Source organism: Somniosus microcephalus, unplaced genomic scaffold (genome assembly GCF_052327205.1).
Source record: "Somniosus microcephalus isolate GS21.2 unplaced genomic scaffold, FLI_Smic_1.0 unresolved_chr1, whole genome shotgun sequence".
Classification (NCBI taxonomy): Eukaryota; Metazoa; Chordata; class Chondrichthyes; order Squaliformes; family Somniosidae; genus Somniosus; species Somniosus microcephalus.
In genome coordinates, this window is record NW_028225179.1 from 84,856,543 (window position 1) to 85,000,721 (window position 144,179).

Consider the following 144,179-nt stretch of genomic DNA (forward strand, 5'->3'; position numbering starts at 1 on the left):
GTAACCCCCTCTCTGAGTAACCACCTCTCCGAGTAACCCCCTCTCTGAGTAACCACCTCTCTGAGTAACCCCCTCTCCGAGTAACCCCCTGTCTGAGTACCCACCTCTCCGAGTAACCCCCTCTGAGTAGCCACCTCTCCGAGTAACCCCCTCTCTGAGTAACCCCCTCTCTGGGTAACCACCTCTCCGAGTAACCCCCTCTCCGAGTAACCCAGTCTGAGTACCCACCTCTCCGAGTACCCACCTCTCCGAGTAACCCCCTCTCCGAGTGCCCACCTCTCTGAGTAACCCCCTCTCCGAGTACCCACCTCTCCGAGTAACCCACTCTCCGAGTAACCCCCTCTCCGAGTAACCCACTCTCCGAGTAACCCCCTCTCTGAGTAATCCCCTCTCTGAGTACCCACCTCTCCGAGTAACCCCCTCTCCGAGTAACCCCCTCTCTGAGTACCCACCTCTCCGAATAACCCACTCTCCAAGTAACCCCCTCTCCGAGGAACCCTCTCTCCGAGTAACCCCCTCTCCGAGTGCCCACCTCTCTGAGTACCCACCTCTCCGAGCAACCCCATCTCCAAGTAACCCCTCTCCGAGTAACCCTCTCTCCGAGTAACCCCCTCTCCGAGTGCCCACCTCTCTGAGTACCCACCTCTCTGAGTAACCCCATCTCCAAGTAACCTCCTCTCCGAGTAACCCTCTCTCCGAGTAACCCCCTCTCCGAGTGCCCACCTCTCTGAGTACCCACCTCTCCGAGTAACCCCTCTCCGAGCAACCCCTCTCCGAGCAACCCCCTCTCCGAGCAACCCCCTCTCCGAGTAACCACCTCTTTGAGTAACCCCCTCTCCGAGCAACCCCCTCTCCGAGTAACCACCTCTCCGAGTAACCCCCTCTCCGAGTATCCCCCTCCCCGTGTAACCCCCTCTCCGTGTAACCCCCTCTCCGAGTAACCCCCTCTCCGAGTAACCCCCTCTCCGAGTAACCCCCTCTCCGAGCAACCCCCTCTCCGAGTACCCACATCCCCGAGTAACCCGCTCTCTGAGTAACCCCCTCTCCGAGTAACCCCCTCTCTGAGTAACCCCCTCTCCGAGTAACCCCCTCTCCGAGTAACCCCCTGTCAGAGTAACCACCTCTCCGAGTAACCCCCTCTCTGAGTAACCCCCTGTCCGAGTACCCACATCCCCGAGTAACCCCCTCTCTGAGTAACCCCCTCTCTGAGTAACCCCCTCTCTGAGTAACCCCCTCTCCGAGTAACCCCCTCTCCGAGTAACCCCCTGTCAGAGTAACCACCTCTCTGAGTAACCCCCTCTCTGAGTAACCACCTCTCCGAGTAACCCCCTCTCCGAGTAACCCCCTCTCTGAGTAACCACCTCTCCGAGTAACCCCCTCTCTGAGTAACCCCCTCTCTGAGTAACCACCTCTCGGAGTAACACCCTCTCTGAGTAACCACCTCTCCGAGTAACCCCCTCTCCGAGTAAACCCCTGTCTGAGTACCCACCTCTCGGAGTAACCCCCTCTCCGAGTAACCCCCTCTCCGAGTAACCCCCTCTCTGAGTAACCACCTCTCCGAGTAACCCCCTCTCCGAGTAACCCCCTCTCTGAGTAACCCCCTCTCCGAGTAACCCCCTCTCCGAGTAACCCCCTCTCTGAGTAACCCCCTCTCCGAGTAACCCCCTCTCTGAGTAACCACCTCTCCGAGTAACCCCCTCTCTGAGTAACCCCCTGTCTGAGTACCCACCTCTCCGAGTAACCCCCTCTCTGAGTAACCACCTCTCCGAGTAACCCCCTCTCTGAGTAACCACCTCTCCGAGTAACCCCCTCTCCGAGTAACCCCCTGTCTGAGTACCCCACTCTCCGAGTAACCCCCTCTCTGAGTAACCACCTCTCCGAGTAACCCCCTCTCCGAGTAACCCTGTCTGAGTACCCACCTCTCCGAGTAACCCCTCTCTGAGTAACCCCCTGTCCGAGTACCCACCTCTCCGAGTAACCCCCTCTCTGAGTAACCACCTCTCCGAGTAACCCCCTCTCTGAGTAACCACCTCTCCGAGTAACCCCCTCTCCGAGTAACCCCCTGTCTGAGTACCCACCTCTCCGAGTAACCCCCTCTGAGTAGTCACCTCTCCGAGTAACCCCCTCTCTGAGTAACCACCTCTCCGAGTAACCCCCTCTCTGAGTAACCACCTCTCCGAGTAACCCCCTCTCTGAGTAACCCCCTCTCTGGGTAACCACCTCTCCGAGTAACCCCCTCTCCGAGTAACCCCGTCTGAGTACCCACCTCTCCGAGTACCCACCTCTCCGAGTAACCCCCTCTCCGAGTACCCACCTCTCCGAGTAACCCCCTCTCCGAGTACCCACCTCTCCGAGTAACCCACTCTCCGAGTAACCCCCTCTCCGAGTAACCCACTCTCCGAGTAACCCCCTCTCTGAGTAATCCCCTCTCTGAGTACCCACCTCTCCGAGTAACCCCCTCTCCGAGTAACCCCCTCTCTGAGTACCCACCTCTCCGAATAACCCACTCTCCAAGTAGCCCCCTCTCCGAGTACCCACCTCTCCGAGTAATCCCCTCTCCGAGTAACCACCTCTCCGAGTAACCCCCTCTCCGAGTACCAACTCTCCGAATACCCACCTCTCCGAGTAATCCCCTCTCTGAGTAACCACCTCTCCGAGTAACCCCCTCTCTGCGTAACCCCCTCTCCAAGCAAGCCCCTCTCCGAGCAACCCACTCTCCGAGTACCCACCTCTCTGAGTAACCACCTCTCCGAGTAACCCTCTCCGAGTAACCCCCTCTCTGAGTAACCCCCTCTCCGAGCAACCCCCTCTCCGAGTACTCACCTCTCCGAGTAACCCCCTCTCCGAGCAACCCCATCTCCGAGTAACCCCCGCTCCGAGTAACCCTCTCTCCGAGTAACCCCCTCTCTGAGTACCCACCTCTCCGAGCACCCACCTCTCCAAGTAACCCCTCTCTGAGTAATCCCCTCTCCGAGCAACCCCCTCTCCGAGCAACACCCTCTCCGAGCAACCCCCTCTCTGAGTAACCCCCTCTCTGAGTAACCCCCTCTCCAAGTAACCCCCTCTCCGAGTAACCACCTCTTTGAGTAACCCCCTGTCCGAGTAACCCCCTCTCCGAGTAACCCCCTGTCCGAGTACCCAACTCTCCGAGTAACCCCCTCTCCAAGTAACCCCTCTCCGAGTACCCACCTCTCCGAGTAACCCCCTCTCTGAGTAACCCCTCTCCGAGTAACCCCCTCTCTGAGTAATCCCCTCTCTGAGTACCCACCTCTCCGAGTAACCCCCTCTGAGTACCCACCTCTCCGAGTAACCCACTCTCCAAGTAACCCCCTCTCCGAGTACCCACCTCTCCGAGTAATCCCCTCTCTGAGTAAACACCTCTCCGAGTAACCCCCTCTCCGAGCAACGCCCTGTCCGAGTACTCACCTCTCCGAGTAACCCCCTCTCTGAGTAACCCCCTCTCCGAGTAACCCTCTCTCCGAGTAACCCCCTCTCCGAGTGCCCACCTCTCTGAGTACCCACCTCTCCGAGCATCCCCATCTCCAAGTAACCCCTCTCCGAGTAACCCTCTCTCCGAGTAACCCCCTCTCCGAGTGCCCACCTCTCTGAGTACCCACCTCTCCGAGTAACCCCATCTCCAAGTAACCCCCTCTCCGAGTAACCCTCTCTCCGAGTAACCCCCTCTCCGAGTGCCCACCTCTCTGAGTACCCACCTCTCCGAGTAACCCCTCTCCGAGCAACCCCTCTCCGAGCAACCCCCTCTCCGAGCAACCCCCTCTCCGAGTAACCACCTCTTTGAGTAACCCCCTCTCCGAGCAACCCCCTCTCCGAGTAACCACCTCTTCGAGTAACCCCCTCGCCGAGTAACCCCCTCTCCGAGTAACCCCCTCTCCGAGTATCCCCCTCCCCGTGTAACCCCCTCTCCGTGTAACCCCCTCTCCGAGTAACCCCCTCTCCGAGTAACCCCCTCTCCGAGTAACCCCCTCTCCGAGCAACCCCCTCTCCGAGTACCCACCTCTCCGAGCAACCCCCTCTCCGAGCAACCCCCTCTCTGAGTAACCCCCTCTCCGAGCAACCCCCTCTCCGAGTAACCCTTCTCCGAGTAACCCCCTCGCCGAGTAACCCCCTCTCTGAGTAACCCCCTCTCTGAGTAACCCCCTCCCCGTGTAACCCCCTCTCCGTGTAACCCCCTCTCTGAGTAACCCCCTCTCTGAGTAACCCCCTCTCCGAGTAACCCCCTCTCCGAGCAACCCCCTCTCCGAGTACCCACCTCTCCGAGCAACCCCCTCTCCGAGCAACCCCCTCTCCGAGCAACCCCCTCTCCGAGTAACCCTTCTCCGAGTATCCCCCTCTCCGAGTAACCCCCTCTCTGAGTAACCCCCTCTCCGAGTAACCCCCTCTCCGAGTAACCCCCTCTCTGAGTAACCCCCTCTCCGAGTAACCCCCTCTCTGAGTAACCACCTCTCCGAGTAACCCCCTCTCTGAGAAACCCCCTGTCTGAGTACCCACCTCTCCGAGTAAACCCCTCTCTGAGTAACCACCTCTCCGAGTAACCCCCTCTCTGAGTAACCACCTCTCTGAGTAACCCCCTCTCCGAGTAACCCCCTGTCTGAGTACCCCACTCTCCGAGTAACCCCCTCTCTGAGTAACCACCTCTCCGAGTAACCCCCTCTCCGAGTAACCCCATCTGAGTACCCACCTCTCCGAGTAACCCCCTCTCTGAGTAACCCCCTGTCCGAGTACCCACCTCTCCGAGTAAGCCCCTCTCTGAGTAACCACCTCTCCGAGTAACCCCCTCTGAGTAACCACCTCTCCGAGTAACCCCCTCTCTGAGTAACCCCCTCTCTGAGTAACCACCTCTCCGAGTAACCCCCTCTCCGAGTAACCCCGTCTGAGTACCCACCTCTCCGAGTACCCACCTCTCCGACTAACCCCCTCTCCGAGTACCCACCTCTCCGAGTGACCCCCTCTCTGAGTAACCCCCTCTCCGAGTAACCCACTCTCCGAGTAACCCCCTCTCTGAGTAATCCCCTCTCTGAGTACCCACCTCTCCGAGTAACCCCCTCTCCGAGTAACCCCCTCTCTGAGTACCCACCTCTCCGAATAACCCACTCTCCAAGTAACCCCCTCTCCGAGTACCCAACTCTCCGAGTAATCCCCTCTCCGAGTAACCACCTCTCCGAGTAACCCCCTCTCCGAGTACCAACTCTCCGAATACCCACCTCTCCGAGTAATCCCCTCTCTGAGTAACCACCTCTCCGAGTAACCCCCTCTCTGCGTAACCCCCTCTCCAAGTTAGCCCCTCTCCGAGCAACCCACTCTCCGAGTACCCACCTCTCTGAGTAACCACCTCTCCGAGTAACCCTCTCCGAGTAACCCCCTCTCTGAGTAACCCCCTCTCCGAGCAACCCCCTCTCCGAGTACTCACCTCTCCGAGTAACCCCCTCTCCGAGCAACCCCATCTCCGAGTAACCCCCTCTCCGAGTAACCCTCTCTCCGAGTAACCCCCTCTCCGAGTGCCCACCTCTCTGAGTACCCACCTCTCCGAACAACCCCATCTCCAAGTAACCCCCTCTCCGAGTAACCCTCTCTCCGAGTAACCCCCTCTCCGAGTGCCCACCTCTCTGAGTACCCACCTCTCCGAGTAACCCCATCTCCAAGTAACCCCCTCTCCGAGTAACCCTCTCTCCGAGTAACCCCCTCTCCGAGTGCCCACCTCTCTGAGTACCCACCTCTCCGAGTAACCCCTCTCCGAGCAACCCCTCTCCGAGCAACCCCCTCTCCGAGCAACCCCCTCTCCGAGTAACCACCTCTTTGAGTAACCCCCTCTCCGAGCAACCCCCTCTCCGAGTAACCACCTCTTCGAGTAACCCCCTCGCCGAGTAACCCCCTCTCCGAGTAACCCCCTCTCCGAGTATCCCCCTCCCCGTGTAACCCCCTCTCCGTGTAATCCCCTCTCCGAGTAACCCCCTCTCCGAGTAACCCCCTCTCCGAGTAACCCCTCTCCGAGCAACCCCTCTCCGAGTACCCACCTCTCCGAGCAACCCCCTCTCCGAGCAACCCCCTCTCTGAGTAACCCCCTCTCCGAGCAACCCCCTCTCCGAGTAACCCTTCTCCGAGTAACCCCCTCGCCGAGTAACCCCCTCTCTGAGTAACCCCCTCCCCGTGTAACCCCCTCTCCGTGTAACCCCCTCTCCGAGTAACCCCCTCTCCGAGTAACCCCCTCTCCGAGCAACCCCCTCTCCGAGTACCCACCTCTCCAAGCAACCCCCTCTCCGAGCAACCCCCTCTCCGAGCAACCCCCTCTCCGAGTAACCCTTCTCCGAGTAACCCCCTCTCCGAGTAACCCCCTCTCCGATTACCCCCTCCCCGTGTAACCCCCTCTCCGAGTAACCCCCTCTCCGAGTAACCCCCTCTCCGAGCAACCCCTTCCCCGAGTACCCACCTCTCCGAGCAACCCCCTCTCTGAGTAACCCCCTCTCCGAGCAACCCCCCTCCGAGCAACCCCCTCTCCGAGTAACCCCCTCTCCGAGTAACCCTTCTCCGAGTAACCCCCTCTCCGAGTACCCACCTCTCCGAGCTGCTCTCTCCCTCTTCGATCCCCTCTCCTCCCTCCCCCTTCGATCCCCCCTCCTCCCTGCCTTTTGATCCCCTTTCCTCCCTCCCCCCTTTCGTTCCCCTCTCCTTCCTCCCCCTTCGATCCCCCTCCTCCCTCCCCCTCCCTTTTGATCCCCTCTCCTCCCTCCCCCCCCTTTCGATCCCCTCTCCTCCCTCCCCCCATTTGATCCGCTCTGTTCCCCCCGTCGATCCATTCTTCTCCCCCCACCACCCCCCACCTTCTCCTCACGGAGCCGAGGAAAGCGTGGCGGTGCAGGTTGCAGCTGCCGTACTGTTTGGTACTGCGCATGCGCAGTACTAAATGGGCGCTCATGCACAGAGGGAGTCAGAAGCACCTTGCAAATAATCACTCCAATTGGTAAATGACTTGGATGAAGAAATAGAGAGCCGTATATCTAAGTTTGCTGACGATACTAAGTTAGATGGCACAGTAAATAGTGTGGATGGGAGCAGAACGTTGCAAAGGGACATTGATAGATTAAGTGAGTGGACAAAAATGTGACAGGTGGAGTTCAATATGGGAAAATGTGAAGTCATCCACTTTGGACCTAAGAAAGATAGATCAGAATATTCTAAATGGTGCGAAGCTGGGAACTATGGATGAACAGAGAGATTTAGGGATCCAAGCACAGAAATCACGAAAACCTAGTGGACGGGTACAAGAAATGATTTAAAAGACCCCTGGAATGTTGTCCTTTATCTCGAGGTCTGGAAATAAAGGGATGGAAGTTATGTTACAGATGTACAGAGCTCTGGTTAGACCCCATCTAGAGCACTGCATTCAGTTCTGGGCACGACACCACAGGAAGATATATTGGTATTGGAGGGGGTGCAGCACAGATTCACCAGAATGATATTGGGGCTAGAAGGGTTCAGTTATGAGGACGGGTTGCAGAGACCAGGCTTGGATTCTCTTGAATGTAGAAGATTAAGGGGTGATATAATTGAGGTGTTGAAGATGTTTAAAGGATTTGATAGGGTAGATAGGGGGTAACTGTTTCCTCTGGCGGGAGAGTGCAGAAGAAGGGACATAACCCTAACATTAAAGCTAGGCCATTCAGGGGTGATGTCATGAAGCTCTTCTTCACACAAAGGTTAGTGGAAATCTGGATCTCGCTTCTGCAAAAATCTATTGAGGCTAAGGGGTCAATTTAAAATTTTGAAACTGAGATTGATAGATTTTTGTTTGTCAAGGATATCAAGGGTTACGGAACTGATGTGCCAAATGACTGCCTGAATCCGTGAAGTTAGCTTAAAACTAAAGGCTTTTATTCAGTAAGAACATGGCATCAAGTTAACACAGTTCATCACCGACCCAGCCCTTGGTAGAACCTTCCAGAAGAGGGGCGGGGCTAGGGAGGAGCATTAGTGGTTACACCGGTTCAACATTCCAGACATTAGCATGTACAACAACAATACAAATGCCAGAACACAGAGTTATTTCATCACAGGAACCAAGGCGGCTAGGTGGAGTGAAGGTACAGATCAGCCATGATCTAATTGAATGGTGGAACAGACTCGAGGGTCAGAATGATCTACTCTTGTTTCTATGTTCCTTCCTATGTTCCTGATGGTTAGTGAGAGAGGAGGATGGGCATTTGGAGTATACCCTTAAGGAGGCAGCAACGAGTGACATGATGGTCCCTTTGCAAAATGCTGAGAGGGGCACAAAGGTGAACCATCGACTTGTTCAAGGTGCATTCAAGCCTGGGATGGTGGCAGGCGAGTAGGAAGGCTGAGAACCATTGGGGAGTTGGAGTAGGGATTGTGTGATAAAGCTGAAGAGGAGAGAAATGAAAGATGACATGGCTGGGTGACAGGAAGGGGAGAGGAGAAAAGTACCTGAGAAGACGTGAAAAATAAAAAGGGAGATAGAAGTAATGGGCTTGGTCTGGAGCAGCAGCCAAAATGTGCACATGACTGGGCACAAAGTGAATATTATATATTGGCATGGCAGAGATTAAGAAGACAGAACAAAGACTATATGAAACAGTCCTAAGTTAAGATCTGAGGGTCTGGAAGAAATTTGACTTTTAGACAGCGTGGAGTCAACTTGGAACATTTGTGATCAATATGTTTGGAGTCAGTAGTGGAGAGGGGGATGGATTCAGGAACTGTTCGCAGGACAGAGTATCAGTGGAGGCACTGGTGGAGGTTGTCAAGTGGAATCAGAGGGCTGAGGAGGAGTAGAGAGTTGACTGTGAGCCAGTAGAGGTTGATCCTGTAGTCCAGCGGAGGTGCATATTGGCCTCTGGTGTTAGTAGTGCGCACCAGTGGGTCTGGTGGACCAGCAGAGGAGCGTAGAGCAGTGGGAGTGAAACCCTGGGACCAAAAGCAGTGAAGACTGAAGAACCAGGGGAGTGGGAACAATAAATCCAAGTGATCAGGGCGAATGGAGAGTTGGCTGAAAAGATATAAAAGATGCTGGATACGTTAACCTTCTTCTCACGTGCACCTTTTGCTTTCCTGCCCTCCCCTCACCACAACTCCACCCTTGTGCCTTCCTCATTTCATACACCTATTAAATGCAGCCTGCACACCCAGTGGTTGACCAAGAAGAGGTAGAGGAGAGTGAAGAAGAAGAAACATTGTCACTCGATTTTACACTCCAAGCCACCAGCTACACAAGGTCGACCTGTAAGGCCATCTGCAGTCTTCCCCACTGACAGTCAGCAGCCTTCCACCAACCATGCTGCAGCCACCGTGGTAGCGCTGCACAACATCAGTAGGGCAGACAAAGGCACACACAAGGCAGACACCAAGGGAATGCATAAGGGTGATGAGTTGATTTCTTGATGTCATATTGGATGGATAGGTGTATAAAGTTGGATTGGAAAGTTTGATTTGTGGTGGCTTTTATTTCAGCATTGTGGCCAAAAGGACGCTGTGATGATAGTAACAGGGAAGATAAGGGGTGGGATAAATGCTGAAAGAGGAATTGGGGTTGTGGTCATGGTATTGCAGGTGAATGATTCCATCCCAGAAAGGGGCTGTGTGAGTTGCATCCTTCTGCTTCCTCCTCTTCTGCTTCCTCCTCTCCTGCGTCTTGCTCTTCTCTCTGTGAGCGGATGCGGTAAATCTGAAATAAAAGCAGAACATTTTGGAAATACTCACTGATATACCTATCAATTCATCCAATGAAAAGCGACGAGTTAAGAAAGTAACTATAGGTTTTTATTGACTAAATAACAGAGCCCACCCTCGTGGGTGATCGGATCCAAGAAGGAGGAATACCAGCCAGTCGACCACCTTTATACCCGGGCAGGTAGGTGGAGCCATGGGTGGAGTCGGCAGTGGTCAGCCCAGGTATAGCAGCGTGACAAGAGGCGACCTCGTACAGTGATACAACAATGTGAACAGTGATAACTATAGGGAAACGATCTAACAGTGATAACTATAGTGTAACGATAGTGAACGGTAAAAGTGGTTTACCACATTCACCCCTTGTTTAGATTTGAGTCCGGCGGGGTGAAGTGTACTACCAGTTCTGGTATGTCAGTCTGTCCGGAGGCCTCGTAAGCCTGTCTGATCGTCGCAGCGGCGGTGTTGCGTTCTCCGGTGTTAATGCTGGCGTCTGCGAGGTAGGCGAAGGCTCTTGGGGTTCCGGCGTACCGTCTACCTGGGCTGGAATTGGGGGGGTGGTGGGGGGGGGGTAGCGGTGGTGTCTCCGGAGTGCCCGAGGGTGCGAGGTCTCGTAAGGAAACTGTGTCCTCCCGCCCGTCTGGATATGCCACATAGGTGTACTGGGGGTTGGCGTGCAGGAGGTTCACCCTCTCGACCAGGGGGTCCATTTTATGGGCCCTCACGTGCTTTCGCAGCAAGACAGGCCCCGGAGAGGTCAGCCAGGTTGGTAGCGTGGTTCCCGTAGTTGACTTCCTGGGGAAAACAAACATTCGTTCATGGGGGGTGGCGTTAATGGCAGTGCAAAGTAGTGACTGGGTGGAATGCAGCGCCGCCGGGAGGACCTCCTGCCAGCGAGAGGTTGGGAAGCCCTTAGACTTTAAGGCTAAGAGGACGGCCTTCCATACCGTCGCGTTCTCTCTTTCCACCTGGCCGTTCCCTCGGGGGTTGTAGCTGGTGGTCCTGCTAGTGGCGATGCCTCTCGCTAGTAGGAACTGACGGAGTTCCTCGCTCATGAAGGAGGCGCCCCGGTCACTATGTATATAGTTTGGGAACCCGAACAAGGCAAAGAGGTCGTTCAGGCATTTAACGACCGTGGTGCTGGTCATGTCTGGGCAGGGGAAGGCAAAGGGGAAACGGGAGTACTCATCAACAATGTTGAGGAAGTACACATTACGGTCAGAGGACGGGAGGGGCCCCTTAAAATCGATGCTCAAGCGCTCGAAGGGGCGGGTGGCCTTGATCAGGCTTGCCCTGTCCGGCCTAAAGAAGTGCGGTTTGCACTCGGCACAGGTCTGGCAGTTCCTGGTCATGGTCCTGACCTCCTCGATGGAGTAGGTCAGGTTGCGGGCCTTAATGAAGTGGTAAAGCCTGGTGACCCCGGGGTGGCAGAGGTCGTTGTGGAGGGTCTGAAGTCTATCAATTTGCGCGCTGGTGCATGTAATTCGCGATAGAGCGTCAGGGGGTTCGTTCAGCTTACCAGGCCGGTACAAGATATCATAATCGTAGGTGGATAGCTCGATTCTCCACCTCAAGATCTTGTCGTTCTTGATTTTACCCCTCAGCTTGTTATTAAACATAAAAGCGACCGAACGCTGGTCGGTGAGGAGGGTAAATCGCTTGCCTGCAAGGTAATGCCTCCAGCGGCATACCGCCTCCACAATCGCCTGGGCCTCCTTCTCGACCGAAGAGTGTCGGATCTCAGGGCCCTGTAGGGTCCTTGAGAAGAAGGCCACCGGTCTCCCCTCCTGGTTGAGGGTAGCGGCTAGGGCGAAGTCGGATGCATCGCTCTCCACTTGGAAGGGGATGGACTCATCCACTGCGTGCATAGTGGCCTTAGCAATGTCTCCCCTGATGAGGGAGAAGGCCGCGTGCGCTTCTTCCGTAAGGGGGAAGAAGGTGGACTTCATGAGGGGTCTGGCTTTGTCCGCATAATTCGGCACCCATTGGGCATAGTAGGCGAAGAGCCCCAGGGTTCTCTTCAGCGCCTTTGGACAGTGGGGAAGGGGTAGCTCCATGAGGGGACGCATTCTTTCGGGATCGGGGCCGATGATTCCGTTCTCTACTACGCAGCCGAGGATGGCAAGGCGCGAGGTGTTAAACACACATTTCTCCTTATTGTAGGTGAGGTTCAGCCGTTGGGCCGTACGGAGGAATCTTTCCAGATTAGCGTCATGGTCTTGCCGGTCGCGGCCGCAGATGGTGACGTTATCTAGATAGGGGAACGTGGCTTGCAGCCCGTTCTGGTCAACCATCCGGTCCATCTCCCTTTGGAAGACCGAAACCCCGTTGGTGACGCCGAAGGGGACCCTAAGGAAGTGGTAGAGGCAGCCATTCGCCTCGAAGGCGGTATACTGGCGGTCCTCGGGGCGGATAGGGAGTTGGTGGTAGGCCGACTTAAGGTTGATGGTAGAGAATACCCGGTATTGAGCAATCTGATTGACCATATCAGATATGCGGGGAAGGGGGTATGCGTCCAGCTGGGTGTACCGATTTATGGTCTGGCTGTAGTCGATGACCAGGTGGTTTTTATTGCCGGTCTTAACGACTACAACCTGGGCACGCCAGGGGCTGCTGCTCCCCTCGATGATGCCCTCCTTCAGGAGACGCTGCACCTCAGAGCTAATGAAAGCTCTGTCCCCGGAGCTGTACCGCCTGCTCTTGGTAGCGACGGGTTTGCAGTCGGGGGTGAGGTTAGCGAACAGGGAAGGTGGCAGGACCTTGAGGGTGGAGAGGCCGCAGGTGTTACGCGGTGGGCGATTTAAAGGCTACTGGTTGTCGACTGTGAGCGGGGGGAGGGGTCCACCGTATGCTAGAGTGACGCTTTGGAGGTGGGATTGAAAATCCAGCCCTAGTAGGACGGCAGCGCATAGCTGGGGCAGGACGAGGAGTTTAAAGTTTTTATACTCCGTGCCCTTAACCGACAGGGTCACAACACAGTAGCCGCTGATGTCTGTGGCGTGGGACCTCGATGCCATCGAGATCCGGTTGCGCGTTAGCTGGACAGTGAGGGAGTAGTGGCTCACCGTGTCTGGATGTATGAAGCTCTCCATGCTTCCGCTGTCGAACAGGCAGGTCGTGGCGTGGCCGTCTACTTTGATGTCCATCATTGACTTGGACAGCTGATGCGGGCGAGCTTGGTCTAGTGTGACGGAGGCTAGTGTGTGGCTGAGCGGGTCGCTGTAGTCTGTAGGTGAAGCGGTCGTCAGGTCTGGAGGTAAGGTGGCGGTCGAGCGTGGTGGGTAAAATGGAGGCGCCCACGAGGTGGGGCAAAATGGTGGAGAAGATGGCTGCCCCCACAACCCACATGAGGCACTGCTGGCGTCGGTTGCCTGGATCAAAGATGGCCGCCCCCATTGCTCATCTGTGGCCTTGATAGAAGATGGCCGCCCCCACAGTTCGCATGAGGCACTGCTGGCCTCTGCTGCTCTCCCTCTGCAGGCCTTCGCGAAGTGGCCTTTCTTCAGGCAGCTGGAGCACGTCACGTTTTTGGCTGGGCAGCGCGACCTCGGGTGTTTCGCCTGCCCACAGAAGAAGCAGCCGGCGGCCCGGTCGCGGGGGTCCGAAGTCGCAGCCGGTACCGGGGGTGGCGGTCCCGATCGGGTCCGGGACGCCGACGCTGAGGTAGGTCCCGGGGGCGGCGCTACGAGGGGTATTGCGGTCGGGGTCGGGCCCGAGTCCCAGAGTCGCGAACTGTACCTGGAATACACCTCGAGGTCCCGCTGGGTCACTTCTAGGGAGTAGGCCAAGGCTGCAGCTGTGTTCAGGTCGAGGTCCTTTGATTCCAGCAGTCTCTGCCGTGAGTAGTCGGACCGAAGGCCTTTCACGAAGGCATCACGGATGTTATCTTCAGTGTTTTCTGCAGCCGATACTGCTTTAAAGTCACAGTCCCTGCCGAGTGTTCGTAGCGCCCGTAAAAATTCAGCTACAGACTCTCCTGGCTGTTGCGGGCGGGATCTTAGGAGGTGTCTGGCATACATGGATTTTACCGGGCTCCGGTACTGCTGTTTCAGTAGGTTGATAGCGGCCTCGTAAGTAGTAATGTCCTGGATGAGTGCGTATACTTTAGGGCTCGCTTGGGCGGTCAGAACTCTCAGTTTGGATCTCTGAGGGACGCCGGATTCTTCCAGGTAGGATTCGAAGCAGCACAGCCAGTGTTTGAAGTCGAGGGCTGCGTTTGTTGCTTGTGGGTTTAGATCCAGGTACGGTGGTTTGAGGGCTCGCAGCCAAGCCGGCTGCTGTGGCTGTTGTAGCTGGGCGTCTGGCTGGTCGTTTGGCTGCTCCGTTGACTGGTTGTTTGGCTGCTCAAGTGACGACATTTTAAAATTTAGTCAATAAAATTGATATACCTATCAATTCGTCCAATGAAAAGCGACGAGTTAAGAAAGTAACTATAGGTTTTTATTGACTAAATAACAGAGCCCACCCTCGTGGGTGATCGGATCCAAGAAGGAGGAATACCAGCCAGTCGACCACCTTTATACCCGGGCAGGTAGGCGGAGCCATGGGCGGAGTCGGCAGTGGTCAGCCCAGGTATAGCAGCGTGACAAGAGGCGACCTCGTACAGTGATACAACAATGTGAACAGTGATAACTATAGGGAAACGATCTAACAGTGATAACTATAGTGTAACGATAGTGAACGGTAAAAGTGGTTTACCACACTCACCACCTCAGCATATCAACCTGAGACGTGAACTCTGTTTCTCTCTCCACCAATGCTGCTTGACCTGCAGAATATTCCAACATTTTCTGTCTCTCTCTGAGGCCTTCCTTGACCATCTCAGGCCTTGCAAGCATCCAGCAGCACTCCCTGCATACTTAAAAAAAACTTTTAACATGTATTGCACCAAGCCACTACTTCAATAAAAATTTTAAAAATCCAGACCAAAATCTTAATTGCAGACTTACCTGAAAGATGTGTGTGTCCCTTAAGAAGTGTTGACAGTTTCTCTGTCAGTCTGCTGAATGCTTGCTTTTCAGAGCGAGCTTAAGATCCTGTGCTGAACTCTGCACTGAGGTCGAAGTTCGCAGACGTGGCGTCAAGTCGGCGTTGCTTGCCAACTGACGTCGTGCTTTCTTCAATTACATCGCCGTGGCCAGCGCTGCTATCGGCAATGCTAAGGCCCTCACCAAAATGGCAGCTGTTGAGTCCCACGCCAGAGAAGGGCGCTAGAGTGGCAGCCGTCATTTTTCGCCAGGACAGCAGCGTAAACGGGTGGCAGTAAGCACCCCAACTTTTAGGCCTATGTCTTTTTCTTTAGTTTCAATTTTGCCCTTATTTATTCACCCAGGGTGTGTCATTACTGACTAGTTTGTTCTTGCTTTTTAATGGGGTATATTTCTCCTGGACTTTATTGATCACCATTTTAAATGCTTCCCACTTCTGTTTTATTTCTTTGTTTGTCAGTAAATGTTTCCAGTTTATTTTCCTTAGTTCCATTCTCAACCTCTAAAATCAGTTTTGATTCCAATTTATTGCTTTGGTCTTTGTCTTGCTAATGTCCTTCTCAATCTTTATCTTAAACCTTATTATGTTGTGATTGCTAATTCCCTAGATGTTCCCTTACATTTCTCTTATATGTTCTGGTTCATTTCTCATTACTAGATCTAGCAGTGCTCCCTCTCCTGTTGGGCTTTTTACATACTGGGTAAGAAAGGAGTCTTGCACACATTGTAAAAACTCCATTCCCTGTACCCCTTTTGTTGCCTCTTCATGCCTGTTTATTTGGGGTAGTTAAAATCTCCCATGATTATTATTCTATGTCATTTCACAGATTTGCTTACAAATTTCTTCCTCCACCTGCTTTCCACTGGTGGTCTGTAGTATAGCCCTATTAGCATGATCGATCCACTCTTATCTTTTATTTCAATCCATATGGATTCTGTTTCTAACCTTCTGTTAGTTATGTCCCTTTTTTCTACTGCCATGGTGTTATTGCTAATTATTGAGCTACCCCACCCCCACTTCATCCTTCCCTATCATTTCTGATTATGTCATAACCATCAATATTTAGTTACCAGTCCTATTCTTTATGTAGCCATGTTTCAGTTATTCCTACTACATCTGGTTCCTCGCTACAGATTATTGTCTCCAGTTCCTCCATTTTATTTTGGATGCTGTGTACATTGCTGTACAGGCAGTTTAATTTCCCTTTACTAGTTCTTATTACTTTATTTTTAATAGTCCTTTTATACATCTGTTTTATAACTGTGTTTGTTCCATGACCATTTATGTTACCATTATTCCTTATCTTGTTCTGACCTTTACTCTCATCTACAAATTCTTTTGTCTTCAGACTTATGTAATTTTCACCAGATCCCTCACTCATTCTTACTAGTTTAAACTCCTATCAACTGCCTATTTATCCTTACTGCTAGGACACTGGTCCCACTCTGGTTCAGGTGTAGCCCATCCCAGGGTACATCTCCTTCCTGTCCCAGTATTGTTGCCAGTGTCCCATGAAATGGAAGCCCTCCTTCCCACACCAGTCTTTCAGCCATGCATTCACCTTCCTGATCTGCCTATCCCGATGTCAATTAGCACACAGCTCAAGTAGTAATCCCAAGATTACCACCCGTGAGGTCTTGTTCTTTAATTTAGTTCCTAATGTCTGATATTCCCTTAGCAGGACCTCTTCCCTTTTCTTCCCTATGTTATTGGTCCCAACATGGACCATGACAACTGGATCTTACCCCAAGTTGCTCTCCAGTTGTTCCGAGATATCCTTTACTTTTGTACCAGGTAGGCAACACACCCTTTTGGACTCTCAGTCGTGACTGCAGAGGTCACTCTCTATCCCCCTAATTATCAAATTCCCTATGACTACAACCTTTCTATTCTGCTCTTCCCCTGCCCTCCTCCCCCGCAGACTGCCTTCTGCTGTACGGTGCCATGGTTAGCATTCTGGCTGTCCACCCCACAGCCTGGATCCTTATCCTCACAGGCAGCAAATACATTGTACTATTGTACTTGTTGGACATGACCAATGTCTGCGGGACCTCCTTCTCAATCTCCCCTTGGTTCTCCTTACCCTGCTGACTAACAGTCACACTCACCCCTTCCTGCACCTGTGTTTTCATCTGAGGTGTGACTGCACTCTGTAGAAAAAAAAGCCAAAAATTCCTCCCCCTCCCTTATGTGATGCAGCAATGGGGGAGTGTAATGTTATTCTGAATGAATGAATTAAGATGGGTTGAAAGGCCTTCCACATCCGTACGTATCGTGTGAACATCAGGGACCTGAACAAATTCCTTCACAAGGAAAAGTCCAAGATGGCCATGCTACCATAGGTCATTCAGGTATATGCAGGAGATTGCCTTGCTGCATTATAGCTGAAGGATCCTACTTTCACACCAGCTGGCCATGTCATTGCAGGCTTCATTGATTCCAGCTTCAGAGTTGTAGTACTAGGTACTCACTTTCAATCCCTCTTCAACCTCAGGATATTTACAAAATATATGTCCATTGTTATGATGTCGCAGTGAAATATCTATCCTATTTGTTGGATGTTTTCTCTTAAAACGATTGAGTTACTGGTAGTGGCTACCAAGATGGTTTGCACCTTTTTCGATATCTTTGCTATTTACCTGATAGTCTGCTGCTTTTCAAGAAAGGAACCTACTGAGAGTTTATCAAAGCTGGTCCTTGTCTGGTATCTGCCTCTTTCCACAGAGACATTTGGTTAGGTGCTTTCTATATGGCGATTACTTGTATTTGAGGAAGGGGGAGGAATATCAAACAGGTATATTAGCACATTAGGGGATCACTTAGATCCCACCATTATACCATCATCCACATTTATATATCTGAAGGAAAGTGCCTGTCTTTGACTCCCCACCAACACATGCATGATCTTGCACCCAGACTTAGAAACCACTTCAGCAACAGGGATGGCTTTGTTAGTGGCTCTCAAGGCAACTGCAGCCTTCAACTTTGATGCCACGCAGTCTTTCCAAGTTACTGCAAGAATAGTCTGCCAAGTCTCCTAACTTGCAAAGTCGCTTAATGCAGATCACTGATAAATTGTTTACCCTCGCCACTCAGATTAACATAGAAAAATAGGAGCAGGAGTAGGCCATTCGGTCCTTCGAGCCTGTTCTGCCATTCAATATGATCATGGCTGATCCTCTATCTCAATACCATATTCTCGCTCTCTCCCCATACCCCTTGATGTCTTTTGTGCCTAGAAATCTATCTATCTCCTTCTTAAATATATTCAGTGACTTGGCCTCCACAGACTTCTGTGGTAGAGAATTCCACAGGTTCACCACCCTCTGAGTGAAGAAGTTTCTCCTCATCTCAGTCCTAAATGTCCTATCCCATATCCTGAGACTGTGACCCCTCGTTCTAGGCCCCCCCAGCCAGGGGAAACATCCTCCCTGCATCCAGTCTGTCTAGCCCTGTCAGAATTTTATACGTTTCAATGAGATCCCCTCTCATTCTTCTAAACTCTAGTGAATACAGGCCTAGTCGACCCAACCTCTCCCCATACGACAGTCCTGCCATCCCAGGAATCAGTCTGGTGAATCTTCGCTGCACTCTCTCTATGGCAAGTATATCCTTTCTTAGGTAAGGAGACCAAAACTGTACACAGTACTCTAGGTGTGGTCTCACCAGGGCCCTGTATAACTGTAGTAAGACACCCTTGCTCCTGTACTCAAATCCTCTTGCAATTAAGGCCAACATACCATTTGCCTTCCTAACTGCTTGCTGCACCTGCATGTTTGCTTTCAGTGACTGGTGTACAAGGACACCCAGGTCCCTTTGTACATCAACATTTCCCAATCTGTCACCATTTAAATAATACTCTACCTTTCTGTTTTTCCTACCGAAGTGGATAACTATTTCTGCATGGAAAATAGGCAGCAGTGGAACTTTGCCCTGCAAAGTGACATAGCAATAGGGCAAGCTGAAGAAAGGCAGCAGGAATCAGTGGCAGGAGAGGTACAAGATCATGAGGCAACCAACCTAAGACTACCTCTTACTAGATGAGGCATTCAATTAGAAAGAAAATCAGCAGTTGTATAATACCTTCATATCCTCAGGACTGCAATACAGTATGGATTTCTTTTGGAGTGCAATCTCTTATGTAGTCAAACACAGCAGCCAATTTATATCAGCAATCCCGCAAACAACAAATGAATGAATAAACAGATGGGCCTAGAAATTCGGTTGTGGGTCCGCCAGGGCTTTAGCGCCCGAAATTTTGCGCTGGCGTTAATGCCGCTGCGCCCGACGAAAATTTGGTTGCCCCGGGCCCAGACGGCGGTGGGCGCTAATGGAGGGTTTTTGCGCCTCACTATGGGCGTTCAGTGCAGTTTTCAGGCGCTAATCCCCCGCTGCGGCACCCGAGGCGGTGCGGCAGGCTGGGGTACTGCAGGCCTCCTCCTTCTGTTAAGGAGGAGCTGCCTGCAGCCGACCGCTGGCCGGTCGATTCGCCCGACAAATGAGCCCGGCACCTCGGGGAAGAGCCGGGCTCGCGGGCCACACACATCAGTGCCGCGGGGGGGTGGTGGAGGAGTCCGGGGAGGGAGGTGCGGGCAGGCGGCCGCCGGGAAAGCGGCCGGCCGCCGCTCCACCTTTATGCGTCGGCGCAAAGGTGTGTAACATCCCTTTCAACAATCGTTGGTTGCGGCTGCCACGGGCGAGGCGGCCGCAACTGAATTTGGGCTTGGGGCCGGGTTACCACGGCAACCGGGACGCTGCGCACACCGATGACGTCATCGGTGCCGGCGCAGCGCTACCGGCTAACGCCGATGGTAGGGCCCAACGCAATTTCGTTACCAGCTATAATTCCGGCGCAAGACCCTCTAACGCCTCTAATTGGGCGCTAACCCCACCGAATTTCTAGGCCATGATCTTTTATTTTGGTGGTTTTGGTAGGGACAATTGTTGGCTAGGATACTGAGAGAATCCGAACAAGACTGACTGATGTAGATTCAAGCCCAAGATATTGAGAGCCTCAGTCAGAGCATTACGATGAAACTGTGCCTGCACGTGAGGCCTTGGACAAAGAAGAGTTCTGCTGTAGAGCACCCCTGGAGTGGCCACTCTCCACAGTGGTCTCCAACTTGATCAGGTTGTCATGCAGCACTGCACAGATGCAGTTACTACATTGATGCCCCCAAAATGTATACATTCTCAAATTAGCATATTACCTTTTTAAAAATTTGTCCCTGGGATGTGGACGTCACTCAAGGTCAGCATTTATTGCTCATCCCTAATTGCACTGCAGTCTGTGTTGTGAATGTACTCCCACAGTGCTGTCAGGGGGGGAGTTCCAGGATTTTGACCCAGTGACGATGAAGGAACGGCGATATATTTCCAAGTCAGGATGGTGTGTAACTTGGAGGGGAACTTACAGGTGATGGTGTTCCCATGCACCTGCTGCCTTTGTCCTTCTAGGTGGTAGAGGTCACAGGTTTGGGAGGTGCTGCCAAAGAAGCCTTGGTGAGTTGCTGCAGTGCATCTTATAAATGGTACACACTGCAGCTATGGTGTAATGGTGGTGGAGGGAGTGAATTTTTAAGGTGGTGGATGGGGTGCCAATCAAGCGGGCTGCTTTGACCTGCATGGTGTGGAGCTTCTTGAGGGTTGTTGGAGCTGGACTCATCCAGGCAAATGGAGCATATTCCATCGCACTCCTGACTTGTGCCTTGTAGATGGTGGCAAGTCTTTGGGGAGTCAGGAGGTGAGACACTCGCTGCAGAATACCCAGCCTTTGACCTGCTTTTGTAGCCACAGTATTTATGTGGCTGGTCCAGTTAAGTTTCTGGTCAATGATGACCCTCAGGATGTTGATGGTGGGGGATTCGACAATGGTAATGCTGTTGAATGTCAAGGGGCGGTGGTTAGATGCTCTCTTGTTGGAGATAGTCATTGCCTGGCACTTGTGTGGCGCGAATGTTACCTGTCACTTATCAGCCCAAGCCTGAATATCCTCCAGATTTTGCTGCATGCAGGCATGGACTGCTTCATTAACTGAGGAGTTGCGAATGGAACTGAACACAGTGCAATCATCAGCGAACATCCCCATTTCTGACCTTATGATGGAGGGAAGGTCATTGATGAAGCAGCTGAAGATGGTTGGGCCTAGGACACTGCCCTAAGTAACTGCTGCAGCGATGTCCTGGGGCTGTAATGATTGACCTCCAACAACCACAACCATCTTCCTTATGACTCCAACCAGTGGAGGGTTTTCCCCCTGATTCCCATTGACTTCAATTTTACTAGGGTTCCTTGATGCCACACTCGGTCAAATGCTGCCTTGATGTCAAGGACAGTCACTCTCATCTCACCTCTGGAATTCAGCTCCTTGATGTGGCAGGATTGCAGAGCTTTGATCTGATCCGTTGATTCTGGGATTGCTTAGCTCTGTCTATAGCATGCTGCTACCACTGTTTCCCCAAGTTGGCACCTCATTTTTAGGTATGCCTTGTGCTGCTCCTGGCATGATCTTCTGTACTCCTCATTGAACCAGGATTGGTCCCCTGGCTTGATGGTAATGGTAGAGTGAGGGATATGCCAGGCCATGAGGTTACAGATTGTGGTGGAATACAATTCTGCTGCTGCTGATGGCCCATAGCGCCTCATGGATGCCCAGTTTTGCTGCTAGATCTGTTCTGAATCTATCGCATTTAGCACGGTGGTAGTGCCACACAACACGATGGAGGGTGTCCTCATTGTGAAGACAGGACTTGGTCTCCACAAGGACTGTGCGGTGGTCACTGCTACCAATACTGTCATGGACAGATGCATCTGTGACAGGTAGATTGGTGAGGACGAGGTCAGGTAGGATTTTCCCTCATGTTGGTTCTCTCACCACTTGCTGCAGGCCCAGACTGGCAGCTATGTCCTTCAGGACTCAGCCAGCTTGGTCAGTAGTGGTGCTACCGAGCCACTCTTGGTGATGGACATTGAAGTCCCCCACCCAGAGTACATTCTGTACCCTTGCTAATCTCGGTGCTTCTTCCACGTGGTGTTCAACATGGAGGAGCACTGATTCATGAGCTGAGGGAGGGCGGTAGGTGGTAATCAGCAGGAGGTTTCCTTGCCCATGCTTGCCCTGAAGCCATGAGACTACATGGGGTTCAGAGTCAATGTTGAGGACTCCCAGGGCCACTCCCTCCCGACTGTTTTCCACTGTGCCGCCACCCCTGGTGGGTCTGTCCTGCCGGTGGGACAGGACATACCCAGGGATGGTGATGGAGGAGTTTGGGACATTGGTTGAAAGGTATGATTCTGTGAGTATGACTATGTCAGGCTGTTGTTTGTCTAGTCTGTGGGACAGCACTCCCAATTTTGGCACAATTCCTCAGATGTTTGTGAGGAGGACTTTGCAGGGCCGACTGGGCTGGGTGTGCCGCTGTCGTGTCTGAAGCCAGTGCCAAGGTCGATGCTAGGTGGTCCATCCGGTTTTATTAAGTTTTCATAGTGTTTTTTTACAAGTGATTGGTTTGCTAGGCCATTTTAGGGGGCAGTTAAGAGTCAACCACATTAATGTGGGTCTGGAGTCACATATAGGTCAGACCAGGTACGGACGGCAGATTTCCTTCCCTAAAAGGCATTGGTGAACCAAATGGGTTTTTACGACAATCCGACAGTTTCGTGGTTACAGATTCACCATTACTGATACTAGCTTTCTATTCCAGATTTATTTAATTAACTGAATTTAAATTCCCCAGCTGCCGTGGTGGGATTTGAACACGACCAGTATGCTACCATTCCACTGCTGATGCTAAGCCACCAAACTGCTTTTGTAGGAAGGTCTTGTGAGGTGGAAATCCCTGTGCTTTGCAGCTTAAGGAGGACTCGAACTGGTCCCCACCCAGCAGATCAAAGCTCATCCAAAGGAACCTGCACTTACTTCTCTTCACTCTTATCCTGTGCTTTTCAAGTGACTGTACCCATACCACCTGAGTGGATATATCTGTTCTGCTGCTTACCACCGAGTCTGGGCATGGAGTGGAGGAGGTCAGAGGACTGTGACAGCTTTGAGATTTTCGGTTACGGCTACAGATTGTGCTCTGCCACTTCCTGCTCATTTTAGGAACCTACTGGAGCAGAAAAACATATTTTAGAATGCTTGTAAGAGCAGAGGAACAGACTTTAGAATGGTCGTAAGATATTAGCTGATATCCCTAACCCCTCCCCCTTGTCATTTCTAGGTATTATTGGCCTTCTACTAGCGTATCAAAAGTAGACCTAGGTTGGAATAAAGAATCTGAATGACAGTGTCACCTCAGAATCAGGGCAGTAACCATCTTGTGGCTCTGTGAGTATGCAGCATGCAGAGTGCCCTTTTAAAACACGGGCATGTTTATGCATTTGGAAAGTACATGAGCATTTGTTCCAGTGCTGGGCATTCTCACTCTGTAATGCTGCATCAAACTTGCAGTGAAATGCTGTTAAGCCAACATTGTGCAGTTGAGTACAATGTGATCAGCACCTACCTTGACATCTTTCTGAGACCAGCATATCTCTTCCTTGTCTCCCAGCACAGCATACAGATGAGACAGCATTGACTCTTTCTGTCATTTCCATCCAGTCTACTCTGCACTACTCTTGAGCGTGAAGTAGTTTTCAGCTCCTTCTTTCAAGCAGCAGGATCGCCAATACAGCATAATTGAAAGTAGCAACTTATGCCCTGAATTTAAGCTAACCTACCCTGCGCGAACAGAGCGGTTTGGGTCACATAGCCCTTCGACACTGCCCGATTTTACTTTCCATTGACTTTAGTGAAGATTAAATCAGACCGAATGTTAACGGGCATCCGAACTGTTCCTGCCGGGCAGGTTAGATTAAACTCGGGTTTAAGTTCTGTAACTTGCTCGAACCATTTCGCTGTCACAACAGCTTTAAGGGATAGAAACCACTCTTTAAGAGAAGCTGTGCCCCGTACCCTTTCCCCTGGCACTTCAGGAGATTGAATCCGTGTTGCACATGGACTATATTAACTGGGTTCCATAGTTTACTGACCATTATAAATAGGAGCTGTAGACCAAGCAAAAAGGCAGTTTTTAAAATTCTGACTTATGGGGGAGAATTGTAACCCCCAAAAATGGTTGGCTTTGGGTCGGGTGGGATGTCAAAATCTCAAACCCGAATCCAGAACACCTCAAACCCGCCCACCTCCGGGGCGGGCGACCAATCCACTCGCAGGAGGCGGGTCCTACTATTAAATATTTTAATTAGGCTGCCTGCCTGAAATTATTTCTCCAGTTTAGGTTTAGCCTTGGCCAGCTGGTTTCCCAAAGGGAGACAGGGACTACACATACTTGGGCTTAAATATCAGTTCTATGGGAAACTTCAAACTGGCTGTGAATGAACTGAAAGAGAAAGCAAGAAGGGCTTTCTATGCCATCAAAAAATCAATCCAAATAGAAATCCCAATTAGCATTTGGCTCAAAATTTTCAAATCAGTAATTGAACCAATTGCACTCTATGGCAGTGAGGTATGGGGACCACTAACACAACAAGAATTTGCAAAATGGGACAAACACCCAATTGAGATCCTACATGCAGAATTCTGTAAAAGTATCCTCCGGACTCAAAGGAAAACAGTAAACAATGCATGCAGGGCGGAACTAGGCCAATATCCATTAATAATCACTATCCAAAAAAGAGCCACCAAATTTTGGAATCACCTACAAATGAGCAATCCCCAATGCTATCACTACGACGCCCTGAAATGCCAAGAGCTGACCATAAAGAGGAATACCCTCAGTCAACTAGTCCTGGGACTCAGTGAAGTAACTACTAACAATACTAACAATAACCAGCCCCAGGACAGTGACAGGGTAACACAAAGAATTCGACCCAACACAATCGTCGCTAAGCAAAAGGAAAAATATCTGACATATTGGGCAGAAACAACAAAAACCCAAAGCAAACTCAATTGCTACTTGGCCCTAAACAGACAATACAACATAGCTGATTACCTGACCATGGTAAAGGATAACAAACTGAGAAGAACCTTGACAAGGTACAGACTTAGCGAACATAGCCTAGCGATCGAAAAAGGCAGACCAGGCTGCCAAGAGAGGACAGGATATGCTGTCACTGCAGTCAGGGAGTGGTGGAGACAGAGATGCACTTCCTCACAGCTTGTGGAAAATATCAGGGCATCAGGGAGAATTTCTACCAAAAATTCTCACAAATATGCCCTGATTTCAGAAATCTGAATGACAACCAAAAACTCCCATTCCTACTGGGAGAGGAGAGAAGCTGTATAACACTGGCGGCACACTATGTTACAGCTTGCCATGAACAGAGGGACAACCAGTAAACTAAGAAAAGAATATATAATAACAATGCGAATGTATATTTATACACTCAGGGATATACCTGTTTATACACTGTATGAATAGAACTGCGTTTATGTGCTAAACCATTAATGTATTTTGATGCTTTGGCAACATAAGATGTAACTTATCATGCCAATAAAGCGATTTGAATTGTGAATTGTGAATTGTGACTGCTGTGTGGAAGAAGTAAGTACCTTTCCAGCACTGCTTGTGGTCCAGGAGGAGCAGGAGTGCTTTCCCCCGACCCACCGAGCTTAACCTGCTTCACCCCCCCTCCCACCCCGTGATCGGCGGTTCCAACCCCCACCCCCCCTGCGATCAGACTCCCCACCATCCGATCTCCCCCCGACAAACCATGATCTCCCCCCCGACCCGGCCTTTCTCATCTCCCTCCTCCCCCCCACCAGTCTTTCCAATCCTCCCTCCCTCACTGCGGCCTCCGATCTCCCCCCACTGACCCTTCCAAATACTCCCCCGACCCTTCCGATCTCCCCCCCGACCCCTCCGATCTCCCCCCCGACCCTTCCGATCTCCCCCCTCGACCCTTCCGATCTCCCCCCGCGACCCCTCCGATCTCCACCCCGACCCCTCCGATCTCCCCCCGACCCCTCCGATCTCCCCCCGACCCTTCCGATCTGCCCCCCCGACCCCTCCGATCTCCCCCCCCCACCCTTCCGATCTCCCCACCGACCCTTCCGATCTCCCCCCCCGACCCTTCCGATCTCCCCCCCCGACCCTTCCGATCTCCCCCCCGACCCCTCCGATCTCCCTCCCCGACCCCTCCGATCTCCCCCCCGACCCTTCCGATCTCCCCCCCGACCCCTCCGATCTCCCCCCCCACCCTTCCGATCTCCCCCCCCACCCTTCCGATCTCCCCCCCGACCCTTCCGATCTACCCCCCCGACCCTTCCGATCTCCCGATCTCCCCCCACCCTTCCGATCTCCCCCCCCCACCCTTCCGATCTCCCGATCTCCCCCCACCCTTCCGATCTCCCCCCCGACCCTTCCGATCTCCCCCCCGACCCTTCCGATCTCCCCCCCACCCTTCCGATCTCCCCCGATCTCCCCACCCCACCCTTCCCTTCCGATCTCCCCCCCACCCATCCGATCTCCCCCCGACCCTTCCGATCTCCCCCCCACCCTTCCGATCTCCCCCGATCTCCCCACCCCACCCTTCCCTTCCGATCTCCCCCCCACTCTTCCGATCTCCCCCCCACCCTTCCGATCTCCCCCCCACCCTTCCAATCTCTCCCCCCCCACCATCTCCCCTGACACCGGCCTGCAATATGCCCCTCCCCCCGGCCGCCAATCTCCCCCCCCCACCCCCAACCTTTCCGATTCCTCCCTCCCTACTCTCTGCTCTCCGGCTGCGACCTGGTACCGACGGCCTACCCAGCCGCCATTCAGCCAGCCTCCCAATTTGGCTGGCTGCAGCTGGGAAACTAGAGACACAAAATGTTAATCAGGTCCTGCCGTTAAATTCGGCAGGACCGGGTTTCCCGAATGCAAAACTGCCTCCCCGCTTCCCCGTCAATATCGGGGCCATAGAGTGTAAGTAGGGGACTCACCCCTATTGGTATTGTTTACACCTTACTCACATTCTCTAAATTGGTCAGTGAGAGTCTGGTAGCGTAATGATACTTGACCAGCAACCAAGAGCTTGTGAGTTAAAATGCCAGCAAAGCAAGTTGTGAAATGCAATTCAATCGATCTGCAAATGTGTGGGAGAGCACCAGAGAAATAACCATCAGTGCTTCTGGATTGTTATAAAAACCCCAAACTGCTTCAGTAATGTCCGACAGGGAAAGGAGCCTGCTACTCCTACCTGGTCTGGCCTATATGTGACTCCAGTTAAAATGAAGGGAAACTAGGATTCGGCAATAAATTCTGCCTTGCCAGTGACGCCCATATCCAAAGAACAAATATTTTAAAAATTCAGACTACACAGACAAGAGATCTCACTTTTACTTAGGAATTTATAGCTCCTGTCCTGATGCCATCCAAGTGCAGCATTTGTGCAAAGTCTTTGTCAAATGTGCTCTGGTCAGAGAGAAACTATTCAAGTGCCTGATTTGTCCTCAGTCTGCTTTCATTTCAAAACATCAGGGGGTAGAATTTTCTGCAGGGGTTCTCCCAATCTCCCGCCATAATTTTGGCATGAGGATCGGCAGAAACCCTAGAGAAACGGCAGAGCCATTTATGTTGTTTCTTCTGGGTTTTCACCACATCTTCCGCCGAGCTAAGGGGAAACTCTGCGGAAAGTTTACCTCCAGCCGCTTCCTAAGAGAAGCTTCTTAAATGTCAGTTTTTGCCTGGCAATAAAGAATTGCAGCTGGGAAAGCACCACATTTGAATTCTGTGCATTTCAGCTCTTTGGGGTTTTTCCAGCTAGGCTAGCTCAAGAAAACTGCATCAAGATGTCACAGTGAAATTTTCCCCACCTTCCTGTAGACTAGCAGAAGACTATGGAGTAGTGGGAGTGAAACCCAGGTACCAAGACCAGGGAAGAGTAGGGAGGCAGAGATTGTGAGGAGTTAATCCACCGGATCAGTGCAGATGAGGCAACTGGTCCCAGGAACAGCTGTAGGGAAGGGAGGAACACACAACATCCCACTTTCACCTCTGACTTTTCTGGCACAGTGAGGGTAATGAATAAAGAACTACCACACATGAATAAAGAGAATGCACGGGTCAGGAGAAACCTTTTTTGGCTGCTCTAGTGAGGTTCTTAAATTTCTTCCTGCACTGCAAAGGGGCCCTGGAGCTCAAGGAAGTAGTACAGTCACACCCACCTTCTTCCATACAGTGTGTGCCAGGTGCTTGGTGGGTCTCTGGTCCCGACTCCAAACAGCTCATCCCTCTAGCTCCATGACTCCATTAGGAGGACCATCAGGTCAGAGTTCCTGAAGTTGACTGCTCTACTTTTGGCCTTTGCTACAATCCTTCTCACCCAGGTAGCCTGCTTCTTTCAGTACTGCTATAACCCCCTTACGCAGCAGTAGGTTTTATTGCCTGCAACTGCACCAGGTCTCTGCCTTTCCTCCAGCTATTTTCCACCCCTCCCCGATCTGGCAGGACCCAGCTGGGGCCAACTCCTGGTCCCCTGTTTTCTGCCCACGATATTTTTGAGGCATGCTGCATTTAAAAAGCTTCCATTTCTCTCACGATGCAACTTGCGGGTCAGTGCCACAATGTGATGGCCAGTGGGACTTCGGCTGCCTGGTGTCCAACAATCAAGTAAGTAGCACGGAGTCCAGTTCAACGGAGTACTGCTTCTACAGCGTACTAAACTCAGAATTTGGTGAGCGAGGGAATTCGGTGCATTGAGGGAAGTGGTGCTGTTCCGGTATTTTAAAAAACAAGGAGCAGTCCGAGAGAGGGAGCGTGAGACAACGATACCTGAGAGCTGAGGTCTAGAGACATTAATTAAAATTAATAGTTTAAACAAGATACTAATTAACTTCTGAAAGAGGGAATAGACAATTTTTTAGATCATGAATGGGCAGCTGATACCTGTTGCTTGCAATTCCTGCGCCATGAGGGAACTTCCAGACACTTCACGTGTCTTGGGGGACCATGTGTGTAGGAAGCGTTTCCAGCTGCTTGAGCTCGAGCTCAGGGTTTCCAAGCTTGAGGGGCTGCTGGAGTCACTGCGGAGCATCAGGGAGGCTGAGAGTTTCCTGGACCGTACATTCCAGGAGGTGGCCACCCCACAGGCAGAGAGTGTTCAGGATAGTAAATGGGTGGCCATCCAGAAGAGTAGGAAGAGGCAGGAATCTTCGAGGAGTGTGTCACTCTCAAACCGGTGCGCAACATTGAAGACTGCTGGGAGTGACGGCACCTTGAAGGAGTGCAGTCCAGACCATGGCACCAATGAGCAAGGGAGTGCACGGGGGGGGGGGGGGGAACAGCGCAGCGTAGAAATGCAGTTGTTATAGGAGATTCCATAGTTAGGAGGACAGACAGGCATTTCTGTAACCCATCACCGTGAGTCCTGCATGGTGTGTTGCCTCCCTGGTGCCAGGGTGAAGGACATCACAGAGAGGGTGCAGAATATTCTGCAGGGGGGAGTGAGCCAGAAGTTGTGGTACACGTCGGTACTAACGACATAGAGAGGGCAGGTATTGAGGTCCTACAGTCAGACTTTCAGGAGCTAGGGAGGAAGTTAAAAAGTAGGACCTCAAAAGGTAGTAATCTCTGGATTACTCCCAGTGCCACGCGCCAGCGAGAGTAGAAATAGGAAGATAGGGAGGGTCAATACGTGGCTTAAGGCATGGTGCAGGAGGGAGGGCTTCAGATTCTTGGGGCATTTGGGACGAGTTCTGGGGCAGGAGGCACCTATCCAAAAGGGACGGGTTGCACCTCAACAGGACTGGGATCAATGTCCTCGCGGGGAGGTTCACTCGTGTGGTTGGGGAGGTTTTAAACTAAATTGGCGGGGGTGGGGGGGGGAGGAGGTGTGGGCACCAGCATATAGAAGTAGAAAAGAGGAATAAGGTGCATAAAGGAGGGAGAGTGTTGGATAGTACTAAAGAAGGAAGTAGTACCATCGGAAGGCGCCAAACACCTTGAGTCTCTTCGCCGGGAGCAAGCGGAAGCCAAGCGCAGGCAGCGCAAGGAGCGCACGTCAACCCAATCACCCCACCCACCCGCCCCTTCAACCACCGTCTGCCCCACCTGTGACAGAGACTGTAGGTCCTGCATTGGACTAATCAGTCACCTGCAAACTCATTTTTAATGTGGAAGCAAGTCATCCTCGGTTCCGAGGGACTGCCTAAGTAGAAGAAGAAGTACCATATTAGATAGGAGCAGACTAAGAAGGACTATGAGGAATACAAAGACAAGTTTGGAATGCATGTATGTAAACACACAAAGTGTGGTGAATAAGGTTGGTGAGCTACAAGCACAATTAGCCATGTGGGAATATGCTGTAGTGCCAATAACGGAAACATGACTTAAAAATGGTGAGGACTGGGTGCTTAATATTCACGGATACAAGATGGTCAGAAAATATAGGGAAGGGAAAAAGGGAGATGGGGTGGCAGTACTGATTAGGGAAGACATTGTATTGTTGGGAAGACATTGTAGTGTTGGAAAGGGAGGGTGTCCTTGAGGTGGCAAGGACAGAATCCATTTGGTTAGAGTTGAAAAGCAAAAAGGATATGATCACGCTATTGGGGGTATTCTATAGGCCTCCAAATAGCGAGAGAGAGCTAGAAGAGCAAATCTGCAGGGAAACCACAGGAAAGGCTGGATATGTTTAGAGTGGACAAGTCGCCTGGTCCGGATGGCTTGCCTCCCAGGTTGCTAAGGGAAGTGGGGGTGGAGATAGCGGAAGGGCTTGCCATAATCTTCCCTAGATGCAGGAGAGGTGCCAGAGGATTGGAAAGTGGCAAATGTGACACCATTGTTCAAGAAAGGGTGTAAGGACAATCCTAGTAACCACAGGCCGGTCAGTTTATCAGCGATGGGTAACGTTTTAGAAACAATAATCAGAGAAAAAATTAACAGGCACTTGGAGAGGTTTAAATTAATTGAGAGCCATAATCTTCCAATCTTCCCTTGTAAAAGGTAAATGTAAGAAGTCACACAACACCAGGTTATAGTCCAACAGTTTTACTTGAAATCACAAGCTTTTGGAGCGCTGCTCCTTCACACCTTGTAAAAGGCAGATCGTGTTTGACTAATCTAATTGAATATTTTGATGAAGTAACAGAGAAAGTTGGTAAAGGGAATGCAGTGGATGTTGTCTATACGGATTTTAAGAAAGCGTTTGACAAAGTACCACATAAAAGACTGGTTAACAAAATTGAGTCTCATGGAATAGGAGGGTCAGTGTCAGCTTGGATAAGGAATTGGCTTAAGGACAGAAAACAGCGAGTTGTGGTAAATGGCTGTTTTTCAGACTGGAGGATGGTAGACTGGTGCTCCCCAAAGGTCAGTGCTGGGGCCATTGCTTTTTTTGATATATATAAATGACTTGGATATTGGAATAGAGTAAAATTTCAAAATTTGCTGATACCAAACTTGGAGGTGTGGCAAACAGTGAGGATACCAATTGACTGCAACAGGACATAGATAGGCTAGCAGAATGGGCAGACAAGTGGTAGATGGAATTTAATACAGAGAAGTGTGAGGTGATACACTTTGGCAGAAGGGATAGGGAGAGGCAATATAGACTTAATGGCACAGTTCTAAAGCATGTGCAGGGACAGAGGGACCTGGGGGTTCATGTGCATAGATCTTTGAAGGTGGCAGGACATATTGAGAGTGGTTAGTAAAGCATATGGGATCTTGGGTTTTATAAATAAAGGTATTGAGTACAAAAGCAGGGAAGTTATGCTGAACCTTTATAAAACTCCAGTTAGGCCACAACTGGAGTATTGTGTCCAGTTCTGGTCACCACATTTTAGAAAGGATGTGAAGGTTCTTGAGAGGGTGCAAAGGAGATTTACCAGAATGTTTCCAGGGATGAGGGATTTTAGCTACAAGGTTAGGTTGGAGAAGCTGGGGTTGTTCTTGGAGCAAAGGAGGTTGAGGGGAGATTTGATAGAGGTGTACAAGATTATGACGGTTTTGGATTAGGTAGACAGGGAAAGGCTGTTCCCATTAGCTGATGGTACAAAGACTAGGGGACACAGATTTAAAGTTTTGGGCAAGAGATACAGGGGGGATGTGAGGAAGAACTTTTTTACGCAGCGAGTGGTAATGACCTGGAACTCGCTGCCGACGAGGGTGGTGGAAGCGGAGACACTCAATGATTTCAAAAGGAAATTGGATAGGCACTTGAGGGAATTAAACTTGCAGGGCTACGGGGATAGAGCAGGGGAATGGGACTGCCTGAATTGCTCTACAGAGAGCCGGCATAGACTCAATGTGCCGAATGGCCTCATTCTGTGCCGTAATGACTTTGACTCGTAGGGCTGGATTTTCTCACTGGAGGTGGGACTTCTGGTTTCCGGGTTTCAGTCCCACCCCCAGCGATGTCTGAGCAACCCATGCTATTTTTCCTTGATTGGCTGTTACTGGCCAATTAAGGGAAAGCCGGTGACAGATGTCGTCAGCGTATGACGCTTCATCTGTCAAAAAATTATTGACAGATCAATTGTCAGCATTTGACAGTTTTGAGAAGCTGTCAAACACTGACAATCTCTGTTCTAAGGTGAGCCCTTGCACACAGGCTCACCAAGACCTCTCTCCTCAGCAGAAAGCAGATGTCTGCTGCATCTGAGAATGCAGCAGCCATTCTGTGATCTCTGCCGTTGAGATGAGGCACCTCTGGATCCTCAAAGGTTGAAGCCTACAGAAAGAAGCAAAGGGAAGGAAGCTTTTTCCACCACTTTATGCTCAGCTCTCATACTTACCTGTCCACACTTGCACCCATCACTCACCTCTACAGCTGACATTTCAACCCCTCTCACCCCCGCAGACCCACTGCTCGCCCCGCTGACCCTGGCGGGGATTCCCCGTCGTCGGGAAGCCCGCATCAGCAGGCGTAGAATGGTGGAGTCTCTTAACAGCCTGTTAACTACCTGTTAACAGGCAGTTAATTGGCTCTAATCCCCTTCCCGCCGCTAGGAGACGGGTCCCTGCGCGAGTCGGGGAAGATGGTTCGGAGGCGGGTTGGGACCCGCTCCCAATTTTTCCCATCAGTCCTGCCTCCAAACCCGCCTCCTCAGGGTTGGTAAAATCCAGCCCATATATGACTCAATGAAATGTGGTTAGCAGCTGGTACCCTAACTACCGTCATAATTCTACCTTTCCCCAACTCTCTCTCTGTTTATGCCAACAAGGCATTTTCCAAGGGCAGGTCCACACTTCCTACCAACTGAAACTGATAAACTTCGAGTGGAGAGAAAGGGCTATTCATTGGTGCAGTAGGAACAATTGCAGTTTGCTGAATTATTTTGCAATGGAAGACCAGTGGGATGCCCAGCACATGTTCTTGGCTGTATCCATAGGCTAAGAAACTCTCTGGAGATCTCAGTGATTACATTTCTTTTCACAACACTAAGGTTGCGAACGGTCTGGCTCAGCTTCAGACAGTTGCCAGGGGATGGAAACAGTGACCAGGGATTAGAGTTTGTGGCGGAGACCAAAGGCAATGGCTTCAAGCCTTCCCAATATTTAGTTGGAGGAAATTTCTGCTCATCCAGTACTGGATGTCAGACAAGCAGTGTAACAAATCAGAGACAGTGGAGGGGATTGAGAGGTGGTGGTAAGATAGAGCTGAGCGTCGTCAGCGTACATGTAGAACCTGATGTTGTGTTTTCGGATGATTATCGCTGAGGGGCAGCATGTAGATGAAAAATAGAAGGGGGCCAAGAATAGATCCTTGGGGGACTCCAGAGGTAATGGTGCATGAGTGGGAACAGAAGCCATTGCATGGGATTCTCTGGCTATGATTCGATAGATAAGAATGGAACCCAGCAAGGGCAGTTCCACTCAGCTGGACAACAGAGGAGAGGCATGGGAGGAGGATGGTGTGGTCAACTGTGTCGCAAGCTGCAGATAGGTCAAGAAGGATGAGGAGGGATAGTTTACCAGGGTCAGTCACATAGAATGTCATTCCTGACTCTGATAATGTGACGGAACCGGAAACCTGTTTGGAGAGATTCAAACGTGGAATTGCGGGAAAGATGGGCAGGGATTTGGGAGGCGACAACACGTTCAAGGACTTTGGAAAGGAAAGGGAGGTTGGGGATGGGGCAATAGTTTCCAAGGACAAAGGGGTCAAGGGTGTTTTTGGGTGTTTTTTTTTGAGGAGGGGGTGATTACAGCAGATGTGATGGGGAGGGGGACAGTTCCTAAGGAGAGAGAACTGTTAACAATATCAGCTAACATGGGGCCCAGGAAGGGAAGTTAGGTGGTCAACAGTTTGTTCGGAATCGGATTGAGGGTGCTCACGATGCGGTCTCCTCTACATTGGGGAGACCAAACGCAGATTGGGTGACCGCTTTGCGGAACACCTCCGTTCAGTCCGTAAGGGTGACCCCGAGCTTCCGGTCGCCTGTCATTTCAATTCACCGCTCCATTCCCACTCGGACCTCACCGTCCTTGGCCTCTTGTACTGTTCCACGGAAGCTCAACGTAAACTCGAGGAACAGCACCTCATCTTCCGATTAGGCACTCTGCAGCCTTCCGGTCTCAATATCGAGTTCAACAATTTCAGATCATAACCTCGGCCCCTATTTCATTTTCACTTATATTTTTCCACTCCTTTCCTTTCCCCCCCCCCCTTTCCTTTTGTTTCTCTCTCACACCTGGCAGCTATCTTTTGCCCTGCCAGTACACTTTACACCTAATCACAGCCTATTACCATCTCGTCTAGCTTCTAATCTCTTTTACTTCTTTTGGTTCTTTTATTCTTTTGTCCGATCGCAGCCCTGCCTTCGATCTAGTTCCTTTTCTCTCCAGTTTTGAAGAAGGGTCAAACCCGAAACGTCAACTCAAATTTCTCTCCACGGATGTTGCCTGACTTGCTGAGTTTTTCCAGCATTTTCTGTTGTTATTGAGGGTGGGTCTCATGGTCAAGGTGCGCTCAGAGAAAGCAAGATAGAAGATGGGGTAGAATCTAGAGAAAGACGTGAGTTCAGGGCTAGGGCTGCGGGGAACATTCGGTGGGCTAGGGGAAGGGAAGGGAGCAGCAGAGGCAGCTGAATGTATAGTTTTGATCTTTGTGACAAAAAAGTCCATGAGCTCCTCGCACTTGTTGGAGGTGAGGGCGGAGGAGACACAGGATAGAGGTTTATGGTGAAGAGAAGCCGGGGGTTATCTTTGCATTCCTGGATGATCTTTGAATAATGAGCAGGTTTAGCAATGGAGAGCAGGACCCGATAATGCTTTATGTGGTCCAGCCAGATCTGGCGATGGCTAGTTAAACCAGTTGTCCGCCAAAGATGTTCAAATCTGCGTCCCTTGGGCTTAAGGGAGCAGAGGTGAGAGGTATACCGGGGGGTGGGGGGATGATTGGCATTTATATAGTGCCTTTCACAACTACTGGACGTCCCAAAGCACTTTACAGCCAATTAAGTACTTTTTGAACTGTGGTCACTGTTGTAATGTAGGAAACGCGGCAGCCAATTTGTGCACAGCAAGCTCCCACAAACAGCAATGTGATAATGACCAGATAATTTTTTTTAGTGATGTTGAGGGATAAATATTGGCCAGGACACTGCGGATAACTCCCCGGCTATTCTTTGAAATAGTGCCATCGGATCTTTTACGTCCACCTGAAAAGGCAGACAGGGCCTCAGTTTAACGTCTCATCTGAAAGACCACACCTCCGACAGTGCAGCACTCCTTCAGTACTGTACTGGAGTGCCAGCCTAGATGTCTGTGCTCAAGTCTCTGGAGTTGAACTAGGGTAAGAGAAAGAGTAATGGTTTTAATGGGGACAAGGACATCAAAGGTGTTGGAGAGGGTGTGATTTAGCAGATTGGTTGATGCAGAAATGTCATGATGAATTGTGGACCAAAGGCTAGATAGTTGGAATTTGAAAGTGTAGTGAAGTGACTTGAGGGAGACTTTTTCCAGGGCACATGAAAAAATGGTGTTGGGAGGGGTGGAGGGAAGGGGAATATGGGTGGAGAGTGATACAATGATCAGAGATTGCTTTATCAGTGAAAGTTACAATGGGAGTAGCTAGGTCACGTGAGATGGCAAGATCAAGGGGGTGGCCGTGCATATGGGTAGGAGAGTTTACATGGAGGGAGAGATTTAGGGAGGGAAGGAGGGCAGTGAACTCAGAGGAGAGAGAGCAAGAAGAGTGGAGATGGAGGTTGAAATCACCAAGAATGATTCGTCGCTTGGTGCAGAGGCAGAGGGAGGAAAACAGAGAAGATATCCCAGTGAGAAACTTGGAAATAAAACAAAGAAGTACAAATCCAAAGTGGGCAAGGTGCTGGAGCCATGGGACCAAACCAGAGTTGGGGGGATGGGGGGTGCGTAGGAAAATTTTGGGACAACATTGGAAAAAGAAATCCCAAACCTGTGGTGGTAGGAGCTGCAAGAATGTTTTTACACACAGTTAGCACCTCTTTAATATAATCTCTCTCCTATTTAATGACACGAACTGCCTACGTGTCTCTGCTGGGTTCAAAGCTTTATCTGCAGTGGGCTGGGTGGTGACATGTCACATTGGACATACTCTTACAGCTCTTGCCCTACTCCAAGCTGTACGATCCTCTTATCCCATCATGACAAGTGAGCTACTGAAGGCTTGTAAACCCTGCTCGGGCAATTGGGGATTGTAGGATGAGACAAGCAAAGGTCATTGAGACCACTGAGCCATCTCCTCACAACCGTTCTATTTCAATTTCTGTAGGGTTTTTCTCTGTATTTGTCTTTTCCTGTGTTTCATTCTCTTTCCCTTAACTTACGAGCTCCTTCTCATCTTCCTTTCATGTCTATACACAGGACATTTCCTTGTAATGGAGAGGCATGGATATAGATTGAGAGTGCTAGATTAATGTTGGGAAGGGCGCCATTAGCATTTTTCACTGTACAGACACTCTGCCTCTGGAGACTCTGCACTTCTTGCCTCTGTTGATGAACTAGTTACACTATTTAACAGCTGTCTTGAAAATGGTGCACCTCCACCGTTTCTCACCCATGTGGATGCACGGACAGCAAGAGAGGTTGACGATGTTCCTGAAATTTGTGAGGGGCTGCATTGGAACTGCTGCTTATCTCTGTATGGGGGTGGGGGCAACTCTTTGAAGCTCTGCGCAGGTTGAGTACTTGAATTGGCTTCTAGCCGGTGTGGATGTGCCAGTGCTTTGTGAGACAGAAGGAATCGGTTAATCAGTTCTGGCAGATGTCGCACTGGTGTAGGGGGTTTCTCTTGCTCGTTCTGGTCTCCTACCAGGCTTCGTGCAATAATTACCCTTGAGTGGTTCGACCCACTCTTCCCTACGGTTCTAGACCTTGGACTTAGCTGCAGGGAACTGTAGTGCAGAGAAGGACTCAATAGACCAGGTTGAATAGCACGAAATGGATGCTTTTATTTAAACAGTTTGCAGCATTATAAAATACATGTCATAAACACAGATCAAAGTAACTACAAGCATGCACACATCTATGAACTTAACTCTATGGAAATGGGGAACACACGGCACATCGTAAAAGGGGAAACACATTACAATTACCCTTAACCCCCTCCCCTATACCTAAACTAAGTTTCGACTTGAGGAACTCGGGATCATGCTCACCACTCTCGGAATCGCTAAAAAGGGGTTTGCAGCCTTTTGGCACAGCTTTCCGTCGTCACGTGGATTTGGAAACTTCTGGCGCAGCTTGTTTTTCTCTCTCATGCGATGAAGCAGCCGGTGCAGCCTTGGTGAGCGCTCGCCATGGATGACTCTGCTACCGACACGAAGTTGAAGAACTGGATGCACATTGGAGAATCTGCCACCGATGTGATGTTGTAGAGATGGATGCACATGGAAAAGTCCGTTACCGGATGGGATGTTGAGGCACTGGAGTGCTAGGCCCAGAGTGTCCTTTTTCTCCGGCCTGGATCGTCATTTTCCCGATGGTCCTCGACTGGGACGCTGATACCGAATTGCTTTCTTTATCCAGTCATGGTTATCCTTCGAAGTCGAGCTGGAGGGTGTCTTCTTCTTCGGCCTGGATCGTCGATGATCTCCCGACAACAGTACCAGGGCCACCCTCGTCGTCTTCCCGTCGTGGCCGAGCCTTGTCTGGCCGAAGAGTCCGTCCCGAATCGAATCGTAACTACTGAATCGTGTTCCCGAAGCGTGAAGTGTGTCCCTCCCGAAGCTTGTTTTGATGGACCTTCCAATCCATAGTTATACCTTTTTGGGACAGTCTTATCTCCCGCCAAATCATAGTCCAGTCTTTGTAATATTTTGGCGGGCAGAATTCTCTGCAGGGGCGCTTTGTCTTTTCAACGGGGCCCGGTGATAGCTTAACTGCCCTTCCTGGGCCGATAATGTCTTTTGCTTTGTCACCGTAACTCAGTTCGTATATTGATCGGTCTGGAGATTGCCCTTGATGGCTGTTAAACGGTTTTCCTTTGTACAGTAAATGGGTTTAAACTGTTCCTTCAATTGTCCGCCCATTTCTTGATGGGCCTCATCCTGTTACCCAAAACTGTCCTGTACTTAGAATCCAATTAATATGTATTCTCTGTTCCCTGAGTTTCGGTTTCCTGAAACTGGTTTTCACGGGCTTAATGTCCTCAATCCACAAGCCTGTCTGGCTTGCAGTAACAGAATTCAAATGGTCCCAGAAACTAGTCACGAGGTCCGGTGGCCATTTTGTGTGCCCTTTTATCAAAGGTTTTTCTGTACAAGCTTTCTTTTGGTCAATAAACTGTCTTATTAACCCTTATTTTCTTGTGTGATTATTGTTGAAAATTTCGAATCTTACAGTCCCCCTGTGATACTGATAGCTTGCTTAAAGTATCAATAATCCTTGGTGAGCAAATTTTCCCTGATTCCTCACATCCAAAAATTCCTGGTAATTAACTATCTACGACCCCCACGACACATGCAGTTCCCATTTCAGAAATTTACCTTGTGTACAGTTGGACAATCATAGGCAGTATTATCTTAAACTATAACATTCATCTTTCAGATGTGAAGGGGCCGATACCCCTTACACCACCTGCATACACCTTTTATTCATCAAAAAACAGAAAAAATCTTATCAACGGCTATAACACAACAGTATTTACACTCTTAAATCATGCAGTAACTAAAAACCCAGAGTGGAGGGACGCTTTAACCTTTTAATGCATAGCAGCTTACACTGGGGTGTCCTCTTCACCCACTCGTACATAGCGTTCTCTCCATTCTCCTGTGTTCTCGTGCCTCTGGAGGCGTTTGCCTCTCTTGCAATGCACGAACAGTAAAAATATTACAATTAAAACCTGACACACTACTAGGATGTGGGATGCTATTCTAATCCAGGGCGGGATCTCTATATTAGTGAACAGGTCCCACCATGGTAGGGTGACTATGTCCAATATGTCTTTTCCTATCTCTAATGTCTTCTGCTCCAGTGTGTAAAAATGCTTCTGTGAGACTACTACGGCTTTTAAAATCTTGGTGAGGTGTTCGGGGAGAGGGGGAATGACAAAATGCATGATGAATCGCTGCAAATCTGTGAAATTCTCTTTTAGTGAGGTGAATGGTGGAAGGTACAGGAATGAGGACAATCCGTTGTTGTGCCACTTGAACTTCAGCCCTGGGTTTAAAACAGAAACTGCTGTCACTGACCGGACACCACTCGTGCTGTCCGTGGCGGTAGTGAGGCGCTGCAGTGGTGACACAGTATGTCCCGCCTCCGATATATGCCACCTGCGGGGGCACATGGTCCTTTGCCATTGCCTCCATGGTGCAATTTATCGGCTTCGCGCTAGCGGCTCTGAACCCGAACTGTGGTTTTAAAAAGGCATTCAAGTGCTGGGGACACAGGATGATGTGTGCTCCCCGGCTCCGACACCCCGAGAGGTCGGTGCCTGTCATCGTACGCTCCCATCTGATGACATAAGGCGGGACCACTGCGTAACGAATGTGCGCACCCCCCTGAATGACTCCAATGTTCTCCACCCTGTATACCAGGGTGGGCTTTGCTGCGGGACCCACTCCTTACCACTATTCCCATGATAGTGTGATTCGAGCGTCCGCAGTCCACTGGGACTGGGTACGCCTCTGCAACTAGTCTGAGCTGGCACGGGCTTAATGCATTCTCAAAAGGGTAGAGCGATTGCAAGTGCTTGTTGCTGATCCAGGACGGGACCAAACCTTGTTTTAAATCCTCCAGATTACTGCGACCCTCGCCCAGTAACCACGCCCCATATAGCACGCAGGCCTCGTTCTGCGCCGCCTGATCGGACGCATTCCGATCCTCCTTAATGAGCGCATTTACCGTTCTAGCGTGTTTCTCCAGCTCAGCAATTATTTCTTTTAAGTGTAGTGTCATGGCCTGGTCCTCATGTAGCTCAGAACCCACTACCTTATTTTCATTTGTCAGTATGTTCCTTAACTGGGCTTTTAAACCATTGATCTGTGTCTGCAGCTCCACGTTGTCTAGAGCGTTGACAACAGACGTCCCGGTGTTAAAAGCAGTGAAAATGTAATTTACAGTACCCCTTCTTTGCCTCCCTACCCGATCCAAGACTTCCTGTGGTGTGGTGTACAATTCGGCTTTGTCGATGTCGGCAAAGTCAAACTCGTAAAATTGTCTGAACATTCTGGTCAACAGGACCTGGTACAATTGTTCCATTTCCTTGGGACACCACTCCGGCAATCGTACCTCAGTGAGGTTTAAAATCACTGAGGCCACCGCGTAGTGTACCCCTTGGTACAGCATCTGACCGGTGGGTACCAATACTAAACCGTTCCCGGGTCCCTTTGTGGTGGTGGGGCACCCTTCTTTCTGGGCTAGTGCTACCGGAATCGTGGGCAGGGGCTTGCGTGGGTGGGTGATGAGTTCAGTGGCGTTTACCGGAATCGGGGAGAATGGGACTCCGCACGCCTGGGTGCTGACGTCCCACCTCATCCCTTTCCCGGCATCCTGCCACTGCCTCTGGAAAAAGATGGATATGCCTTTGGGGCAAACGCGTTTTGAACCCCACATGCAGACATATATCCCTTCATCTGGTTCCCACCATTTGTCCCAACACACACGTAACTGTCCGTGAGTCCCCGTAATTGTCCGATGGGTATTGTTACCCAGTCGCTCCCACTCGATAGTAGAGTTCTTCATATTCTTCCCCAGCTTTCGGAGCCACCACCATCTACTTAGCGGTACGTTCCCATTACACACCAAACAGATCTTCTTTCCCACGGTAACGCTGACTCTGGGTGCAAGGATCCTCACCCGAGGGCACGATAATGAAGTCTCTTGGTAGACAAACCCGAAATTGCTGGAGTATTCCGTGGAATTCGACCCCAGCCATCCTGGCCATCTCCCTTGGTGGAAGTAGGTGGCGGTTTCCTCAACCTCTCGCTTCCCCGTCCCATCTGTCACGATGGGGGCTGTGTCCCCGGAACATCCGAACACGATGACGTCCTTGGTGCGGCCCCGGTAGGCCAGCCCGCACCCGATCGCCGCGATCACTATGAGAATCCTTTCCATGGTATCCCTGGTTTCTGTAATCGATAAGATGATGTAGCCAGGCTCCCAACAGGTGCTGGCCTAATTAAACGGGCGCTCGCGTCCCTTGACCCCGCTTCCAAACAAACACGCACACTGGGCAGACTTCGAAAGCTATCTTTTAAAACATCCCCATCATCTTAAGCCTTACATACCTTAAACTAACATTATAATTACCTAACTTAACTTATCATTACCTAAACCTATGTACAGCGCCGCCCTCCTACGGGCGGCCTACCTAATTCCTGTGAGGGCTGCAGCGTGCCGTTCCCTGTGGCGGGGCTGCACTGACCCTCGGCTTTGATCCCCCGCAGCCTGTCGCTGCTGAACGGGAACCGTGTCTTTCCTGGGCTGCTCTGGGCCGAGGTTGGGGGAGATAAGGAGAATTTGGCCAAAACTTTCTGGGCTGAGGCGTTCGAGTCGACCTACGAGGGGATGCCATGGGCGAGGCTCCCAGGGCTGACGGACCGGGGATCGGGACCTTCACCGTCACAGCCTGTGGTCCCACCACAGCTGCCGGCTCCGGCTCCCTTACCTCAGGCTCCGCCCCCCCCGGGGCCGGGATTTGTGGCATCCGACTCCACCTCACCTGTCCCTACAGGTGGTGAGTTTCCACCCCCAATCCCTACCTCCCCTAAGCTTGAGTCGAGGGCGTGATCTTCGTCCTCTGACTCTTCCTCCTCCGTGATCGGGTCAAGGGCGGGGTCGAGCTGTTCGGGCTCTTCCTCGTCCGACTCCCAAAACAGAGGGGAGATCTCCCACTCCGTTGGGATGTCTCCTCCCTTCACGCAGGCTACAGTTCCAGCCTGTGTGGTCTGTGACTCTGTCGCAGGCTGAGGATTTTTGTCCTCAGACCTGGCCCCTGTTGTTGGTCCTTGTGCACCTGGCTTAAACAGTTTACACTGGTCATGAACCATTTTAAAAACCCTTAGCTGACCCTCTAAACTGCCAGCCCTCGCTGTTAACCTGGCGTTCTCCTCCCTTAAAACCTGCTCAACTTAGCCTCCGCAACCTGGCACCGCAGGTATTCCTCCATTTTACAGGAGGTCTCTTCCTGTGCATGTCTTTCTAGAGGACACAGGTCGACAGGCTGCGCTGGCTCTAGTCAATTGGGTACAGCGGTTGGGGTTGGGGGAGCAACAGGGCCGTTGGCGACTGCCACCTTCCCCTGCGAGGTCATTAGAGACCGCATTGCCTCTAAAACTGACTCGATCGTATCGGGATGGATCGACACATCGGCTCCTTTCTCCCGGATGGGCGTTTGGGCTGGGGCTGAGGGAGCTTTTCCCTTTAAATCCTTCCAGGGATTTTTACAGTCCCGGCGCCAGTGACCCTCCTTCCCACACCCGTAATAACTACTCTTGGCTTGGGGAGGGCGATTCCCCTCCTGATGCCATTCCTTTTTAGCCGGAGCTGCAGGCCTCACCTCATGCACCTTTCCCTTTGAGGAAGGCACATCCCTACTCTTGATGTTCCTGTAACTTATCATGAGCTGATCAAGTACTAGCTCCTCCGTGGAGCGGGGGTTAGTGGGGTCAAACCATGCTTTGGCCTGCTCCCTCACCTGTGGCAAGCTATTGGCGACCAGGCACCGGAGCCAATGAGCCCTTTGTTCAACATTTAGCCCGTTCCTCTCCGGTCCTCCCGGACAGCTGCGCCGATACACTGGCCACAACCTTCCGGCGAAAACCCGTGGGGGTTCTCCCGCTAGCTGTACCGTCCTTTCCAATCGGAGGAACGGAGTCCCGTCACCCTCCCCCATAATCTCCAGGATCTCGTCCCACACCTCCTCGTACGTCTTGCGCCCTCTCTTGCTCTCATCAGGGAGACACTGGAGCAGCGAGCTATCCAGGGAGAACAGCAGCATTTTGGACTGTTCAGCCCCGTCGCAGTCATTTACTGCTGCGGTTTGCTCCACGTCCCTAAAATGGACGGAGGGATCTCCTGACTCGGAGAGTTTTGGGATGTGAGTTATCATTGCCCTTAACTGTTGTGCGCTATGGGGCATTATGATCTGACTCACGAGGGGTCCGTCCTCGCCATCGTTGGCGCCTGGACCGAGCCTCTGGTGTCAAGTGGGACACATCGGTGCCAGTCCCGGCTCTGCTACCTGGGGTTGCTCTACCTCAGGAACCTCTGTGCCTGACTTCTCCGGTTCCTTCCCCGGAGTCCAAGACTCAGTATAGGCGGGAGGTGCTGAGGGCTCGGGGGTTGGTACCCCAACTGCCTCTTGCGGAATCGGTCTTTTGGATTCCTTGGCTAACAGTAGCTGGCTCGCTGGTGGGTTTAGGAGACACACCAAGCCGTTTGCCTTCGCTAGGGCCTTTCTCAAGTCCTCTAGCTCCCTTTGGCAAGCGCTATGGTTGGTGTTCTCAGACCTGTCCTCCATGGCCATCTTATATGCTGCCCTAGCCCCCTGAATACTTTCCTCCTGGGCCTCTATCTGCCTAGCTAGGCGGAAACACCTGTCTCTCATTCTACCTTCACTGGCCTTGGCCTCAATGACCTGACACTCCAAGCTCATGGCGGTGAGTTACGGGTCGGCGTTCCTGATTCAACGCGTTAAGTGATTCAATCAGTTTCAGACGTCCCGCAACCTTTTCCTCTACTTCTGTTAGTAGACCTTTGATCTGGGCCGTCTGTGCTACAACGACTTGGTCCAAAAGCTGGACTTGCTTCTTGTAGCACATCAGCCAGACCGCCTTTTCTACTGATTTCTTATGCTCTTTGCTTTCTGTCCACTTGATGGCTGCGTCTAGCGGGCGCCTATCCCTTAATAGGTCAGATATCCATTGTTTCGTAAGGTTTACCTTCCCAAAAACATAATCCGCTATTCTCTCATCCATCACATTTCGTTTATTCAGACCTTGATCTAACACACTACATTCCTGCTGCCAAGGTCCTGCCGCGGTCGCCATCTCTGTAGGGGGTTTCTCTTGCTCGTTCTGGTCTCCTACCAGGCTTCATGCAATAATTACCCTTGAGTGGTTCGACCCACTCTTCCCTACGGTTCTAGACCTTGGACTTAGGTGCAGGGAACTGTAGTGCAGAGAAAGACTCAATAGACCAGGTTGAATAGCACGAAATGGATGCTTTTATTTAAACAGTTTGCAGCATTATAAAATACATGTCATAAACACAGATCAAAGTAACTACAAGCATGCACATATCTATGAACTTAACTCTATGGAAATGGGGAACACACGGCACATCGTAAAAGGGGAAACACATTACAATTACCCTTAACCCCCTCCCCTATACCTAAACTAAATTTCGACTTGAGGAACTCGGGATCATGCTCACCACTCTCGGAATCGCGAAAAAGGGGTTTGCAGCCTTTTGGCACACCTTTCCGTCGTCACGTGGATTTGGAAACTTCTGGCGCAGCTTGTTTTTCTCTCTCATGCGATGAAGCAGCCGGTGCAGCCTTGGTGAGCGCTCGCCATGGATGACTCTGCTACCGACACGAAGTTGAAGAACTGGATGCACATTGGAGAATCTGCCACCGATGTGATGTTGTAGAGATGGATGCACATGGAAAAGTCCGTTACCGGATGGGATGTTGAGGCACTGGAGTGCTAGGCCCGGAGTGTCCTTTTTCTCCGGCCTGGATCGTCATTTTCCCGATGGTCCTCGACTGGGACGCTGATACCGAATTGCTTTCTTTATCCAGTCATGGTTATCCTTCGAAGTCGAGCTGGAGGGTGTCTTCTTCTTCGGCCTGGATCGTCGATGATCTCCCGACAACAGTACCAGGGCCACCCTCGTCGTCTTCCCGTCGTGGCCGAGCCTTGTCTGGCCGAAGAGTCCGTCCCGAATCGAATCGTAACTACTGAATCGTGTTCCCGAAGCGTGAAGCGTGTCCCTCCCGAAGCTTGTTTTGATGGACCTTCCAATCCATAGTTATACCTTTTTGGGACAGTCTTATCTCCCGCCAAATCATAGTCCAGTCTTTGTAATATTTTGGCGGGCAGAATTCTCTGCAGGGGCGCTTTGTCTTTTCAACGGGGCCCGGTGATAGCTTAACTGCCCTTCCTGGGCCGATAATGTCTTTTGCTTTGTCACCGTAACTCAGTTCGTATATTGATCGGTCTGGAGATTGCCCTTGATGGCTGTTAAATGGTTTTCCTTTGCACAGTAAATGGGTTTAAACTGTTCCTTCAATTGTCCGCCCATTTCTTGATGGGCCTCATCCTGTTACCCAAAACTGTCCTGTACTTAGAATCCAATTAATATGTATTCTCAGTTCCCTGAGTTTCGGTTTCCTGAAACTGGTTTTCGCGGGCTTAATGTCCTCAATACACAAGCCTGTCTGGCTTGCAGTAACAGAATTCAAATGGTCCCAGAAACTAGTCACGAGGTCCGGCGGCCATTTTGTGTGCCCTTTTATCAAAGGTTTTTCTGCACAAGCTTTCTTTTGGTCAATAAACTGTCTTATTAACCCTTATTTTCTTGTGTGATTATTATTGAAAATTTCGAATCTTACAGTGGAAGGGTTTCTACTCCGTGTTGATGCACTGGTGTATCTCTAGAGAGGAGAAGTAGGTGAAGCAGTTCTGGCAGCTATTGCACTGGAAGCGTCTGTCGCCTGTGTGGGTGCGCTGGTGTTCAGTGATGTCTAACAACTGTGTGAAACCTTTATTGCAAAACTCACACTTGAATAGTTTATCAGATGTGGGGACGCACTGGTGTTTCCGAAAGTATGAGGAGCGCGAGAAAGCTTTGTCACAAACCTTACACCTGAACGGTTTGTCACCTGTGTGAATGCGCTGGTGTACCCGTAGATATGGTGAGTAGCAGAAGGCTTTATCACAAATCTCACACCTGAACGGCTTGTCACCTGTGTGAATGCGCTGGTGTACCACAAGGTATGCTGAGCTGCAGAAATCTTTGTCACAAATCTCACACCTGAACGGTCTCTCATCTGTATGGCTGCGCTGGTGTACCCGTAGATATGATGAGTTGCAGAAGTGTTTGTTGCAAACCGCACACCTGAACGGTCTTTCATCTGTGTGGATACGCTGGTGTTGTAGGAGACGTGTTGACTGGGTGAAACTTTTGTTGCAAAATTCACACTTGAATGGTCTTTCTCCTGTATGGATGCGCTGGTGAACACGGAGGTATGATGAGCTGCAGAAAGCTTTTTTACAAATTGCACACCAGAACGGTTTTTCGTCTTTCCGAATGCACTTATGTGCCAGGAGGCCCGAGGACTTAATGAAAGCTTTGCTACAACTTTCGCACTTGAACGGTTTCTCAGTTGTGTGAGTGCGCTGATGTTTCAGAAGTAATGACGAAAGTGTGAAAGCTTTGTCACAAGCCTCACACCTGAATGGTTTCTCACCTGTGTGGGTTCGCTGGTGTTCCAGTAGGCGTGACGATGCCACAAAAGCTTTGTCACAAGCGTCACACCTGAATGGTTTCTCCCCTGTGTGGGTTCGCTGGTGTTCCAGTAGGCGTGACGATGTCACAAAAGCTTTGTCACAAGCGTCACACCTGAATGGTTTCTCACCTGTGTGGGTTCGCTGGTGTTCCAGTAGGCGTGACGATGTCACAAAAGCTTTGTCACAAGCCTCACACCTGAATGGTTTCTCACCTGTGTGAGATTGCTGGTGTTCCAGTAGGCGTGACGATGTCACAAAAGCTTTGTCACAAGCGTCACACCTGAATGGTTTCTCCCCTGTGTGAGTGCGCTGATGTTCCACGAGCTGCGACTGCTTTAAGAAAGCTTTGTCACAAATCTTGCACTTAAATGGTTTCTCACCCGTATGTATACGCCAGTGTTGCAGGAGGGTCGATGCTTGTGCAAAGGACTTCTCACACACTTCACACTTGAACGGCTTCTCCCCTGTGTGAATGCGCAGATGTTCCACGAGGATCGATGCCTGTGAAAAGGCCCAGCCACACACATCACACTTGTATGGTTTCTCGCCCATGTAGCTGCCCTTATTTTGCAACAGACGTGACCACCGCACTGAGACTTTGTTAAAATCCTCACATCTGGATTCCTTCTTGCCTGTGTACATGCACCTGTGTATCAGGAAGTCTGACAACGTGCAAATCTCTTCTCACACCCCTCACTGCTTAACAGCCTTTCATCTGTTTTGATGTGCCAGTGTTCACGAGAATTGAATGACCGAAGCCTTTCTCACACACCTGAATGGCTTCTCACCTCTATGGATGTGCCAGTACTTCAGGAGCTTTACCAATTGTGTGAAAGTCACTGCTTGGGCAATTTGTTACTAGCCCTGTACTTTTTAAGGTTTCTTCACCTTCTGGTGCAAACAACCTCAAACCGCCGAGGCTTTTGGAACATTGGTTTTGAAGGGATGCTCGACACTTAATCAGTTTTAGTTCTGACAATGTATTGAAGTTCTCTGGATTGAATGGATTTGCAGAAGATAGCTGTACTGTGCAGCCATTCCTTGGGTGATGACCTGGATGTACCTCTGGTGTCTATCTTCCCTGTTTTCTGTGCAGGATATGGTTTAATACAGTATGATCCTTCTGTAAGACAATAAAAGAAAAATCATGTTTTTTCTCCAATTCTCTTCCCTCTCTGCTGAAGGTGGTGACTCCTGGAGACAGCTCCACACTGAGTGTCAATAGATTGTGGACAACTGGGTGTGGTCATCAGAGCCAAGTTTATGTTGCCCTCACTCGACACCCACTCTTTCCAGTGGGGATCACCGGATTGTAATCAGAAGCAGATGTTCTGGCTAATTCTTGCCCCCACCCCCACCCCGTCCCGAGGGCTCACGTGGAAAAATAATTCTAAAACAAATAAAAAAAGAAGAGTAGAGTACTAGTCAGAAATTGTGCAGCAGGTACTACAGGCAAAGGGAAAAATAAAAAATATAAAGTCATTAAATCGGGTGTGAGAAATATGAAATGTGTGAGAAAAACAACATTAGAGCAGAAGGACAGATTAGGGTGTGTGGCCCAAATAAGCGTTCTTTATACAAACACACAGGGTATAAGAAACAAATTGAATGTATTGCTGGAGCAAATTCAACTTAGAGGGTATGATATGGTAGGCACATGGTCAGGACTGGGAACTGAATATACCAGGTTATAAGATCTATAGGAAGGATAGGGAAAATGGTAGAGGGGGGAGGAGTAGCATTAGTGATTAAGGATGAAATTACTTCTATGATAAGAGAGGATATAACGAGAGGTAAGCAGGTAGTGGAGACTTTATAGGTAGAATTAAGAAATAGAAAAGGATTTAAGACTGTAGTGGAGTTGTGTACAGGCTCCCTAGTTGCAGCTATGAAGCGTCAGAATGTATTAATGCAGAGATCAGACAAGCATGTAGTAAAGGCAGTGTGGTTTTAATGGGGGATTTTATCTTCCATGTAGATTGGAATAAGCAGACAAGCTCATGTCAGAAAGGTAGAGAATTTCTTGAGTGTGTTCAGGACAGTTTTCTACAACAATATGTCCTCTAACCAACAAGGGGGCAGGCCATATTAGATTTAAAACTGAGTAATGAGCCAGATCTAGTTAACAGCCTAATGGTGCGTGAACATTTATCTAATAGCGACCATAATATGACTGAGTTTAATGTTGTGTGTGAAAGGGAGAAACGCGAAACAGCTAAGGTTCTAGATTTAGGTAAGGCCGAATTCAACAGGATGAGACAGAGGCGGTCCACAGTAAAGTGGGAAAATCTATTAATGGGTAAAATGTCAGAGGATCAGTGGGGGTTGTTCAAAAAAGAATTTCACGTGATACAGAACCAGTTTATACCCCGAAGGGACAAGAGCTGTACTTGCCAAAAAACAACCAAAGAGGTAAGGGGCAACATAAAACTAAAAGAAAAAGCATTCAAGAATGCAAAAAATATAACAGATCCTGGTGAATGGGAGAGTTAAAAGAACAGCAAAGGGTGACAGAGCAGATCGTAAGAGCTACAAAAAGGAGTATGAAAAGAAACTTGCAAGGATTATCAAAATCAACACAAAAAACTTATATTAGAAAAAAGAGGGTGGTTAAGAGCAGTGTGGGCCCCTTAAAAACTGGTAATGGTGATATTATAAAGGAAAATAAAGAAATGGCAGACATGTCAAATAATTACATTGCATCATTTTTTACAGTAGGGGAAGAGGATGGTATGCTGGACACCCCAAGGAAGCTAATTTTGAATTACGGACAGGGACTCACCATAATTAACGTAAGCAAATTAACAGTAATGAAGAGAATAATGCCACTAAAGAGTGACAAATTCCCAAGACAAGATGGTTTTCATCCCCGGGTTTAAAGGAATTGGTGAGAACATTGCCAATGACCTAACTATGATCTTCCAAAGTTCTCTCGATTCAGGAACCTTTAGATTGGAAAATTGCACATGCCACTTCGCTATTTAAGAAAGGCGAGAGGGGGAAACCAAGGAATTATAGACCAGTTAGCCTAACATCTGTTGACAGGACATTACTAGAGTCTATAATTAAGGATAGGATGGCTGAACACCTTTAACATTTTCAGCTGATCAGAGAAAGCCAGCATTGATTTGTGAAAGCCAGGCCATGCCTGACGAACCTGATATAATTTTTTGAAGAGGTGACTAAAGTAGTGGACAGGGGAATGTCCATTGATGTTATTTATATGGACTTCCAGAAGGCAGTCAATAAAGCCCCTCATAAGAGACTGTTAGCTGAAGTTGTAGCTCATGAAATTGAGGGCAAATTATTGACCTGGTTAGAAGTTTGGCTGAGAGGCAGGGGAAAGAGAGTAGGGATAATGGGCAGGTCCTCTAATTGGCAGGATGTGACTCATGGCGTCCCCTAGGGATCTGTGTTGGGGCCTCAATTAGTCATTGGGGCCTCAATTAGTCACTGTGTTTATTAACGACTTCGATGACAGGATAGAGAGCCACATATCCAGGTTTGCTGATGATACAAAGATAAAACATTGTAAGCAGTGTTGATGGAAGCATAACTTTACAAAGAGGTATTAATAGATTAAGTGAATGGGCAAAACTGTGGCAAATGGATTTCAATGTAGGCAAATGTGAGGTCATCCACATTGGACCTAAAAAAGGATAGATCAGAGTACTTTCTAAATGGTGAACAGTTAGAAGCAGTAGAGGTCCAAAAAGATTTAAGAGTCCCTGTACATAGGTCATTAAAATGTAATGGACAGATACAAAAAATAATCAAAAAGGCTAATGGAATGCTAGCCTTTATTCTAGAGGATTAGAATACAAGGGGTTTAAGAAGTCATGCTTCAGCTGTACAAAGCCCTGGTTAGACCACACCTGGAGCACTGTGTTCAGTTCTGGCCACCACACCTCAGGAAGGATATACTGGCCTTGGAGGGAGTGCAGCCTTGATTTACTAGAACGATACCTGGACTCCAAGGATTCAATTACAGTACAAGGAGAGATTCTACAAACTAGGGTTGAAGATTAAGGGGTGATGTGATCAAAGTTTTCAAGGTATTAAGGGGAACTGATAGAGTAGATAATGAGCAACTATTTCTGCTGGTTGGGGAATCTAGGACTAGGGGACATAGCTTAAAATTAGATCCAGGCCTTTCAGGAGTGATTTTAGGAAACACTTCTACACGCAAAGAGTGGTAGAAGTTTGGAACTCTTTGTCACTAACTGCAGATGATACTAGGTCAATTGTTAATTTAAAATCGGAGATTGATAGATTTCTGTTAACCAAAGGTATTAAGGGGTATGGGGCAAAGGCAGGTATATGGAGTTAGGTTACAGATCAGCCATGATCTCATTGAATGGCGGAACAGGCTCGAAGGGCTGAATGGCCTGCTCCTGTTCCTATGTTCCACCCCCCACCCCCCCCACTCCCCGGCCAGGAGCCCTGAGATCCGTGGAAGTGCCCAACCTGACTGGATCAACTATCTCAGCAGAGGTTATGGAGAGAAACTGAATCTGTTCAATATAATTCAGTACCACACCAGGCAGCGCTCCCTTAGTCCTTGTCCTTCTTCACCCTGCATCTGGATGCCATTACTTTTTCCTCTCTCCCTCTTCATGTACCTCTTTAGCTCCCAGACTGAGTCATCACAAAATGCAGCTTACTGAAAATAACAGGGCAAGATAGCCTCGATTAGTGTATAAAGTGCAGTTATTTACATGCTCTAAAATTAGTGTTGGAATGGAGTCTAAATTAAGTAGTGGTGCCACTGTGGGAAGGGAGGTAGGCTGTTTTTGAGCTCTCTAAGAATGCAAGTGGACAATGAGCCATTTTGCAAATCAGGAAAATAAGTTGCTGTCAGTTTTTTGTTCCTTTTATATATATCTGAATAGATATTTTTGACTCCTCTATTTTAAGACTACTCTCATAGGTGAGCCCTAGCTCGCTATGTCCTTGAGAGCATCTTCCTCTGTCCTGATATCCAGGTATATGCAGATAATAATCATCGTTATTTGTATTGCTTTAGATAAGGTTGCAGCCCATGCTTCCACAACATCCTCCTTGATTTTGACAAGTGGGAGCATAACTCTGCATGAGACCTTATTTCATTCAGGCTGTAAGTGTCACAGGAAATTATTGAACAAAATAAATGAACAAGCAAATAAATAGCAGGACCATAACAATATTTTACATAGTTATCTAACTCTGCCAATTCCTCTTACTGTAGAAAGAAACAGTAGTTCACATTTCTACTGCTACAATTTGTAGCTTGATTTCTTTTTTTATCTATTGCTTCTGTAATCCTTTTCTCACCAATTACAGAAGTTGTCTCACTTATTTAATTCTCTTCAGATGTTCCAGGTTCTGTACATCAAACTTAAAGATTTGAAAACTACAGACGAATAAGCTCCCCCCAAACAAGCGTTTATGAATTTAAGTAAGTATTTGTTCAATTCAAAAAGGAGCTACCAATCAGACACATAAATAACACAACCTGTTTGTGCCTAAATTGATCAACTTGGATCCTCCCTCAGGATAGCTGCTCAGAGACCAACTGAATAATACATTGCAATACAGTACAGGAAACTTCGCGATATCCGGCACCGACGGGACCGAGCTGCTGCCGATCTATCAAAACTTCCGGATAGACCAGCGCTAATGTTGAAGGATACGGAGGTTTTCATCGCCGTATCTGACAACAAACACTGTTGCTTAGCAACAGCTTGTAAACAGTCGGCCCGTACCTTGGAAGCCTCTCTGTAGCTGTTGCTAAGCTACAGAGACGCTTTCCAGAGCCTGACTGTTTAAAAAAATGCCAGGGGAAGAAAAATGCTAGGGGAAGAAAAATAACCTAACAAAACGGCTGCTGATTTCTGCCGTTAGATCGAGGTTTCCGGACATACAACCTCCGGATAAACCAAAGTTTCCTGTACTGCGTTAAGGTGGTGCATAATTCTGGTTTTTAACTCCTGATGTACTATGACTGAATGAAAACCAGTACAGGTCAACTATCCCTTATCCGCAATTCCGAAATTCGCAAAGCTCTGAAAACCGAAAGTTTTTTTGTGGAGCGTCTCTCGGTATTTCCAGTGTAGAAGTTTGAGCAGCTTGCACGGGAGTTTGCAGGTTACTGCGTGGCCGTGTGCAACTTTGAGGAAACATTGCTGTTAACTATTTCTTTATAGTAATCTGGTTACCTAGCCAGGTTTGCATCCATCACTAGTGGTGTAGCTGTAGGCTACCTCTTGTCCATTTATAAGCATTATTATCCGTTCTGAAATCCGAAAAATTCCGAATTCTGAAACACATCTGGCTGGCCCCAAGGGTTTCGGATAAGGGATAGTGCACCTGTACCAACCTAAAACTCGAGTCAAAAAGCTTATTTTTTGTCACACTTCACACCTTCTAAGGGATGTCTTCCTGTCTCAGTTATCATAATAAAACTATTTATAGTTTAAAGACAAATACCATCTCGTGGAAACTAGATACGCTGCAGGCCACCTTAGCTCTTACCACCCTCTGGGGGCGAAATTGGGCTCAGTAGCATCCTTTTTTTGAGTGCTACGAGGCCCTTTATGGTTCCAAAATGGTGTCTGCGACGCACGCACACCCTTCTGACGCAAAATGCCATATTGGTAAAGGGGTTAGCGCACGCGCGCCCAACATCCGCCGAAGGTGTGCAGAGCAGGCTGATCATTACGTCAATCAGCGTGCATCGCTGATTTGACGCCAGTGCTGCCATTTTGGAACTCTTAACCTCCCACAGTTGAACAAGTGGTCAATGGCGTTAAGGACCCCCGCATCAGCGATATTTAAAGGGTTCATCAACTACTTACAGGTTAGTTGCCGCATGATTTCTTTTGGCTGCTGCTGCAATTCTACGCGTTTTGGTGCTTTTGCATACTTGTTAAAAGTTTCAGTCATCTACAGGAAGTGGTCTGGCTGGTGCTGAAGTACTTTTTTGGTGACTTAAAGGCTTGTGCACAGACCAGTTGCTTCCAGACATGGGTGGCCGAGTAGGGCTTCCTCTTGGCATTGAGCATGACTGGGAGAATGAGCAGAGGCCACGCAGAGCAGGAAAAGCTGCTAGAAGAGGGAGGAGGAGGGGGAAGAAGGGCTGTCAGCAGGAGGCCATATCCGCAGAGGGTCATTAGGGAGCAGATCTGTTGGAGAACAGATTGCAGGAGTGCTGACACACCCTGGAAGCCCCTTTGCACACTGGTACCCAGAGCCATGATGGCAGCAGTCTAAACTTCCATGGCAGCAAGCTGAGGTTGCATGACAGCAGTCTGAGCTTCCACTGCAGTACTCGACATTGGGTGGATGCTGCTTGTGCTGCAATGGAAGCTGAGACATCAGCCATCAGATGCTGCATAATAGTTGGCTCCACAGATGGCCACCCGTTCCATGTTGGAAAGCATGGTCTCCAAGCTGTGCGCAAAGCCCTTCGCCAAGTTGGTGCTGGACTCCTCTATGCTCCTTGACATTGAACGCAGGCTTTCCAGTGCACCAAGCATTTTGGTGTGTACCCCCATCAGCCTTTTTCTGTAGCCTGGCCCATGGAAGTCATCATTTGAGTCCTCTGCAGTCGTGTGCGATCTCACCTTCTGGCGAGCTGGCCCCTGCGCTATCCTTGCCCCAGCCCTTGCTGCAGCACACTTGTGCCCAGTGTCTCACCACGTGCAGATCCTGCCTCTATGCTATTCTCTAAAGATACGCGCAGTGTCAGTATCTGAGCTGGTGGCTGCGAATGTGAAATTAAATGACAGTGTGTCTTCATCATCATTGTCTTTCTGCTTTCCACCAGTGCCTGGGCAGGTTGCAGTTCTTGGGTATCTGACATGAAAAAGGGACAAGGGATGGGTTGTGGTGAGGGAGAGGAGAAAGAAGTGCATGCTTACACCCTCTGTAGCTTGTAAGTCAGAAGGGATTGTGGGCTGAGGGGGGAAGTGGGATGCGAGAAGGAGGATTAGGTATGAGGATACCGTCATTTTCAATGGATTCAGCCCCATCGGTGGCCAAGGCCTCAGAAATGGCCCCTCCCATAATGGTCAGCACCTCCATGTGGGTTAGAACATGCAGGCATGCCTCTCCTCCTCCAGTTAGTTCCTACTGCCTCTGGTTGTGTGCCACCTTCTCCTGCAAGAGAGGGGAAGCGTGTCAGTGAGTGTCATGCAATCTGTTTGGGTGATGAGGCTGTCATGGTTGAATAGCTGGCAGTTTGTGCAAGCTGTGAGATGTGGGTGTGACTACTATGAATGTTAGGTACAAGTCCTCATTGATAGAGATTGTTGGTAGGTGAGTGATGGGGGTGTGGTGAATTGAGCAGTGGCTGAGGCTCGTGGTGCAGTTGGTAGGATACGGCATTTTAAAATGCATTTATTGACCTTGACCACTCGAGTGAGGTCACTGAACTTCGAGGCACTCCATCCAGGTCCTTGGATCTAAACTCCTGGCATTGACCTCTGCGGCTATCTGTTCCCACTGCCTTCTCATCATGTCTCTGGAGGGTCTCCTGCCCCCCTTAGAATATGGGACATCTCTCCTCCTTTCCACCTCCTCCACCACCAAGACCTCCAATGCAGCGTCCAAAAACCTGGGTGCCCGCTCTCTTCAATGGTCAGCCATTCTTCACTCTTTCCCAGGTCAGATTCATTTGCAGAACCACTCCCAGCATCTGCTCCAGCCACAATGCACCTCCCCATTAAGTGTTGCAGGCTAGCTTTAATTAGTGCAGGCCAGCTTTAAGTAGTGCAAGTTATTAATGTTATTGTGCTCCCTGCTTATGTGTGCAGCCAATGAACAGTGGGTTAGCACTGGCTGCACCCAGAAATCACTATAATGAGCAGACGGCACAAAGTTGGCATGCTGCCTACATTACACTGAACAAGCGCAGGTTAATCGCGCATCACGATCCCCGTGTCCATTTTTGGGGGATATCCAATTTAATCCCCATTGCCTTTAAATTAATATTGATACATTTCCATACACAGCTAATTCTGTCTCTACTTATCCCTATAGAATAACAATATCATGGATTTTGTCACATTATTTCTCCCCTTTTGACGAGGTTCTTGGGAAGGCTTTTGTCAAGTCATGCCTCACTATTGTATTCCCATTTGCTGGAGTTTTGTGATGATCACTGTGCTAGTCAGTCACCTGCAATGCAATGCTTCATCATAACAAACCAGCGGATTTGTCCCTTGCCAAATTTAACAAAGATCCATTTAACCAATTAGTGGACTGTGATCTGAATATACTGTACTGAGAAATGCATGCAAAGATACAGCTGCAATCTCTGCAATGCCCACACCACACCAATACATTCCTTCCCAATCACTAGGTATCACAATTTACATGGTAACAGCTTATGGCTCAGTTGAACAACAGGATGCTCCTGCTCTTGATTATTCACTGACTCAGCATGGCCTACGCTCGTCAAACATTTCAGTGTGGGTGATGAACTCTCGAGGGCAATCAGCACTGGCTGGGGCAAGATCTGCACAGAGCCTATTAAAGCCATCCTCGCAGCTTACTAACCAGATCATCTGGTTTGGACATGTTTTCAGGCTAGATTTGTTTAGGGTGCAGCTACATGGCTACAATTTAGAATGAAGCTCCAGTAATAGTTTGCTGTTCCCAGGAACACTCTATGGCTTAGAATGAAGTCATTGAATGATAGTGTCTTCTTTAGCCATATCGGGTCTCCTGAGTCGCATCACCCACAAGGTGCCTATGCCATTGCATTTTCCATAATACACTTGGGTTGTCACTTTATCAAAGGAGTCCAGGAGGTAGCTCAGGCTGGAACTTTCCCCTTCTGAAGCTATGCTGGCTGCTGTTGACAAGACTATTATGATAGGTATAATGATCAAGTTTAATCCTGATCATTGATTCCATTCTTTTACATGGAATTGAAGTAAGACTAATAGGTCTGTAGTTGATTGTGACTGATTTAATCACATTATTGAATAAGGGCATCACCCTTAGCCTGTTTCCAATCTACTGGTATCTCTCCAGTTTTCAGTAATTCCATCATAATCATTGTCAATGCCTCACAAAACTCCTCTTTTGTTTCTATCTATAAGATAAATAGCATCTATCACTGGGTATTTATTAGTTTAAAAGAACGAACTTGCATTTATATAGCACCTTTCACGACCTCAGTATGTCTCAAAGCGCTTCACAGCCAATGAACTACAATGTAGTCACTGTTGTAATGTCGGAAATGCGGCAGCCAATTTGCACACAAGCAGCTCCCACGAACAGCAATGTGATAATGACCAGATTATCTGTTTTTAGATGTTGATTGAGGGATAAATATTGGCCAGACCACCAGGGAAAACTCCCCTGCTCCTCTTCAAATAGTGCCATGGAATCTTGTTTTACTTCCACTTGCGTTTTCTATTTGATTGTTTGAAGCCTCCCTGAATGTTATACTCATTTCCATCCTCTGGGTTTAGCCATGTTTCTGATATTCCTGCAACATTGTAGTTCCCACTACTGCCTCGATTTAACGTCTTATCCAAAAGATGGCACCTCTAAACTCTTTTTGACTCAACTCTACAACAGTAAGAAGGCAAAGAATATTTTACTGTTATATTTTCCTCTGCAGCTGTGCCTTTTTCTAGATCTCTGTTCCTCTGATCATCATTTTAGTTTGTTTCTCATGTTTCTATATTCATCCCGGGGAACTCCCCTCCCCTTTCTCTTATCCCTGTTGGATTTGTATAAATCAATTTTTTTCCTTATTTCACTTTTAATTTGTTTATTAATCCATTTAAGATCCCATTTGTTTGGTCTAAACCAAGTATTTATACTGCATGCCCGTCTTTATTCCTTTACAAATGTTATACTTGTCCTCAACTTAAGTGCTGCTGGACATTCTCTTCCACTCCATTTGCTTTAGTTGTTCCCTCCTTTCCAAGAATTTAACCCGTTTAAAGTTATATGCTTGGCTCTCAGTTTTTGGTATCAATGAATCTCAAATCATGTTAAACTTGATTATTCTGTGATCGCTGTCCTCCAAAGCACTATGACTTCCATTTCCTGTATGGTATCTGGGTTATTTCCGAGTACCAAGTTAAGATGAACTCTGCCTCTTGTGGCTTCCTCGACAGCCAGGGTAACAACGCAGCTCTGCAGTACATTTACGAACTCTGAGTCTAGACCGCTTGTGTTTTCCCAGTTTTCTATTTGATTGTTTGAAGCCTCCCTGAATGTTATACTCATTTCCATCCTCTGGGTTTAGCCATGTTTCTGATATTCCTGCAACATTGTAGTTCCCAACTGCCATAACAACCTCTAGTTCTACCCTGTTATTTCTAATGCTTCGAGCATTCAGGTACATATAACTTATTGTAGATTTTGAAACACCTTGGGCTAGATTTTGCTCAGAGATGGTTTTAGCAGCAAAATAGTATTGGAATTGTACTTCCATCTATCAGTGTAACTACACTGAGAACCAGTCCCTATTTCCATGGTGCACCTTCATTACATACTTATTGTGCACTCCTGGAGCAGTTAGCACCTTTCAGAGGAAGTCCACCCATGTGGGGGTGGGGGTGGGGGGGTGATGTGGGTGGGTGGGGTGGGGGGGGGGTGTGGGTGGGTGTGGTGGGGGGGGGGTGTGGGTGTGGTGGGGGGGGAGCGAGATTTAACGTTTCAGCTCGATGACAATTTGTCAGGTCATTGACCTGAAACGTTAACACTGTTTCTCTCTCCACAGGTGTTGCCTGACCTGCTGAGTATTTCCAACATTTTCGGCTTTTATTTCAGATTTCCAGTATCCACAGTATTTTGCCTTTGTATTAATGAACAGAACATTTGTCAGATTATTTTAGCGTCTAGTCCTATCCTGTGCCTTCACAGAACCCTCCTACTCTTCATTGTTATGTTGGCAGAATAACAGTACACTGGACTTGGTTTCAGGTTTTAACTGCTAAGTAAATTTATTAAACAGTAACAGAATAAGTAAACTATATCAATTGTATAGTAAAAATAATGAATAGTTCCCTTATCCTGTGCTAAAATGAAAGATCAATAATTTCCTTACAGAGTGGTCCTTTTATTTTTCTCACTATTTATGGAAGCTATCTGGCCTGACGAATGCTCTAAGGTCGCTCAAACTCTCTTCAAAGACTACTGGCACAGTCTCTGATTTGAAGAGAAAGACAGGCTCAGAGAAGGAACAAGTAGAATTTAAGTAACTGGCTGCTCAATTTTTTAAAAAGGCTACTAACCAAACACACATTCCTTGGGTTAAAAAAAATCAACGGCATAACTTGGGGTAGAAATTGCAGTCAATGCAATTGAATATCGGGCGGGGGGTAGAACAGGCGATACCGCCTGTTTTGCACTACCTTCCAAGTCAAATTTCTACCCCAACAAGTTAATCAAAAGTAAAATTCTGCAAATCTTAAATGAAAAACTGAAACATCAAATGTTGGTTCTTTCCACAGCTGCTTCCAGTTTTTCTGTTTATTCAACATACCAAGCTAGGCTGTCACAGTCTCCTTGGAGTGAAGCTGGTGTTAACTGGTAAAGAGACCAATCCCAAGCTAAAATCAATGTCAGAAGACTAGGCCCAGGCTTGCCCTGGTTCTTAAACACTCTTTAGATTATAAGAAACTAGACTGCATCAGCCTCCCTTGTACAGCAGGACTCCTCACAGAGAGATGTCTCTCACTGAAAATGGATTCCCATCACAGGCAGGAAATCTGTAAGAATCCCCAGGCCTCACTTCAGTTCACCTCAGCCCCCCGCCTGCAAGACTCCTGCTGGGAGTTACAATCCGGGCTTAAATAACTGCTCATTCAAAAAGGGCTAGCAATCAAACACATTTGAACAACTCACACAGCATTGAACAAACTGCCCCTCCCCTGGACAAACTTTGTAACAAGTTAATAAAAAATTCTGCAAACGTTGCCAATCATACACAAAAAATATGGCTGTTCGCTTGATAGATGCTGACTGACCTGCTGCATTACCAGCCATTTATATTTTTGGTTCAATATAGTTTTCCTGGGAGTGAAGCTCATTTTAACCCTGCATGTGCCATGGCAAAATTAAAGGAGCCAATACCAATCTTAATCTTACAACTATATCAGGCTTGCCCTGGTACTTACACAAATTTATTTACAAGAAACTAGACAGCATCAGACTTCCCTGTACAGCAGGACTCCTCACAGACAGACGTCTCTCACTGAAAATGGATTCTCATCACAGGCAGGAAATCTGTAAGAATCCTCAGACACTCTGCACCTCCCAGATAATCACACCTCACCGTCTCATTTTCAGCAATGACCCCTCAACAAAAACTCAGCCTGTAAATCAGGAGGGAAATGCTGTGTCCAAATCCCAGCTTCCAATAAACACATTCAATATCCAACACTCAGTCCCAGCCAAACAGTTCAGCACAAAGCACGGAGTAAACAGGCCTCTCAGCTGGATCCTCTCACACAGCACAAAGGGCATTTTTACTAATTTCCTCACTTGCATAATCAGACTGCTCTGCACATTAATGAGTATTTTACTGTATAAAGTCAGTACAAACCCAGTTCTTTCCCTCACAGTCTACACCCTTCTCACTTTGTTTGCAGATGCTGTCAGATACTGCACAGGCCGCAGAACGGAGGAGGAGAAAATTACAGGAACGCTGGGTATATTCTTTCTGACTGACATCACTAGCTGCCAATCAACTGCTACACTATATTTACAACCAACCTACACTTAACATGTCAATCACACTTCCTAGCCAATCAGACTGGCCTGGGAGTGGGAATTCTACTTCACACTGTAAAACTATTACAAAATTTAAAACAGCCAGTGTAATACTGGGTAAACCTTAAATTCAGTGGCAATTTAAAAAACAGGCCTGGTGGAACTATCTCACCCACTGAGCCAGTGTCAACTGTGGCTCAGCTGGTAGCAGTCATGTCTCCGAATCGGAAAATTGAGGGTTCAAGTCCCACTCCAGAGACTCCAGTGCAGTACTGAGGGAGTGCTGCACTGTTGGAGGTGCCGCCTTGCGGATGAAACATTAAACCGAGGCCCCGTCTGCCCTCTCAGGTGGATATAAAAGATCCCTGGGCAATATTCTAAGACTAGCAGGGCAGTTCTCCCCGGTGTCCTGGCCAATATTTATCCCTCAACCAACAACACTAAAACATTATCTGGTCATTATTTCATTACTGTATGGGGGATCTTGCTGTGCCAAACTGGTTGCCGTTTCCCACAGTAAAACAGTGACTGTACTTCATTGGCTGTGAAGCACTTTGGGATGTCTTGAGATGGTGAAAGTGGCTCTATAAATGCACATCTGTCTTGATTTACTGAGTCCCAACACCAGCTACTTACAATCAGTGAACCTGACACCTTCACTAATATAAAAACCCAGCCATGCTTCATACTATCTGTGAATCTGCTGGGGGGAAGATTTCCTTCAGTCGCTTTCTCCAGTGACATTGTAAATACCAGCGACTAGATTTTCTCTGGTCACTGTGAAGTGACTGTAACCAGCAGCAGGCTTTCCTCTGGTCACTGTGTGTCATAGAAATATTAGAAACATAGAAGATAGGAGCAGGAGTAGGCCATTCGGCCCCTCGAGCCTGTTCCGCCATTTAATGAGATCATGGCTGATCATCCAAATTCAGTACCCTGTCCCTCCTTTCTCCCCATATCCCTTGATCCCTTTAGCCTTAAGAAATATATCTAACTCCTTCTTGAATATATTTAATGAATTGGCCTCAACTGCCTTCTGTGGTAGAGAACTCCACAGGTTCACCACTCTCTGGGTGAAGAAATTCCTCCTCATCTCTGTCCTAAATGGCTTACCCCTTATCCTTAGACTGTGACCCCTGGTTCTGGACTCCCCCGCCATCGGGAACATCCTTCCTGCATCTAGTCTGTCTAGTCCTGTTAGAATTTTATAAGTTTCAATGCGATCCGCTCTCATTCTTCTAAACTCTAGCGAATATAAGCCTAATCGACTTGATCTCTCTTCATACGTCATTCCTGTCATCCCACGTATCAGTCTGGTGAATCTTCGCTGCACTTACAAAGAGTATCGTAGAGTTAAAAACCTACTCCGGAGAAATCCTAGAGACATGTGGACAAATGAAATGTATAGTTCAACGTAATGGCCAGTCAGTAAAGCTGCCTATTATTGTAGCGAGCTACAACAACAGGCCAACCCTCATGGGCAAAGACTGGTTGAGAAAGTTAAAACTAGACTGGAAAAACATCTTCAGTCAAAGAAGCGATTCGACACAATGCTGAACTAGTACGAAAGCATATTCACAGACAGTTATGAGGGCATCACTGGTTATGATGCGCATATCTGCATCAAGACCAACGTGAAGCCTGTCTATTGTAAGAAAAGTCAGGTGGAGGAAGAGCTAGCGAAGCTCAGAGAGAACAGAGTGCTAGTAAAAACTGACAAAAGTCAATGGGCTACCTTGATTGTGGTAGTGCCCAAAGCAGACAAAACTGTACGCTTGTGCGGTGACTACAAAGTTACTATCAACCAAGCAGTTGACGATGAGCAGTACCCATTACCTGCATCGCAAGATTTGTATGCAGCACTCTCTGGGTGAAAGGTTTTCTCCAAGCTTGACCTGTCGCACGCTTACACTCAGCTGAATGTTGACAGAGAGTCAATAGTATCTCACCATCAACACACACAAGGGGGACTGTACTCATACGCCAAGCTGCCGTATAATGTAAAGACCTCCCCCAAAATCTTCCAGGCCACGATGGATAAGATTTTGCAAGGAGTTCCAAATTGCTTATGCAATCAAGGCGATGTGCTGATCGTAACAAGCAGTGAGGAAGACAATCTAGAATTGTTAGATATAGTGCTTCAAAGATTGAATGCCCACAATGTCAAATTTAAAAGGAGCAAATTTGCTTTTGTGCAGCCCGAGGTTGTGTACCTTGGTCTGAAAGTTGATGCAAATTGCTTGCAGCCAGTGAGGGAAAAGGTTGATGTTGTCATCAATGCTCCAAAGCCACAGAACGTGTCTGAGTTAAGATCTTTCCTTGGAATGGTCTGGTACTACGCACGTTTCTTACCTGAGTTAGTGACCATGTTAGGTCCATTGCACGAGCTTCTCAAGAAGGATGTCCAGTGGAAGTGGATGAAAACAGGAAGCTTACGATGCTTGTAAGAGAAGTCTCTCTAGCGATGCTCTACTTGTGCACTATGACACAGAGCATGAGCTTAAGTTAGTGTGTGATGCTTCCAGTATGGCGTGAGAGCTATAATAAGCCACGTAATGGATGACGGCTAAGAGAAATCAGTCGCGTTCGCATCATAAACCCTCACAAAGAACGAAAGAAACTACAGGCAAATTGAAAAGGAAGCACTCGTCATAGTGTTTGGAATCAATAAATTCCAACAGTTCCTGATCAGCAGAAAATTTACCCTGATAACCGATCACAAACCACTCCTAGCAATATTGGGGCCCAAATCTGCCATCCCTGCAATGGCCGCATCAAGAATGCAGCATTGGGCGGTGTTGTCACAATATGACTACACGATTGAATATCACACTTCAAAGCAAAACGCAATCGCAGATACCTTATCCAGGTTGCTACATGAGGACTCGTGTGTTGGGAGTGAAGATGCAATTGACAAAGACGTTCCCGTGAATGCAACCGAGATTAAACATGAGACTCAAAAGGACTCAGTACTGAAAAGAGTGTATGAAAATACCTTGAATGGATGGACTGATCAGTGTATGGACACAGAATTGAAACCATTCCATATCTTTTGAACTGAATTGTCTTGTGAGCAAGGTTGTAGCAAGTGAGGAAACAGGGTGGTGGTACCTATTTCTTTGAGAGATAGAATTCTGGCCGAACTTCATACTGAACATCCAGGGATCGTCAGTATGAAATCAATTGCAAGAAGCTTTGTTTACTAGCCTGGATTGGACAATATTCTTGAATCACTTGTCAGCAAATGCAGCATTTGCCAAAATTGTATAAACAAAGCACCCAAAACGCCACTACAAACATGGTCATGGCCAAGTAGACCTTTTCAGAGAGTACATGTAGACTTCTGTGAAAAAGCAAATGATTATTTCCTGGTACTTGTAGATAGTCACTCAAAGTGGATTGAAGTGAAACACACGGGTTAAAATACTACAACTGAACATACCATAGATGAGTTGAGGTCTATCTTTGCATGTCATTGCTTACCTGAAGAGCTTGTTTCTGACAATTGCCCTCAGTTCCGTTCTGCTCTATTCCAAGAATTCATGAAATGGAACGGTATCAAACACATTCTCGTTCCACTATATTATTCAGCTTCAAACGGAGCAGCCGAAAGGTCAGTCAGAATAGTGAAAGAAGCTCTCAAAAAGCAAGTGTTGCAGGGTTGTTCGGGACTCAGCAGGAAGCAACGTTTGGCAAATTTCTTGGTGAAGTACAGAACCACTCCGCACACTACAATTGGACAAACTCCAGCAGAACTCTTGATGAAGAGGAGATTCAGAACACGATTGAGTTGTGTTCAACCAAATTTGGCCTCAAGAATTGAACATGAAACAGTTGAGTCAGGAATGTTATTATGACAGCAATCAGAAAGAATGCAGTGTAAACATCAGCAGGAGGATTTCCTCTGGTCATTGTGTGGAGTGACAGTGTAAACATCAAGTGGATAATTTCCTCTGGTCGCTCTGTGCAGTGACAATAAACGTCAGGAGTAAGATATCCTCTGCACTGTATGTATTGTAATGACTAAGCATCAGCAGGAAGATTTCCTCTGGTCACTGTGGGTAGTGACACTGTAAACATCAGCAGGAAGATTTCCTCTGGTCACTGTGGGTAGTGACACTGTAAACATCAGCAGGAAGATTTCCTCTGGTCACTGTGGGTAGTGACACTGTAAACATCAGCAGGAAGATTTCCTCTGGTCACTGTGGGTAGTGACACTGTAAACATCAGCAGGAAGATTTCCTCTGGTCACTGTGGGTAGTGACACTGTAAACATCAGCAGGAGGATTTCCTCTGGTCAATGTGTGGAGTGACAGTGTAAACATCAGCAGGAGGATTTGCTCTGGTCACTGTGGGTAGGGATACTGTAAACATCAGCAGGAGGATTTCCTCTGGTCACTGTGGGTAGTGACACTGTAAACATCAGCAGGAGGATTTCCTCTGGTCAATGTGTGGAGTGACACTGTAAACATCAGCAGGAGGATTTCCTCTGGTCACTGTGCGTAGTGACACTGTAAACATCAGCAGGAGGATTTCCTCTGGTCAATGTGTGGAGTGACACTGTAAACATCAGCAGGAGGATTTCCTCTGGTCACTGTGGGTAGTGACACTGTAAACATCAGCAGGAGGATTTCCTCTGGTCACTGTGCGTAGTGACACTGTAAACATCAGCAGGAGGATTTCCTCTGGTCAATGTGTGGAGTGACACTGTAAACATCAGCAGGAGGATTTCCTCTGGTCACTGTGGGTAGTGACACTGTAAACATCAGCAGGAGGATTTCCTCTGGTCACTGTGCGTAGTGACACTGTAAACATCAGCAGGAGGATTTCCTCTGGTCAATGTGTGGAGTGACACTGTAAACATCAGCAGGAGGATTTCCTCTGGTCACTGTGGGTAGTGACACTGTAAACATCAGCAGGAGGATTTCCTCTGGTCACTGTGGGTAGTGACACTGTAAACATCAGCAGGAGGATTTCCTCTGGTCAATGTGTGGAGTGACACTGTAAACATCAGCAGGAGGATTTCCTCTGGTCACTGTGCGTAGTGACACTGTAAACATCAGCAGGAGGATTTCCTCTGGTCAATGTGTGGAGTGACACTGCAAACATCAGCAGGAGGATTTCCTCTGGTCACTGTGGGTAGTGACACTGTAAACATCAGTAGGAGGATTTCCTCTGGTCACTGTGGGTAGTGACACTGTAAACATCAGCAGGAGGATTTCCTCTGGTCAATGTGTGGAGTGGCAGTGTAAACATCAGCAGGAAGATTTCCTCTGGTCACTGTGGGTAGTGACAGTGTAAACATCAGCAGGAGGTTCTTCTCCTTTTTATAACATTGTTGATAATTCATTTAGACCATTTTGGTCAGTGTACATTTTGATCCATCATCCTTCATCTGACGTGTCTTGAACACGTTCTTCTCCTTTTTATAACATTGTTGATAATTCATTTAGACCATTTTGGTCAGTGTACATTTTGATCCATCATCCTTCATCTGACGTGTCGCGAACACGTTCTTCTCCTTTTTGTTCTCGTTCCCTTCTTCATCTGTTTATCTGTTTCTTCTTGTGCCTTATGTCATAACCAATGGTCCATCCCTACTCTACTCTATCTTACTATACCCCTTTAATAGCTACCTGCGCATAAGCATTTTCCTTTCTAACTGTTTGTGCTCCTAAATAAACAAAGATCTATCCCCTATGTTACCATATACCAGCCTGACTGGTGCGGCTGGAACAGCATTCTTTGCCACTTGGGCACAGCAACATTTCAACAACAGGAATGCACAATACAACACAATTATTATGACAAAGAACGACATCAGTCCCTGTAACAATGAGGTTCCGTATTATCTAGGCAATTATCTCATCAATTTCCTCCTTATTCTCATTATTATTGTTACTTGACCTTGACTCCCCCGCAACGCTTTGTGCACGGCGCCACAAATATTCGAGGATCCAGACAAGGCCAAATATCACAAACAAAACGCACATAACCCGAATTGCAATTTTCATGATTAATTCTAGACTATCAATTTCGGGTTTGAATTTTTGTATCATCGGGTCGGACATTCCTCACTTTCTACGAAGAGTATTCGTTCAGGGGTGGCCCTTTCTTAAGTCGATGAAGGGTCATAGATTTTCAACTGTGTCCAGTGCTTCCACCGTCCCACGCCCCTCATATCGACGCAAGCACACGTATCTCCACTAATTACGATATCATACGGGCCCGACCACTTCGGAGCAAACCCGGGCTTCCCTGGTAAGTTTTTAACCATTACCTTCGTCCCTGCTGGGGGAATATATGGGAATGCCATTAACTCTAGATCTTTATCCTTTTCAGCTTGCCTGTCCCGGGTTTGTTGTCTCATATCTTTCAATTGTTTGCTTAACTCTATCACGTATCGTCGGAGCCTATCTTTAAGTGGTCCTACGTCTGTGCCCCCCGTAACTATTCCTTCTGGGAGTTGCATAGCTCTGCCTGTCATTAATTCATATGGGGATAATCCTGTTGTTCGATTCGGGGTCGCTCGCTGTTTCATCAGAATGATGGGTAACACGTCTACCCATGATTTCCCGGTATCCCTTATAGCCTTAGCTAAGGCCACCTTCAAAGTTCTATTCAGTCGCTCCACCATCCCTGAGCTCTGGGGGTGGTAAGGAATGTGGAACTTTTGTTTTATCCCCATCAGCCCACAGACTGTTTTTATTACTGACCCGGTAACAGAGGGAGAAAAACAGGAAAAGCATATCAAACAAGAGTGAGTCAGTGCAGCAGGCGCACAGATAGCGAGGCCCCAACAGAGAAAGAAGGGGGTATGTTTTAACTGTGGGAAAATGGGACACATGGCCAAGGATTGTAGAGGACCAAAACAAAACCTCCTAAGCTGCGATAACTGTGGCGAAACGGGACATAACACAAGTAGTTGTTGGACGAAACGGGATTCACAGGGATCCCAGGGGCCCAGGCTAAATCCCGAGGAATATCAAAGGTTCTTACAATTCATGAAACAACAAGGAGAAAGCCGCTGACTTACAACGGCCCCCATAAAAAGGGAGGCAGGCGATAACCGGATCTATGTGCCAACACTGTTAGGGGGCCGGCAGTGTGATATGTTAGTAGATACCGGGGCATCGGTGTCCATTACGGACCTGTAGGAGTCTACGTACTCCTAGCAAAAAATACTGAACTCGGAGAGGTTCAACAGAAAAGGTTTAATTGTTGAGGCTGCATGCTGAACACAAAATGGAGTCAGAGACTAAACAATGTACAACTGTCTTTCATCAGTGCACAGCTTCGACTGCTCCTCCCCCGCTCTGGGTTTAACTATGTTGCAGATCGAGTTTCTTAAAGGTGTGATCCTTCTTAAAAGCATGACGCCTGATTTATAGTCTACGGACCGGAAAGCGGATTGTGTCCGTTCTGTGCTCAGTGCGCCACACAGCTCCCCCCAGAATCTGCTAGTAGGGAGTGTACGAACCGGCGTGGTGGCTTGATGGCATGGCCGGAACGGCTCTTGCTGGTTGGTGTCGGGAGCGGGGCGGTCGGACGCGTTGGGCCCTTAGGCGGTCTGCCCCGCAGTGGGGGTTGGCCCACTTGAACGGGTTCGTCGGGCTCTAGGTGCACCAGCTTGAGCCGGTCGACCGACACCTTGTCAGTTCTGCCGCCCACTTCGAGGAGGAAGAACTTGTTCCCCGTCTGGAGTACCTTGTAGGGTCCGTCGTATGGGGGCCGTTGAGGTCCTCGGTGGGCGTCATGGCGCACGATAACAAATTTGGCCATGTGCAGGCTAGGTGGTATGCGGGTTGCTGGTTCGCCGTGCCGGCCGGTGGGTACCGGAGCGAACTGTTGTGCTCGGTTGGCGAAAGCACGGTGTTGCTGGTCAGCCGACCAGGGGGTCGTGGCGGTGAGCAGGAACTCTCTGGGTACGCGCAGCAGCTGGCCATAAACGAGTTCCGCCGCCGAGGCTTGCAGGTCTTCCTTGACTGCGGAGCGTAGGCCGAGTAGCACCCACGGGAGGCGGTCGATCCAAGCCTCGTCCTCGAGGCTGGCATGGAGGGACGCCTTCATGGACCTGTGGAAACGCTCGCACAGTCCGTTGGCTTGGGGGTGGTAAGCCGTGGTGCGGTGAACGGCCACCCCGAGGTTTCGGGCGATGGCGGCCCACAGATCAGAGGTGAACTGCGGGCCTCTATCCTGCTATGTATTGTGTGCTCTCCTCCCACCTGTGGTGGCGCTGTCACAGGAGATAAATGGTTGGGTGTTCTCTGTTAAGTTTTAGCTCTCTTTGTTCAGAACTTTCCAGAACTTCCTTTCCTTCCAATAAAGCACTTCATGTTTGAATCTGAGTTCTGAGTCCTAAATTGTGTCTAGGTAGAAAGGTACCGACAGAACAAGTGGCAATGAGGAGCAGATGAATCTGCGTACGTTACGGGTGCAGTGAGTAAACAGAAAATTTAATTTGAAACGTGAGATGGCTACTATATTAGGAAACATCGGTGATTTTGATGAAAATGCGGAGCAATGGAGCGCATATATGGAACGTTTTGACTATTTTGTATTGGCAAATGCGGTGGCAAATGAAAAGGTCGTGCCTACCTTTTTGAGTGTAATCGGGCCGAAGACTTTCAATTTACTTCGCAGCCTCGTGCAGCCAGATAAGCCAGGAACTAAAACATATAAGCAACTAGTGGAAATTCTTGGAGCACATTTTTCACCAAAACCTCTGGTTATTGCTGAGAGATTTAGATTTCACAAACGGAATCAAGAGGAGGGGGAATCAGTGACGATGTTTATTGCTGCTTTAAAAAGGTTGTCGGAACACTGCCAGTTCAAGGAGGTGCTGAATGACACCATTAGAGACAGACTTGTGTGTGGTCTGCAAAATGCAGCCACACAGAAGCGCCTTCTTACTGAGGACAACCTTACTCTTGAAAAGGCCATTGAAGTTAGTGTCTCCATGGAGATGGTGGAAAAGGAGGCTCACCAGTTGAGTTCAACAGGGAGAGTTCACAAGGTGTCGTCTGAGCCTAAAGGTGCGCGGAACGGCACATGTTACTGTTGTGGGAAAACGGGCCATCACGCTAATGACTGCTGTTGTGCGGAGCTGGAATGCCGAAATTGTGGCAAAAATGGTCACATTGAACACGCCTGTAGAGGTAAAAAAAGAACAGACAGAGCTGGGGAGCATGGAAGCAAAATGTCTGTATTTGGACAAGAGAGGAAAAAGAGTGTTCATTCAGTGCAGTATGATGGAACAAGCAAAACAGAGGGGAGCGACACCTCTGAGGAGGAAGAAGTGCACATACTGACGGTTGCAGGTGGTTCAAATGGCTACTGGGTGTCACCACTGGTGGAGGGACAATCAGTGCGGATGGAGGTGGACACGGGCGGCTGTGTCCCTTGTTTCAGACACTGTCTACAACAAAATGCTAAAGCATCTTACCCTTCAGCCAACAAACATTGTGCTAAAGACGTATACCGGCGAACCTGTGGCCATGAGAGGCGCCATTGAGGTGACAGTTAAATTGAACGGACAGACTGCAAAACTGCCACTATATGTGGTAAAGGGAAATTACCTATCACTACTGGGACGTGCGTGGCTAGAGAAAATCACGCTGGACTGGCCTGCAGTCCGCATGATGTCAAAAGGGGAGTCAGGTCTGACTGCAGTGTTAAACAAACATGCAGAACTCTTCAATGGGGAACTTGGGAGCATGAAAAAGATCAGCGTGAGACTGGACATTAAACCTGACAGCAAGCCGAAGTTTCACAAAGCCCGACCTGTACCCTATGCAATTAGGCCAAAAGTTGAGGCTAACTTGGAGGCCTTAGTCGAGAATGGAGTCCTGGAGCCTGTGAGCGTGAGCAAATGGGCCACACTCATTGTTCCTGTCCTGAAAAAGGATGGATCTGTTCGAATCTGCGGGGATTTTAAAGTGACTATTAACCCGGTGCTGTCTGTGGAACAGTACCCTCGTCCCCTCATTGATGATCTTTTTACGGGCCTGGCCGGAGGGCAAAAGTTCAGCAAAATAGACTTATGCCAGGCTTATCTACAAATGCATGTCAATGACAAATCAAAGGAGCTGCTGACAATTGTGACACACAAGGGGCTATACAGGTACTGCCGCCTTCCGTTTGGAATTACGTCGGCCCCTGCTCTATTCCAAAGGGCAATGGATCAGATTTTGAGTGGACTGCCAGGAGTCCAGTGCTACCTGGACGACATCCTTGTCACTGGGACAAATGAGGAGGATCATCTTCTGAACTTGGATGCGACACTACAACGACTGAAAGAATACGGACTCAGAGTTCGTAAAGACAAATGTGTATTCTTTCAGTCTTCAGTTGAGTACCTGGGGCATGTGATTGATGCTACTGGCCTGCATAAGGCGCCGCCAAAGGTCAAGGCGATCGTGGAGGCCCCAGCACCCCAGAATGTGAGCCAGTTACGTTCATTTCTGGGGCTACTTAACTACTATGGGAAGTTTATTCCAGACTTAGCAACATTGCTGAAGCCGTTACATCAGTTGCTATGTCAAGGCAAAACATGGAAATGGACTGAACTGTGCAACGAAGCTTTCGCCCAAGCAAAGAAAGCATTGCTGAATTCGGAGGTCCTGACACACTTCGACCCAAAGCTTCAATCTTCGGGCCCCACACCAGAATTCCGTCTCTCGCTGCAAGCAGGATGCAAAGCTGGGCTTTACTGTTGTCAGGACACACATACGACATCAAATATCACAAATCAGACTTGCACGGCAACGCAGACAGTCTCTCGAGGCTACCCTTGCCTGTTACTCCCCCAGAGCCTCGTCAGATAGACATCTTCTACTTTAGACAAGTGGAGGGAGCACCTGTCACTGCAGTTCAGGTGCGAAGGTACACCCACAACGATCCAGTTCTGTCTGAGGTTATGGACGGTGTCATTCGAGGGATAGCGATAGGAGATTCTCCTAGTTTGAAACCTTACGTTTCAAAAAGAAATGAGCTCTCCGTCCAGGCAGGTTGTCTTCTTTGGGGACGCCGTGTCATCATTCCGCCACCCCTGAGGGAACCTATACCACAACAACTTCATACAGGCCACAGTGGGATGGTTCGGATGAAGGAAATGGCAAGAAGCTACTTCTGGTGGCCAGGTCTCGATAGGAATATTGAGGAGAAAGCCAAAACATGTTCCCCATGTCCAAGGGTCCGGAATGTTCCACAGCTGGCAAACCTACACCCCTGGGATTGGCCTGCAGAAGTGTGGCAGCGAGTACATGTGGACTTCGCCGGTCCTTTCGAAGGGAAGATGTTTATGGTGGTTGTGGACGCTCGTAGCAAGTGACCGGAGGTCGCTGTGATGAGGTCTACCACGGCAGGGAAAACAATTGAGAAATTTGGTGAGATGTTCAGCCGTTATGGCTCACCAGAACAACTCGTAAGTGACAACGGTCCACAATTTGTATCACAGGAGTTTGCAACCTTCCTGCATGCGAATGGTGTCCAACACATCATCCCTCTACTAACGGCCAGGCAGAAAGGTTTGTGCAAACTTTGAAGCACGCCTTGAAGGCATCGCAAGGTCAGGGCTCAATCCACCAACGTCTGAACAGCTTCCTGTTGTCCTACAGGAACGAGCCGCATGCCACAACCAAAACTTCCCCCGCTTCGCTCATGATGAAGAGGCAGTTGCGGACAAGTTTTGACTTACTCAAACCTCCAAGGGCAGAACAGGTTGTCCATTGTCAACAACAAGCTCAAGTTGAAAAGAGAGAGAAAAGAGCTAAGGAGAGACGGTTTCATCCGGGAGAGCACGTCCTAGCTCGAAACTACAACACTGGACCGAAATGGGTTCCTGCTATGGTGATCGCGCAGACGGGCCCTGTGTCTTACACGGTTGAGACTGCTGAGGACGTCGTCTGGAGAAGACACACAGATCAACTGTTGCTAGGAGCAGAGACAGCCACAGAGGCTCCAATGGCTGGTTGGCCTGAACTGTTTCCGGATGATACCGCAAACCAGCATCCTTTGCCACAGTGCTCTTCTCCAACACAGGAAATCAAAGAGACTGTTCCACCTGTGCAAACTCCTGACTTTCAACTGACACAGGCACCTTCTCCATCCAGGCCTGTGTCAATGCCTACTGCTGTGGAAGCCAGCGATGACCACCTGTATCCTGTCAGAGAGCGGCGGCCTCCAAGACGCTTGGATCTGTAGGCTTAGTGACTTACCCACAAGACTGGGGCAGAATAAACCCCAGGGTAAAGTCAGGGTTTGAGGCAGTCTACCTCTACCCTAGGTTTGTTGAGTGCATTGAAAGTAACTTACCTGTTGAGGAATAATGTGGACCTTCCATTTAAGAGGGGAGGAAATGTTATGTATTGTGTGTTCTCCTCCCACCTGTGGTGGCGCTGTCACAGGAGATAAACGGTTGGGTGTTCTCTGTTAAGTTTTAGCTCTGTTTGTTCGGAACTTTCCAGAACTTCCTTTCCTTCCAATAAAGCACTTCATGTTTGAATCTCTGAGTTCTGCGTCCTAAATTGTGTCTAGGTAGAAAGGTACCGACACAACATATCCGACGTCATATCGGAGGTGACGCCGAACCGAGCGACCCAGGTACCGATGAACGCCCTCGCGATGTCGGCGGTGGTGGTGGCCGTCAGTGGAATGGCCTCGGGCCAGCGGGTGGTACGGTCCACGATTGTCAGCAGGTGCGTGTGACCTTGTGATGGCGGCAGGGGGCCAACGAGGTCGATGTGGACGTGGTCGAACCTTCTTTCTGGCACGGTGAGCTCCTCGAGTGGGGCTTTGATGTGCTGGTGGATTTTGGCACGCTGGCAAGCTATGCAGGATCTGGACCAGACGCGCACATCTTTGCGCAGGCCGCGCCAGACAAATCGGTTGGCCACCAGTCTAATGGACGCACGGGTGCCGGGGTGTGAGAAGCCGTGGACGATGTCGAACACCCGTTTTCACCAGGACGCCGGGACTACGGGGCGGGGTTGCGCCAAGGAGGTGTCGCATTTGACTGTGACGGCGGAAGGGGCACAGGCGACGTTGGTCAGTCGCAGCCCTGGGAGGGTAGTGGGCGCGGAGAGCAGATCGGGGTCGGTGCGTTGCTCCGCTGCCAGTTGAGCATAGTCCACTGCCAGGTGGGTGCCGTGGACGGCGGGGCGGGATAGGCAGTCGGCCACCACGTTGTCTCGACCGGAGATGTGCTGGATGTCCGTGGTGAATTCAGACACCGCGACGAGCTGGCGTTGTTGCCTGGCTGACCACGGGTCCACAGATTTTGCCATCGCGAAAGTCAGGGGTTTGTGGTCGACAAACGCGGTGAAAGGGCGGCCCTCCAGAAGAAATCTAAAATGGCGGACTGCCAGGTACAGTGCGAGGAGCTCGCGGTCAAAGGCGCTGTATTTGGCCTCTGGGGGGCGCAGTTGGCGGCTGAAAAAGGCCAGCGGTTGCCAGGCCCCGTCGACCCACTGTTCGTACACGGCGACGACCGCGTGGTCGGAGGCATCCGTGGTGAGGGCCACCCTGGCGTTGGGCTGTGGGTGATCGAGCATGGTGGCATCGGCGAGCGCCTTTTTGGTCGAGTCGAAAGCAGTCAACATGTCCGCCGACCACTCGATCGCCATTCTGTCTTTCTTACCCCGGAGGGCTTCGTATAGGGGCCGCATGAGGGAGGCCGCTCCGGGAATGAAGCGGTTGTAAAAGTTGATCATCCCCAAGAACTCCTGGAGGCCTTTGATGGTGGTAGGCCGGGGAAACTGCTGGACGGCTTGCACCTTGGCGGGCAGGGGAATGGCTCCATCCTGCGTGATGTGGTGGCCGAGGAATTCGATCCTGCTGAGGCCGAATTGGCACTTGGCTGGGCTGATGATGAGCCCGTGCTCACTGAGCCACTGGAACAGGGTGCGGAGGTGCTCGATGTGTTCCTGCTTGGAGGAACTAGCTACCAGGATGTCATCCAGGTAGACAAAGAGGAACTTCAGGTCCCGGAGGACCGAGTCCATGAGCCGCTGGAAGGCCTGGGCCGCGTTTTTGAGGGCGAAGGGCATTCGGAGGAACTCAAATAGCCCAAAAGGGGTGATGATGGCCGTCTTGGGAACGTCCGTGGGGTGGACTGGCACCTGATGGTAACCGCGCACCAGGTCGACTTTGGAGAAGACTGACCGGCCAGCCAGTCTAGCCGAGAAGTCTTGAATGTGCAGTATGGGGTACCGATCCGGCATGGTGGCATCGTTTAGGCGCCGGTAGTCCCCGCAGGGGCTCCATCCCCCGTCGGGTTTGGTGACGATGTGGAGTGGGGAGGCCCAGGGGCTGTTGGAGCGGCGGATGATGCCGAGCTGTTCCATTGTGGCGAACTCGGCCCGCGCGATCTCCAGATTGGCTGGGTACAGCCTGCGGGCGTGGGCATACACCGATGGGCCTGTGGTGGGGATGAAGTGTTCTACCCCGTGCTTAGCAACCTTCACGGAGAAAGTCGGGTTGGTGAGGGCTGGGAACTCAGCCAGGAGTGCTGAGTAGTCATCCGTTGAGCGGGTGCGGCACTGCCACGCCATTTCGGCGGGTTCGGGGGGGGCCATGGCGCCCGGGACAGGTGACATGGTGTTCATGTCCACGAGGCAGCGCCGAGGCATGTCGACCAACAGGCCGTGGGTGCACAGGAAATCTGCACCGAGGAGCGGGGAGAGCACCTTGGCGGTGATAAACTCCCAGTGGTAGCAGCGGCCTGCAAGGTCGATGGTGACGGTGCGGGTGCCGTACGTCTGGATGTCGGTGCCGTTGGCGGTAGCCAACGCAGGGCCGTGGCCGCCTCGCTGGATCTCGAGGGCAGACGCGGGGATGATGCTGCGCTGCGCGCCCGTGTCGCATAGGAAACGGCGTCCGGAGGCGCTGTCCGTAACGTACAGCAGCGCGCCTGCTTGCCCCACGGCCATCGTGTAGGCCGGTGTGGGGGCGGTTGGAAACGTGCAGGGATGGCTGCAGCGGCGTGCCCGTGCGCCGAAATGGGTATGGAAGTAGCAGTAGCCCTGGGTCGGAGGACTTGGGGGACGTGGGGGCCTGGGGGGCCTCGTGGCCGAGCTGTGTGGCCGCGCGATAGAGGGTGGAGCGCGTGCCGACGCTGCGGAGGCCAGGTCGGGGGTGACGGCGTGGTTGGAGCTGGCGGACAGGAGCTTATCGGCTTCGTCGGCCAGGGCCTCGAGGTCCGTGAGGCTGGACGCCACGATCGCCGGGCGGATGCTGGGAGGTAGTTGGCGGATAAAGAGCGTGTGGAGGAGGGAGCCGGGCAGTTTCTCATCGGTCAGAGCAAGCATGTGTGAAAGCAAGTCTGACGGCGTGGAGTCACCGAGGCCCGGGAGGTCGAGGAGGTGGCAGTTGCGCAAGAATTGGGAGGCTGTGAATTTTTTAATGAGCGCGGCCTTGAGATGTGCGTACTTGCCTTCCTCCGGAGGGTTTTGTAGTGTTGTCCAGACTTTCGTGATTGTGGAGCTGCCCAGGGAGGCGAGGAGGTAGTCGTACATCGTTGCGTCGGCGGTGATGCCGCGGAGTCGGAATTGCGATTCGGCTTGAAGGAACCAGGTGGTGGCTAGGTTCTCCCAGAACTCCAGCAGCTTCACAGAAACTGCGTTTGTGTCAGCCATGGTTACGCTTAGGAGTCGTCCTGAGCGTCGGGGTCACCAATGTAGGAGTCTACGTACTCCTAGCAAAAATACTGAACTCGGAGAGGTTCAACAGAAAAGGTTTAATTGTTGAGGCTACATGCTGAACACAAAATGGAGTCAGAGACTACACAAAGTACGACTGCCTTTCATCAGTGCACAGCTTCGACTGCTCCTCCCCCACTCTGGGCTTAACTATGTTGTAGATCGAGTTTCTTAAAGGTGTGATCCTTCTTAAAGGCATGATGCCTGATTTATAGTCTACGGACCGAAAGCGGATTGTGTCCGTTCTGTGATCGGTACGCCACACAATGAGCATTTGTTCTAGTGCTGGGCATTCTCACTCTGTATGCATCAAACTTGCAAGCCAACATTGTGCAGTTGAGTACAATGTGATCAGCACCTACCTTGACATCTTTCTGAGACCAGCATATCTCTTCCTTGTCTCCCAGCACAGCATACAGATGAGACAGCATTGACTCTTTCTGTCATTCCCATCCAGTCTACTCTGCACTACTCTTGAGCGTGAAGTAGTTTTCAGCTCCTTCTTTCAAGCAGCAGGATCGCCAATACAGCGTAATTGAAAGTAGCAACTTATGCCCTGAATTTAAGCTAACCTAACCGGCGCGAACAGAGCGGTTTGGGCCACATAGCCCTTCTACACACTGCCCGATTTTACTTTCCATTGACTTTAGTGAAGATTAAAATCAGACCGAATGTTAACGGACATCTGAACTGTTCCTGCCGGGCGGGTTAGATTAAACTCGGGTTTAAGTTCTGTAACTTGCTCGAACCATTTCGCTGTCACAACAGCTTCAAGGGATAGAAACCACTCTTTAAGAGAAGCTGTGCCCCGTACCCTTTCCCCTGGCACTTCAGGAGATTGAATCCGTGTTGCACATGGACTATATTAACTGGGTTCCATAGTTTACTGACCATTATAAATAGGAGCTGTAGACCAAGCAAAAAGGCAGTTTTTAAAATTCTGACTTATGGGGGAGAATTGTAACCCCCAAAAATGGTTGGCTTTGGGTCGGGTGGGATGTCAAAATCTCAAACCCGAATCCAGAACACCTCAAACCCGCCCACCTCCGGGGCGGGCGACCAATCCACTCGCAGGAGGCGGGTCCTACTATTAAATATTTTAATTGGGCTGCCTGCCTGAAATTATTTCTCCAGTTTAGGTTTAGCCTTGGCCAGCTGGTTTCCCAAAGGGAGACAAGGACTGCTGTGTGGAAGAAGTAAGTACCTTTCCAGCACTGCTTGTGGTCCAGGAGGAGCAGGAGTGCTTTCCCCCGACCCACCGAGCTTAACCTGCTTCACCCCCCCTCCCACCCCGTGATCGGCCGTTCCAACCCCACCCCCCCTGCGATCAGACTCCCCACCATCCGATCTCCCCCCGACAAACCATGATCTCCCCCCCGACCCGGCCTTTCTCATCTCCCTCCTCCCCCCCACCAGTCTTTCCAATCCTCCCTCCCTCACTGCGGCCTCCGATCTCCCCCCACTGACCCTTCCAAATACTCCCCCGACCCTTCCGACCTCCCCCGACCTTTCCGATCTCCCCCCTCGACCCTTCCGGTCTCCCCCCCCGACCCTTCCGACCTCCCCCCCGACCCCTCCGACCTCCCCCCCGATCTCCCCCCCGACCCTTCCGGTCTCCCCCCCCCGACCCTTCCGACCTCCCCCGACCTTTCCGATCTCCCCCCCTCGACCCTTCCGGTCTCCCCCCCTCGACCCTTCCGGTCTCCCCCCCCGACCCTTCCGACCTCCCCCCCGACCCCTCCGACCTCCCCCCCGATCTCCCCCCCGACCCTTCCGGTCTCCCCCCCCCGACCCTTCCGACCTCCCCCGACCTTTCCGATCTCCCCCCCTCGACCCTTCCGGTCTCCCCCCCTCGACCCTTCCGATCTCCCCCCCTCGACCCTTCCGGTCTCCCCCCCCTGACCCTTCCGATCTCCCCCCCCGACCCTTCCGACCGACCCCTCCGACCTCCCCCCCGATCTCCCCCCCGACCCTTCCAAATACTCCCCCGACCCTTCCGACCTCCCCCGACCCTTCCGATCTCCCCCCCCGACCCTTCCGATCTCCCCTTCCGACCTCCCCCCCGACCCCTCCGATCTCCCTCCCCGACCCTTCCGACCTCCCCCCCGACCCCTCCGATCTCCCCCCCGACCTCCCCCCCGACCCCTCCGATCTCCCCCCCCGACCCTTCCGACCTCCCCCCCGACCCCTCCGATCTCCCCCCCCACCCTTCCGACCTCCCCCCCGACCCCTCCGATCTCCCCCCCCGACCCTTCCGACCTCCCCCCCGACCCCTCCGATCTCCCCCCCGACCCTTCCGACCTCCCCCCCGACCCCTCCGATCTCCCCCCCCGACCCTTCCGACCTCCCCCCCGACCCCTCCGACCTCCCCCCCGATCTCCCCCCCGACCCTTCCGGTCTCCCCCCCTCGACCCTTCCGGTCTCCCCCCCTCGACCCTTCCGATCTCCCCCCCTCGACCCTTCCGGTCTCCCCCCCCTGACCCTTCCGACCTCCCCCCCGACCTCCCCCCCGATCTCCCCCCCGACCCTTCCAAATACTCCCCCGACCCTTCCGACCTCCCCCCCGACCCCTCCGATCTCCCCCCCGACCCCTCCGATCTCCCCCCCGACCCTTCCGACCTCCCCCCCGACCCCTCCGACCTCCCCCCCGATCTCCCCCCCGACCCTTCCGGTCTCCCCCCCCCGACCCTTCCGGTCTCCCCCCCCCGACCCTTCCGACCTCCCCCGACCTTTCCGATCTCCCCCCCTCGACCCTTCCGGTCTCCCCCCCTCGACCCTTCCGGTCTCCCCCCCCCGACCCTTCCGGTCTCCCCCCCCCGACCCTTCCGACCTCCCCCGACCTTTCCGATCTCCCCCCCTCGACCCTTCCGGTCTCCCCCCCTCGACCCTTCCGATCTCCCCCCCTCGACCCTTCCGGTCTCCCCCCCCTGACCCTTCCGATCTCCCCCCCCGACCCTTCCGACCTCCCCCCCGACCCCTCCGACCTCCCCCCCGATCTCCCCCCCGACCCTTCCAAATACTCCCCCGACCCTTCCGACCTCCCCCGACCCTTCCGATCTCCCCTTCCGACCTCCCCCCCGACCCCTCCGATCTCCCTCCCCGACCCTTCCGACCTCCCCCCCGACCCCTCCGATCTCCCCCCCGACCCCTCCGATCTCCCCCCCGACCCCTCCGATCTCCCCCCCGACCTCCCCCCCGACCCCTCCGATCTCCCTCCCCGACCCTTCCGACCTCCCCCCCGACCCCTCCGATCTCCCTCCCCGACCCTTCCGACCTCCCCCCCGACCCTTCCGACCTCCCCCCCGACCCTTCCGACCTCCCCCCCGACCCCTCCGATCTCCCCCCCCGACCCTTCCGACCTCCCCCCCGACCCCTCCGATCTCCCCCCCGACCCTTCCGACCTCCCCCCCGACCCCTCCGATCTCCCCCCCGACCCCTCCGATCTCCCCCCCCGACCCTTCCGACCTCCCCCCCGACCCCTCCGACCTCCCCCCCGATCTCCCCCCCGACCCTTCCGGTCTCCCCCCCTCGACCCTTCCGATCTCCCCCCCTCGACCCTTCCGGTCTCCCCCCCTCGACCCTTCCGGTCTCCCCCCCTCGACCCTTCCGATCTCCCCCCCGACCCTTCCAAATACTCCCCCGACCCTTCCGACCTCCCCCCCGACCCCTCCGATCTCCCCCCCCGACCCTTCCGATCTCCCCCCCCCACTCTTCCGATCTCCCCCCCCGACCCTTCCGATCTCCCCCCCCCCACTCTTCCGATCTCTCCCCCCGACCCTCCGATCTCCCCCCGCGACCCTTCCGATCCCCACCCCACCCCTCCGATCTCCCCCCACTGACCCTCCGATCGCCCCCGACCCTTCCGATCTCCGCCCACTGACCCTTCCAAATACCCCCCCACCCCTCCGATCTCCCCCCCCACCCCTCCGATCGCCCCCCCACTCTTCCGATCTCCCCCCCACCATTCCGATCGCCCCCCCACTCTTCCGATCTCCCCCCCACCATTCCGATCTCCCCCCCACCCTTCCCTTCCGATCTCCCCCCCACTCTTCCGATCTCCCCCCCACCCTTCCGATCTCTCCCCCCCCCACCATCTCCCCTGACACCGGCCTGCAATATGCCCCTCCCCCCGGCCGCCAATCTCCCCCACCCACCCCCAACCTTTCCGATTCCTCCCTCCCTACTCTCTGCTCTCCGGCTGCGACCTGGTACCGACGGCCTACCCAGCCGCCATTCAGCCAGCCTCCCAATTTGGCTGGCTGCAGCTGGGAAACTAGAGACACAAAATGTTAATCAGGTCCTGCCGTTAAATTCGGCAGGACCGGGTTTCCCGAATGCAAAACTGCCTCCCCGCTTCCCCGTTAATATCGGGGCCATAGAGTGTAAGTAGGGGACTCACCCCTATTGGTATTGTTTACACCTTACTCACATTCTCTAAATTGGTCAGTGAGAGTCTGGTAGCGTAATGATACTTGACCAGCAACCAAGAGCTTGTGAGTTAAAATGCCAGCAAAGCAAGTTGTGAAATGCAATTCAATCGATCTGCAAATGTGTGGGAGAGCACCAGAGAAATAACCATCAGTGCTTCTGGATTGTTATAAAAACCCCAAACTGCTTCAGTAATGTCCGACAGGGAAAGGAGCCTGCTACTCCTACCTGGTCTGGCCTATATGTGACTCCAGTTAAAATGAAGGGAAACTAGGATTCGGCAATAAATTCTGCCCTGCCAGTGACGCCCATATCCAAAGAACAAATATTTTAAAAATTCAGACTACACAGACAAGAGATCTCACTTTTACTTAGGAATTTATAGCTCCTGTCCTGATGCCATCCAAGTGCAGCATTTGTGCAAAGTCTTTGTCAAATGTGCTCTGGTCAGAGAGAAACTATTCAAGTGCCTGATTTGTCCTCAGTCTGCTTTCATTTCAAAACATCAGGGGGTAGAATTTTCTGCAGGGGTTCTCCCAATCTCCCGCTATAATTTTGGCATGAGGATCGGCAGAAACCCTAGAGAAACGGCAGAGCCATTTATGTTGTTTCTTCGGGGTTTTCACCACATCTTCCGCCGAGCTAAGGGGAAACTCTGCGGAAAGTTTACCTCCAGCCGCTTCCTAAGAGAAGCTTCTTAAATGTCAGTTTTTGCCTGGCAATAAAGAATTGCAGCTGGGAAAGCACCACATTTGAATTCTGAGCATTTCAGCTCTTTGGGGTTTTTCCAGCTAGGCTAGCTCAAGAAAACTGCATCAAGATGTCACAGTGAAATTTTCCCCACCTTCCTGTAGACTAGCAGAAGACTATGGAGTAGTGGGAGTGAAACCCAGGTACCAAGACCAGGGAAGAGTAGGGAGGCAGAGATTGTGAGGAGTTAATCCACCGGATCAGTGCAGATGAGGCAACTGGTCCCAGGAACAGCTGTAGGGAAGGGAGGAACACACAACATCCCACTTTCACCTCTGACTTTTCTGGCACAGTGAGGGTAATGAATAAGGAACTACCACACATGAATAAAGAGAATGCACGGGTCAGGAGAAACCTTTTTTGGCTGCTCTAGTGAGGTTCTTAAATTTCTTCCTGCACTGCAAAGGGGCCCTGGAGCTCAAGGAAGTAGTACAGTCACACCCACCTTCTTCCATACAGTGTGTGCCAGGTGCTTGGTGGGTCTCTGGTCCCGACTCCAAACAGCTCATCCCTCTAGCTCCATGACTCCATTAGGAGGACCATCAGGTCAGAGTTCCTGAAGTTGACTGCTCTACTTTTGGCCTTTGCTACAATCCTTCTCACCCAGGTAGCCTGCTTCTTTCAGTACTGCTATAACCCCCTTACGCAGCAGTAGGTTTTATTGCCTGCAACTGCACCAGGTCTCTGCCTTTCCTCCAGCTATTTTCCACCCCTCCCCGATCTGGCAGGACCCAGCTGGGGCCAACTCCTGGTCCCCTGTTTTCTGCCCACGATATTTTTGAGGCATGCTGCATTTAAAAAGCTTCCATTTCTCTCACGATGCAACTTGCGGGTCAGTGCCACAATGTGATGGCCAGTGGGACTTCGGCTGCCTGGTGTCCAACAATCAAGTAAGTAGCACGGAGTCCAGTTCAACGGAGTACTGCTTCTACAGCGTACTAAACTCAGAATTTGGTGAGCGAGGGAATTCGGTGCATTGAGGGAAGTGGTGCTGTTCCGGTATTTTAAAAAACAAGGAGCAGTCCGAGAGAGGGAGCGTGAGACAACGATACCTGAGAGCTGAGGTCTAGAGACATTAATTAAAATTAATAGTTTAAACAAGATACTAATTAACTTCTGAAAGAGGGAATAGACAATTTTTTAGATCATGAATGGGCAGCTGATACCTGTTGCTTGCAATTCCTGCGCCATGAGGGAACTTCCAGACACTTCACGTGTCTTGGGGGACCATGTGTGTAGGAAGCGTTTCCAGCTGCTTGAGCTCGAGCTCAGGGTTTCCAAGCTTGAGGGGGCTGCTGGAGTCACTGCGGAGCATCAGGGAGGCTGAGAGTTTCCTGGACCGTACATTCCAGGAGGTGGCCATCCCACAGGCAGAGAGTGTTCAGGATAGTAAATGGGTGGCCATCCAGAAGAGTAGGAAGAGGCAGGAATCTTCGAGGAGTGTGTCACTCTCAAACCGGTACGCAACATTGAAGACTGCTGGGAGTGACGGCACCTTGAAGGAGTGCAGTCCAGACCATGGCACCAATGAGCAAGGGAGTGCACGGTGGAGGGGGCGGGAACAGCGCAGCGTAGAAATGCAGTTGTTATAGGAGATTCCATAGTTAGGAGGACAGACAGGCATTTCTGTAACCCATCACCGTGAGTCCTGCATGGTGTGTTGCCTCCCTGGTGCCAGGGTGAAGGACATCACAGAGAGGGTGCAGAATATTCTGCAGGGGGGAGTGAGCCAGAAGTTGTGGTACACGTCGGTACTAACGACATAGAGAGGGCAGGTATTGATGTCCTACAGTCAGACTTTCAGGAGCTAGGGAGGAAGTTAAAAAGTAGGACCTCAAAGGTAGTAATCTCTGGATTACTCCCAGTGCCACGCGCCAGCGAGAGTAGAAATAGGAAGATAGGGAGGGTCAATACGTGGCTTAAGGCATGGTGCAGGAGGGAGGGCTTCAGATTCTTGGGGCATTTGGGACGAGTTCTGGGGCAGGAGGCACCTATCCAAAAGGGACGGGCTGCACCTCAACAGGACTGGGATCAATGTCCTCGCGGGGAGGTTTCACTCGTGTGGTTGGGGAGGTTTTAAACTAAATTGGCGGGGGGGGGGGGGGGGAGGAGGTGTGGGCACCAGCATATAGAAGTAGAAAAGAGGAATAAGGTGCATAAAGGAGGGAGAGTGTTGGATAGTACTAAAGAAGGAAGTAGTACCATCGGAAGACGCCGAACACCTTGAGTCTCTTCGCCGGGAGCAAGCGGAAGCCAAGCGCAGGCAGCGCAAGGAGCGCACGTCAACCCAATCACCCCACCCACCCGCCCCTTCAACCACCGTCTGCCCCACCTGTGACAGAGACTGTATGTCCTGCATTGGACTAATCAGTCACCTGCAAACTCATTTTTAATGTGGAAGCAAGTCATCCTCGGTTCCGAGGGACTGCCTAAGTAGAAGAAGAAGTACCATATTAGATAGGAGCAGACTAAGAAGGACTATGAGGAATACAAAGACAAGTTTGGAATGCATGTATGTAAACACACAAAGTGTGGTGAATAAGGTTGGTGAGCTACAAGCACAATTAGCCATGTGGGAATATGCTGTAGTGCCAATAACGGAAACATGACTTAAAAATGGTGAGGACTGGGTGCTTAATATTCACGGATACAAGATGGTCAGAAAATATAGGGAAGGGAAAAAGGGAGATGGGGTGGCAGTACTGATTAGGGAAGACATTGTATTGTTGGGAAGACATTGTAGTGTTGGAAAGGGAGGGTGTCCTTGAGGGGGCAAGGACAGAATCCATTTGGTTAGAGTTGAAAAGCAAAAAGGATATGATCACGCTATTGGGGGTATTCTATAGGCCTCCAAATAGCGAGAGAGAGCTAGAAGAGCAAATCTGCAGGGAAACCACAGGAAAGGCTGGATATGTTTAGAGTGGACAAGTCGCCTGGTCTGGATGGCTTGCCTCCCAGGTTGCTAAGGGAAGTGGGGGTGGAGATAGCGGAAGGGCTTGCCATAATCTTCCCCAGATGCGGGGGAGGTGCCAGATGATTGGAAAGTGGCAAATGTGACACCATTGTTCAAGAAAGGGTGTAAGGACAATCCTAGTAACCACAGGCCGGTCAGTTTATCAGCAATGGGTAAGGTTTTAGAAACAATAATCAGAGAAAAAATTAACAGGCACTTGGAGAGGTTTAAATTAATTGAGAGCCATAATCTTCCAATCTTCCCTTGTAAAAGGTAAATGTAAGAAGTCACACAACACCAGGTTATAGTCCAACAGTTTTATTTGAAATCACAAGCTTTCGGAGCGCTGCTCCTTCACACCTTGTAAAAGGCAGATCGTGTTTGACTAATCTAATTGAATATTTTGATGAAGTAACAGAGAAAGTTGGTAAAGGGAATGCAGTGGATGTTGTCTATACGGATTTTAAGAAAGCGTTTGACAAATGTGATGAAATATTCCATTCATCACTGCCTGTGACTGTGGTCGGTTTCAGTTTCATTTCCCTTCCCCCAGTTCCGTTTCCTCACCATTGTATTGTATATTGGAATGTGTTGTGTGTAGGGCTCCGCCCATACCTGGCCCCTATGTAAGCAAGCTCAGTCTGGCCTCATATCCAGTACTGCAGCCCTCCGGATGGAAGATACCTCTCTCCACTACGTGTTACCTTCTAAGTTAATAAAAGCCTTGTTTTATTTCGCTAACATCGAGTCTCGGAATTATTGAGGCACATCAATTTTATTAACTTATTTTTCAACACAATGGATCAACTCCTGAAACCCGAACATTTGGATTTGGATCAGCATGCTCCAGATGCATCAGCACGCTTCGGACACTGGTTTATGTGTATGGAATTCTTCCTGGACAATTCCGCAGCCGTCAAAGACGCTACGGATGCTGCGAGTATGAAACTCGGAATTCTGCGGAATTGGGTAAGCCACCGGGTTTACCCCCTCATCCAAGACGCCGACACGTACCTGGCCGCCTGCGACATCTTAAAGGCGCATTACCAGCAGCCTACGAATGAGGTGTATGCTAGGCATCTGCTCGCTACTCGCGCACAGCGACCTGGGGAATCGGTGGAGGAGTTCCTAGGCACCCTGAAAATGCTTGGCAAAGACTGCAAGTGCCAAGATGTAAAAGCCGCAGTGTACACTGATGAGCTTGTTCACGATGCCTTTATCACAGGCCTCAGCTCCACTTACATCCGGCAAAGACTGCTGGAAAAAACGGGATTGGACCTGAAACAGGCTGTGGACACAGCACGATCCCTGGATGTGGCCCAGAGAAACTCGGACGCCTACTCTTCAGCCCGTGCCGTCCACGCCGCCACGTGTGCACCAAGGGTGCCGCCATCTTGGAAGGCATCTTCCCCGCCCGGCAGCCCGACACCGTCGGGGCCCCGCTCTCCCCCCAGAAGCCCTACAACAGCCGCGACGCGTCGGGGACCCAACTGCTACTTCTGCGGGCAGCCAAAGCACACCAGAAACCTGTGCCCGGCGAAAGGCACCACCTGCTTTAAGTGCGGTAAGAAGGGGCACTTCGGGAAGGTGTGCAGAGGGAACCCCGCCGGAAAACCAACCGCCGGAAAACCCGCCACCGCCGCATGCGCGCTGTGGGAGCGGCCATCTTGGACGCCATCTTGCCCGACCTCGTGGGGTCCGCCATCTTATGAGCAGACAGCGTGGACGCCATCTTGTCTCGATCAGGGCCCTACAGTGGCATCGGTCACAGTGGACCAGACCAGGCCGCACCCGTTATCCAAATCAATGGTGGACATCGAGGTAAACGGGTGCAGGGTTAAATGTTTAATTGACAGTGGAAGCACGGAGAGTTTTATCCACCCTGAACTGGTACAACAACTCTCCCTAAAGGTGGTCCCTACTCGGGGTACCATCTCTATGGCTGATAAAACCCAGACATCGACCATTATGGGTTACTGCACGGTACAATTGTCCGTTAACGGAACTGTATACGATAATTTTAAAGTATTAATCATGAAGAATCTATGTGCGAGCGTGATCTTGGGCCTGGATTTCCAGTGCTACCACCAAAGCATCACGCTCAATTACGGTGGGTCCCAGCCGCCCCTCACAGTGTGCGGTCTGGCTACCCTGAAGGTAAAGCCCCCTTCGCTATTCGCGAACCTTACCCCTAACTGCCGGCCAATAGTGACCAAAAGCAGGAGGTACAGCTGGGAGGACAGGCGGTTTATCGCGACCGAGGTAGACAGGCTCCTGAAAGAGCGCATTATTGAACGCAGCAACAGCCCGTGGCGCGCCCAAGTGGTAGTGGTAAAGGGTAGCGAGAAGAAACGGATGGTGATCGACTATAGCCAAACGATCAACAGGTACACCCAACTAGACGCCTACCCGCTACCCCGCATATCAGAAATGGTGAACCAAATCGCCCAATACCGGGTGTTCTCCACCATCGACCTTAAGTCAGCGTACCACCAGCTCCCTATCAGACCAGAGGACCGCCCATACACCGCCTTCGAGGCGAACGGACGCCTCTACCAATTCCTCAGAGTCCCCTTTGGGGTGACGAATGGGGTCTCGGTCTTCCAGAGGGAGATGGACCGCATGGTCGATGACCACCACTTGCAGGCAACCTTCCCCTACCTCAACAACGTCACCATCTGTGGTCACAACCAGCAGGATCATGACTCGAACCTCGAGAGGTTCCTGGAAACCGCACAAAAACTCAACCTCACCTACAACGAGGACAAGTGCGTTTTCAACACCACGCGCCTCTGCATACTAGGCAGCGTGGTGGAGAATGGGGAAATCGGACCAGACCCCGACCGATTGCGCCCCCTACGGGAGCTGCCCCTGCCCAACACTCCCAAAGTCCTGAAAAGGTGCCTGGGGTTATTTTCTTATTATTCCCAATGGGTCCCCAACTACTCCGACAAAGCCCGCCCCCTCTTGAAAGCATCCTCTTTTCCGCTCTCTGCTGAGGCCCACGCCGCCTTCAAATGCATTAAGCAGCATATTGAGCGGGCCACGCTACAGGCAGTGGACAACAACACTCCATTTCAAGTGGAAAGTGATGCGTCTGACTTCGCCTTGGCGGCCACCCTCAACCAGGCGGGGCGGCCCGTAGCTTTCTTCTCGAGGACCCTCCAAGGGCCCGAGATCAGACACTCCTCCGTGGAAAAGGAGGCCCAAGCCATCGTGGAGGCAGTGCGCCACTGGCGCCACTACCTAGCCGGCAAACGCTTCACCCTACTTACCGACCAGCGGTCGGTAGCGTTTATGTTCAATAATAAAGAGGGGGAAGATTAAAAATGATAAGATTCTTAGGTGGCGGATCGAGCTCTCCACCTTCGAGTATGACATCATTTACCGGCCAGGGGCCCTTAACGAATCCCCTGACGCCCTCTCACGAGGGATGTGTGCCAGTGCCACCGGGGATCGGCTACAGACCCTCCACAACGGCCTCTGCCACCCAGGGGTCACGCGGCTGTTCCACTTCATAAAGTCCCGTAACTTACCCATCTCGATTGAGGAAGTTCGGTCTCTGACCAGGAACTGCCGCACTTGCGCTGAGTGCAAGCCTCGGTTCTACCGCCCAGATAGAGCCCACTTAATCAAAGCTACACGGCCCTTTGAGCGGCTCAGCTTAGATTTCAAGGGCCCCCTCCCGTCCGTCGACCACAATGTTTACTTCCTGAACATTGTGGACGAATACTCCCGGTTCCCATTCGCCTTCCCCTGCCCAGACATGACCAGCCACGGTCATTAAATGCCTCAACAGCCTGTTCTGCCTGTTCGGTATGCCGAGCTACATCCATACGGATAGGGGGGCGTCCTTCATGAGTGAAGAGCTACGCCAGTACATGCTGTCCAAGGGGATCGTCACGAGCCGTACCACCAGCTACAACCCCCGGGGTAACGGCCAAGTGGAGCGAGAGAACGGGACAGTATGGAAAGCAGTCACTCTAGCTCTAAGGACCAAGGGCCTCCCTATCTCCCGCTGGCAGGAAGTCCTCTCGGATGTGCTCCATTCGATACGGTCGCTATTGTGTACTGCCACTAATGCCACGCCTCATGAACGAATGTTTGTCTTTCCCCGGAAATCCACCTCAGGCGTATCCATGCCGTCATGGCTCTCCACCCCAGGTCCGGTATTCGTGCGAAGGCATGTGAGGGGCCACAAGATGGACCCTCTCGTGGAGCCAGTGTACCTACTCCACGCCAACCCCCAATACGCATATGTCCGGCATGCCGACGGAAGGGAGGACACCGTGTCCATAAAAGACGTCGCCCCAGCCTGTAACGACAACAACCACGGCGATAGCAGCGACAACGATCGCAGCAACTCTTACCCACCCACTGCTCTTTCATCACCCCCGGAAGAACATCGACCAACGGCACCCCCACCAACTACCCCTTCAACAACCCTGGCGGCACCCCCGGCAGAGACCCAGGAGGCTACCGGGGACACCCAGCCGACACCCGCGGCACCGCAACAGCCACGTCGGTCGCAGAGGACTATCAAACCCCCGAACAGACTAAATCTATAGAAGGGGTGAATGTGATGAAATATTCCATTCATCACTGCCTGTGACTGTGGTCGGTTTCAGTTTCATTTCCCTTCCCCCAGTTCCGTTTCCTCACCATTGTATTGTATATTGGAATGTGTTGTGTGTAGGGCTCCGCCCATACCTGGCCCCTATGTAAGCAAGCTCAGTCTGGCCTCATATCCAGTACTGCAGCCCTCCGGATGGAAGATACCTCTCTCCACTACGTGTTACCTTCTAAGTTAATAAAAGCCTTGTTTTGTTTCGCTAACATCGAGTCTCGGAATTATTGAGGCACATCAACAAAGTACCACATAAAAGACTGGTTAACAAAATTGAGTCTCATGGAATAGGAGGGTCAATGTCAGCTTGGATAAGGAATTGGCTTAAAGACAGAAAACAGCGAGTTGTGGTAAATGGCTGTTTTTCAGACTGGCGGATGGTAGACAGTGGTGCTCCCCAAAGGTCAGTGCTGGGGCCATTGCTTTTTTTGATATATATAAATGACTTGGATATTGGAATAGAGTAAAATTTCAAAATTTGCTGATACCAAACTTGGAGGTGTGGCAAACAGTGAGGATACCAATTGACTGCAACAGGACATAGATAGGCTAGCAGAATGGGCAGACAAGTGGTAGATGGAATTTAATACAGAGAAGTGTGAGGTGATACACTTTGGCAGAAGGGATAGGGAGAGGCAATATAGACTTAATGGCACAGTTCTAAAGCGTGTGCAGGGACAGAGGGACCTGGGGGTTCATGTGCATAGATCTTTGAAGGTGGCAGGACATATTGAGAGTGGTTAGTAAAGCATATGGGATCTTGGGTTTTATAAATAAAGGTATTGAGTACAAAAGCAGGGAAGTTATGCTGAACCTTTATAAAGCTCCAGTTAGGCCACAACTGGAGTATTGTGTCCAGTTCTGGTCACCACATTTTAGAAAGGATGTGAAGGTTCTTGAGAGGGTGCAAAGGAGATTTACCAGAATGTTTCCAGGGATGAGGGATTTTAGCTACAAGGTTAGGTTGGAGAAGCTGGGGTTGTTCTTGGAGCAAAGGAGGTTGAGGGGAGATTTGATAGAGGTGTACAAGATTATGACGGTTTTGGATTAGGTAGACAGGGAAAGGCTGTTCCCATTAGCTGATGGTACAAAGACTAGGGGACACAGATTTAAAGTTTTGGGCAAGAGATACAGGGGGGATGTGAGGAAGAACTTTTTTACGCAGCGAGTGGTAATGACCTGGAACTCGCTGCCGATGAGGGTGGTAGAAGCGGAGACACTCAATGATTTCAAAAGGAAATTGGATAGGCACTTGAGGGAATTAAACTTGCAGGGCTACGGGGATAGAGCAGGGGAATGGGACTGCCTGAATTGCTCTACAGAGAGCCGGCATAGACTCAATGTGCCGAATGGCCTCATTCTGTGCCGTAATGACTTTGACTCGTAGGGCTGGATTTTCTCACTGGAGGTGGGACTTCTGGTTTCCGGGTTTCAGTCCCACCCCCAGCGATGTCTGACCAACCCATGCTATTTTTCCTTGATTGGCTGTTACTGGCCAATTAAGGGAAAGCCGGTGACAGATGTCGTCAGCGTATGACGCTTCATCTGTCAAAAAATTATTGACAGATCAATTGTCAGCATTTGACAGTTTTGAGAAGCTGTCAAACACTGACAATCTCTGTTCTAAGGTGAGCCCTTGCACACAGGCTCACCAAGACCTCTCTCCTCAGCAGAAAGCAGATGTCTGCTGCATCTGAGAATGCAGCAGCCATTCTGTGATCTCTGCCGTTGAGATGAGGCACCTCTGGATCCTCAAAGGTTGAAGCCTACAGAAAGAAGCAAAGATAAGTAAACTTTTTCCACCACTTTACACTCACCTCTCATACTTACCTGTCCACACTTGCACCCATTACTCACCTCTACTGTTGACATTTCAACCCCTCTCACCCCCGCTGACCCTGGCGGGGTTTCCCCGACGTCGGGAAGCCCGCATCAGCAGGCGTAGAATGGTGAAGTCTCTTAACAGCCTGTTAACAGGCAGTTAATTGGCTCTAATCCCCTTCCCGCCGCTAGGAGACGGGTCCCTGCGCGAGTCGGGGACCCGACTCCGGGGAAGATGGTTCGGAGGCAGGTTGGGACCCGCTCCCAATTTTTCCCACCAGTCCTGCCTCCGAACCCGCCTCCTCAGGGCTGGTAAAATCCAGCCCATATATAACTCAATGAAATGTGGTTAGCAGCTGGTACCCTAACTACCGTCATAATTCTACCTTTCCCCAACTCTCTCTCTGTTTATGCCAGCAAGGCATTTTCCAAGGGCAGGTCCACACTTCCTACCAACTGAAACTGATAAACTTCGAGTGGAGAGAACGGGCTATTCATTGGTGCAGTAGGAACAATTGCAGTTTGCTGAATTATTTTGCAATGGAAGACCAGTGGGATGCCCAGCACATGTTCTTGGCTGTATCCATAGGCTGAGAAACATCATGATGACAGTCCAATTAACTTAGGCCAATGCTAAAAATTATATTTATTGCAAGATGTAAATTTATACAGCAGTAAATAAATCAGCAGGTATAAGTAACAATACAGTAGTACACTAACATTTTAAACCATTTTCTCAAACCAAAGTAACAAACATTTCAATGTTCTTCGTGTACTTTTCCAGAATGCCAACTGAATTGTAGATAATTGTAACATGAGTATTACAGCTCCAAGGAGTTTCATCTCCATGCCATTACAGTGAAGTACTGTTGGGGCTAACTGAACTCAAGAAACTGGGACTGTACCCATATAGAACCTTCATTTTCTTTGAAGGAAAGGTTGGGTTCTTTAAAGAACATCCTTCTCCTTGATTAAAGTACACATGTTGTGTCATCGGTGTTACGAGTGAGACAACTATTTTTACAGGTGGCTACCCTGCTAGGTCAGTCATTACAGACAATGGCTCTGTCTTTTCACACAGTAGCAAGCGTGCAAGCATTGTCTGAAGTAATAGTCAAACAACGATGACATACCGCAAAGGAAAGCAGATGCCCTGTCTGAACCTGAATGTCCATTCCAGACATTTACCACAGACTGCCTTCACGCAGACCCTCACATCAAGACAAAATAAAATCTTCTGGAAACAGCAGACATAGCTCGACATAAAAATTCCAATGCAGTGGTCCTGCTACAAATTCATATGAACGAGTATAACATGGAAATACTTAACGACATGAGATAGGGCGGAGCTGACATTCATCATAACCACATTATTCACAATGAACACTGGCCAGAGAAATCTGGTGATCAGATGGTTCCTATGGACCAATCAGCTTCAAGGCGAGAGGCTGCTAACCTTGTAAATTTCAACCATTTTTTTTACATGGCAGGCGGTTAAACTGTGGAATTCTCTGCCACAAACCTTTTGCTCAGAGTATGGGGAATTTTATAAGCTCTTGCTGTGGAATGCTCACCCTCCTGTAGCACATATTGCCTAGTTGTCTGACCAGAATCTCTACACGGCTAAAAAGAGGAGACAGATGAGCAGTGGAGGTAGTAACTCGCTGTAGATCTCAGTGATTACATTTCTTTTCACAAGGGCAGCACGTTGGCATAGTGGTTAGCACTGTTGCCTCACAGCGCCAGGGACCCGGGTTCGAATCCGGCCTCGAGTGACTGTCTGTGTGGAGTTTGCACATTCTCCCCGTGTTTGCGTGGGTTTCCTCCGGGTGCTCCGGTTTCCTCCCACAGTCCAAAGATGTGTGGGTTAAGTTGATTGGCTATGATAAATTGACCCTTAGTGTTAGGGCGATTAAATACGTGGGGTTACGGGGATAGCGTGAGATATGTGTTGGTGTAGGGGTTACGGGGATCGGGTGGGATATGTGTCGGTGCAGGCTTGATGGGCCGAAATGGCCTCTGTCTGCACTGTGGGGTTTCGGGGATTCTGTGAACACTAAGGTTGCGAACGGTCTGGCTCAGCTTCAGACAGTTGCCAGGGGATGGAAACGGTGACCAGGGATTAGAGTTTGTGGCGGAGACCAAAGACAATGGCTTCAGCCTTCCCATTATTTAGTTGGAGGAAATTTCTGCTCATCCAGTACTGGATGTCAGACAAGCAGTGTAACAAATCAGAGACAGTGGAGGGGATTGAGAGGTGGTGGTAAGATAGAGCTGAGCGTCGTCAGCGTACATGTAGAACCTGATGTTGTGTTTTTGGATGATTATCGCTGAGGGGCAGCATGTAGATGAAAAATAGAAGGGGGCCAAGAATAGATCCTTGGGGGACTCCAGAGGTAATGGTGCATGAGTGGGAACAGAAGCCATTGCATGGGATTCTCTGGCTATGATTCGATAGATAAGAATGGAACCCAGCAAGGGCAGTTCCACTCAGCTGGACAACAGAGGAGAGGCATGGGAGGAGGATGGTGTGGTCAACTGTGTCGCAAGCTGCAGATAGGTCAAGAAGGATGAGGAGGGATAGTTTACCAGGGTCAGTCACATAGAATGTCATTCCTGACTCTGATAATGTGACGGAACCGGAAACCTGTTTGGAGAGATTCAAACGTGGAATTGCGGGAAAGATGGGCAGGGATTTGGGAGGCGACAACACGTTCAAGGACTTTGGAAAGGAAAGGGAGGTTGGGGATGGGGCAATAGTTTCCAAGGACAAAGGGGTCAAGGGTGTTTTTGGGTGTTTTTTTTTTGAGGAGGGGGTGATTACAGCAGATGTGATGGGGAGGGGGACAGTTCCAAAGGAGAGAGAACTGTTAACAATATCAGCTAACATGGGGCCCAGGAAGGGAAGTTAGGTGGTCAACAGTTTGTTCAGAATAGGATTGAGGGTGGGTCTCATGGTCAAGGTGCGCTCAGAGAAAGCAAGATAGAAGATGGGGTAGAATCTAGAGAAAGACGTGAGTTCAGGGCTAGGGCTGCGGGGAACATTCAGTGGGCTAGGGGAAGGGAAGGGAGCGGCAGAGGCAGCTGAATGTATAGTTTTGATCTTTGTGACAAAAAAGTCCATGAGCTCCTCGCACTTGTTGGAGGTGAGGGCGGAGGAGACACAGGATAGAGGTTTATGGTGAAGAGAAGCCGGGGGTTATCTTTGCATTCCTGGATGATCTTTGAATAATGAGCAGGTTTAGCAATGGAGAGCAGGACCCGATAATGCTTTATGTGGTCCAGCCAGATCTGGCGATGGCTAGTTAAACCAGTTGTCTGCCAAAGATGTTCAAATCTGCGTCCCTTGGGCTTAAGGGAGCAGAGGTGAGAGGTATACTTTTTTTTTTAAGTGATGTTGAGGGATAAATATTGGCCAGGACACTGCGGATAACTCCCCGGCTATTCTTTGAAATAGTGCCATCGGATCTTTTACGTCCACCTGAAAAGGCAGACAGGGCCTCAGTTTAACGTCTCATCTGAAAGACCACACCTCCGACAGTGCAGCACTCCTTCAGTACTGTACTGGAGTGCCAGCCTAGATGTCTGTGCTCAAGTCTCTGGAGTTGAACTAGGGTAAGAGAAAGGGTAATGGTTTTAATGGGGACAAGGGCATCAAAGGTGTTGGAGAGGGTGTGATTTAGCAGATTGGTTGATGCAGAAATGTCATGATGAATTGTGGACCAAAGTCTAGATAGTTGGAATTTGAAAGTGTAGTGAAAAGTGACTTGAGGGAGACTTTTTCCAGGGCACAGAAAAAAATGGGGTTGGGAGGGGTGGAGGGAAGGGGAATATGGGTGGAGAGTGATACAATGATCAGAGATTGCTTTATCAGTGAAAGTTACAATGGGAGTAGCTAGGTCACGCGAGATGGCAAGATCAAGGGGGTGGCCGTGCATATGGGTAGGAGAGTTTACATGGAGGGAGAGATTTAGGGAGGAAAGGAGGGCAGTGAACTCAGAGGAGAGAGAGCAAGAAGAGTGGAGATGGAGGTTGAAATCACCAAGAATGATTCGTCGCTTGGTGCAGAGGCAGAGGGAGGAAAGCAGAGAAGATATCCCAGTGAGAAACTTGGAAATAAAACAAAGAAGTACAAATCCAAAGAAGTGGGCAAGGTGCTGGAGCCATGGGACCAAACCAGAGTTGGGGGGATGGCGGGTGCGTAGGAAAATTTTGGGACAACATTGGAAAAAGAAATCCCAAACCTGTGGTGGTAGGAGCTGCAAGAATGTTTTTACACACAGTTAGCACCTCTTTAATGTAATATCTCTCCTATTTAATGACACGAACTGCCTACGTGTCTCTGCTGGGTTCAAAGCTTTATCTGCAGTGGGCTGGGTGGTGACATGTCACATTGGACATACTCTTACAGCTCTTGCCCTACTCCAAGCTGTACGATCCTCTTATCCCATCATGACAAGTGAGCTACTGAAGGCTTGTAAACCCTGCTCGGGCAATTGGGGATTGTCGGATGAGACAAGCAAAGGTCATTGAGACCACTGAGCCATCTCCTCACAACCGTTCTATTTCAATTTCTGTAGGGTTTTTCTCTGTATTTGTCTTTTCCTGTGTTTCATTCTCTTTCCCTTAACTTACGAGCTCCTTCTCATCTTCCTTTCATGTCTATACACAGGACATTTCCTTGTAATGGAGAAGCATGGCAATAGATTGAGAGTGCTAGATTAATGTTGGGAAGGACGCCATTAGCATTTTTCACTGTACAGACACTCTTGCCTCTGGAGACTCTGCACTTCTTGCCTCTGTTGATGAACTAGTTACACTATTTAACAGCTGTCTTGAAAATGGTGCACCTCCACCGTTTCTCACCCATGTGGATGCACGGACAGCAAGAGAGGTTGACGATGTTCCTGAAATTTGTGAGGGGCTGCATTGGAACTGCTGCTTATCTCTGTAGGGGGGTGGGGACAACTCTTTGAAGCTCTGCGCAGGTTGAGTACTTGAATTGGCTTCTAGCCTGTGTGGATGTGCCAGTGCTTTGTGAGACAGAAGGAATCGGTTAATCAGTTCTGGCAGATGTCGCACTGGAAGGGTTTCTACTCCGTGTTGATGCACTGGTGTATCTCTAGAGAGGAGGAGTAGGTGAAGCAGTTCTGGCAGCTATTGCACTGGAAGCGTCTGTCGCCTGTGTGGGTGCGCTGGTGTTCAGTGAGGTCTAACAACTGTGTGAAACCTTTATTGCAAAACTCACACTTGAATAGTTTATCAGATGTGGGGACGCACTGGTGTTTCAGAAAGTATGAGGAGCTGAAGAAAGCTTTGTCACAAACCTTACACCTGAACGGTTTGTCACCTGTGTGAATGCGCTGGTGTACCCGTAGATATGCTGAGCTACAGAAATCTTTGTCACAAATCTCACACCTGAACGGCTTGTCACCTGTGTGAATGCGCTGGTGTACCACAAGGTATGCTGAGCTGCAGAAATCTTTGTCACAAATCTCACACCTGAACGGTCTCTCATCTGTATGGCCGCGCTGGTGTACCCGTAGATATGATGAGTTGCAGAAATCTTTGTTGCAAACCGCACACCTGAACGGTCTCTCATCTGTATGGATACGCTGGTGTTGTCGGAGACTTGTTGACTGGATGAAACTTTTGTTGCAAAATTCACACTTGTATGGTCTTTCTCCTGTATGGATGCGCTGGTGAACACGGAGGTATGATGAGTTGCAGAAAGCTTTTTTGCAAATTGCACACCAGAGCGGTTTTTCGTCTTTCCGAATGCACTTATGTGCCAGGAGGCCCGAGGACTTAATGAAAGCTTTGCTACAACTTTCGCACTTGAACGGTTTCTCAGTTGTGTGAGTGCGCTGATGTTTCAGAAGTAATGACAAAAGTGTGAAAGCTTTGTCACAAGCCTCACACCTGAATGGTTTCTCACCTGTGTGGGTTCGCTGGTGTTCCAGTAGGCGTGACGATGTCACAAAAGCTTTGTCACAAGCGTCACACCTGAATGGTTTCTCCCCTGTGTGAGTGCGCTGATGTTCCACGAGTTGCGACTGCTTTAAGAAAGCTTTGTCACAAATCTTGCACTTAAATGGTTTCTCACCCGTATGTATACGCCAGTGTTGCAGGAGGGTCGATGCTTGTGCAAAGGACTTCTCACACACTTCACACTTGAACGGCTTCTCCCCTGTGTGAATGCGCAGATGTTCCACGAGGCCCGATGCCTGTGAAAAGGCCCAGCCACACACATCACACTTGTATGGTTTCTCGCCCATGTAGCTGCCCTTATTTTGCAACAGACGTGACCACCGCACTGAGACTTTGTTAAAATCCTCACATCTGGATTCCTTCTTGCCTGTGTACATGCACCTGTGTATCAGGAAGTCTGACAACGTGCAAATCTCTTCTCACACCCCTCACTGCTTAACAGCCTTTCATCTGTTTTGATGTGCCAGTGTTCACGAGAATTGAATGACCGAAGCCTTTCTCACACACCTGAATGGCTTCTCACCTCTATGGATGTGCCAGTACTTCAGGAGCTTTACCAATTGTGTGAATGTCACTGCTTGGGCAATTTGTTACTAGCCCTGTACTTTTAAAGGTTTCTTCACCTCCTGGTGCGAACAACCTCAAACCGCCGCGGCTTTTGGAACATTGTTTTGAAGGGATGCTCGACACTTAATCAGTTTTAGTTCTGACAATGTATTGAAGTTCTCTGGATTGAATGGATTTGCAGAAGATAGCTGTACTGTGCAGCCATTCCTTGGGTGATGACCTGGATGTACCTCTGGTGTCTATCTTCCCTGTTTTCTGTGCAGGATATGGTTTAATACAGTATGATCCTTCTGTAAGACAATAAAAGAAAAATCATGTTTTTTCTCCAATTCTCTTCCCTCTCTGCTGAAGGTGCTAACTCCTGGAGACAGCTCCACACTGAGTGTCAATAGATTGTGGACAACTGTGTGTGGCCATCAGAGCCAAGTTTATGTTGCCCTCACTCGACACCCACTCTTTCCAGTGGGGATCACCGGATTGTAATCAGAAGCAGATGTTCTGGCTAATTCTTGCCCCCACCCCCACCCCGTCCCGAGGGCTCACGTGGAAAAATAATTCTAAAACAAATAAAAAGGAAGAGTAGAGTACTAGTCAGAAATTGTGCAGCAGGTACTACAGGCAAAGGGAAAAATAAAAAATATAAAGTCATTAAATCGGGTGTGAGAAATATGAAATGTGTGAGAAAAACAACATTAGAGCAGAAGGACAGATTAGGGTGTGTGGCCCAAATAAGCGTTCTTTATACAAACACACAGGGTATAAGAAACAAATTGAATGTATTGCTGGAGCAAATTCAACTTAGAGGGTATGATATGGTAGGCACATGGTCAGGACTGGGAACTGAATATACCAGGTTATAAGATCTATAGGAAGGATAGGGAAAATGGTAGAGGGGGGAGGAGTAGCATTAGTGATTAAGGATGAAATTACTTCTATGATAAGAGAGGATATAACGAGAGGTAAGCAGGTAGTGGAGACTTTATAGGTAGAATTAAGAAATAGAAAAGGATTTAAGACTGTAGTGGAGTTGTGTACAGGCTCCCTAGTTGCAGCTATGAAGCGTCAGAATGTATTAATGCAGAGATCAGACAAGCATGTAGTAAAGGCAGTGTGGTTTTAATGGGGGATTTTATCTTCCATGTAGATTGGAATAAGCAGACAAGCTCATGTCAGAAAGGTAGAGAATTTCTTGAGTGTGTTCAGGACAGTTTTCTACAACAATATGTCCTCTAACCAACAAGGGGGCAGGCCATATTAGATTTAAAACTGAGTAATGAGCCAGATCTAGTTAACAGCCTAATGGTGCGTGAACATTTATCTAATAGCGACCATAATATGACTGAGTTTAATGTTGTGTGTGAAAGGGAGAAACGCGAAACAGCTAAGGTTCTAGATTTAGGTAAGGCCGAATTCAACAGGATGAGACAGAGGCGGTCCACAGTAAAGTGGGAAAATCAATTAATGGGTAAAATGTCAGAGGATCAGTGGGGGTTGTTCAAAAAAGAATTTCACGTGATACAGAACCAGTTTATACCCCGAAGGGACAAGAGCTGTACTTGCCAAAAAACAACCAAAGAGGTAAGGGGCAACATAAAACTAAAAGAAAAAGCATTCAAGAATGCAAAAAATATAACAGATCCTGGTGAATGGGAGAGTTAAAAGAACAGCAAAGGGTGACAGAGCAGATCGTAAGAGCTACAAAAAGGAGTATGAAAAGAAACTTGCAAGGATTATCAAAATCAACACAAAAAACTTATATTAGAAAAAAGAGGGTGGTTAAGAGCAGTGTGGGCCCCTTAAAAACTGGTAATGGTGATATTATAAAGGAAAATAAAGAAATGGCAGACATGTCAAATAATTACATTGCATCATTTTTTACAGTAGGGGAAGAGGATGGTATGCTGGACACCCCAAGGAAGCTAATTTTGAATTACGGACAGGGACTCACCATAATTAACGTAAGCAAATTAACAGTAATGAAGAGAATAATGCCACTAAAGAGTGACAAATTCCCAAGACAAGATGGTTTTCATCCCCGGGTTTAAAGGAATTGGTGAGAACATTGCCAATGACCTAACTATGATCTTCCAAAGTTCTCTCGATTCAGGAACCTTTAGATTGGAAAATTGCACATGCCACTTCGCTATTTAAGAAAGGCGAGAGGGGGAAACCAAGGAATTATAGACCAGTTAGCCTAACATCTGTTGACAGGACATTACTAGAGTCTATAATTAAGGATAGGATGGCTGAACACCTTTAACATTTTCAGCTGATCAGAGAAAGCCAGCATTGATTTGTGAAAGCCAGGCCATGCCTGACGAACCTGATATAATTTTTTGAAGAGGTGACTAAAGTAGTGGACAGGGGAATGTCCATTGATGTTATTTATATGGACTTCCAGAAGGCAGTCAATAAAGCCCCTCATAAGAGACTGTTAGCTGAAGTTGTAGCTCATGAAATTGAGGGCAAATTATTGACCTGGTTAGAAGTTTGGCTGAGAGGCAGGGGAAAGAGAGTAGGGATAATGGGCAGGTCCTCTAATTGGCAGGATGTGACTCATGGCGTCCCCTAGGGATCTGTGTTGGGGCCTCAATTAGTCACTGTGTTTATTAACGACTTCGATGACAGGATAGAGAGCCACATATCCAGGTTTGCTGATGATACAAAGATAAAACATTGTAAGCAGTGTTGATGGAAGCATAACTTTACAAAGAGGTATTAATAGATTAAGTGAATGGGCAAAACTGTGGCAAATGGATTTCAATATAGGCAAATGTGAGGTCATCCACATTGGACCTAAAAAAGGATAGATCAGAGTACTTTCTAAATGGTGAACAGTTAGAAGCAGTAGAGGTCCAAAAAGATTTAAGAGTCCCTGTACATAGGTCATTAAAATGTAATGGACAGATACAAAAAATAATCAAAAAGGCTAATGGAATGCTAGCCTTTATTCTAGAGGATTAGAATACAAGGGGTTTAAGAAGTCATGCTTCAGCTGTACAAAGCCCTGGTTAGACCACACCTGGAGCACTGTGTTCAGTTCTGGGCACCACACCTCAGGAAGGATATACTGGCCTTGGAGGGAGTGCAGCCTTGATTTACTAGAACGATACCTGGACTCCAAGGATTCAATTACAGTACAAGGAGAGATTCTACAAACTAGGGTTGAAGATTAAGGGGTGATGTGATCAAAGTTTTCAAGGTATTAAGGGGAACTGATAGAGTAGATAATGAGCAACTATTTCTGCTGGTTGGGGAATCTAGGACTAGGGGACATAGCTTAAAATTAGATCCAGGCCTTTCAGGAGTGATTTTAGGAAACACTTCTACACGCAAAGAGTGGTAGAAGTTTGGAACTCTTTGTCACTAACTGCAGATGATACTAGGTCAATTGTTAATTTAAAATCGGAGATTGATAGATTTCTGTTAACCAAAGGTATTAAGGGGTATGGGGCAAAGGCAGGTATATGGAGTTAGGTTACAGATCAGCCATGATCTCATTGAATGGCGGAACAGGCTCGAAGGGCTGAATGGCCTGCTCCTGTTCCTATGTTCCACCCCCCACCCCCCCCACTCCCCGGCCAGGAGCCCTGAGATCCGTGGAAGTGCCCAACCTGACTGGATCAACTATCTCAGCAGAGGTTATGGAGAGAAACTGAATCTGTTCAATATAATTCAGTACCACACCAGGCAGCGCTCCCTTAGTCCTTGTCCTTCTTCACCCTGCATCTGGATGCCATTACTTTTTCCTCTCTCCCTCTTCATGTACCTCTTTAGCTCCCAGACTGAGTCATCACAAAATGCAGCTTACTGAAAATAACAGGGCAAGATAGCCTCGATTAGTGTATAAAGTGCAGTTATTTACATGCTCTAAAATTAGTGTTGGAATGGAGTCTAAATTAAGTAGTGGTGCCACTGTGGGAAGGGAGGTAGGCTGTTTTTGAGCTCTCTAAGAATGCAAGTGGACAATGAGCCATTTTGCAAATCAGGAAAATACGTTGCTGTCAGTTTTTTGTTCCTTTTATATATATCTGAATAGATATTTTTGACTCCTCTATTTTAAGACTACTCTCATAGGTGAGCCCTAGCTCGCTATGTCCTTGAGAGCATCTTCCTCTGTCCTGATATCCAGGTATATGCAGATAATAATCATCGTTATTTGTATTGCTTTAGATAAGGTTGCAGCCCATGCTTCCACAACATCCTCCTTGATTTTGACAAGTGGGAGCATAACTCTGCATGAGACCTTATTTCATTCAGGCTGTAAGTGTCACAGGAAATTATTGAACAAAATAAATGAACAAGCAAATAAATAGCAGGACCATAACAATATTTTACATAGTTATCTAACTCTGCCAATTCCTCTTACTGTAGAAAGAAACAGTAGTTCACATTTCTACTGCTACAATTTGTAGCTTGATTTCTTTTTTTATCTATTGCTTCTGTAATCCTTTTCTCACCAATTACAGAAGTTGTCTCACTTATTTAATTCTCTTCAGATGTTCCAGGTTCTGTACATCAAACTTAAAGATTTGAAAACTACAGATGAATAAGCTCCCCCCAAACAAGCGTTTATGAATTTAAGTAAGTATTTGTTCAATTCAAAAAGGAGCTACCAATCAGACACATAAATAACACAACCTGTTTGTGCCTAAATTGATCAACTTGGATCCTCCCTCAGGATAGCTGCTCAGAGACCAACTGAATAATACATTGCAATACAGTACAGGAAACTTCGCGATATCCGGCACCGACGGGACCGAGCTGCTGCCGATCTATCAAAACTTCCGGATAGACCAGCGCTAATGTTGAAGGATACGGAGGTTTTCATCGCCGTATCTGACAACAAACACTGTTGCTTAGCAACAGCTTGTAAACAGTCGGCCCGTACCTTGGAAGCCTCTCTGTAGCTGTTGCTAAGCTACAGAGACGCTTTCCAGAGCCTGACTGTTTAAAAAAATGCCAGGGGAAGAAAAATGCTAGGGGAAGAAAAATAACCTAACAAAACGGCTGCTGATTTCTGCCGTTAGATCGAGGTTTCCGGACATACAACCTCCGGATAAACCAAAGTTTCCTGTACTGCGTTAAGGTGGTGCATAATTCTGGTTTTTAACTCCTGATGTACTATGACTGAATGAAAACCAGTACAGGTCAACTATCCCTTATCCGCAATTCCGAAATTCGCAAAGCTCTGAAAACCGAAAGTTTTTTTGTGGAGCGTCTCTCGGTATTTCCAGTGTAGAAGTTTGAGCAGCTTGCACGGGGGTTTGCAGGTTACTGCGTGGCCGTGTGCAACTTTGAGGAAACATTGCTGTTAACTATTTCTTTATAGTAATCTGGTTACCTAGCCAGGTTTGCATCCATCACTAGTGGTGTAGCTGTAGGGTAAACCCGGCGGCTACCTCTTGTCCATTTATAAGCATTATTATCCGTTCTGAAATCCGAAAAATTCCGAATTCTGAAACACATCTGGCTGGCCCCAAGGGTTTCGGATAAGGGATAGTGCACCTGTACCAACCTAAAACTCGAGTCAAAAAGCTTATTTTTTGTCACACTTCACACCTTCTAAGGGATGTCTTCCTGTCTCAGTTATCATAATAAAACTATTTATAGTTTAAAGACAAATACCATCTCGTGGAAACTAGATACGCTGCAGGCCACCTTAGCTCTTACCACCCTCTGGGGGCGAAATTGGGCTCAGTAGCATCCTTTTTTTGAGTGCTACGAGGCCCTTTATGGTTCCAAAATGGTGTCTGCGACGCACGCACACCCTTCTGACGCAAAATGCCATATTGGTAAAGGGGTTAGCGCACGCGCGCCCAACATCCGCCGAAGGTGTGCAGAGCAGGCTGATCATTACGTCAATCAGCGTGCATCGCTGATTTGACGCCAGTGCTGCCATTTTGGAACTCTTAACCTCCCACAGTTGAACAAGTGGTCAATGGCGTTAAGGACCCCCGCATCAGCGATATTTAAAGGGTTCATCAACTACTTACAGGTTAGTTGCCGCATGATTTCTTTTGGCTGCTGCTGCAATTCTACGCGTTTTGGTGCTTTTGCATACTTGTTAAAAGTTTCAGTCATCTACAGGAAGTGGTCTGGCTGGTGCTGAAGTACTTTTTTGGTGACTTAAAGGCTTGTGCACAGACCAGTTGCTTCCAGACATGGGTGGCCGAGTAGGGCTTCCTCTTGGCATTGAGCATGACTGGGAGAATGAGCAGAGGCCACGCAGAGCAGGAAAAGCTGCTAGAAGAGGGAGGAGGAGGGGGAAGAAGGGCTGTCAGCAGGAGGCCATATCCGCAGAGGGTCATTAGGGAGCAGATCTGTTGGAGAGCAGATTGCAGGAGTGCTGACACACCCTGGAAGCCCCTTTGCACACTGGTACCCAGAGCCATGATGGCAGCAGTCTAAACTTCCATGGCAGCAAGCTGAGGTTGCATGACAGCAGTCTGAGCTTCCACTGCAGTACTCGACATTGGGTGGATGCTGCTTGTGCTGCAATGGAAGCTGAGACATCAGCCATCAGATGCTGCATAATAGTTGGCTCCACAGATGGCCACCCGTTCCATGTTGGAAAGCATGGTCTCCAAGCTGTGCGCAAAGCCCTTCGCCAAGTTGGTGCTGGACTCCTCTATGCTCCTTGACATTGAACGCAGGCTTTCCAGTGCACCAAGCATTTTGGTGTGTACCCCCATCAGCCTTTTTCTGTAGCCTGGCCCATGGAAGTCATCATTTGAGTCCTCTGCAGTCGTGTGCGATCTCACCTTCTGGCGAGCTGGCCCCTGCGCTATCCTTGCCCCAGCCCTTGCTGCAGCACACTTGTGCCCAGTGTCTCACCACGTGCAGATCCTGCCTCTATGCTATTCTCTAAAGATACGCGCAGTGTCAGTATCTGAGCTGGTGGCTGCGAATGTGAAATTAAATGACAGTGTGTCTTCATCATCATTGTCTTTCTGCTTTCCACCAGTGCCTGGGCAGGTTGCAGTTCTTGGGTATCTGACATGAAAAAGGGACAAGGGATGGGTTGTGGTGAGGGAGAGGAGAAAGAAGTGCATGCTTACACCCTCTGTAGCTTGTAAGTCAGAAGGGATTGTGGGCTGAGGGGGGAAGTGGGATGCGAGAAGGAGGATTAGGTATGAGGATACCGTCATTTTCAATGGATTCAGCCCCATCGGTGGCCAAGGCCTCAGAAATGGCCCCTCCCATAATGGTCAGCACCTCCATGCGGGTTAGAACATGCAGGCATGCCTCTCCTCCTCCAGTTAGTTCCTACTGCCTCTGGTTGTGTGCCACCTTCTCCTGCAAGAGAGGGGAAGTGTGTCAGTGAGTGTCATGCAATCTGTTTGGGTGATGAGGCTGTCATGGTTGAATAGCTGGCAGTTTGTGCAAGCTGTGAGATGTGGGTGTGACTACTATGAATGTTAGGTACAAGTCCTCATTGATAGAGATTGTTGGTAGGTGAGTGATGGGGGTGTGGTGAATTGAGCAGTGGCTGAGGCTCGTGGTGCAGTTGGTAGGATACGGCATTTTAAAATGCATTTATTGACCTTGACCACTCGAGTGAGGTCACTGAACTTCGAGGCACTCCATCCAGGTCCTTGGATCTAAACTCCTGGCATTGACCTCTGCGGCTATCTGTTCCCACTGCCTTCTCATCATGTCTCTGGAGGGTCTCCTGCCCCCCTTAGAATATGGGACATCTCTCCTCCTTTCCACCTCCTCCACCACCAAGACCTCCAATGCAGCGTCCAAAAACCTGGGTGCCCGCTCTCTTCAATGGTCAGCCATTCTTCACTCTTTCCCAGGTCAGATTCATTTGCAGAACCACTTCCAGCATCTGCTCCAGCCACAATGCACCTCCCCATTAAGTGTTGCAGGCTAGCTTTAATTAGTGCAGGCCAGCTTTAAGTAGTGCAAGTTATTAATGTTATTGTGCTCCCTGCTTATGTGTGCAGCCAATGAACAGTGGGTTAGCACTGGCTGCACCCAGAAATCACTATAATGAGCAGACGGCACAAAGTTGGCATGCTGCCTACATTACACTGAACAAGCGCAGGTTAATCGCGCATCACGATCCCCGTGTCCATTTTTGGGGGATATCCAATTTAACCCCCATTGCCTTTAAATTAATATTGATACATTTCCATACACAGCTAATTCTGTCTCTACTTATCCCTATAGAATAACAATATCATGGATTTTGTCACATTATTTCTCCCCTTTTGACGAGGTTCTTGGGAAGGCTTTTGTCAAGTCATGCCTCACTATTGTATTCCCATTTGCTGGAGTTTTGTGATGATCACTGTGCTAGTCAGTCACCTGCAATGCAATGCTTCATCATAACAAACCAGCGGATTTGTCCCTTGCCAAATTTAACAAAGATCCATTTAACCAATTAGTGGACTGTGATCTGAATATACTGTACTGAGAAATGCATGCAAAGATACAGCTGCAATCTCTGCAATGCCCACACCACACCAATACATTCCTTCCCAATCACTAGGTATCACAATTTACATGGTAACAGCTTATGGCTCAGTTGAACAACAGGATGCTCCTGCTCTTGATTATTCACTGACTCAGCATGGCCTACGCTCGTCAAACATTTCAGTGTGGGTGATGAACTCTCGAGAGCAATCAGCACTGGCTGGGGCAAGATCTGCACAGAGCCTATTAAAGCCATCCTCGCAGCTTACTAACCAGATCATCTGGTTTGGACATGTTTTCAGGCTAGATTTGTTTAGGGTGCAGCTATATGGCTACAATTTAGAATGAAGCTCCAGTAATAGTTTGCTGTTCCCAGGAACACTCTATGGCTTAGAATGAAGTCATTGAATGATAGTGTCTTCTTTAGCCATATCGGGTCTCCTGAGTCACATCACCCACAAGGTGCCTATGCCATTGCATTTTCCATAATACACTTGGGTTGTCACTTTATCAAAGGAGTCCAGGAGGTAGCTCAGGCTGGAACTTTCCCCTTCTGAAGCTATGCTGGCTGCTGTTGACAAGACTATTATGATAGGTATAATGATCAAGTTTAATCCTGATCATTGATTCCATTCTTTTACATGGAATTGAAGTAAGACTAATAGGTCTGTAGTTGATTGTGACTGATTTAATCACATTATTGAATAAGGGCATCACCCTTAGCCTGTTTCCAATCTACTGGTATCTCTCCAGTTTTCAGTAATTCCATCATAATCATTGTCAATGCCTCACAAAACTCCTCTTTTGTTTCTATCTATAAGATAAATAGCATCTATCACTGGGTATTTATTAGTTTAAAAGAACGAACTTGCATTTATATAGCACCTTTCACGACCTCAGTATGTCTCAAAGCGCTTCACAGCCAATGAACTACAATGTAGTCACTGTTGTAATGTCGGAAATGCGGCAGCCAATTTGCACACAACAAGCTCCCACGAACAGCAATGTGATAATGACCAGATTATCTGTTTTTAGATGTTGATTGAGGGATAAATATTGGCCAGACCACCAGGGAAAACTCCCCTGCTCCTCTTCAAATAGTGCCATGGAATCTTGTTTTACTTCCACTTGCGTTTTCTATTTGATTGTTTGAAGCCTCCCTGAATGTTATACTCATTTCCATCCTCTGGGTTTAGCCATGTTTCTGATATTCCTGCAACATTGTAGTTCCCACTACTGACTGGATTTAACGTCTTATCCAAAAGATGGCACCTCTAAACTCTTTTTGACTCAACTCTACAACAGTAAGAAGGCAAAGAATATTTTACTGTTATATTTTCCTCTGCAGCTGTGCCTTTTTCTAGATCTCTGTTCCTCTGATCATCATTTTAGTTTGTTTCTCATGTTTCTATATTCATCCCAGGGGAACTCCCCTCCCCTTTCTCTTATCCCTGTTGGATTTGTATAAATCAATTTTTTTCCTTATTTCACTTTTAATTTGTTTATTAATCCATTTAAGATCCCATTTGTTTGGTCTAAACCAAGTATTTATACTGCATGCCCGTCTTTATTCCTTTACAAATGTGATACTTGTCCTCAACTTAAGTGCTGCTGGACATTCTCTTCCACTCCATTTGCTTTAGTTGTTCCCTCCTTTCCAAGAATTTAACCCGTTTAAAGTTACATGCTTGGCTCTCAGTTTTTGGTATCAATGAATCTCAAATCATGTTAAACTTGATTATTCTGTGATCGCTGTCCTCCAAAGCACTATGACTTCCATTTCCTGTATGGTATCTGGGTTATTTCCAAGTACCAAGTTAAGATGAACTCTGCCTCTTGTGGCTTCCTCGACAGCCAGGGTAACAACGCAGCTCTGCAGTACATTTACGAACTCTGAGTCTAGAGCGCTTGTGTTTTCCCAGTTTTCTATTTGATTGTTTGAAGCCTCCCTGAATGTTATACTCATTTCCATCCTTGGGTTTAGCCATGTTTCTGATATTCCTGCAACATTGTAGTTCCCAACTGCCATAACAACCTCTAGTTCTACCCTGTTATTTCTAATGCTTCGAGCATTCAGGTACATATAACTTATTGTAGATTTTGAAACACCTTGGGCTAGATTTTGCTCAGAGATGGTTTTAGCAGCAAAATAGTATTGGAATTGTACTTCCATCTATCAGTGTAACTACACTGAGAACCAGTCCCTATTTCCATGGTGCACCTTCATTACATACTTATTGTGCACTCCTGGAGCAGTTAGCACCTTTCAGAGGAAGTCCACCCATGTGGGGGTGGGGTGGTGTGGGGTGGTGTGGGTGGGTGGTGTGGGTGGTGTGGTGGGGGGGGGGTGGGGGGGTGGTGTGGTGGGGGGGGGGTGGGGTGTGGGGGGGGGGGGTGGGGTGGGGGGGGGGTGGGGTGTGGGGGGGGGGGTGGGGGGGGGAGCGAGATTTAACGTTTCAGCTCGATGACAATTTGTCAGGTCATTGACCTGAAACGTTAACACTGTTTCTCTCTCCACAGGTGTTGCCTGACCTGCTGAGTATTTCCAACATTTTCTGCTTTTATTTCAGATTTCCAGTATCCACAGTATTTTGCCTTTGTATTAATGAACAGAACATTTGTCAGATTATTTTAGCGTCTAGTCCTATCCTGTGCCTTCACAGAACCTTCCTACTCTTCATTGTTATGTTGGCAGAATAACAGTACACTGGACTTGGTTTCAGGTTTTAACTGCTAAGTAAATTTATTAAACAGTAACAGAATAAGTAAACTATATCAATTGTATAGTAAAAATAATGAATAGTTCCCTTATCCTGTGCTAAAATGAAAGATCAATAATTTCCTTACAGAGTGGTCCTTTTATTTTTCTCACTATTTATGGAAGCTATCTGGCCTGACGAATGCTCTAAGGTCGCTCAAACTCTCTTCAAAGACTACTGGCACAGTCTCTGATTTGAAGAAAAAGACAGGCTCAGAGAAGGAACAAGTAGAATTTAAGTAACTGGCTGCTCAATTTTTTAAAAAGGCTACTAACCAAACACACATTCCTTGGGTTAAAAAAAATCAACGGCATAACTTGGGGTAGAAATTGCAGTCAATGCAATTGAATATCGGGCGGGGGGTAGAACAGGCGATACCGCCTGTTTTGCACTACCTTCCAAGTCAAATTTCTACCCCAACAAGTTAATCAAAAGTAAAATTCTGCAAATCTTAAATGAAAAACTGAAACATCAAATGTTGGTTCTTTCCACAGCTGCTTCCAGTTTTTCTGTTTATTCAACATACCAAGCTAGGCTGTCACAGTCTCCTTGGAGTGAAGCTGGTGTTAACTGGTAAAGAGACCAATCCCAAGCTAAAATCAATGTCAGAAGACTAGGCCCAGGCTTGCCCTGGTTCTTAAACACTCTTTAGATTATAAGAAACTAGACTGCATCAGCCTCCCTTGTACAGCAGGACTCCTCACAGAGAGATGTCTCTCACTGAAAATGGATTCTCATCACAGGCAGGAAATCTGTAAGAATCCCCAGGCCTCACTTCAGTTCACCTCAGCCCCCCGCCTGCAAGACTCCTGCTGGGAGTTACAATCCGGGCTTAAATAACTGCTCATTCAAAAAGGGCTAGCAATCAAACACATTTGAACAACTCACACAGCATTGAACAAACTGCCCCTCCCCTGGACAAACTTTGTAACAAGTTAATAAAAAATTCTGCAAACGTTGCCAATCATACACAAAAAATATGGCTGTTCGCTTGATAGATGCTGACTGACCTGCTGCATTACCAGCCATTTATATTTTTGGTTCAATATAGTTTTCCTGGGAGTGAAGCTCATTTTAACCCTGCATGTGCCATGGCAAAATTAAAGGAGCCAATACCAATCTTAATCTTACAACTATATCAGGCTTGCCCTGGTACTTACACAAATTTATTTACAAGAAACTAGACAGCATCAGACTTCCCTGTACAGCAGGACTCCTCACAGACAGACGTCTCTCACTGAAAATGGATTCTCATCACAGGCAGGAAATCTGTAAGAATCCTCAGACACTCTGCACCTCCCAGATAATCACACCTCACCGTCTCATTTTCAGCAATGACCCCTCAACAAAAACTCAGCCTGTAAATCAGGAGGGAAATGCTGTGTCCAAATCCCAGCTTCCAATAAACACATTCAATATCCAACACTCAGTCCCAGCCAAACAGTTCAGCACAAAGCAGGGAGTAAACAGGCCTCTCAGCTGGATCCTCTCACACAGCACAAAGGGCATTTTTACTAATTTCCTCACTTGCATAATCAGACTGCTCTGCACATTAATGAGTATTTTACTGTATAAAGTCAGTACAAACCCAGTTCTTTCCCTCACAGTCTACACCCTTCTCACTTTGTTTGCAGATGCTGTCAGATACTGCACAGGCCGCAGAACGGAGGAGGAGAAAATTACAGGAACGCTGGGTATACTCTTTGTGACTGACATCACTAGCAGCCAATCAACTGCTACACTATATTTACAACCAACCTACACTTAACATGTCAATCACACTTCCTAGCCAATCAGACTGGCCTGGGAGTGGGAATTCTACTTCACACTGTAAAACTATTACAAAATTTAAAACAGCCAGTGTAATACTGGGTAAACCTTAAATTCAGTGGCAATTTAAAAAACAGGCCTGGTGGAACTATCTCACCCACTGAGTCAGTGTCAACTGCGGCTCAGCTGGTAGCAGTCATGTCTCCGAATCGGAAAATTGAGGGTTCAAGTCCCACTCCAGAGACTCCAGTGCAGTACTGAGGGAGTGCTGCACTGTTGGAGGTGCCGCCTTGCGGATGAAACATTAAACCGAGGCCCCGTCTGCCCTCTCAGGTGGATATAAAAGATCCCTGGGCAATATTCTAAGACTAGCAGGGCAGTTCTCCCCGGTGTCCTGGCCAATATTTATCCCTCAACCAACAACACTAAAACATTATCTGGTCATTATTTCATTACTGTATGGGGAATCTTGCTGTGCCAAACTGGTTGCCGTTTCCCACAGTAAAACAGTGACTGTACTTCATTGGCTGTGAAGCACTTTGGGATGTCTTGAGATGGTGAAAGTGGCTCTATAAATGCACATCTGTCTTGATTTACTGAGTCCCAACACCAGCTACTTACAATCAGTGAACCTGACACCTTCACTAATATAAAAACCCAGCCATGCTTCATACTATCTGTGAATCTGCTGGGGGAAGATTTCCTTCAGTCGCTTTCTCCAGTGACATTGTAAATACCAGCGACTAGATTTTCTCTGGTCACTGTGAAGTGACTGTAACCAGCAGCAGGCTTTCCTCTGGTCACTGTGTGTCATAGAAATATTAGAAACATAGAAGATAGGAGCAGGAGTAGGCCATTCGGCCCCTCGAGCCTGTTCCGCCATTTAATGAGATCATGGCTGATCATCCAAATTCAGTACCCTGTCCCTCCTTTCTCCCCATATCCCTTGATCCCTTTAGCCTTAAGAAATATATCTAACTCCTTCTTGAATATATTTAATGAATTGGCCTCAACTGCCTTCTGTGGTAGAGAACTCCACAGGTTCACCACTCTCTGGGTGAAGAAATTCCTCCTCATCTCTGTCCTAAATGGCTTACCCCTTATCCTTAGACTGTGACCCCTGGTTCTGGACTCCCCCGCCATCGGGAACATCCTTCCTGCATCTAGTCTGTCTAGTCCTGTTAGAATTTTATAAGTTTCAATGCGATCCGCTCTCATTCTTCTAAACTCTAGCGAATATAAGCCTAATCGACTCGATCTCTCTTCATACGTCATTCCTGTCATCCCACGTATCAGTCTGGTGAATCTTCGCTGCACTTACAAAGAGTATCGTAGAGTTAAAAACCTACTCCGGAGAAATCCTAGAGACATGTGGACAAATGAAATGTATAGTTCAACGTAATGGCCAGTCAGTAAAGCTGCCTATTATTGTAGCGAGCTACAACAACAGGCCAACCCTCATGGGCAAAGACTGGTTGAGAAAGTTAAAACTAGACTGGAAAAACATCTTCAGTCAAAGAAGCGATTCGACACAATGCTGAACTAGTACGAAAGCATATTCACAGACAGTTATGAGGGCATCACTGGTTATGATGCGCATATCTGCATCAAGACCAACGTGAAGCCTGTCTATTGTAAGAAAAGTCAGGTGGAGGAAGAGCTAGCGAAGCTCAGAGAGAACAGAGTGCTAGTAAAAACTGACAAAAGTCAATGGGCTACCTTGATTGTGGTAGTGCCCAAAGCAGACAAAACTGTACGCTTGTGCGGTGACTACAAAGTTACTATCAACCAAGCAGTTGACGATGAGCAGTACCCATTACCTGCATCGCAAGATTTGTATGCAGCACTCTCTGGGTGAAAGGTTTTCTCCAAGCTTGACCTGTCGCACGCTTACACTCAGCTGAATGTTGACAGAGAGTCAATAGTATCTCACCATCAACACACACAAGGGGGACTGTACTCATACGCCAAGCTGCCGTATAATGTAAAGACCTCCCCCAAAATCTTCCAGGCCACGATGGATAAGATTTTGCAAGGAGTTCCAAATTGCTTATGCAATCAAGGCGATGTGCTGATCGTAACAAGCAGTGAGGAAGACAATCTAGAATTGTTAGATATAGTGCTTCAAAGATTGAATGCCCACAATGTCAAATTTAAAAGGAGCAAATTTGCTTTTGTGCAGCCCGAGGTTGTGTATCTTGGTCTGAAAGTTGATGCAAATGGCTTGCAGCCAGTGAGGGAAAAGGTTGATGTTGTCATCAATGCTCCAAAGCCACAGAACGTGTCTGAGTTAAGATCTTTCCTTGGAATGGTCTGGTACTACGCACGTTTCTTACCTGAGTTAGTGACCATGTTAGGTCCATTGCACGAGCTTCTCAAGAAGGATGTCCAGTGGAAGTGGATGAAAACAGGAAGCTTACGATGCTTGTAAGAGAAGTCTCTCTTGCGATGCTCTACTTGTGCACTATGACACAGAGCATGAGCTTAAGTTAGCGTGTGATGCTTCCAGTATGGCGTGAGAGCTATAATAAGCCACGTAATGGATGACGGCTAAGAGAAATCAGTCGCGTTCGCATCATAAACCCTCACAAAGAACGAAAGAAACTACAGGCAAATTGAAAAGGAAGCACTCGTCATAGTGTTTGGAATCAATAAATTCCAACAGTTCCTGATCAGCAGAAAGTTTACCCTGATGTCCGATCACAACCACTCCTAGCAATATTGGGGCCCAAATCTGCCATCCCTGCAATGGCCGCATCAAGAATGCAGCATTGGGCGGTGTTGTCACAATATGACTACACGATTGAATATCACACTTCAAAGCAAAACGCAATCGCAGATACCTTATCCAGGTTGCTACATGAGGACTCGTGTGTTGGGAGTGAAGATGCAATTGACAAAGACGTTCCCGTGAATGCAACCGAGATTAAACATGAGACTCAAAAGGACTCAGTACTGAAAAGAGTGTATGAAAATACCTTGAATGGATGGACTGATCAGTGTATGGACACAGAATTGAAACCATTCCATATCTTTTGAACTGAATTGTCTTGTGAGCAAGGTTGTAGCAAGTGAGGAAACAGAGTGGTGGTACCTATTTCTTTGAGAGATAGAATTCTGGCCGAACTTCATACTGAACATCCAGGGATCGTCAGTATGAAATCAATTGCAAGAAGCTTTGTTTACTAGCCTGGATTGGACAGTATTCTTGAATCACTTGTCAGCAAATGCAGCATTTGCCAAAATTGTATAAACAAGCCACCCAAAACGCCACTACAAACATGGTCATGGCCAAGTAGACCTTTTCAGAGAGTACATGTAGACTTCTGTGAGAAAGCAAATGATTATTTCCTGGTACTTGTAGATAGTCACTCAAAGTGGATTGAAGTGAAACACACGGGTTCAAATACTACAACTGAACATACCATAGATGAGTTGAGGTCTATCTTTGCATGTCATTGCTTACCTGAAGAGCTTGTTTCTGACAATTGCCCTCAGTTCCGTTCTGCTCTATTCCAAGAATTCATGAAATGGAACGGTATCAAACACATTCTCGTTCCACCATATTATTCAGCTTCAAACGGAGCAGCCGAAAGGTCAGTCAGAATAGTGAAAGAAGCTCTCAAAAAGCAAGTGTTGCAGGGTTGTTCGGGACTCAGCAAGAAGCAACGTTTGGCAAATTTCTTGCTGAAGTACAGAACCACTCCGCACACTACAATTGGACAAACTCCAGCAGAACTCTTGATGAAGAGGAGATTCAGAACACGATTGAATTGTGTTCAACCAAATTTGGCCTCAAGAATTGAACATGAAACAGTTGAGTCAGGAACATTATTATGACAGCAATCAGAAAGAACGCAGTGTAAACATCAGCAGGAGGATTTCCTCTGGTCAATGTGTGGAGTGACAGTGTAAACATCAAGTGGATAATTTCCTCTGGTCGCTCTGTGCAGTGACAATAAACATCAGGAGTAAGATGTCCTCTGCACTGTATGTACTGTAATGACTAAACATCAACAGGAAGATTTCCTCTGGTCACTGTGGATAGTGACACTGTAAACATCAGCAGGAAGATTTCTTCTGGTCACTGTGGGTAGTGACACTGTAAACATCAGCAGGAGGATTTCCTCTGGTCACTGTGGGTAGTGACACTGTAAACATCAGCAGGAGGATTTCCTCTGGTCAATGTGTGGAGTGACAGTGTAAACATCAGCAGGAAGATTTCCTCTGGTCACTGTGGGTAGTGACACTGTAAACATCAGCAGGAAGATTTCCTCTGGTCACTGTGGGTAGTGACACTGTAAACATCAGCAGGAGGATTTCCTCTGGTCAATGTGTGGAGTGACAGTGTAAACATCAGCAGGAGGATTTCCTCTGGTCACTGTGGGTAGTGACACTGTAAACATCAGCAGGAGGATTTCCTCTGGTCAATGTGTGGAGTGACAGTGTAAACATCAGCAGGAGGATTTCCTCTGGTCAATGTGTGGAGTGACAGTGTAAACATCAGCAGGAGGATTTCCTCTGGTCACTGTGGGTAGGGATACTGTAAACATCAGTAGGAGGATTTCCTCTGGTCAATGTGTGGAGTAACAGTGTAAACATCAGCAGGAGGATTTCCTCTGGTCACTGTGGGTAGGGATACTGTAAACATCAGTAGGAGGATTTCCTCTGGTCACTGTGGGTAGTGACAGTGTAAACATCAGCAGGAGGTTCTTCTCCTTTTTATAACATTGTTGATAATTCATTTAGACCATTTTGGTCAGTGTACATTTTGATCCATCATCCTTCATCTGACGTGTCTTGAACACGTTCTTCTCCTTTTTATAACATTGTTGATAATTCATTTATACCATTTTGGTCAGTGTACATTTTGATCCATCATCCTTCATCTGACGTGTCGCGAACACGTTCTTCTCCTTTTTGTTCTCGTTCCCTTCTTCATCTGTTTATCTGTTTCTTCTTGTGCCTTATGTCATAACCAATGGTCCATCCCTACTCTACTCTATCTTACTATACCCCTTTAATAGCTACCTGCGCTTAAGCATTTTCCTTTCTAACTGTTTGTGCTCCTAAATAAACAAAGATCTATCCCCTATGTTACCATATACCAGCCTGACTGGTGCGGCTGGAACAGCATTCTTTGCCACTTGGGCGCAGCAACATTTCAACAACAGGAATGCACAATACAACACAATTATTATGACAAAGAACGACATCAGTCCCTGTAACAATGAGGTTCCGTATTATCTAGGCAATTATCTCATCAATTTCCTCCTTATTCTCATTATTATTGTTACTTGACCTTGACTCCCCCGCAATGCTTTGTGCACGGCGCCACAAACATTCGAGGATCCAGACAAGGCCAAATATCACAAACAAAACGCACATAACCCGAATTGCAATTTTCATTATTAATTCTAGACTATCAATTTCGGGTTTGAATTTTTGTATCATCGGGTCGGACATTCCTCACTTTCTACGAAGAGTATTCGTTCAGGGGTGGCCCTTTCTTAAGTCGATGAAGGGTCATAGATTTTCAACTGTGTCCAGTGCTTCCACTGTCCCACGCCCCTCATATCGACGCAAGCACACGTATCTCCACTAATTACGATATCATACGGGCCCGACCACTTCGGAGCAAACCCGGGCTTCCCTGGTAAGTTTTTAACCATTACCTTCGTCCCTGCTGGGGGAATATATGAGAATGCCATTAACTCTAGATCTTTATCCTTTTCAGCTTGCCTGTCCCGGGTTTGTTGTCTCATATCTTTCAATTGTTTGCTTAACTCTATCACGTATCGTCGGAGCCTATCTTTAAGTGGTCCTACGTCTGTGCCCCCCGTAACTATTCCTTCTGGGAGTTGCATAGCTCTGCCTGTCATTAATTCATATGGGGATAATCCTGTTGTTCGATTCGGGGTCGCTCGCTGTTTCATCAGAATGATGGGTAACACGTCTACCCATGATTTCCCGGTATCCCTTATAGCCTTAGCTAAGGCCACCTTCAAAGTTCTATTCATTCGCTCCACCATCCCTGAGCTCTGGGGGTGGTAAGGAATGTGGAACTTTTGTTTTATCCCCATCAGCCCACAGACTGTTTTTATTACTGACCCGGTAACAGAGGGAGAAAAACAGGAAAAGCATATCAAACAAGAGCGAGTCAGTGCAGCAGGCACACAGATAGCGAGGCCCCAACAGAGAAAGAAGGGGGTATGTTTTAACTGTGGGAAAATGGGACACATGGCCAAGGATTGTAGAGGACCAAAACAAAACCTCCTAAGCTGCGATAACTGTGGCGAAACGGGACATAACACAAGTAGTTGTTGGACGAAACGGGATTCACAGGGATCCCAGGGGCCCAGGCTAAATCCCGAGGAATATCAAAGGTTCTTACAATTCATGAAACAACAAGGAGAAAGCCGCTGACTTACAACGGCCCCCATAAAAAGGGAGGCAGGCGATAACCGGATCTATGTGCCAACACTGTTAGGGGGCCGGCAGTGTGATATGTTAGTAGATACCGGGGCATCGGTGTCCATTACGGACCTGTAGGAGTCTACGTACTCCTAGCAAAAAATACTGAACTCGGAGAGGTTCAACAGAAAAGGTTTAATTGTTGAGGCTGCATGCTGAACACAAAATGGAGTCAGAGACTAAACAATGTACAACTGTCTTTCATCAGTGCACAGCTTCGACTGCTCCTCCCCCGCTCTGGGCTTAACTATGTTGCAGATCGAGTTTCTTAAAGGTGTGATCCTTCTTAAAAGCATGACGCCTGATTTATAGTCTACGGACCGGAAAGCGGATTGTGTCCGTTCTGTGCTCAGTGCGCCACACAGCTCCCCCCAGAATCCGCTAGTAGGGAGTGTACGAACCGGCGTGGTGGCTTGATGGCACGGCCGGAACGGCTCTTGCCGGTTGGTGTCGGGAGCGGGGCGGTCGGACGCGTCGGGCTCTTAGGCGGTCTGCCCCGCAGTGGGGGTTGGCCCACTTGAACGGGTTCGTCGGGCTCTAGGTGCACCAGCTTGAGCCGGTCGACCGACACCTTGTCAGTTCTGCCGCCCACTTCGAGGAGGAAGAACTTGTTCCCCGTCTGGAGTACCTTGTAGGGTCCGTCGTATGGGGGCCGTTGAGGTCCTCGGTGGGCGTCATGGCGCACGATAACAAATTTGGCCATGTGCAGGCTAGGTGGTATGCGGGTTGCTGGTTCGCCGTGCCGGCCGGTGGGTACCGGAGCGAACTGTTGTGCTCGGTTGGCGAAAGCACGGTGTTGCTGCTCAGCCGACCAGGGGGTCGTGGCGGTGAGCAGGAACTCTCTGGGTACGCGCAGCGGCTGGCCGTACACGAGTTCCGCCGCCGAGGCTTGCAGGTCTTCCTTGACCGCGGAGCGTAGGCCGAGTAGCACCCACGGGAGGCGGTCGATCCAAGCCTCGTCCTCGAGGCTGGTGTGGAGGGACGCCTTCGTGGACCTGTGGAAACGCTCGCACAGTCCGTTGGCTTGGGGGTGGTAAGCCGTGGTGCGGTGAACGGCCACCCTGAGGTTTCGGGCGATGGCGGCCCACAGATCAGAGGTGAACTGCGGGCCTCTAGCCTGCTATGTATTGTGTGCTCTCCTCCCACCTGTGGTGGCGCTGTCACAGGAGATAAATGGTTGGGTGTTCTCTGTTAAGTTTTAGCTCTCTTTGTTCAGAACTTTCCAGAACTTCCTTTCCTTCCAATAAAGCACTTCATGTTTGAATCTCTGAGTTCTGAGTCCTAAATTGTGTCTAGGTAGAAAGGTACCGACAGAACAAGTGGCAATGAGGAGCGGATGAATCTGCGTACGTTACGGGTGCAGTGAGTAAACAGAAAATTTAATTTGAAACGTGAGATGGCTACTATATTAGGAAACATCGGTGATTTCGATGAAAATGCGGAGCAATGGAGCGCATATACGGAACGTTTTGACCATTTTGTATTGGCAAATGCGGTGGCAAATGAAAAGGTCGTGCCTACCTTTTTGAGTGTAATCGGGCCGAAGACTTTCAATTTACTTCGCAGCCTCGTGCAGCCAGATAAGCCAGGAACTAAAACATATAAGCAACTAGTGGAAATTCTTGGAGCACATTTTTCACCAAAACCTCTGGTTATTGCTGAGAGATTTAGATTTCACAAACGGAATCAAGAGGAGGGGGAATCAGTGACAATGTTTATTGCTGCTTTAAAAAGGTTGTCGGAACACTGCCAGTTCAAGGAGGTGCTGAATGACACCATTAGAGACAGACTTGTGTGTGGTCTGCAAAATGCAGCCACACAGAAGCGCCTTCTTACTGAGGACAACCTTACTCTTGAAAAGGCCATTGAAGTTAGTGTCTCCATGGAGATGGTGGAAAAGGAGGCTCAACAGTTGAGTTCAACAGGGAGAGTTCACAAGGTGTCGTCTGAGCCTAAAGGTGCGCGGAACGGCACATGTTACCGTTTTGGGAAAACGGGCCATCACGCTAATGGCTGCTGGTGTACGGAGCTGGAATGCCGAAATTGTGGCAAAAATGGTCACATTGAACACGCCTGTAGAGGTAAAAAAAGAACAGACAGAGCTGGGAAGCATGGAAGCAAAATGTCTGTATTTGGACAAGAGAGGAAAAAGAGTGTTCATTCAGTGCAGTATGATGGAACAAGCAAAACAGAGGGGGGCGACACCTCTGAGGAGGAAGAGGTGCACATACTGACGGTTGCAGGTGGTTCAAATGGCTACTGGGTGTCACCACTGGTGGAGGGACAATCAGTGCGGATGGAGGTGGACACAGGCGCGGCTGTGTCCCTTGTTTCAGACACTGTCTACAACAAAATGCTAAAGCATCTTACCCTTCAGCCAACAAACATTGTGCTAAAGACGTATACCGGCGAACCTGTGGCCATGAGAGGCGTCATTGAGGTGACAGTTAAATTGAACGGACAGACTGCAAAACTGCCACTATATGTGGTAAAGGGAAATTACCTATCACTACTGGGACGTGCGTGGCTAGAGAAAATCACGCTGGACTGACCTGCAGTCCGCATGATGTCAAAAGGGGAGTCAGGTCTGACTGCAGTGTTAAACAAACATGCAGAACTCTTCAATGGGGAACTTGGGAGCATGAAAAAGATCAGCGTGAGACTGGACATTAAACCTGACAGCAAGCCGAAGTTTCACAAAGCCCGACCTGTACCCTATGCAATTAGGCCAAAAGTTGAGGCTAACTTGGAGGCCTTAGTCGAGAATGGAGTCCTGGAGCCTGTGAGCGTGAGCAAATGGGCCACACCCATTGTTCCTGTCCTGAAAAAGGATGGATCTGTTCAAATCTGCGGGGATTTTAAAGTGACTATTAACCCGGTGCTGTCTGTGGAACAGTACCCTCTTCCCCTCATTGATGATCTTTTTACGGGCCTGGCCGGAGGGCAAAAGTTCAGCAAAATAGACTTATGCCAGGCTTATCTACAAATGCATGTCAATGACAAATCAAAGGAGCTGCTGACAATTGTGACACACAAGGGGCTATACAGGTACTGCCGCCTTCCGTTTGGAATTACGTCGGCCCCTGCTCTATTCCAAAGGGCAATGGATCAGATTTTGAGTGGACTGCCAGGAGTCCAGTGCTACCTGGACGACATCCTTGTCACTGGGACAAATGAGGAGGATCATCTTCTGAACTTGGATGCGACACTACAACGACTGAAAGAGTACGGACTCAGAGTTCGTAAAGACAAATGTGAATTCTTTCAGTCTTCAGTTGAGTACCTGGGGCATGTGATTGACGCTACTGGCCTGCATAAGGCGCCGCCAAAGGTCAAGGCGATCGTGGAGGCCCCAGCACCCCAGAATGTGAGCCAGTTACGTTCATTTCTGGGGCTACTTAACTACTATGGGAAGTTTATTCCAGACTTAGCAACATTGCTGAAGCCGTTACATCAGTTGCTATGTCAAGGCAAAACATGGAAATGGACTGAACTGTGCAACGAAGCTTTCGCCCAAGCAAAGAAAGCATTGCTGAATTCGGAGGTCCTGACACACTTCGACCCAAAGCTTCAATCTTCGGGCCCCACACCAGAATTCCGTCTCTCGCTGCAAGCAGGATGCAAAGGTGGGCTTTACTGTTGTCAGGACACACATACGACATCAAATATCGCAAATCAGACTTGCACGGCAACGCAGACAGTCTCTCGAGGCTACCCTTGCCTGTTACTCCCCCAGAGCCTCGTCAGATAGACATCTTCTACTTTAGACAAGTGGAGGGAGCACCTGTCACTGCAGTTCAGGTGCGAAGGTACACCCGCAACGATCCAGTTCTGTCTGAGGTAATGGACGATGTCATTCGAGGGAGAGCGATAGGAGATTCTCCTAGTTTGAAACCTTACGTTTCAAAAAGAAATGAGCTCTCGGTCCAGGCAGGTTGTCTTCTTTGGGGATGCCGTGTCATCATTCCGCCACCCCTGAGGGAACCTATACCACAACAACTTCATACAGGCCACAGTGGGATGGTTCGGATGAAGGAAATGGCAAGAAGCTACTTCTGGTGGCCAGGTCTCGATAGGAATATTGAGGAGAAAGCCAAAACATGTTCCCCATGTCCAAGGGTCCGGAATGTTCCACAGCTGGCAAACCTACACCCCTGGGATTGGCCTGCAGAAGTGTGGCAGCGAGTACATGTGGACTTCGCCGGTCCTTTCGAAGGGAAGATGTTTATGGTGGTTGTGAACGCTCGTAGCAAGTGACCGGAGGTCGCTGTGATGAGGTCTACCACGGCAGAGAAAACAATTGAGAAACTTGGTGAGATGTTCAGCCGTTATGGCTCACCAGAACAACTCGTAAGTGACAACGGTCCACAATTTGTATCACAGGAGTTTGCAACCTTCCTGCATGCGAATGGTGTCCAACACATCAGGTCTGTGCCCTATCATCCCTCTACTAACGGCCAGGCAGAAAGGTTTGTGCAAACTTTGAAGCACGCCTTGAAGGCATCGCAAGGTCAGGGCTCAATCCACCAACGTCTGAACAGCTTCCTGTTGTCCTACAGGAACGAGCCGCATGCCACAACCAAAACTTCCCCCGCTTCACTCATGATGAAGAGGCAGTTGCGGACAAGTTTTGACTTACTCAAACCTCCAAGGGCAGAACAGGTTGTCCATTGTCAACAACAAGCTCAAGTTGAAAAGAGAGAGAAAAGAGCCAAGGAGAGACGGTTTCATCCGGGAGAGCACGTCCTAGCTCGAAACTACAACACTGGACCGAAATGGGTTCCTGCTATGGTGATCGCGCAGACGGGCCCTGTGTCTTACACGGTTGAGACTGCTGAGGACGTCGTCTGGAGAAGACACACAGATCAACTGTTGCTAGGAGCAGAGACAGCCACAGAGGCTCCAATGGCTGGTTGGCCTGAACTGTTTCCGGATGATACCGCAAACCAGCATCCTTTGCCACAGTGCTCTTCTCCAACACAGGAAGTCAAAGAGACTGTTCCACCTGTGCAAACTCCTGACTTTCAACTGACACAGGCACCTTCTCCATCCAGGCCTGTGTCAATGCCTACTGCTGTGGAAGCCAGCGATGACCACCGGTATCCTGTCAGAGAGCGGCGGCCTCCAAGACGCTTGGATCTGTAGGCTTAGTGACTTACCCACAAGACTGGGGCAGAATAAACCCCAGGGTAAAGTCAGGGTTTGAGGCAGTCTACCTCTACCCTAGGTTTGTTGAGTGCATTGAAAGTAACTTACCTGTTGAGGAATAATGTGGACCTTCCATTTAAGAGGGGAGGAAATGTTATGTATTGTGTGTTCTCCTCCCACCTGTGGTGGCGCTGTCACAGGAGATAAACGGTTGGGTGTTCTCTGTTAAGTTTTAGCTCTGTTTGTTCGGAACTTTCCAGAACTTCCTTTCCTTCCAATAAAGCACTTCATGTTTGAATCTCTGAGTTCTGCGTCCTAAATTGTGTCTAGGTAGAAAGGTACCGACACAACATATCCGACGTCATATCGGAGGGGACACCGAACCGAGCGACCCAGGTACCGATGAACGCCCTCGCGATGTCGGCGGTGGTGGTGGCCGTCAGTGGAATGGCCTCGGGCCAGCGGGTGGTATGGTCCACGATTGTCAGCAGGTGCGTGTGACCTTGTGATGGCGGCAGGGGGCCGACGAGGTCGATGTGGACGTGGTCAAACCTTCTTTCTGGCACGGTGAGCTCCTCGAGTGGGGCTTTGATGTGCTGGTGGATTTTGGCACGCTGGCAAGCTATGCAGGATCTGGACCAGACGCGCACATCTTTGCGCAGGCCGCGCCAGACAAATCGGTTGGCCACCAGTCTAATGGACGCGCGGGTGCCGGGGTGTGAGAAGCCGTGGACGATGTCGAACACCTGTTTTCACCAGGACGCCGGGACTACGGGGCGAGGTTGCGCCAAGGAGGTGTCGCATTTGACTGTGACGGCGGATGGGCCACAGGCGACGTTGGTCAGTCGCAGCCCTGGGAGGGTAGTGGGTGCAGAGAGCAGATCGGGGTCGGTGCGTTGCTCCGCTGCCAGTTGAGCATAGTCCACTGCCAGGTGGGTGCCGTGGACGGCGGGGCGGGATAGGCAGTCGGCCACCACGTTGTCTCGACCAGAGATGTGCCGGATGTCCGTGGTGAATTCAGACACCGCGGCGAGCTGGCGTTGTTGCCTGGCTGACCACGGGTCCACAGATTTTGCCATTGCGAAAGTCAGGGGTTTGTGGTCGACAAACGCGGTGAAGGGGCGGCCCTCCAGAAGAAATCTAAAATGGCGGACTGCCAGGTACAGTGCGAGGAGCTCGCGGTCAAAGGCGCTGTATTTGGCCTCCGGGGGGCGCAGTTGGCGGCTGAAAAAGGCCAGCGGTTGCCAGGCCCCGTCGACCCACTGTTCGTACACGGCGCCGACCGCGTGGTCGGAGGCATCCGTGGTGAGGGCCAACCTGGCGTTGGGCTGTGGGTGATCGAGCATAGTGGCATAGGCGAGCGCCTTTTTGGTCGAGTCGAAAGCGGTCAACATATCCGCCGACCACTCGATCGCCATTCTGTCTTTCTTACCCCGGAGGGCTTCGTATAGGGGCCGCATGAGGGAGGCCGCTCCGGGAATGAAGCGGTTGTAAAAGTTGATCATCCCCAAGAACTCCTGGAGGCCTTTGATGGTGGTAGGCCGGGGAAACTGCTGGACGGCTTGCACCTTGGCGGGCAGGGGAATGGCTCCATCCTGCGTGATGTGGTGGCCGAGGAATTCGATCCTGCTGAGGCCGAATTGGCACTTGGCTGGGCTGATGATGAGCCCGTGCTCACTGAGCCACTGGAACAGGGTGCGGAGGTGCTCGATGTGTTCCTGCTTGGAGGAACTAGCTACCAGGATGTCATCCAGGTAGACAAAGAGGAACTTCAGGTCCCGGAGGACCGAGTCCATGAGCCGCTGGAAGGCCTGGGCCGCGTTTTTGAGGGCGAAGGGCATTTGTAGGAACTCGAATAGCCCAAAAGGGGTGATTATGGCCGTCTTGGGAACGTCTGTGGGGTGGACTGGCACCTGATGGTAACCGCGCACCAGGTCGACTTTGGAGAAGACTGACCGGCCAGCCAGTCTAGCCGAGAAGTCTTGAATGTGCAGTATGGGGTACCGATCCGGCATGGTGGTGTCGTTTAGGCGCCGGTAGTCCCCGCAGGGGCTCCATCCCCCGTCGGGTTTGGTGACGATGTGGAGTGGGGAGGCCCAGGGGCTGTTGGAGCGGCGGATGATGCCGAGCTGTTCCATTGTGGCGAACTCGGCCCGCGCGATCTCCAGATTGGCTGGGTACAGCCTGCGGGCGTGGGCATACACCGATGGGCCTGTGGTGGGGATGAAGTGTTCTACCCCGTGCTTAGCAACCTTCACGGAGAAAGTCGGGTTGGTGAGGGCTGGGAACTCAGCCAGGAGTGCTGAGTAGTCATCCGTTGAGCGGGTGCGGCACTGCCACGCCATTTCGGCGGGTTCGGGGGGGGCCATGGCGCCCGGGACAGGTGACATGGTGTTCATGTCCACGAGGCAGCGCCGAGGCATGTCGACCAACAGGCCGTGGGTGCACAGGAAATCTGCACCGAGGAGCGGGGAGAGCACCTTGGCGGTGATAAACTCCCAGTGGTAGCAGCGGCCTGCGAGGTCGATGGTGACGGTGCGGGTGCCATACGTCTGGATGTCGGTGCCGTTGGCGGTAGCCAACGCAGGGCCCCGGCCGCCTCGCTGGATCTCGAGGGCAGACGCAGGGATGATGCTGCGCTGCGCGCCCGTGTCGCATAGGAAACGGCGTCCGGAGGCGCTGTCCGTAACGTACAGCAGCGCGCCTGCTTGCCCCACGGCCATCGTGTAGGCCGGTGTGGGGGCGGTTGGAAACGTGCAGGGATGGCTGCAGCGGCGTGCCCGTGCGCCAAAATGGGTATGGAAGTAGCAGTAGCCCTGGGTCGGAGGACTTGGGGGACGTGGGGGCCTGGGGGGCCTCGTGGCCGAGCTGTGTGGCCGCGCGATAGAGGGTGGAGCGCGTGCCGACGCTGCGGAGGCCAGGTCGGGGGTGACGGCATGGTTGGAGCTGGCGGACAGGAGCTTATCGGCTTCGTTGGCCAGGGCCTCGAGGTCCTTGAGGCTGGACGCCACGATCGCCGGGCGGATGCTGGGAGGTAGTTGGCGGATAAAGAGCGTGCGGAAGAGGGAGCCGGGCGGTTTCTCGTCGGTCAGAGCAAGCATGTGTGAAAGCAAGTCTGACGGCGTGGAGTCACCGAGGCGCGGGAGGTCGAGGAGGTGGCAGTTGCGCAAGAATTGGGAGGCTGTGAATTTTTTAATGAGCGCGGCCTTGAGATGTGCGTACTTGCCTTCCTCCGGAGGGTTTTGTAGTGTTGTCCAGACTTTCGTGATTGTGGAGCTACCCAGGGAGGCGAGGAGGTAGTCGTACATCGTTGCGTCGGCGGTGATGCCGCGGAGTCGGAATTGCGATTCGGCTTGAAGGAACCAGGCGGTGGCCAGGTTCTCCCAGAACTCCAGCAGCTTCACAGAAACTGCGTTTGTGTCAGCCATGGTTACGCTTAGGAGTCGTCCTGAGCGTCGGGGTCACCAATGTAGGAGTCTACGTACTCCTAGCAAAAATACTGAACTCGGAGAGGTTCAACAGAAAAGGTTTAATTGTTGAGGCTACATGCTGAACACAAAATGGAGTCAGAGACTACACAAAGTACGACTGCCTTTCATCAGTGCACAGCTTCGACTGCTCCTCCCCCACTCTGGGCTTAACTATGTTGCAGATCGAGTTTCTTAAAGGTGTGATCCTTCTTAAAGGCATGATGCCTGATTTATAGTCTACGGACCGAAAGCGGATTGTGTCCGTTCTGTGATCGGTACGCCACACAATGAGCATTTGTTCCAGTGCTGGGCATTCTCACTCTGTGATGCTGCATCAAACTTGCAGTGAAATGCTGTTAAGCCAACATTGTGCAGTTGAGTACAATGTGATCAGCACCTACCTTGACATCTTTCTGAGACCAGCATATCTCTTCCTTGTCTCCCAGCACAGCATACAGATGAGACAGCATTGACTCTTTCTGTCATTTCTATCCAGTCTACTCTGCACTACTCTTGAGCGTGAAGTAGTTTTCAGCTCCTTCTTTCAAGCAGCAGGATCGCCAATACAGCATAATTGAAAGTAGCAACTTATGCCCTGAATTTAAGCTAACCTACCCAGCGCGAACAGAGCGGTTTGGGTCACATAGCCCTTCGACACTGCCCGATTTTACTTTCCATTGACTTTAGTGAAGATTAAAATCAGACCGAATGTTAACGGGCATCCGAACTGTTCCTGCCGGGCAGGTTAGATTAAACTCGGGTTTAAGTTCTGTAACTTGCTCGAACCATTTCGCTGTCACAACAGCTTTAAGGGATAGAAACTACTCTTTAAGAGAAGCTGTGCCCCGTACCCTTTCCCCTGGCACTTCAGGAGATTGAATCCGTGTTGCACATGGACTATATTAACTGGGTTCCATAGTTTACTGACCATTATAAATAGGAGCTGTAGACCAAGCAAAAAGGCAGTTTTTAAAATTCTGACTTATGGGGGAGAATTGTAACCCCCAAAAATGGTTGGCTTTGGGTCGGGTGGGATGTCAAAATCTCAAACCCGAATCCAGAACACCTCAAACCCGCCCACCTCCGGGGCGGGCGACCAATCCACTCGCAGGAGGCGGGTCCTACTATTAAATATTTTAATTAGGCTGCCTGCCTGAAATTATTTCTCCAGTTTAGGTTTAGCCTTGGCCAGCTGGTTTCCCAAAGGGAGACAAGGACTGCTGTGTGGAAGAAGTAAGTACCTTTCCAGCACTGCTTGTGGTCCAGGAGGAGCAGGAGTGCTTTCCCCCGACCCACCGAGCTTAACCTGCTTCACCCCCCCTCCCACCCCGTGATCGGCCGTTCCAACCCCACCCCCCCTGCGATCAGACTCCCCACCATCCGATCTCCCCCCGACAAACCATGATCTCCCCCCCGACCCGGCCTTTCTCATCTCCCTCCTCCCCCCACCAGTCTTTCCAATCCTCCCTCCCTCACTGCGGCCTCCGATCTCCCCCCACTGACCCTTCCAAATACTCCCCCGACCCTTCCGACCTCCCCCGACCTTTCCGATCTCCCCCCCACCCCTCCGATCGCCCCCACCACCCCTCCGATCTCCCCCCCCACCCTTCCGATCTCCCCCCCGACCCCTCCGATCTCCCCCCCCGACCTCCCCCCCACCCTTCCGATCTCCCCCCCCCACCCTTCCGATCTCCCCCCCGACCCCTCCGATCTCCCCCCCGACCCCTCCGATCTCCCCCCCCACCCTTCCGATCTCCCCCCCGACCCCTCCGATCTCCCCCCCGACCCCTCCGATCTCCCCCCCCACCCTTCCGATCTCCCCCCCCGACCCCTCCGATCTCCCCCCCGACCCCTCCGATCTCCCCCCCCCGACCCTTCCGATCTGCCCCCCCTTCCGATCTCTCCCCCCGACCCTTCCGATCTCCCCCCCCACCCTTCCGATCTCCCCCCCACCCTTCCGATCTCCCCCCCCACCCTTCCGATCTCCCCCCCGACCCTTCCGATCTACCCCCCCGACCCTTCCGATCTCCCGATCTCCCCCCACCCTTCCGATCTCCCCCCCCACCCTTCCGATCTCCCCCCCCCGACCCTTCCGATCTCCCGATCTCCCCCCACCCTTCCGATCTCCCCCCCCACCCTTCCGATCTCCCCCCCCCCACCCTTCCGATCTCCCGATCTCCCCCCACCCTTCCGATCTCCCCCCCGACCCTTCCGATCTCCCCCCCACCCTTCCGATCTCCCCCCCGACCCTTCCGATCTCCCCCCCCACCCTTCCGATCTCTCCCCCCCACCCTTCCGATCTCCCCCCCCACCCTTCCGATCTACCCCCCCGACCCTTCCGATCTCCCGATCTCCCCCCACCCTTCCGATCTCCCCCCCCCACCCTTCCGATCTCCCGATCTCCCCCCACCCTTCCGATCTCCCCCCCCCACCCTTCCGATCTCCCGATCTCCCCCCACCCTTCCGATCTCTCCCCCCCACCCTTCCGATCTCCCCCCCCACCCTTCCGATCTACCCCCCCGACCCTTCCGATCTCCCGATCTCCCCCCACCCTTCCGATCTCCCCCCCCCACCCTTCCGATCTCCCGATCTCCCCCCACCCTTCCGATCTCCCCCCCACCCTTCCGATCTCCCCCGATCTCCCCCCCACCCTTCCGATCTCCCCCCCACCCTTCCGATCTCCCCCCCACCCTTCCGATCTCCCCCGATCTCCCCACCCCACCCTTCCCTTCCGATCTCCCCCCCACTCTTCCGATCTCCCCCCCACCCTTCCAATCTCTCCCCCCCCACCATCTCCCCTGACACCGGCCTGCAATATGCCCCTCCCCCCGGCCGCCAATCTCCCCCCCCCACCCCCAACCTTTCCAATTCCTCCCTCCCTACTCTCTGCTCTCCGGCTGCGACCTGGTACCGACGGCCTACCCAGCCGCCATTCAGCCAGCCTCCCAATTTGGCTGGCTGCAGCTGGGAAACTAGAGACACAAAATGTTAATCAGGTCCTGCCGTTAAATTCGGCAGGACCGGGTTTCCCGAATGCAAAACTGCCTCCCCGCTTCCCCGTCAATATCGGGGCCATAGAGTGTAAGTAGGGGACTCACCCCTATTGGTATTGTTTACACCTTACTCACATTCTCTAAATTGGTCAGTGAGAGTCTGGTAGCGTAATGATACTTGACCAGCAACCAAGAGCTTGTGAGTTAAAATGCCAGCAAAGCAAGTTGTGAAATGCAATTCAATCGATCTGCAAATGTGTGGGAGAGCACCAGAGAATTAACCATCAGTGCTTCTGGATTGTTATAAAAACCCCAAACTGCTTCAGTAATGTCCGACAGTGAAAGGAGCCTGCTACTCCTACCTGGTCTGGCCTATATGTGACTCCGGTTAAAATGAAGGGAAACTAGGATTCGGCAATAAATTCTGCCTTGCCAGTGATGCCCATATCCAAAGAACAAATATTTTAAAAATTCAGACTACACAGACAAGAGATCTCACTTTTACTTAGGAATTTATAGCTCCTGTCCTGATGCCATCCAAGTGCAGCATTTGTGCAAAGTCTTTGTCAAATGTGCTCTGGTCAGAGAGAAACTATTCAAGTGCCTGATTTGTCCTCAGTCTGCTTTCATTTCAAAACATCAGGGGGTAGAATTTTCTGCAGGGGTTCTCCCAATCTCCCGCCATAATTTTGGCATGAGGATCGGCAGAAACCCTAGAGAAACGGCAGAGCCATTTATGTTGTTTCTTCGGGGTTTTCACCACATCTTCCGCCGAGCTAAGGGGAAACTCTGCGGAAAGTTTACCTCCAGCCGCTTCCTAAGAGAAGCTTCTTAAATGTCAGTTTTTGCCTGGCAATAAAGAATTGCAGCTGGGAAAGCACCACATTTGAATTCTGAGCATTTCAGCTCTTTGGGGTTTTTCCAGCTAGGCTAGCTCAAGAAAACTGCATCAAGATGTCACAGTGAAATTTTCCCCACCTTCCTGTAGACTAGCAGAAGACTATGGAGTAGTGGGAGTGAAACCCAGGTACCAAGACCAGGGAAGAGTAGGGAGGCAGAGATTGTGAGGAGTTAATCCACCGGATCAGTGCAGATGAGGCAACTGGTCCCAGGAACAGCTGTAGGGAAGGGAGGAACACACAACATCCCACTTTCACCTCTGACTTTTCTGGCACAGTGAGGGTAATGAATAAAGAACTACCACACATGAATAAAGAGAATGCACGGGTCAGGAGAAACCTTTTTTGGCTGCTCTAGTGAGGTTCTTAAATTTCTTCCTGCACTGCAAAGGGGCCCTGGAGCTCAAGGAAGTAGTACAGTCACACCCACCTTCTTCCATACAGTGTGTGCCAGGTGCTTGGTGGGTCTCTGGTCCCGACTCCAAACAGCTCATCCCTCTAGCTCCATGACTCCATTAGGAGGACCATCAGGTCAGAGTTCCTGAAGTTGACTGCTCTACTTTTGGCCTTTGCTACAATCCTTCTCACCCAGGTAACCTGCTTCTTTCAGTACTGCTATAACCCCCTTACGCAGCAGCAGGTTTTATTGCCTGCAACTGCACCAGGTCCTTTCCTCCAGCTATTTTCCACCCCTCCCCGATCTGGCAGGACCCAGCTGGGGCCAACTCCTGGTCCCCTGTTTTCTGCCCACGATATTTTTGAGGCATGCTGCATTTAAAAAGCTTCCATTTCTCTCACGATGCAACTTGCGGGTCAGTGCCACAATGTGATGGCCAGTGGGACTTCGGCTGCCTGGTGTCCAACAATCAAGTAAGTAGCACGGAGTCCAGTTCAACGGAGTACTGCTTCTACAGCGTACTAAACTCAGAATTTGGTGAGCGAGGGAATTCGGTGCATTGAGGGAAGTGGTGCTGTTCCGGTATTTTAAAAAACAAGGAGCAGTCCGAGAGAGGGAGCGTGAGACAACGATACCTGAGAGCTGAGGTCTAGAGACATTAATTAAAATTAATAGTTTAAACAAGATACTAATTAACTTCTGAAAGAGGGAATAGACAATTTTTTAGATCATGAATGGGCAGCTGATACCTGTTGCTTGCAATTCCTGCGCCATGAGGGAACTTCCAGACACTTCACGTGTCTTGGGGGACCATGTGTGTAGGAAGCGTTTCCAGCTGCTTGAGCTCGAGCTCAGGGTTTCCAAGCTTGAGGGGCTGCTGGAGTCACTGCGGAGCATCAGGGAGGCTGAGAGTTTCCTGGACCGTACATTCCAGGAGGTGGCCACCCCACAGGCAGAGTGTGTTCAGGATAGTAAATGGGTGGCCATCCAGAAGAGTAGGAAGAGGCAGGAATCTTCGAGGAGTGTGTCACTCTCAAACCGGTACGCAACATTGAAGACTGCTGGGAGTGACGGCACCTTGAAGGAGTGCAGTCCAGACCATGGCACCAATGAGCAAGGGAGTGCACGGTGGGGGGGCGGGGGGGGGGGGGAACAGCGCAGCGTAGAAATGCAGTTGTTATAGGAGATTCCATAGTTAGGAGGACAGACAGGCATTTCTGTAACCCATCACCGTGAGTCCTGCATGGTGTGTTGCCTCCCTGGTGCCAGGGTGAAGGACATCACAGAGAGGGTGCAGAATATTCTGCAGGGGGGAGTGAGCCAGAAGTTGTGGTACACGTCGGTACTAACGACATAGAGAGGGCAGGTATTGATGTCCTACAGTCAGACTTTCAGGAGCTAGGGAGGAAGTTAAAAAGTAGGACCTCAAAAGGTAGTAATCTCTGGATTACTCCCAGTGCCACGCGCCAGCGAGAGTAGAAATAGGAAGATAGGGAGGGTCAATACGTGGCTTAAGGCATGGTGCAGGAGGGAGGGCTTCAGATTCTTGGGGCATTTGGGACGAGTTCTGGGGCAGGAGGCACCTAACCAAAAGGGACGGGTTGCACCTCAACAGGACTGGGACCAATGTCTTCGCGGGGAGGTTCACTCGTGTGGTTGGGGAGGTTTTAAACTAAATTGGCGGGGGTGGGGGGGGGGGAGGAGGTGTGGGCACCAGCATATAGAAGTAGAAAAGAGGAATAAGGTGCATAAAGGAGGGAGAGTGTTGGATAGTACTAAAGAAGGAAGTAGTACCATCGGAAGGCGCCAAACACCTTGAGTCTCTTCGCCGGGAGCAAGCGGAAGCCAAGCGCAGGCAGCGCAAGGAGCGCACGTCAACCCAATCACCCCACCCACCCGCCCCTTCAACCACCGTCTGCCCCACCTGTGACAGAGACTGTATGTCCTGCATTGGACTAATCAGTCACCTGCAAACTCATTTTTAATGTGGAAGCAAGTCATCCTCGGTTCCGAGGGACTGCCTAAGTAGAAGAAGAAGTACCATATTAGATAGGAGCAGACTAAGAAGGACTATGAGGAATACAAAGACAAGTTTGGAATGCATGTATGTAAACACACAAAGTGTGGTGAATAAGGTTGGTGAGCTACAAGCACAATTAGCCATGTGGGAATATGCTGTAGTGCCAATAACGGAAACATGACTTAAAAATGGTGAGGACTGGGTGCTTAATATTCACGGATACAAGATGGTCAGAAAATATAGGGAAGGGAAAAAGGGAGATGGGGTGGCAGTACTGATTAGGGAAGACATTGTATTGTTGGGAAGACATTGTAGTGTTGGAAAGGGAGGGTGTCCTTGAGGTGGCAAGGACAGAATCCATTTGGTTAGAGTTGAAAAGCAAAAAGGATATGATCACGCTATTGGGGGTATTCTATAGGCCTCCAAATAGCGAGAGAGAGCTAGAAGAGCAAATCTGCAGGGAAACCACAGGAAAGGCTGGATATGTTTAGAGTGGACAAGTCGCCTGGCTTGCCTCCCAGGTTGCTAAGGGAAGTGGGGGGTGGAGATACTGGAAGGGCTTGCCATAATCTTCCCTAGATGCGGGGGAGGTGCCAGAGGATTGGAAAGTGGCAAATGTGACACCATTGTTCAAGAAAGGGTGTAAGGACAATCCTAGTAACCACAGGCCGGTCAGTTTATCAGCGATGGGTAAGGTTTTAGAAACAATAATCAGAGAAAAAATTAACAGGCACTTGGAGAGGTTTAAATTAATTGAGAGCCATAATCTTCCAATCTTCCCTTGTAAAAGGTAAATGTAAGAAGTCACACAACACCAGGTTATAGTCCAACAGTTTTATTTGAAATCACAAGCTTTCGGAGCGCTGCTCCTTCACACCTTGTAAAAGGCAGATCGTGTTTGACAAATCTAATTGAATATTTTGATGAAGTAACAGAGAAAGTTGGTAAAGGGAATGCAGTGGATGTTGTCTATACGGATTTTAAGAAAGTGTTTGACAAATGTGATGAAATATTCCATTCATCACTGCCTGTGACTGTGGTCGGTTTCAGTTTCATTTCCCTTCCCCCAGTTCCGTTTCCTCACCATTGTATTGTATATTGGAATATGTTGTGTGTAGGGCTCCGCCCATACCTGGCCCCTATGTAAGCAAGCTCAGTCTGGCCTCATATCCAGTACTGCAGCCCTCCGGATGGAAGATACCTCTCTCCACTACGTGTTACCTTCTAAGTTAATAAAAGCCTTGTTTTGTTTCGCTAACATCGAGTCTCGGAATTATTGAGGCACATCAATTTTATTAACTTATTTTTCAACACAATGGATCAACTCCTGAAACCCGAACGTTTGGATTTGGATCAGCATGCTCCGGACGCATCAGCACGCTTCGGACACTGGTTTATGTGTATGGAATTCTTCCTGGACAATTCCGCAGCCGTCAAAGACGCTACGGACGCTGCGAGTATGAAACTCGGAATTCTGCGGAATTGGGTAAGCCACCAAGTTTACCCCCTCATCCAAGACGCCGACACGTACCTGGCCGCCTGCGACATCTTAAAGGCGCATTACCAGCAGCCTACGAATGAGGTGTATGCTAGGCATCTGCTCGCTACTCGCGCACAGCGACCTGGGGAATCGGTGGAGGAGTTCCTAGGCACCCTGAAAATGCTTGGCAAAGACTGCAAGTGCCGAGATGTAAAAGCCGCAGTGTACACTGACGAGCTTGTTCGCGATGCCTTTATCACAGGCCTCAGCTCCACTTACATCCGGCAAAGACTGCTGGAAAAAACGGGATTGGACCTGAAACAGGCTGCGGACACAGCACGATCCCTGGATGTGGCCCAGAGAAACTCGGATGCCTACTCTTCAGCCCGCGCCGTCCACGCCGCCACGTGTGCACCAGGGGCGCCGCCATCTTGGAAGGCATCTTCCCTGCCCAGCAGCCCGACACCGTCGGGGCCCCGCTCTCCCCCCAGAAGCCCTACGACAGCCGCGACGCGTCGGGGACCCAACTGCTACTTCTGCGGGCAGCCAAAGCACACCAGAAACCTGTGCCCGGCGAAAGGCACCACCTGCTTTAAGTGCGGTAAGAAGGGGCACTTCGGGAAGGTGTGCAGAGGGAACCCCGCCGGAAAACCAACCGCCGGAAAACCCGCCACCGCCGCGTGTGCGCCGTGGGAGCGGCCATCTTGGACGCCATCTTGCCCGACCTCGTGGGGTCCGCCATCTTATGAGCAGACAGCGTGGACGCCATCTTGTCTCGATCAGGGCCCTACAGTGGCATCGGTCACAGTGGACCAGACCAGGCCGCACCCGTTATCCAAATCAATGGTGGACATCGAGGTAAACGGGTGCAGGGTTAAATGTTTAATTGACAGTGGAAGCACGGAGAGTTTTATCCACCCTGAACTGGTACAACTCTCCCTAAAGGTGGTCCCTACTCGGGGTACCATCTCTATGGCTGATAAAACTCAGACATCGACCATTATGGGTTACTGCACGGTACAATTGTCCGTTAACGGAACTGTATACGATAATTTTAAAGTATTAATCATGAAGAATCTATGTGCGAGCGTGATCTTGGGCCTGGATTTCCAGTGCTACCACCAAAGCATCACGCTCAATTACGGTGGGTCCCAGCCGCCCCTCACAGTGTGCGGTCTGGCTACCCTGAAGGTAAAGCCGCCTTCGCTATTCGCGAACCTTACCCCTAACTGCCAGCCAATAGCGACCAAAAGCAGGAGGTACAGCTGGGAGGACAGGCGGTTTATCGCGACCGAGGTAGACAGGCTCCTGAAAGAGCGCATTATTGAACGCAGCAACAGCCCGTGGCGCGCCCAAGTGGTAGTGGTAAGGGGTAGCGAGAAGAAATGGATGGTGATCGACTATAGCCAAACGATCAACAGGTACACCCAACTAGACGCCTACCCGCTACCCCGCATATCAGAAATGGTGAACCAAATCGCCCAATACCGGGTGTTCTCCACCATCGACCTTAAGTCAGCGTACCACCAGCTCCCTATCAGACCAGAGGACCGCCCGTACACCGCCTTCGAGGCGAACGGACGCCTCTACCAATTCCTCAGAGTCCCCTTTGGGGTGACGAATGGGGTCTCGGTCTTCCAGAGGGAGATGGACCGCATGGTCGATGACCACCACTTGCAGGCAACCTTCCCCTACCTCGACAATGTCACCATCTGCGGTCACAACCAGCAGGATCACGACTCGAACCTCGAGAGGTTCCTGGAAACCGCACAAAAACTCAACCTCACCTACAACGAGGACAAGTGCGTTTTCAACACCACGCGCCTCTGCATACTAGGCAGCGTGGTGGAGAATGGGGAAATCGGACCAGACCCCGACTGATTGCGCCCCCTACGGGAGCTGCCCCTGCCCAACACTCCCAAAGCCCTGAAAAGGTGCCTGGGGTTATTTTCTTATTAATCCCAATGGGTCCCCAACTACTCCGACAAAGCCCGCCCCCTCTTGAAAGCATCCTCTTTTCCGCTCTCTGCTGAGGCCCACGCCGCCTTCAAAAGCATTAAGCAGGATATTGAGCGGGCCACGCTACAGGCAGTGGACAAGAACACTCCATTTCAAGTGGAAAGTGATGCGTCTGACTTCGCCTTGGCGGCCACCCTCAACCAAGCGGGGCGGCCCGTAGCTTTCTTCTCGAGGACCCTCCAAGGGCCCGAGATCAGACACTCCTCCATGGAAAAGGAGGCCCAAGCCATCGTGGAGGCAGTGCGCCACTGGCGCCACTACCTAGCCAGCAAACGCTTCACCCTACTTACCGACCAGCGGTCGGTAGCGTTTATGTTCAATAATAAAGAGGGGGAAGATTAAAAATGGTAAGATTCTTAGGTGGCGGATCGAGCTCTCCACCTTCAAGTATGACATCATTTACCGGCCAGGGGCCCTTAACGAATCCCCTGACGCCCTCTCACGAGGGATGTGTGCCAGCGCCACCGGGGATCGGCTACAGACCCTCCACAACGACCTCTGCCACCCAGGGGTCACGCAGCTGTTCCACTTCATAAAGTCCCGTAACTTACCCTACTCGATTGAGGAAGTTCGGTCTCTGACCAGGAACTGCCGCACTTGCGCTGAGTGCAAGCCTCGGTTCTACCGCCCAGATAGAGCCCACTTAATCAAAGCTACACGGCCCTTTGAGCGGCTCAGCTTAGATTTCAAGGGCCCCCTCCCGTCCGTCGACTGCAATGTTTACTTCCTGAACATTGTGGACGAATACTCCCGGTTCCCATTCGCCTTCCCCTGCCCAGACATGACCAGCGCCACGGTCATTAAATGCCTCAACAGCCTGTTCTGCCTGTTCGGTATGCCGAGCTACATTCATACGGATAGGGGGGCGTCCTTCGTGAGTGAAGAGCTACGCCAGTAGATGCTGTCCAAGGGGATCGCCACGAGCCGTACCACCAGCTACAACCCCCGGGGTAACGGCCAAGTGGAGCGAGAGAACGGGACAGTATGGAAAGCAGTCACTCTAGCTCTAAGGACCAAGGGCCTCCCTATCTCCCGCTGGCAGGAAGTCCTCTCGGATGTGCTCCATTCGATACGGTCGCTATTGTGTACTGCCACGCCTCATGAACGAATGTTTGTCTTTCCCCGGAAATCCACCTCAGGCGTATCCATGCCGTCATGGCTCTCCACCCCAGGTCCGGTATTCGTGCGAAGGCATGTGAGGGGCCACAAGACGGACCCTCTCGTGGAGCCAGTGTACCTACTCCACGCCAACCCCCAATACGCATATGTCCGGCACGCCGACGGAAGGGAGGACACCGTGTCCATAAAAGACGTCGCCCCAGCCGGTAACGACAACAACCACCGCGATAGCAGCGACAACGATCGCAGCAGCTCTTACCCACCCACTACTCTTTCATCACCCCCGGAAGAACATCGACCAACGGCACCCCCACCAACTACCCCTTCAACAACCCTGGCGGCACCCCCGGCAGAGACCCAGGAGGCTGCCGGGGACACCCAGCCGACACCCGCGGCACCGCAACAGCCACGTCGGTCGCAGAGGACTATCAAACCCCCGAACAGACTACATCTATAGAAGGGGTGAATGTGATGAAATATTCCATTCATCACTGCCTGTGACTGTGGTCGGTTTCAGTTTCATTTCCCTTCCCCCAGTTCCGTTTCCTCACCATTGTATTGTATATTGGAATATGTTGTGTGTAGGGCTCCGCCCATACCTGGCCCCTATGTAAGCAAGCTCAGTCTGGCCTCATATCCAGTACTGCAGCCCTCCGGATGGAAGATACCTCTCTCCACTACGTGTTACCTTCTAAGTTAATAAAAGCCTTGTTTTGTTTCGCTAACATCGAGTCTCGGAATTATTGAGGCACATCAACAAAGTACCACATAAAAGACTGGTTAACAAAATTGAGTCTCATGGAATAGGAGGGTCAGTGTCAGCTTGGATAAGGAATTGGCTTAAAGACAGAAAACAGCGAGTTGTGGTAAATGGCTGTTTTTCAGACTGGAGGATGGTAGACAGTGGTGCTCCCCAAAGGTCAGTGCTGGGGCCATTGCTTTTTTTGATATATATAAATGACTTGGATATTGGAATAGAGTAAAATTTCAAAATTTGCTGATACCAAACTTGGAGGTGTGGCAAACAGTGAGGATACCAATTGACTGCAACAGGACATAGATAGGCTAGCAGAATGGGCAGACAAGTGGTAGATGGAATTTAATACAGAGAAGTGTGAGGTGATACACTTTGGCAGAAGGGATAGGGAGAGGCAATATAGACTTAATGGCACAGTTCTAAAGCGTGTGCAGGCACAGAGGGACCTGGGGGTTCATGTGCATAGATCTTTGAAAGTGGCAGGACATATTGAGAGTGGTTAGTAAAGCATATGGGATCTTGGGTTTTATAAATAAAGGTATTGAGTACAAAAGCAGGGAAGTTATGCTGAACCTTTATAAAGCTCCAGTTAGGCCACAACTGGAGTATTGTGTCCAGTTCTGGTCACCACATTTTAGAAAGGATGTGAAGGTTCTTGAGAGGGTGCAAAGGAGATTTACCAGAATGTTTCCAGGGATGAGGGATTTTAGCTACAAGGTTAGGTTGGAGAAGCTGGGGTTGTTCTTGGAGCAAAGGAGGTTGAGGGGAGATTTGATAGAGGTGTACAAGATTATGACGGTTTTGGATTAGGTAGACAGGGAAAGGCTGTTCCCATTAGCTGATGGTACAAAGACTAGGGGACACAGATTTAAAGTTTTGGGCAAGAGATACAGGGGGGATGTGAGGAAGAACTTTTTTATGCAGCGAGTGGTAATGACCTGGAACTCGCTGCCGATGAGGGTGGTGGAAGCGGAGACACTCAATGATTTCAAAAGGAAATTGGATAGGCACTTGAGGGAATTAAACTTGCAGGGCTACGGGGATAGAGCAGGGGAATGGGACTGCCTGAATTGCTCTAGAGAGAGCCGACATAGACTCAATGTGCCGAATGGCCTCATTCTGTGCCGTAATGACTTTGACTCGTAGGGCTGGATTTTCTCACTGGAGACGTGCTGGAGGTGGGACTTCTGGTTTCCGGGTTTCAGTCCCACCCCCAGCGATGTCTGACCAACCTATGCTATTTTTCCTTGATTGGCTGTTATTGGCCAATTAAGGGAAAGCCGGTGACAGATGTCGTCAGCGTATGACGCTTCATCTGTCAAAAAATTATTGACAGATCAATTGTCAGCATTTGACAGTTTTGAGAAGCTGTCAAACACTGACAATCTCTGTTCTAAGGTGAGCCCTTGCACACAGGCTCACCAAGACCTCTCTCCTCAGCAGAAAGCAGATGTCTGCTGCATCTGAGAATGCAGCAGCCATTCTGTGATCTCTGCCGTTGAGATGAGGCACCTCTGGATCCTCAAAGGTTGAAGCCTACAGAAAGAAGCAAAGATAAGGAAACTTTTTCCACCACTTTACACTCACCTCTCATACTTACCTGTCCACACTTGCACCCATTACTCACCTCTACAGTTGACATTTCAACCCCTCTCACCCCCGCTGACCCTGGCGGGGTTTCCCCGACGTCGGGAAGCCCGCATCAGCAGGCGTAGAATGGTGAAGTCTCTTAACAGCCTGTTAACAGGCAGTTAATTGGCTCTAATCCCCTTCCCGCCGCTAGGAGACGGGTCCCTGCGCGAGTCGGGGACCCGACTCCGGGGAAGATGGTTCGGAGGCAGGTTGGGACCCGCTCCCAATTTTTCCCACCAGTCCTGCCTCCGAACCCGCCTCCTCAGGGCTGGTAAAATCCAGCCCATATATAACTCAATGAAATGTGGTTAGCAGCTGGTACCCTAACTACCGTCATAATTCTACCTTTCCCCAACTCTCTCTCTGTTTATGCCAGCAAGGCATTTTCCAAGGGCAGGTCCACACTTCCTACCAACTGAAACTGATAAACTTCGAGTGGAGAGAACGGGCTATTCATTGGTGCAGTAGGAACAATTGCAGTTTGCTGAATTATTTTGCAATGGAAGACCAGTGGGATGCCCAGCACATGTTCTTGGCTGTATCCATAGGCTGAGAAACATCATGATGACAGTCCAATTAACTTAGGCCAATGCTAAAAATTATATTTATTGCAAGATGTAAATTTATACAGCAGTAAATAAATCAGCAGGTATAAGTAACAATACAGTAGTACACTAACATTTTAAACCATTTTCTCAAACCAAAGTAACAAACATTTCAATGTTCTTCGTGTACTTTTCCAGAATGCCAACTGAATTGTAGATAATTGTAACATGAGTATTACAGCTCCAAGGAGTTTCATCTCCATGCCATTACAGTGAAGTACTGTTGGGGCTAAATGAACTCAAGAAACTGGGACTGTACCCATATAGAACCTTCATTTTCTTTGAAGGAAAGGTTGGGTTCTTTAAAGAACATCCTTCTCCTTGATTAAAGTACACATGTTGTGTCATCGGTGTTACGAGTGAGACAACTATTTTTACAGGTGGCTACCCTGCTAGGTCAGTCATTACAGACAATGGCTCTGTCTTTTCACACAGTAGCAAGCGTGCAAGCATTGTCTGAAGTAATAGTCAAACAACGATGACATACCGCAAAGGAAAGCAGATGCCCTGTCTGAACCTGAATGTCCATTCCAGACATTTACCACAGACTGCCTTCACGCAGACCCTCACATCAAGACAAAATAAAATCTTCTGGAAACAGCAGACATAGCTCGACATAAAAATTCCAATGCAGTGGTCCTGCTACAAATTCATATGAACGAGTATAACATGGAAATACTTAACGACATGAGATAGGGCGGAGCTGACATTCATCATAACCACATTATTCACAATGAACACTGGCCAGAGAAATCTGGTGATCAGATGGTTCCTATGGACCAATCAGCTTCAAGGAGAGAGGCTGCTAACCTTGTAAATTTCAACCATTTTTTTTACATGGCAGGCGGTTAAACTGTGGAATTCTCTGCCACAAAACTTTTGCTCAGAGTATGGGGAATTTTATAAGCTCTTGCTGTGGAATGCTCAGCCTCCTGTAGCACATATTGCCTAGTTGTCTGACCAGAATCTCTACACGGCTAAAAAGAGGAGACAGGTGAGCAGTGGAGGTAGTAACTCGCTGTAGATCTCAGTGATTACATTTCTTTTCACAAGGGCAGCACGTTGGCATAGTGGTTAGCACTGTTGCCTCACAGCGCCAGGGACCCGGGTTCGAATCCGGCCTCGAGTGACTGTCTGTGTGGAGTTTGCACATTCTCCCCGTGTTTGCGTGGGTTTCCTCCGGGTGCTCCGGTTTCCTCCCACAGTCCAAAGATGTGTGGGTTAAGTTGATTGGCTATGATAAATTGACCCTTAGTGTTAGGGCGATTAAATACGTGGGGTTACGGGGATAGCGTGAGATATGTGTTGGTGTAGGGGTTACGGGGATCGGGTGGGATATGTGTCGGTGCAGGCTTGATGGGCCGGTGCAGGCTTGATGGGCCGAAATGGCCTCTGTCTGCACTGTGGGGTTTCGGGGATTCTGTGAACACTAAGGTTGCGAACGGTCTGGCTCAGCTTCAGACAGTTGCCAGGGGATGGAAACGGTGACCAGGGATTAGAGTTTGTGGCGGAGACCAAAGGCAATGGCTTCAGCCTTCCCATTATTTAGTTGGAGGAAATTTCTGCTCATCCAGTACTGGATGTCAGACAAGCAGTGTAACAAATCAGAGACAGTGGAGGGGATTGAGAGGTGGTGGTAAGATAGAGCTGAGCGTCATCAGCGTACATGTAGAACCTGATGTTGTGTTTTTGGATGATTATCGCTGAGGGGCAGCATGTAGATGAAAAATAGAAGGGGGCCAAGAATAGATCCTTGGGGGACTCCAGAGGTAATGGTGCATGAGTGGGAACAGAAGCCATTGCATGGGATTCTCTGGCTATGATTCGATAGATAAGAATGGAACCCAGCAAGGGCAGTTCCACTCAGCTGGACAACAGAGGAGAGGCATGGGAGGAGGATGGTGTGGTCAACTGTGTCGCAAGCTGCAGATAGGTCAAGAAGGATGAGGAGGGATAGTTTACCACGGTCAGTCACATAGAATGTCATTCCTGACTCTGATAATGTGACGGAACCGGAAACCTGTTTGGAGAGATTCAAACGTGGAATTGCGGGAAAGATGGGCAGGGATTTGGGAGGCGACAACACGTTCAAGGACTTTGGAAAGGAAAGGGAGGTTGGGGATGGGGCAATAGTTTCCAAGGACAAAGGGGTCAAGGGTGTTTTGTTTTTTTTGAGGAGGGGGTGATTACAGCAGATGTGATGGGGAGGGGGACAGTTCCAAAGGAGAGAGAACTGTTAACAATATCAGCTAACATGGGGCCCAGGAAGGGAAGTTAGGTGGTCAACAGTTTGTTCAGAATAGGATTGAGGGTGGGTCTCATGGTCAAGGTGCGCTCAGAGAAAGCAAGATAGAAGATGGGGTAGAATCTAGAGAAAGACGTGAGTTCAGGGCTAGGGCTGCGGGGAACATTCAGTGGGCTAGGGGAAGGGAAGGGAGCGGCAGAGGCAGCTGAATGTATAGTTTTGATCTTTGTGACAAAAAAGTCCATGAGCTCCTCGCACTTGTTGGAGGTGAGGGCGGAGGAGACACAGGATAGAGGTTTATGGTGAAGAGAAGCCGGGGGTTATCTTTGCATTCCTGGATGATCTTTGAATAATGAGCAGGTTTAGCAATGGAGAGCAGGACCCGATAATGCTTTATGTGGTCCAGCCAGATCTGGCGATGGCTAGTTAAACCAGTTGTCTGCCAAAGATGTTCAAATCTGCGTCCCTTGGGCTTAAGGGAGCAGAGGTGAGAGGTATACTTTTTTTTTTAGTGATGTTGAGGGATAAATATTGGCCAGGACACTGCGGATAACTCCCCGGCTATTCTTTGAAATAGTGCCATCGGATCTTTTACGTCCACCTGAAAAGGCAGACAGGGCCTCAGTTTAACGTCTCATCTGAAAGACCACACCTCCGACAGTGCAGCACTCCTTCAGTACTGTACTGGAGTGCCAGCCTAGATGTCTGTGCTCAAGTCTCTGGAGTTGAACTAGGGTAAGAGAAAGGGTAATGGTTTTAATGGGGACAAGGGCATCAAAGGTGTTGGAGAGGGTGTGATTTAGCAGATTGGTTGATGCAGAAATGTCATGATGAATTGTGGACCAAAGTCTAGATAGTTGGAATTTGAAAGTGTAGTGAAAAGTGACTTGAGGGAGACTTTTTCCAGGGCACAGAAAAAAATGGGGTTGGGAGGGGTGGAGGGAAGGGGAATATGGGTGGAGAGTGATACAATGATCAGAGATTGCTTTATCAGTGAAAGTTACAATGGGAGTAGCTAGGTCACGCGAGATGGCAAGATCAAGGGGGTGGCCGTGCATATGGGTAGGAGAGTTTACATGGAGGGAGAGATTTAGGGAGGAAAGGAGGGCAGTGAACTCAGAGGAGAGAGAGCAAGAAGAGTGGAGATGGAGGTTGAAATCACCAAGAATGATTCGTCGCTTGGTGCAGAGGCAGAGGGAGGAAAGCAGAGAAGATATCCCAGTGAGAAACTTGGAAATAAAACAAAGAAGTACAAATCCAAAGAAGTGGGCAAGGTGCTGGAGCCATGGGACCAAACCAGAGTTGGGGGGATGGCGGGTGCGTAGGAAAATTTTGGGACAACATTGGAAAAAGAAATCCCAAACCTGTGGTGGTAGGAGCTGCAAGAATGTTTTTACACACAGTTAGCACCTCTTTAATGTAATATCTCTCCTATTTAATGACACGAACTGCCTACGTGTCTCTGCTGGGTTCAAAGCTTTATCTGCAGTGGGCTGGGTGGTGACATGTCACATTGGACATACTCTTACAGCTCTTGCCCTACTCCAAGCTGTACGATCCTCTTATCCCATCATGACAAGTGAGCTACTGAAGGCTTGTAAACCCTGCTCGGGCAATTGGGGATTGTAGGATGAGACAAGCAAAGGTCATTGAGACCACTGAGCCATCTCCTCACAACCGTTCTATTTCAATTTCTGTAGGGTTTTTCTCTGTATTTGTCTTTTCCTGTGTTTCATTCTCTTTCCCTTAACTTACGAGCTCCTTCTCATCTTCCTTTCATGTCTATACACAGGACATTTCCTTGTAATGGAGAAGCATGGCAATAGATTGAGAGTGCTAGATTAATGTTGGGAAGGACGCCATTAGCATTTTTCACTGTACAGACACTCTTGCCTCTGGAGACTCTGCACTTCTTGCCTCTGTTGATGAACTAGTTACACTATTTAACAGCTGTCTTGAAAATGGTGCACCTCCACCGTTTCTCACCCATGTGGATGCACGGACAGCAAGAGAGGTTGACGATGTTCCTGAAATTTGTGAGGGGCTGCACTGGAACTGCTGCTTATCTCTGTAGGGGGGTGGGGACAACTCTTTGAAGCTCTGCGCAGGTTGAGTACTTGAATTGGCTTCTAGCCTGTGTGGATGTGCCAGTGCTTTGTGAGACAGAAGGAATCGGTTAATCAGTTCTGGCAGATGTCGCACTGGAAGGGTTTCTACTCCGTGTTGATGCACTGGTGTATCTCTAGAGAGGAGGAGTAGGTGAAGCAGTTCTGGCAGCTATTGCACTGGAAGCGTCTGTCGCCTGTGTGGGTGCGCTGGTGTTCAGTGAGGTCTAACAACTGTGTGAAACCTTTATTGCAAAACTCACACTTGAATAGTTTATCAGATGTGGGGACGCACTGGTGTTTCAGAAAGTATGAGGAGCTGAAGAAAGCTTTGTCACAAACCTTACACCTGAACGGTTTGTCACCTGTGTGAATGCGCTGGTGTACCCGTAGATATGCTGAGCTGCAGAAATCTTTGTCACAAATCTCACACCTGAACGGCTTGTCACCTGTGTGAATGCGCTGGTGTACCACAAGGTATGCTGAGCTGCAGAAATCTTTGTCACAAATCTCACACCTGAACGGTCTCTCATCTGTATGGCCGCGCTGGTGTACCCGTAGATATGATGAGTTGCAGAAATCTTTGTTGCAAACCGCACACCTGAACGGTCTCTCATCTGTATGGATACGCTGGTGTTGTCGGAGACTTGTTGACTGGATGAAACTTTTGTTGCAAAATTCACACTTGTATGGTCTTTCTCCTGTATGGATGCGCTGGTGAACACGGAGGTATGATGAGTTGCAG

At 49.6% G+C, this 144,179-nt stretch overlaps 3 protein-coding genes and 1 long non-coding RNA gene across 4 annotated transcripts in view; all 4 read right to left on the bottom strand.

Annotated features, from left to right (window-relative positions):
• Nucleotides 1-7,865: 7,865 nt before the first annotated feature.
• On the bottom strand, nucleotides 7,866-22,791 carry LOC147095546 (uncharacterized). Its single transcript, XR_015074640.1, has 2 exons — nucleotides 22,686-22,791; nucleotides 7,866-9,697 (listed from the first exon to the last, which is right to left on the bottom strand). It is a non-coding gene; the product is annotated as an uncharacterized LOC147095546 (long non-coding RNA).
• A 14,240-nt stretch (nucleotides 22,792-37,031) lies between these two features.
• Nucleotides 37,032-44,557, bottom strand: LOC147095547 (uncharacterized). The gene is made up of 2 exons (XM_085974669.1): nucleotides 44,478-44,557; nucleotides 37,032-41,170 (listed from the first exon to the last, which is right to left on the bottom strand). The coding sequence occupies exon 2, from the start codon at nucleotides 41,154-41,156 to the stop codon at nucleotides 39,432-39,434; it is 1,725 nt and encodes a 574-aa protein (XP_085830795.1). The 5' UTR covers nucleotides 41,157-41,170; nucleotides 44,478-44,557; the 3' UTR covers nucleotides 37,032-39,431.
• LOC147095548 (uncharacterized) lies at nucleotides 44,246-110,142 on the bottom strand. Its single transcript, XM_085974670.1, has 3 exons — nucleotides 109,925-110,142; nucleotides 95,740-97,405; nucleotides 44,246-47,022 (listed from the first exon to the last, which is right to left on the bottom strand). Exons 2-3 carry the CDS (start codon nucleotides 96,923-96,925, stop codon nucleotides 45,674-45,676), a joined length of 2,535 nt encoding a protein of 844 aa, XP_085830796.1. The 5' UTR covers nucleotides 96,926-97,405; nucleotides 109,925-110,142; the 3' UTR covers nucleotides 44,246-45,673.
• Nucleotides 110,143-139,066: 28,924 nt separating this feature from the next.
• The window catches only part of LOC147095549 (uncharacterized), a 19,259-nt gene continuing 14,146 nt past the window's right edge, over nucleotides 139,067-144,179 (bottom strand). The window contains exon 2 of the mRNA XM_085974671.1: nucleotides 139,067-144,179. This exon is cut by the window's right edge and continues 1,203 nt beyond it. Within this exon, the coding sequence (XP_085830797.1) occupies nucleotides 143,543-144,179 (637 nt within the window). The 3' untranslated portion in view covers nucleotides 139,067-143,542.

Coding starts and splice junctions, on each gene's coding strand:
- LOC147095547 (XM_085974669.1), bottom strand. CDS start 41,156: ATGGAAAGGATTCTCATAGTGATCGCGGCGATCGGGTGCGGGCTGGCC.
- LOC147095548 (XM_085974670.1), bottom strand. CDS start 96,925: ATGTACACAGGCAAGAAGGAATCCAGATGTGAGGATTTTAACAAAGTC. Junction 47,023..95,739: donor ACACCAGCGCACCCACACAG/GCGACAGACGCT, acceptor GCATTCACACAG/GGGAGAAGCCGTTCAAGTGT.